Source organism: Trichomycterus rosablanca, chromosome 4, assembly GCF_030014385.1.
Source record: "Trichomycterus rosablanca isolate fTriRos1 chromosome 4, fTriRos1.hap1, whole genome shotgun sequence".
NCBI classification, from domain to species: domain Eukaryota; kingdom Metazoa; phylum Chordata; class Actinopteri; order Siluriformes; family Trichomycteridae; genus Trichomycterus; species Trichomycterus rosablanca.
Genome location: NC_085991.1, coordinates 3,886,927 through 4,002,092, shown reverse-complemented (window position 1 = coordinate 4,002,092; position 115,166 = coordinate 3,886,927). Strand labels below are relative to the sequence as shown.

Here is a 115,166-nt window from a genome sequence, read left to right as displayed (position 1 = left end):
TTTGAATTTTGTTACCTCTGTCGTATTCGTCTTCCATGTAACAGTATTATGAAAATCTCCTTGTGGACGACACGCGACTCTAATCTCCAATTACTGCTAACTGTGACTGATGAGGATTTTACAAAGCGATTACAAAGGTGTGTGTGTGTGTGTGTGATGAATGTGAGTGTGTGTGTGTGTGTGTGTACTGTCCGTGTCCAAACCCGATACAGCTTCGTATGCATGCTAGACTTCAGAGCTCTGTGATTGACGCGTCTGTGATGAGGGACGACACATCGACTGATGAAAGCTGTTCTTTATGAAGTATTCTTATTCCTGTCGCAATTATGCATCGTTGTGTAAATAAAAACGGCTTATAAGAGATGAATTAGAACTCCGAAATTGTCTGGAAAAGCTGCTAGGAATCACCATATTATTGTAATATTATCATATTAATGCCCACGGTTTCAGAACAGGCTGCCCAACAGGTTCATGGTCGGGGAACTGTCACATTCCCGTCCAGCCTCAGCAGTGTTCTCTGCTTCTCCAGACAGAGAAGCATAATTGTGTAAATAAAAACGGCTTATAAGAGATGAATTAGAACTCTGATGACTGGTGGTTGTCCCCATACACACACACACACACACACACACACACAGTTTTTTATGTTCAAACCAGCCTTTGCAAACACTCAGACCCACACTAGTACACTCCACCCCACTGAATATCTTTGACACCATTAAGCCAGGCTTTCTCCTTTCACAAGTTCCCACAGACACTATATTGCCAAAAGTATTCACTCACCCATCCAATTCATTAAATTCAGGTGTTCCAATCACTTCCATGGCCACAGGTGTATAAAACCAAGCACCTCGGCATGCAGACTGCTTCTACAAACATTAGTGAAAGAACGGGTCGCTCTCAGGAGCTCAGTGAATTCCAGCGTGGTACCGTGATGCCACCTGTGCAACAAGTCCAGTGGTGAAATTTCCTCGCTACTAAATATTCCACAGTCGACTGTCAGTGGTATTATAACAAAGTGGAGGCGATTGGGAACGACAGCAAATTACCACGAAGTGTTAGCCACGTAAAATGACAGAGCGGGTCAGCGGATGCTGAGGCGCATAGTGCGCAGAGGTCACCAACTTTCTGCAGAATCAGTCGCTACAGACCTCCAAACTTCATGTTGCCTTCAGATTAGCTCTGGAAATGTGATGGACGAGTCTGGGTTTGCCGGTTGCCAGGAGAACAGTACTTGTCTGACTGCATTGTGTCGAGTGTAAAGTTTGGTGGAGGGGGGATTATGGTGTGGGCTTGTTCTTCAGGAGTTGGGCTCGGCCCCTTAGTTCCAGTGAAAGGAACTCATAATGCTTCAGCGTACCAAGAGATTTCGGAGAATTTCATGATTCCAACTTTGTGGGAACAGTTTGGGGATGGCCCTTTCCTGTTCCAACATGACTGCGCACCAGTGCACAAAGCACAAGGTCCATTAAGACGTGAGAGAGCGGAGACCTCACAAATGCGCTTCTGGAAGAATGGTCAAAAATTCCCATAAACACACTCCTACACCTTGTGGAAACCCTTCCCAGAAGAGTTAAAGCTGTTATAGCTGCAAAGGGATGGCTGACATCATATTAAACCCTATAGATTAAGAATGGGAGTCACTCAAGTTCATATATGTGTGAAGGCAGACGAGCGAATACGTTTGGCAATATAGTGTACATCTAAATCGTCATCTTTGAACATCTATCTACTTCGATATTATTAAGCCAGGCCTTCTCTTTTGAAACAGGGGGACAAGTTTCCACAGACAAACTAAATCATCTGGAAAAGCTGCAAGGAATACCCATATTATATTTATATTAGTATATTAATGTCCATGGTTTTGAACAGGCTGCTCAGCTAGTTCATGGTCGGGTATCGGATGTATCAGACCTATTGAATCACGATGGTAAGTGACGTCAGCAGTCCAAGAGAGCCAAGGCCATTCCAGATTCCATTTACATTTGCTGCAACTTACAATTATTATATTGAGCAATTAAGGGGTTAAGGGCCTTGCTCAGGGGCCCAACAGTGGCAGCTCGGTGGTGGTGGGGCTTAAACCAGTAACCCTCAGCTCTAGGGACAGTCGATGGGTCTGTGTGAAAACCTGGTGATCTCTCTACATAGACGCATTTTACGTCATCCTACGCTCCTGAGAAGAGGGCGTGTCTAAATTCTTAGATCCCTTAAAATGCTCCTACTGAGGCGCCTTAATTCTGAGTGATAATCTGACTGAATGACGAGGGAGCGTCCGACGCCTCCTCAGCGCTGAAGGCAATCCCAGAATTCAGTGCTGCACAACTTTTCTCACAAAAAACTACAAACGTGGCAGACGAACGAAATGCGGAGCAACCAACAGAGTTCTTTTCAAATGTAAATAAATTCTCATTGATGTTTAATTTGTATAAAGGTGTAACTAAACAAGTGTCGTTTATTTGTAAATTCAGGCTCGTCAGGGACAGTTTAACAGTTTGGGAGACGTTAGCTGGCGTGCTATTGTGTTGTGCCGCCTCAGCACATTGGCTTGAACAGCCTTAGCTAAGCTAAAACTGCGGTGGCGTAATCACTGTCTAAATCATGCGTCTACTGAGGCAGCTGATCAGGTGGGCAGCGAGGCAGTACATCTGTACCGGGTTTGAGTGAGGACTTTCAGTCGGTCACGCGTTCGAGTCATTTAAATGTGGGCTTGATTCTGAATTTAGGATAAATCGATCACCTCAGCTTCACCTAACACACAGGTGACCTTACTTTGTTATAAATGGGAAAAAGCAGACTGGAATGACGTTCTTTTCTTTTAAGTGCACATAAACTTTTGACCTGAACTGTATCTACGCGTTTGCCGTCAGTGCGGCAGAGCCGGGATCTGGATCTCTACGTTCAGACTTCTGGAGCAGGTCTGTCAGTCTGATCAGAGGCTCTCCGACTCGTGTGCATCTGGTTGATTTCCCCGCTCGTCTGTCCCCGAGCGTCCGGGCCTCAGTTCCCCCCCTCCTCCCCGCTCGCGCGAAGGCGCGTTTGATCTCGCCAATTACGCTGAGCGCTGCGAGAACAGCTTGGCAGACGGCTGGGTTTTGTGTGTCGGACTCTTTTAACTGGCATAGCAGTTTGCCCAGAGGTTGCTGGGCCTGCAATCAGCGTCTTTTCTGGCTGCCTCATCGGCGGTGAGAGAAGAAGAAAGAGGAAGTACAAACGCAGAGGAGGGGAGCGAGGGTGGTGAAAGGGGGGACGGAATGCGCCGGTCCGATTGTGCTGTGATAATCACAACGCGAGACTGCTCATTAAGGACTCTGGGCTATTGTGTGGGAGAGATGGTGTGTGTGTGTGTGTGTGTGTGTGTGTGATGACAGGAAGACAGGTAGTTCTGAAGGTTCCTCTGGTTTTTACAGCAGCGTTTATCTGCTAGCTGTGCAAGTCCTGCCTGTCAATATGTTCTTCTCGACTGTCCGCCAGAACGGAGAGGGAAAAAAAAACAGAACTTGGGATTCCAATTAGACTCTGCAGGCATGCACAAGGCACTGCAGAGATGCTGCAAGGGAGCGAGAGCGGATTCGTCAAAAGAACATCTCATCCTCACGGCTCGATTCCACCGCAGACTACACCTCCAGATCTGCAGCAGTCTGGAGAAGGTTTACAGTCGGTTTGGCCTCGCTGATCTCCACCTACTCGCCGCAGAGACGTCCTGCTGTCTCGCTGTGATCCGCCGCTCCCGTCCTATAGCTTCTGCACTGCTTGGAAATAGACGCGAGTCTCTAAGGGCCGGTCTAGCTTCAGAATTTCTAGCTACTGCTTGGCAGTTTGGACTGGGATGAGTATCAAAACACAGCAGCGGCTGTCGAAAAATAAGGACTTGGTATAATTTAATAACGTTCAAAGAACAAGCTTGTGGTGCAGCTCTGGTTGGAGCTTTGACCCCCTCTGTTTGATAGAATTTCAGTTTGCACAAAAAGTTGAAAACTGGATCATCCAGTCAAAAACAAAAACTCTCCTCCTCCACGAGGATTTTTCCCTGCCAGCGACCTTCAGTTCAGTTATAAGATGCTTCTTTTTACCCAGCAGCCTTGAATTGGTGGCAACCATTTGAATATGTGGACATGAGGTAGCAATATAGGTTTCTATCCCACAACAGTATGCACAAAAAGCTGAAAACTGGACCCTCCAGTTAAAAACTGAACACCTGGCAACCCAAACTGGTAGAGCGCTACCTAGTTCTACACCTCCAGATCTGCAGCAGTCTGGAGAAGGTTTACAGCCGGTTTGGCCTCACTGACTTGTGGTGCAGCTCTGATTGGATCTTTGACCTCTGCTTGATAAAATCAAAAACTGTCAAAACTTCAAAAACTGAACACTTGGCAACCCTAATTGGTAGAATTCTACCTAGTTCTCTGACTTAGACTCATCTTCTCAGTACAGTTCACATATCTGACCACAAAAACTTTCCTGTGGACACGCGCAGCATCCTCTAATTCATGGCAACCATCTGACTAGGTGGACATGATGTGGTAATATAGGTTTCCATCCCCTAACAGTATGTACAAACAGCTGAAAACTGGACCCTCCAGTTAAAAACTGAACACCTGGCAACCCAAACTGGTAGCGCTCTACCTAGTTCGACACCTCCAGCTCTGCAGCAGTCTGGAGAAGGTTTACAGTCGGTTTGGCCTCACTGACATGGTAGAATTTAATAATGTCCAATGAACAAGCTTGTGGTGCAGCTCTGATTGGATCTTTGACCTCTGCTTGATAAAATTTCAGTCAAAAACTGAACACCTGGCAACCCTAATTGGTAGAATTCTACCTAGTTCTCTGGCTTAGACTTGTCTTCTCAGTACAGTTCACATATTTGACCACAAAAACTCTCCAGCAGCGTGGTAGGTGGCAACCATCTGACTATGTGAACATGAGGTAGCAATATAGGTTTCTATCCCACAACAATATGCACAAAAAGCAGAAAACTGGACCCTCCGGTTAAAAACTGAACACCTGGCAACCTAAACTGATTGAGCCTGTTCCCAAATCCACTGCTGTGTTGGAGCTGGAGTAATATTCTATCTTTATTATTCCTTTCACGTTCTGGACGGGTTCCATCGATAGTAAAACAGACCCAGATTCTTACTGGCTTTGAACTTTCGTCATGCAAACATATTTCTGGTCATCGTCGCCAAATAACCACAAAAACTCCCCTCCACGAGGACTTTTCCCTGCCAGCGACCTTCAGTCCAGTTTTAAGATGCTTCTTTCTCACAGCAGTCTTTAAACCTACAATGATTTGAAGCTTGCTTGACTGTGGAAAGGAACAGCAGCCTCTAAATGGTGGCAACCATCTGACTATGTGTACATGTGAACATGTGGTTGTAATATAGGTTTCCATCCCACAACAGTATGTACAAACAGCTGAAAACTGGACCCTATGGTCAAAAACTGGCCATGTCCTCAAGTCCAAACCCAGCAGGTCCACAAGTCCAAAACCAGCAGATCCTCAAGTTCAAACCCAGCAGGTCCTCAGATCTAAACCCAGAAGGCCCTCAAGTCCAAACCTAGCAGGTCCTCAAGTCCAAACCCAGGAAGTCCTCAAGTCCAAACTTAGCAGGTCCTCAAGTCCAAAACCAGAACGTCCTCAAGTCCAAACCCAGCAGGTCCACAAGTCCAAAGCCAGCAAGTCCTCAAGTCCAAACCCAGCAGGTCCTCAAGTCCAAACCCAGCAGGTCCAGAAGTCCAAACCCAGCAGGTTTACAAGTCCAAACCGGGAAGGTCCACAAGTCCAAACCCGGCAGGTCCTCAAGTCCAAACCCAGCAGGTCCATAAGTCCAAACCCAGCAGGTTCTCAAGTCCAAACCCAGAAGGTCCTCAAGCATTTCCTCCAAGCATTAAGATGATATTTTGGGATTTCTCTTTGAGGTCTTAGCAAAGAGACACTATCATCCAGTCCTTTAAAAATAACTAAGCTGAGAACCAGACTATCCGGTTGAAAACAGAACACTTTCCAACCTTTACAGAGGATCGTTCAATTCATTATATTTTTGGGTGAAATGTGTTGTATTTTTGCAGAAATGCCTGCCATAAACAGAAGAGTAAATGGCAGCAGCTGCCAAATCACACTACGTTCTCCCAGGTGGCATCTCGCCAACTTTGAAGCCCAAAATTAACGGCCTGACCTTGTGTAGGCCAATTCTGATGGAGAAATAATATATTTGTGGCAATGTAGGGTATTAATAAATAGCTTTATTAAAGCCTAGCTGTTAGAAATGCCTTAAACTGTGTTGGCAAGCGTCTTCAAATTCACTGGACGAACCATCAGTGAGTATTTTAAAAACACACCAGTACTGCAGACCTGGTTTCATATTCCTCTGGCTCGTCCTAGACTCCTGGAGCTGTTGGCGCTGTGGAATTGAATCTGCTGACCTCAGAACAGCATTTAAAGGCATGTTTAATGGCTGATTTATATTTATGGCCCACTTAAACACCCGGTGAAGCTTGGCTGGCTTTCACAGCCCCGCCTGAATGACTGAGTGACTTTCCCAGCTCAGCGGTGACCCCCCTCAGAACCCGAGAGTGCCAGAGTACGGATTTGGGACGCCTCGAGACTTCACTTATTCGACGTGGTCTGCCCTTAGACTCCCGGTGAATAGAGAAGGCTTAAAGAAGAGATTAGAGCCCCTGTGTGTTTGCTGATGGGATCGAGGGGGGGTTCGAGACCCCCTGTCTAAGTTCCTGCCAAGAAAGGCTGGTGGTAAATCAGCAGGGAAGAAAGACCCAGCAGGGACCTCATACATTATCCGTCCGTGTTGACATACAGTAGAAACACTGGAGGACAGGATGAGCACAGGAGGGTCCATTCAGTCGCCTAATTTGGCCACCAGCCTTTAGGAGTCTTAAAAGGACCACCATGTGAACCCGAATCCACTTCATGCTCAAGGCGGCCCGGTGGAAATTGCTGTAAAATGCCACCGAGGTCCCGGCTCATTTCCCTCCCCCACTGCTCCCTTTGTGCCCAGCTCAACCCGCCTGCCTGTTTTCTTTTTCTTTCCTTCTTGTACCTGATTTCCTCCGTCCCGGTGATCCGAGCTCCGTGTCTGACATCTGCCACCACTTGGCCGAGTAATCAGAGCCGAGAACGGCGCATTACCTCACCGTCAAGTCATGCAAATCATCACAGGTCTGAAACAAACGCGTCGCCTTTCCTCGTGTCCTGTTTTTTATTGCTAATACTGCTTCATGAAAATGAGAAAAAAATCGACATCGCTGCTCATAAATGACCCGCAGATTACCGGCTCACGGTTTAATGACCGTAGCATAGACTCACGCTCTGAACCGCCTGTTCTCTGGACTGGACCTCGGCCGGGGTCACTTCTAAATCGAGGAGAAAATTTCGGCTAAAATGTAATCAAGGGCGTATCCGCTCTTTCGGAGCCCGCGCGCCGACGTGTGGAACGCATTAAAATAAATCGATTGCGCGGCCCAGCCGAGGCGACCCTCCGCCCGGCTTCCGACGCTCCTGAAGACGGTCCAAGAAGCAATTAAGAGGCATGAAAGAAGGACGCGGTGATTGATCGCTCGCCGAGGGCCGCGTCACCGACGTGCCCCTGCTCTTGCTGAGGGGTTGCTATGGCAACAGCAAGAGGAGACCGACTCGGCCAGCCGAGAGATGGGCTTCGGATTCCGCTGACCGCACACCCCCATCTTTAATGTATTGAAGTCTTAATGAGGCTTCTCGCTCGGCCTTTTTACACCAGTTAGATTTTTTTCTGGGCATTTTTTAGGTTATCACCTTTCAGGAAGGGCCAAGGATTTTTAAATGGCTTTTACACACCTCTACAGGTTCTTCAAAAAGTATTCACCCCCCAGCTTCATTTCTTTTATCGTCAGTTCCAAGTAGGAACTTCAATGTTCATATAAAACACACATTCCTTTCTTGGAGTTCAGTAATTACATCTTTTTTGCAGGATTTTTAAAGATTTCTATTTTTTTTTGACAGGTTTGACAGGTTTCCAATCAGAACCCTGAAGGACCAATGAAGAACATCGAATTCCGGCGGCTCAGGTGGCTCAGCGGTAAAAACACACGCTGGAACCAGAGCTGGGATCTCAAATACATCGTATTGAATCTCAGCCCTGCCTGCCGGCTAAGGCTGTGAGGCAACATGAACAACGATTGGCCTGTTGTTCAGATATGAGTTCAGATATATATCTTTATATAAAGAATTCCATGTTTTAAACCACTCCACTTTGCCTGATTACTTTGTCTCATTGTCTCATAAGCTGACCGGCAGAAGGGAGCAGGTTTGTATCACAGATTCAATCCTGACCAGATTGTCAGTCCGTGCTGCTGGAAAGCATTCCTATAGGGACAGTGGTAGCCTAGTGGGTAGAGCTTTGGGCTATCATTGGAAGATTGAAAAGCAGCCGCTGTTGGACCCTTGAGCAAGGCCCTTAACCGTGTCTGCACCAGGGGTGACATACAATGGCTGACCCTGTGCTCTGACCCCAGCTTCCAAACAAGCATTTCATTGTACTTTGACAAATAAAAGCATCCTTCTTCTAACTTACCACCATCACATTTTACAGTGGGGACGGTGTTACCTGGCTGATGCGCCTTGTTAGATTTACGCCAGATGTACGTCCTAGTGCCGTTTTGCTAACTCCTTCAGTCTGTGCTTCTCCATGACCGTAGCCTTCAGGCACAGACACTAAGAGTCACAGTCACAATACCTATTCCAGCACGTCCTTGTTTAGTTTCAGAGTAAGTTTAGAGAGAAGGTCTGACCTAGGTAGTGTGACTGTATTTTCATTTTTGTTTTATGTTTTCTTCTGCTGATCTGTTCAGTACCTGTGAGATGGTCTTTTCTATCATACTGCGAGACCTTAAATTTCAATAAGCATCCAGTAAACTGCACTGTAAAAAATGGCAAATATAGTTTAGTGGCTGAGGAGCTAAATTGCTCTGTATAGTAAACAATGGAAGGACGAGATGTGAGTACTATTTTTAGATTGTATTTTAAGGCCGGCAAGGTGACTGTCACATCCTTCTGCCTTGATTAATGTCACACTGACGTTTGCCGTCTTGAGGAAGACACTGATAGGCAGTTTAACCTTTACTACAGTTTTAAAAGCCGTTACAGTTTAGAGAGCGCTAGAACAAACCAAGTGGCTGTTTTTACTTAACAGTGCCAAACTCCTTCAGCTCAGTCTGAGTCTGTTTGTTTAGAAGCATTAAAAAGGATCAATGAGGAAAATTAAGAAAATAAACAATAAAAAATAATAAAATAGAATCTTAAAATAATAAAATAAATATAATAAAGTAAAATAATATATTATTTTTATTTATTAATCTTAAAATAAAACGTAATCTATTGAAACTCGAACTTTGGTTCTGGGAGTGGCGATGAGTTTAAAAGACGTTGAGTTTCAAGGTATTTTTTCCCATAAGGATGTTTGGGAAACGTGGTAATGCGTCCATGGTCCTGTGGATCTGCATCTATTTTAGGCTAATGTAAAATAATGAGGTTGTTTTTGACACTTATACACTGAAAATAACACAAATATAATATAAAAACAGTTAAAATACAATCAAACCTGGACTTTACTTTTACTTCTTTATTGTTTCCTTACACTTCTTAATCGTGGAGATGCTTGATTAAATAAATAATTTTGAAATTGAACACGTCGAGTTTAAGGGTACAAGTTTCTCAACAAAGGGTGAGTTTCATAAATTTAGAGGACGTCAAGTTACAAGGTACCACTGTAAAAAATATATATATATAAATTACAAAACTTATAAATAAGAGTGATGTGCATAGGTGGCTCAGGTGGCGCAGCAGTAAAAACACCCGCTGGAACCAGAGCTGGATCTCGAATACATCGTATCGAGTCTGAGCTCTGCCTGCCGGCTGGGCTGAGCAGCCACATGGACAACAATTGGCCTGTTGTTCATATAGAAGGGTGGGATATTAAAAAGCCGGATACGGTCTCTCTCTCATAACTAATGCAATTACGATCTCTGCTGGCTGATTGATGGCGTCTGATCAGAGAAGGGAAAGGAGTGCTGTCAGGGTGTGTCTCTCCGTACACAGTGCTGATCCGCACTGCACTTGTCAAAGTACAGGTGAAAAAATGCATGCAGCTGCTGCCCATGTGTCGGAGGGGGCGTGGGTTAGCTTTGTTCTCCTCAATCAAAGCGGGGATCGGCATTGGTGGAGAGGAAGCATGATGGATCGGGCAATTGGACGAGCTAAAAGGAAGAAAAAGGGGAGAAAATGCACAAACAATATATAAAAAAGAGTGATGTGCATATCCATCTGCTCTATCAAGAATGTTAAAAGTATTTTGACACTTTCAAAAAGTGGTGCATCGTTCTTGGTTTAAAACCATTTCACGTTATAGCAAGTAGTTCACTTAGCATTCAGGCTAGATTATATTATTACATTCTCAGTGATTTATTTAACATTAGTCAAACGTTTCAAAATATAAGACGACACGTCCTGTTTAACTGATATTTAATGTTGATAACATTATTGGATAGAATCAACGGCCGTATGTAGCCAGGGTTGCCAGACCCCTCTCATAAATTCTGCCCGTTTATCTAAAAAAGTATCCCAAAAGCAACCCAATTTATTTGCTCTTCCTGCTTCACAACTACGAGTTTATTAAAAATATTTATGGTAAATACATATATAACAATGTGTCCATATAAAAATTACATTGTTTTTAACCTGGTAATGACACTGAACATTCCATCTGCATTCTCATCACCAGGCATGCTGCATATTCAATCCTCTAATGTCTCATTTGCTGTATCGCTTTCCGTATTGTGCCCACTTACCCAGAGTGACTAAATATTTTCAGTATTTAAAGAATCAAGCGTGATTACAACTGATACAGTTAAGTGTTAATTAAACTAAAATAAAACCAACTTTCAGAAGCTGCCCAATTGGAAGGGAAAACGTTGAACTGGCAACACTGTATGTAGCTAACGTAGAACACGATTTAAAGGTGCATGCCTAAAAAGGCACAAACATGGCCAAAAGTATATGGACAGCTGAACATGAACTTGTTGCACATGAGATTAAGACAGTTTTGTGCCCAAAATTCACTTAATGTAAACAGTGTATTAAATTAGTGCATCAGTGTATTAAATTAGTGCACTGATAACGAACTGATGTTTAATAATTAAGGTCTCAGTAAAAGTATGCACTGCAGACACTTACATAACCTAAGCGCTGGGGTCAAGTGAGCATTTAAATGTTACAGGAGACGGACGGTTATTATATAAATTACCCAGCATGCCACCGCTCTCCCTTGAGGCTTTTTGACTAAACCACCAAGCCGAGATTGAAAAAGATGTCACAGCCGACCATAAATCACCGTTCCTTCCAAAACCGTCCGCTCTTATTATATTAAAAATGGTCCATCAGTGTTTATTGGCATCTACACAGAGTTTACAGAGGATGAACTAAATAATAAACACACATTGATATGTTAATTCACTCTACAGGCAAAAGTATGTGAACCCTACACACACAGGGGGGTTTATTACTACATGAACACTGACCGACTTTGGGATGAATCGGAACAACTGCTCAGTTGTGATTCTTTAAATGAGCAGGCACAAATTCTGCCAGACACACTCTTATATCCATAAGCTTGTTGGACATCTCATGTCACATTGGCATGGGCATTAATATAATATATTGTAACTACAACTATTTTACAAGATTTAGAAGTGGGTCTGTGGGGATTTCTGCCCGTTCAGTCAAAGCAAAATGTGTGAAGCCAGGCTCGCAATCATTTTTGTTGTGTTTATGATTTTATGGACCTTGCTTTGTCCAGAGAGGACACGGTCATGCCTGAAACACCTGAACTCAATAGTTTGGCGGGGTGTCCACATACTTTTTATCGCTCTTTTATCCTTTTCGGATCAAGTCTTAAATGATTCGTCCTTTTGGCCAATTCTTCAAGAGGAACGTCAACTTCACAGTCTGCATTTGAGACCCCCACCCTTCCCAGGGGTCCAGTTATGGTGCTCTTTACACCGATTTAGCTTCAGACATTTTGGTTGAACCTGGCTCATGGAGGCACTCTAATTCTCTGACTGTGATACCCGTCAGTGAGGTCACACTTGTGACCTTCTAGTCTCATGAAAGTCAGGAGCTCATGTCCTAAAACTTTCCAAGTCTCGTTGGACGTTGGATGTTGAATATAAAGGCCACCCAAATAGCAGCTGGACCGCTGGACCAGTCACCGCCAGGATCCCGCTGGCGTCTGCCAGGATTCCAGCGCACCGTACCGAGGCGAAAAAAGGGTCGGAATGGAAAAAAGGCCGGTTTAGATGCCGGGACTGAAGTGGCACACAGACTCCACCAGAGAACGAAACTATGAAGTTCTGATGAGCAGAGAAACAGATGGCGGGGAAACGTTCCGGCCTCCCGCGGCGTTCATTTAAACAAACGGCGGAGCGGAGCGTGAAGGCAAAATCACAGAGGACTTCAAGTTGGGACTGAAGCAGAACGTGCTTTCAAACGGCAGTAAAAGACAGAAAGAGAAGAAAAGAACTAAGAAAAGAGAAAAAGAAAGAAAAAAAGAAAAAAGAATTGAGAAAGAGAGAAAGACAAACAAGAAAGAAAGAGACAAAAGAACGAACAGAGGAAAGAACGTAAAAAGAAAAAAAGAAAAAAGAACTAATAGAAGAAGGAAAGAAAGAGGGAACTAACAGAAGACAGAGAAAAGAACTAACAGAAAACGAAAAGAAAGAAAGAAAGAACTAACAGGAAAGAGAAAAGAACTAACGAGAAAGAAAGAAAGAAAGAAAGAAAGAAAGAAAGAAAGAAAGAAAGAAAGAAAGAAAGAAAGAAAGAAAGAAAGAAAGAAAGAAAAAAGAACTAACAGAAGAAAGAACTAACAGAAGAAAGAACTAACAGAACTAACAGAAGACCCCTCCCTGTGTTTTTCTCCACTGTACTTTTGAACCTGCTGCTCTGGAGAACTTTGACAGGCAGCATCTCCTCACGTCCCTGATCATCATCTCATCACGACGACTGCAGTTAAGCAGAACCTGGATGTTGAACGTGACGCGGCGGCGGCGGCTCCAGACTGGACTGATTATATCGTTTGCACTGAGGCGGCGGTGGAGAGAATTATCCTCTCGCTCTTCACCCGCCGCTCCCATCAAAGCCCCGGCGAGCTGGGCACCGAGGTCTCGCTTTAATCTGATTTACTGGAGTGAAAACACTCGCCGCACAAAGAGACCATTGATGCCCACTGGATGTCAACAAAGGGAGAGTCCTGACAAGGGGGGCGGGGCGCGAGGAGGGGATGATGGAGAGGGTAAGAGACAGAGGAAAGAATGGAGAGGAGGAACCAGAGGGGAGGATGGGAAGATCCTCTTTTTTTTAGGATTTACCATTTCTATAGGATGCGGCAAATCTGTCAAACCGCCATCAATTAGCGAGCGGTCAGCTCGACCCGGCGGATTTAAATGTTGGGGATTTACTCACAGTCCATCCTGGAGTTTCAGTGACTTCTGCAGCTGTTCTTTATCTCTGACTGAATGCTTGGAATCCATCCTTCTTTGTCACGTTCTAAAAGCCAGGCCTGTTCATCCAACATCAGTGCATTATATCACAAATGTGTTTGACCAAGTGGGCAAAAATCCCCACAAACACACTCCAAAATCTCGTAGTAAGGCCCAACCAGATAAGTGGCTGCTGTTTTACAGTATGTTAACATGTCAATTCCTTCAGTTTTAAAATGGTCAGGTGTCCACATACTTTTGACCATATAGTGCACATTCAGAACATCTGAAATTGCCCCCTCAGCTCTTTTCACCCCAACTGGCCAATTTACTAGCCATCAACAAACCTCTGGAACAGCTGGCACCTAACTTGGCAGAACTGGTCAACTAAGAATTAAAAACATTTCAGTGCCGTCCACATATTTTTAATAAGGTTGTGGGCAGGACTTTGGTAGGGTCGTGGTTTTGCTAGTCCACCTAGTTGTGTCCGGATGTAATAATTCCGTTCCAGAGCACTGTAATGCTACCACCACCGTGCTTTACAGTAGGTACAGTGTTGTAGTCTTTCCTCTCTAAACATGCGTCTAATCACCAGAGCTATATAACTCATTCCAGATTACACAGAATGCTTTTGGAGTGGAGGTTTTGTTCTTGGTTTTGTTCTTGTGCTGCATCCTTTAAGCTCATGACAGCCTAAAGCTTGCTTGGCTGTAAACAGTGCACAAACAGGGCAGAAATCCCTACAAACTTACTCCAAAATCTCGTAAATAAGACCGTACCACTTAAGTAGCTGCTGTTATACAGTATGTTAACATGTAAATTCCTTCAGTTTTAAAATAATCTGGTGTCCACATACTTTTGACCATATAGTGCACATCCAGAACATCTGGATTTGGTCCCTCAGCTTTTTTTCACCCCAAGTGGCCGATTTACTAGCCATCAACAAACCTTTGGAACAGCTGGCTCATAAGTAGTCATAACTGGTCAAGTACTGTCCACATATTTTTGATAAGGTTGTGGGTGGGACTTTGGAAAGACCGATTGAACAGGGTCATTGTTATGCTAGACCACCCAGTTGTGTCCAGATGTAATAATTTCAATCCAGTGCACTGTAATGCTACCACCACCTAACTTCACTGTAGGTACAGCGTTGTAGTCTTCTCTCAAAACATGCATCTGATCACCAGGGCTATATAACTTATTCCAGATTACCCAGAATGCTTTTGGAGCGGCAGCCTTAAATAAATGACAGCGTAAATAAAGCTTGCTTGGCTGTAAACAGTGACGCCTGTGTTCTTCTAATACAAGACAGACCTGTGTGTGTGTGATTTTTGGGCTCCATCTGACCCTCTTCAAAGGTCACAGTTTTCCTCCCTGACCTTGACAAAGAGACCACTGTTCCACCACTGTATAGCCCAAATTATGTAGACACCTGACCATTAGCTGTTTGGCCGTTCTATCTCAAAACCGCAAGCACTAATATGTTGTTTTATATATGTATTTGCAGCCGTAACAGCCTCCACTCTTCTGAAAATGCTTCTTTAGACTTTGGAGTGTCTGTGGGAATTTGTGCCCAATAATTTGCAACAACAAACAGCAGTCCTCAATAGGGATTGAACACTGTTAGCAATATATGTGAACTCAATCATTAGAAGAGGTGTGTGTGTGTGTGTGTGTGTGTGTGTGTGTGTGTGTGTTTCCCCTTCCTAAATGTGGACGGTACAGAATGGAATACGTGTCTCTGAGTCCAGATCATAATTCAATTTACGTCACGGCGGACACACGACGCTTATTCACAACAGCTTCACGGCAGAGCCTGGAAACAGGGTTAGCATAACAACAGACAGCAGATTGGATTAGGACGAGGCCCAGGTCAGCCCCATGTGGTCTCATCTGCTTAACCGCTATCAGATGAGTTCCAGGGTCAGAATAACATCTTAAAAATCACTTTGATTGGGTTCATTTGGAGCAGCCGGGGTGGAACAGTGGTCAGGTGAAGATGGTCCTCTCTAGGTCGCCTTCAGGATTTAGTAAAGAGGAATGAAATAGCCATGTTCATCCAACAGCAGTGCCTTATTATACTGTATAACCAAATGGGTACAAATTCCCACAAACATACTCCACAATCTGGTGATAATCTTGCCTTTCCAAAGAAGTGGCTGCTGTTCTATGTTAATATGTAAATGCCCAGGGTTTTTAAATGGCATGTTCAACCAGTTTATGGTCAGGTGTCTACATACTTTTGGCCATGTCCCTCAGCTCTTTTCACCCCAGCTGGCAGATTTACAAGCCATCAACAGGCTTTTGGCACGACTTTGGTTAGACCTTTGACCACCAAAGTCGGCAGAACTGGTCAAGCAAATTGAAAACTTTTTAGTACAGTCCACATATTTTTGATAAGGTTGTGGGCGGGACTTACGAAAGGCGTCATTGTTTTGCTAGACCAGTTGTGTCCAGTAATTTCCCTTCGTGATATATCAGGGTTTAGCAAAGAGGAATTGTTTGGGATTGGACGTATGGTTAGATTTATCGTCTTCTTGGAAAATTTAACCAACACCAGGTTTTACCTTGTTGGCAAAGGTTGCCAGATTTTTTACTAATAATCTCCAGGTACTTTTTAGAGTCCATGATGCCACATACTTTATCAAGGTTCTACCTGGGAAAAGCAGCCCCAAAACATCACCGATCCATCAACATAAGTATCAATAGGTTGGATTCGATCACAGATCCATAAAAAAAAATCCATATGCAATTCCCTCAGTCTCACTATTAGCGTTCCGATTCCTCCCAGTTTAAAGGTGTTTAACAGGATTGAAGTCAGGGTTGTATGGAACTTCGCGCAAAGGTAGTCAGCCATGCAGGAAATGAGTAGGAAATGGGCTCTCCCCAAACTGTTTCTTTTGTTTTATTTGATGGGTTTTATACAAAGTGCTGCTACAGTTGATTTCATCACAGAATAATAATTTCATTCATTATTTCCTTTAATTTTGTTCCAGAGCACTGTAATGCTACCACCACCGTGCTTTACAGTAGGTACAGTGTTGAAGTCTTTCCTCTCTGAACATACGCCTGATCACCAGGGTTAAATAACTCGGTCCAGATTACCCAGAATGCTTTCGGTGCAGAGGTTTTGCTCTTGGTTTTGTTCTTATGCTGCATCCTTTAAGCTCATGACAGCATAAATTAAGCTTGCTTGGCTGTAAACACACACTAGTGTGTGGCTAAAACAACTGAACTCAGTAATTAGGAGGTGTATCCACATATTTATGGCCTTGTAGTGGATGGTTTAGTTGCCTTTAGTGCTGATACAGGTGATATACTGTAGGTGTGATATAGGTGTTGCATAACCTTTCTCTCTAGGTTTAATGATCTGTAATCATCCAGTGTAACAAATACGCTCATAACTCATAAAGTTGTAGCCTAGCGGTCAAGATACTGGACTAGTATTTGAAGAAAGGGGGGCAGTTTTACTTTTTCACATCACAGAATATCCACAACCAACCCCCCCCCCCCCATCTCCCCTGCCTCCAAACCCAGAGTCTTGACCCATGAGAAATGAATTTTCACACGCACGAACTTGAACGTCGTCCTCAAACAATGGAGCTAACAGAAAAGCAGATGAGGAGAAACATCAAAAGGCGCGTCGAGGCTTCGGGAGCGACGGCGCTGAAGCTCTGGGTGCTAAAGGGCCAGCTGGAGGGGCTCAGTGTCGCTCCCAAAATGCGAAATGGTGCTAAACAATGGCAGAGTGGAGCAAAGACCCCCCGGTGGGCTGTTGTGGCCCCCCTGCCGGGCTCTGGATGGAAGAGAAAAAGGCGAACGTGGAACACACAGGCGCTTTTCACCCACAGAGGATCAGGAGACGCCAAATTCAACACACTCAGTGGATACACCTTCAGATAGTGCTGGTTTAGAGCAGCCAATCCACCTTCTGCATGTCTCTGGGACGAGTCTAAAGTACTCGATGAAAAACACACAGTTACTTATTAAAGACACTCAAGGACATTTTAGAGCAGCCAATCCACCTTCTGCACGTCTGTGGAAGGAATCTAAAGTACTCGATACAAAACACACTTACTTATTCACACTCGAGGACAACTTAGAGCAGCCAATCCACCTTCTGCATGTCTTTGTGAGGAATCTGGAGTACTTGATGAAAAGGTTACATATTCAAAGACTCTAAAGGACAATTTAGAGCAGCCAATCCACCTTCTGCATGTCTGTGGGAGGAATCTAAAGTACTTGATGAAAAGGTTACATATTCAAAGACGCTCAAGGACATTTTAGAGCAGCCAGTCCACCTTCTGCATGTCTGTGGGACACTGGAAAAACCAGACATGGGCACAAAAAAACATGTTAAACTTATAGGCAATTTAATGCTGCCAATCCACCTTCTGCAAATTTCTGGGAGGTGCAAGGAGACCCATGCAGACACTGGGAGAACATGCCAAACTCATCCTATGCACCCGGGACCCCGGCAGCAATCATAAACCAGTGAATACTGTTTAGATAAATACGCATTCACTTATTCACACCAAGGGGACAATTTCGAGCAGCCAATCCACCTTCCGCATGTCTGTGGGAGGAATCTAAAGTTTGTTTGTTTGTTTGTTTATTAGGATTTTAACGTCATGTTTTACACTTTGGTTACATTCATGACAGGAACGGTTGTTACTCATTACACAAGATTCATCAGTTCACAAGTTTATATCAAACACAGTCTTGGACAATTTAGTGTCTGCAATTCACCTCACTTGCTCGTCTTTGGACTGTGGGAGGAAACCGGAGCACCCGGAGTAAACCCACAAAGACACGGGGAGAGCATGCAAACTCCACACAGAAAGGACCCAGACCGCCCCACCTGGGGATCGAACCCAGGACCTTCTTGCTGTGAAGCAACAGTGCTACCCACTGAGCCACCGTGCCGCCCGGAATCTAAAGTACTCTATGAAAAACACACTTACTTATTCACACTCAAGGACAATTTAGAGCAGCCAATCCACCTTCTGCATGTTTTGGGACACTAAAAACCTGAGTACTCCGTGGTAACCAACTTAACAAGGCTAAGCAAGGATTGAACCCAGAGGAGCGTCATATCTTCTCATCTCTATGAAGATCCTCTTCTGAACCCTGGAGACCCTGCTGGAACCATCTGGGCCTTATTTCAGGATGTTGAGAGAACGGGTGCCAGACTGTCCTCCGTCTCCTGCCAGTTTAAAGCCAAATACGTCCAAATAAGGAACCACCGGAGTCGAAAACTCGGGTTCTGTCCCGAAAAGTAAACTGCGGCCGGAGAAAAATGGGTGTGTGTGGTTAGAACGAAGCTGCAGGGGCTTGGTGTTCCCGGCGTGGTCACGGCCGTGGGTGATCCTGTCTAACACTCATGCAAATCCCCTCTATACAGGAACACAAAGACTCGTCTGTGTACGCGGCCGCCGCCGTCATTAATCCAGAGGGTCGGGGTTCAGCCCGCTTCGGCGTGTTCGGGGTCACGAAATGTGGATTCACTCGAGGATTTTATTCATCCAAATAGAATAGGTGTCCTGGGGGGGGGGGGGGGTCGAGTGTCATTGGTGGGGTGTCCTCACGGTGGGGTGTCCTGTTGATGGGGTGTCCTGATAAGGGGTGTCTTGATGGTGGCATGTTCTAATGATGGGGTGTTCTGATGGTGGGGTGTCTTGATGGTGTGGTGTCCTGGTGGTGGGGTGTTATAATAAAGGGTGTCTTGATGTTGGGGTGTCTTGATGGAGGTTGTCCCAGAGGTGGGGTGTCCTAATGGTGGGGTGTTCAGAAGAGGGGTGTTCTGATGGTGGGGTGTCCTGATGGTGGGGTGTCCTGATGATGTGGTGTCTTGATGGTGGGGTGTCCTGATGGTGGGGTGTCCTGATGGGGGGTGTCCTGATGGTGGGGTGTCCTGATGGGGGGTGTCCTGATGATGTGGTGTCTTGATGGTGGGGTGTCCTAATGGTGGGGTGTCCTGATGGGGGGTGTCCTGATGATGTGGTGTCTTGATGGTGGGGTGTCCTGATGGTGGGGTGTCCTGATGGGGGGTGTCCTGATGATGTGGTGTCTTGATGGTGGGGTGTCCTGATGGTGGGGTGTCCTGATGGGGGGTGTCCTGATGATGTGGTGTCTTGATGGTGGGGTGTCCTAATGGTGGGGTGTCCTGATGGGGGGTGTCCTGATGATGTGGTGTCTTGATGGTGGGGTGTCCTGATGGTGGGGTGTCCTGATGGGGGGTGTCCTGATGATGTGGTGTCTTGATGGTGGGGTGTCCTGATGATGTGGTGTTTTGATGGTGTGGTGTCCTGGTGGTGGGGTGTTATAATAAAGGGTGTCTTGATGGGGGGTATTCCAGAGGTGGGGTTGTCTGGTGGTGGGGTGTCCTAATGGTGGGGTGTTCTGATGAGGGGTGTTCTGATGGTGGGGTGTTTTGATGGGGGGTGTTCTAGTGGTGGGGTGTTCTGATGAGGGGTGTCTTGATGGTGGCATGTTCACTTTTAGGGACCATTTAAAGCAGCCAATCCACCTTCTGCATGTGTTGGGGAGGTGAGATGTGAAACGGGAGATTCCCGTGGGAACCCACACAGTTGTGGGAGAAGATACCAAACTCATCCCTGACTGCCTACTTAATATGTCCAACTGGCTTGTGATTTTTGGGAGGTGCAAGGAAACTCATCCAGACACTGGGAGAACATGTCAAACTCGTCCTAGCCACTCGTAAACAAGCGATTTTTTAAAATAAATATGCATTTACTTATTCACACCTATGGGGCAATTTAAAAGCAGCCAATCCACCTTCTGCATGTGCTGGAGCCCACAGCACACAGATGTAGGGAGAACATACCAAACCAAATCTCTTGGACTCCATATGGACTGTCCAACAGTCTGACTATCAGGTGTCCATATACTTTTGGCTGTATCGTTTTTTTTAATCATTCCAATCACGTTCGTCCTCTCAGGATGTGAAGGTCGTGCTGCTCACACACTTCAGGTTCTTCTCTCCAGGACGAGGTCGATCCACGGACCTCCACCTCCGCCCGGCTCGAACCCGGCGTGACGAATCCGCCTCAGATGTCACATGATGGATGTGTAATAGAGTCTGATTGATGTTTACTGTAGCGCCGGGGTTCGGTTGGGCGTCCACCTCCGCGGCGAGTTATGCTAACTCGAACCCCAGCGTGACACCGAGACCCGCCGGAGCTGCCACATTAAATATGAACGCGCGGTTAATAATGCATCGGCGGCGGTGTCGAGCAGCGGTTCCAGCTGTGGCGTAGCCGGCGAGGGGCCGCGCGTGATTAACCGTCACGTCAGTTTAGCCGCTCGCTAAATATAATTAGCGATTGCTAATTTGAGCTCGGTGCTTATGGGTAAAAAGGATCAGATTATGAAGAAACGATTAATAGAGAGCTATTATACGGGAGGCCAAAAGGGTCAATCGTGCCGAAAGCTTTGAGGTGCGTCTGTGGGGGTTCGGTCGAAAGCGCATTGGCCCGGCTCACTGTCGACGTTCCAATTCATCCCAAATGTGTTTGATGGAGCTGAGGTCACTGACGTTTCCCCCACATTCTGGTTCTGTTCAGCTGCTGCAGTTTCCCCGACGTTGTTTTAATTTATCTTGCTTTTTAGACACCTGATAGCAATGGGCGTGGCTGAAACAGAAGCCCCGCCTCACAGTAGATGTTCCAATTCATCCCAAATATGTTTGATGGAGCTGAGGTCACTGACGTTTCCCCCACATTCCAAACTTGACAAACGTTGTTTTTAAGGATCTGGCTTTTTACACATCTGATAGCAATGGGCGTGGGTGAAACAGATGGCCCAGCTCTCAGTCGATGTTCCAATTCATCCCAAAGCTTTTTAATAGGGTTGTGGTCAGAGTTCTGTGCTGCTACTGAAGTTTCCCGACGCTGTTCTTATGGATCTTGTTTTTTAGAGACCTGTAAGCAATGGGTGTGGCTGAAACAGAAGGCCCAGCTCTCAGTCGATGTTCCAATTCATCCCAAAGCTTTTTAATGGGGTTGTGGTCCTGTGCAGGTCACTGAAGTTTCCCCCACATTCCAAACTTAACAAACGTTGGTTTTATGGATTTTGCTTTTTAGACACCTGTAAGCAATGGGTGTGGCTGAAACAGAAGCCCCGGCTCACAGTTGATGTTCCAATTCATCCCAGAGGTGTTTGAGTTGAGGCCAGAAGTTTTCCCCATACTAAAATCGTCAAACCCCTGTTTGTAATGTGTGTGGCTGAAACACCTGAAGTCATTAATTACGATGGGTGTTCAAATACTTTTGAACTTATTTGTACAGGTCTCTGTCCATATGGAAGGCCAAAAAGGCCATTTATCCTCACATTTTTGTCCACTGATGAATTTATTTAAGCTTAATCATAATTATTTTCTCACAATTAAGCAGAAAACATGTCCATACACTATATGGCCAAACGTATGTGGACGTTCCACCGATTTTTGACTTCGGGTGTTTCAGCCACACCCATTGTATAAAGTTAATTTAATTAAATAAATAATATTCACTAAGCACTTAATTAGGTACACGTATCTGGTGCCTACATTTGTTGATTATTTTGTAAGCTAAACTTCTATATGTATTAACATTGTGGGTACACAATTACTGACTGTTGCCCATCTGTTGCAGTACCCTGTTTATCAAGTGAAAGGGACCTGTATTGGACACAGACATGGAAATGACATGGCAGTGTGTGTTGGTGTATCCTGGGTGTATCCTGAGTCTCCCTTTCGATTGATTAATGGAGTAAAGGGGAGTGACAATACAGCACAACAACTGGGCTACAGTCAGTAATTGTAAACCCACAAAGTTTATCTGTATGATAGGTGCAGCTTCTGAAATATGTTCCCAACAACTGAGGTCAATAAATAGTAGGTGTACGAAAGTCCATTGGTTCCAGCCGAAAGCGTGCGAATGTGACGTCACTCGGCTTCTCCATCTTCAGCGTGTGAGGAACAGTGTTGCCACCACTTGGGATTTTTCCCAAGATCTTGGGATTAGGGGATTTTGTTAAGTAATCTTGGGATTTTTAATTTGCACTCAAGCGATTAAAATCTACATTTAATTTTATGGTCTACAGTCGAAGCGTGCTCCTACTAAATAATAACCCTTGGCCATTAGTGCTGGTAAATTCGGTTCACTTTATGGACTCGGGTTAATCCGAGTCACTCAGTAATGTGATCCGGTTCACTTGGATCAGTTGAGTCACTTGAGTCACTTGTACTGACATTCTGATTGCGATTGATTTACTGCATGAAAATGCATCCAGATATCACTTGTCTTCCGTGCTCTCATCTTCTGAAATTAAATCCTTCTCTCTTAAGTGTCTTGGCACCTCACACTTCTCTTATCAGTAACAAGTTGGCACTTTTTTCTAAGTGGAATCTTGATCATGCGGGAGAGGGGGGTGGACTCACCTACCAATCAGATGGGTATATTAATGGGTCAAGGGTTTAAAATTACAATTGGGGCTGTGATACTCCTTAAGTGGTACTGTACTAAAGTAGCCTGTAAGCATTTGCATTTTAATAATAATAATATAACTATATTTTGTTGTTGTTTTGCTTACAAGAAAATATGCTGCATTGCTAATCTATACCTCGACTACTGATAATAATAATAATAATAATAATAATAGCATGTGCATAAAATCAGCCACATAACAAACACCAGTGAGTTTAACCGCTTGTTTATTGGAATATCTTGCTTTTTAAGACACCTGATAGCAATGGGCGTGGCTGAAACAGAAGCCCCGCCTCACAGTAGATGTTCCAATTCATCCCATATATGTTTGATGGAGCCGAGGTCACTGAAGTTTCCTCCCAGCAAACTTATCAAAGGTTGTTTTTATGGATCTTGCTTTTTAGACACCTGATGGGCGTGGCTGAAACAGAAGCCCTGTTAACTTATTACTTAGATTCATGGACTGGAGTGAAGTCGGTTTTGGTGAGCCTGTTCATTCTCCTTGTGTACTTAGCAGCAGCCAGTCAGAGGACTCATAGGATCCGGGTTAATTGAGATTTCGGACTCGTGATTCCTGATTCAGTACAAAGATTCGAATCATTAACCCGGGTGATTCAGGAACCGTCCAGCTCTACTGGCCATTTATATGGCTAATCAGATTAGATAGGACACTCTCTGGGTTTGAAAGACATTAAAATATTTTTTTTATATTACAATTTGTAAATATTAATACTGATAATGATCCCGCTTTTTCTCTTTCAGTCAACTCTGGATTTTAAGTATAATCTTGGGATTTCTGTGGCAAGATCTTGGGAATTCTTAAAATGGAGAGACCAAACAGGTTGCATGGAAACGTTGGGTGTTAATACGTTTATTTGCTGTGCGTAATTGACCCAAAAGTGAGTAAAAGTACTGTATAGCACCCTCTCAACTTATATTGACTGTGATGTATGAATATTGCGGGTATGACGGACACTAATGATGTGTTAGCTACGATAAATTATATATACAAATATACATATATGTGGAGAGAGCGTGTAATGTTGTTTGTTTATTCTGATATGCATGTTTGGAGGTATTTTTATAATCTATTTGTAACGTTTCATGAGTTTGTTTGTTTGTTTGTTTATTAGGATTTTAACGTCAAGTTTTACACTTCAGTTACATTCATGACAGAAACGGTAGTCACTCATTACACAAGATGCATCAGTTCACAAGGTTTATATCAAACACAGTCATGGACAATTTTGTATCTCTAATTGACCTCATTTGCATGTCTTTGGACTGTGGGAGGAAACCGGAGCACCTGGAGGAAACCCACGCGGACACGGGGAGAACATGCAAACTCCACACAGAAAGGACCCGGATCGCCCCACCTGGAGATCGAACCCAGGACCTTCTGGCTGTGAGGCGACAGTGCTACCCACTTAGCCACCGTGCCGCCTCGTTTCAGTCACATATGATGTTTAGTGTATGCTGGGTAAAGTGTAGCATAATTAGTCCTTGGATGATACCGTTTTATACTGAGTGTATGGTCTGTCTAGATAAGTTGGAAGATGCTCTGCATCGGCTTCTCAGTCTGGGGTTCAGCATTTTTAAAAACCTGACTGTGAGACATCACCCAGCCTTCACGTCCTCCTCCGTTTCTCACTTCCTTTGTCTCTCGTCTCCCCCCTCGTCTTGGCCGCTCGCGTCGACAGGCGCACATCGAACAGAATTCCACCATCCATAATTGATAACCGCTGTGGATGTGGAGCCGGGCCGGATTCCAGCGCTGGTTTTAATACGACCTTGCTGACCCCCCACTGGCTTCTCCCCACTTTCCAAACATCCAGGACTTTATTAGCTGAAGTTTGTCAGATGATCCCTCGGAGACGTTTGAACTTATCGAGTCGACGTCCTGAAGGCCGGAGCCGCTGGATGGCTGAGATGGATTCGCTTGGAGGAAACTTTCATCCGACGGTAACCTGTGAGGAGGTTATCGACTGAGAACAACAGAACCGATTCAGGTTCATCATTCAGGGTTTCAACTGCTGCACTGACCAGAAAAACCTCCTTGTTTCTACACTCACTGTCCATTTTATCAGCTCCACTTACCATATAGAAGCACTTTGTAGTTCTACAATTACTGACTGTAGTCCATCTGTTTCTCTACATACTGTTTTAACCTGCTTTCACCCTGTTCTTCAATGGTCAGGACCCCCACAGGACCACCACAGAGCAGGTATTATTTAGGTTGTGGATGATTCAGCACTGCAGTAACACTGACATGGTGGTGGTGTGTTAGTGTGTGTTGTGCTGGTATGAGTGGATCAGACACAGCAGCGCTACTGGAGTTTTTAAACACCGTGTCCACTCACTGTCCACTCTAATATACACTCCTACCTAGTTCGTCCACCTTGTAGATGTAAAGTCAGAGACGATCGCACATCTATTGCCGCTGTTTGAGTTGGTCATCTTCCAGACCTTCATCAGTGGTCACATGAAGCTGCCTATGGGGCGCTGATGGTTGGATATATTTGGTTGGTGGACTATTCTCAGTCCAGCAGTGACAATATGGTGTTTAAAAACTCCAGCAGCACTGCTGTGTCTGATCCACTCATACCAGCACAACACACACCAACACACCACCACCATGTCAGTGTCACAGCAGTGCTGAGGATTATCCACCACCTAAATAATACCTGCTCTGTGGGGGTCCTGTGGGGGTCCTGACCATTGAAGAACAGCATGAAAGGGGGCTAACAAAGCATGCAGAGAAATAGATGAACTACAGTCAGTAATTGTAGAACTACAAAGTGCTTCTATATGGTAAGTGGAGCTGATAAAATGGACAGTGAGTGTAGAAACAAGGAGGATGATCAGTGTGTATCTAAAAATAACAAACAAGTTTAGACAAAACTAAGGTAGTAAGACTAAAAGTTGCAGTTTAAACCAGTACAGTGTGCAATATAGAGTCGACCTCCTTTGCTTTGTGGCATTAGCTGTGAGCTCTCTACAAATCTTGGCATCCATCTGTGGAGGTTTGTGCCCATTCAGTCTGAAGATCATCGTGAGGTCAGGCACTGATGTTGAAAAAAAGAAAGCCTCTTGATTAACGACGTTTCGCTTCATTACGATCGGGTTTAGTAAAGATGAGGTCAGGACTCTGTGCGGTCCACTGGAGTTCCTCCACAACAAACCAGTCGGATGGCATCCGGATGGCGTCTGACCCGCTACCTCACAGTTGTCTGATTTGCACCACAGACCAGTTTCATACAGATAGAGATATAATTTCATGGACCGACAGGGGCGGCAGGATTTAAAATAAAATGATACGATGAGCAAAGTGCATCACAAACAGGCAACCATGAGCTTCATTTTAGCTGGATTGTGGGCTTAATTTTGTGGTATCGCGACTGAAATATGTGTCAAACACGTCAGGAACAGACGGATGTTATTAAAAGAGAATCTGTGTGGCCTGGTAATAAATCACCCACGGCTGGGTACTGGTCTGTGGCCCTGTTGTTGGGGACCACTGGCATCGGGTACAGCCTACTTGCCACCACAACAGCGACCCCTATTGTCCCCTCGGCCAGCGTGAGAATATCCAAACCGGGGTGTAAGGGAAATAAAATAATTTCCTCCTCAGGACGAGTGTTTAACATTCCAGCTGGTGTTGGTGTGGCGCGTGGTGGTAAACAAAGTGCCGTCCTGCGTCAGGCGGCTCGTTTTCTAAGCTACGAGCTCGGTGTGGAGATCTGGTAATCCCCAATATGGCAGCCTGCATGATCAGGACTAATAGATTAGCTGTCAGCTGGAATGAAGACAAATGGAGGCAGCTGCATCCTTTCAAGGTTGATTCAGGAGTCGATTTTAAGCGCAACAGGACGAGGGGATTTGTCCTCATACAGGTAATGCACAGGTAATGTGGTTTGGTGGCATGAGAAATGGGTGCGAATGCTGCGTACGTGTGTGTGTGTGTGTGTGTGAGGGACGCCGGCTCGAGAACGGTGCTGTAATAAGATTAGCGATCGATCACTTGTTGACCTCATCTGACATGTTTATCAGTCTGTAATAACGTCCACGTGAACGTTTAATCAGATTACACCTCTGAATCAGAGAGGAGAGTAAAAACAGGAGGAAATTCAGCTCCAGAAATCAAGATACATAAACGTGGAGGATTTTTATTATTACGTTATTTTCCAGCTCACGTTTATACGCTCGATCTTTAGTCCTGTATAAAATATGCAGGGATTAAAATCACTGCAACGTCAGACAATTTGTAGATATCTGTGGTCTGTCTGAAAACTTAGTGAGCTGCCTCAGTAGATGACATGAAGCTTATAAGGCAGATTATTTAGACACACTACTTAGACAGCGATTACGTCACTACAGTTTTAGCTTACTAAGCTAACACAGTTAGCCTCAGAACATTCAAACCGACAGGCTGAGGCAGCACAACCCGCTAGCACGCCACCTAAAGTCTCCCTCTGTGTACCGAAAACGGTTAAACTGTCCCTGACGAGCCCGAATTTACAAATAAAGACACTCGTATAATTACACCTTTATACAATTTAAACATCAATGAAGATTTATTCACATTTGAAAATAACTCTTTTGGTTGCTCCACATTCCATTCAATTGTCATATTTGTCATTTTTTGTGAGAAAAGTCGTGCCGCACTGAATGCTGGGATTGCCAGAGCGTTTGCAATTGTAGCTCAGGTAGTTGCTTTGGCATGTTACTAGGTGGTTGCTGTGGTATCTCCGATGGTTAATAGGGTGTTTCTAAGAAGTTTATGTGTGTGTGTGTGTAGGGGGGGTGTATTTTTGTATGTGTGTGTTTGTGTGTATTTATGTATGCATGTGTGTGTGTATGTATGTATGTGTTTATTTATGTGTGTGTGTGTGTATTTAGGTGTATGTGTGTGTATGTATGTGTGTATTTATGTGTGTGTGTGTGTGTGTGTATATATGTGTGTGTATGTATGTGTGTGCATGTGTATGTGTGTAGGTGTATGTGTGTGTATGTATGTATATATGTGTATATGCATGTGTGTGTATGTGTGTATTTATGTGTGTGTATGTGTGTGCGTGTAACTATGTATGTGTGTATGTGTGTGTGTATGTATGTGTGTGTATGTATGAATGTATGTGTGTGTATTTATGTATGTGTACGTGTATTTATGTATGTGTGTATTTATGTATGTATGTACGTGTATTTATGTATGTGTGTATTTATGTGTGTGTATGTATGTGTGTGCATGTGTGTGTAGGTGTATGTGTGTGTATGTGTGTATATATGTGTATATGCATGTGTGTATGTATCTATGTGTGTGTAGGTATGAATGTATGTGTGTGTATTTATGTATGTGTGTTTTTAATGTATGTGTGTATGTATGTATGTGTGTGTATGTATGAATGTATGTGTGTGTATTTATGTATGTTTGTGTATATATGTGTGCGTATTTATGTATGTATGTGCGTGTGTATTTATGTATGTGTTTATGCATGTGTGTATTTGTGTGTGTATTTGTATGTGTATGTGTGTGTGTGTGTATTTGTATGTGTATGTGTGTGTGTGTGTGTGTGTGTGTATGTGTGTGTATGTGTGTGTATGTGTATCACGTCTGTGAGCCAGTTTCACCCCAATCAGAAATGTAAATCATATGCTAGTGCCGCATTATCTCCACACGGCTAACCGCTCCAGCATGTGACTCCCGACCCTAACCCACCCGAATCCTCCGCCTGGCCGCCCCGGTCTCCGCCGCTCTGCCCTTTAGCTGCCCGCGCCGTGTTTTTTTTGATGTTCAGCATACTCAGCCGACACGTCCAATTCCAGACTGTTCCGTGACGGCTGACACACTTGTCAGAGAAGATTTTGTGTCGTGTGTGAGCGCGGCTCGCTGCCTCTTTATGACATTTGCAGTCCGAGTGCATAAATCTGCCACAATAAAAACGTCAGGCGGCTGCACGCGTTATGAAACCGTCCCTTCTTTTATGAAGAGAGGCTCGTTCTTATTCCCCTTTATTCCCATTAAAGGCTTTTCTTCTGTCTTAAAAGCTTCAAAAGGCTTCAGTAAATGACAAACGCATCAGTTAAACAGATGTTTCGCTGTTCTGTTTCGGTTCCTAACACGTCCTTGTTGACGTCTCTCATGTGTGTCCTGTACATCATACATCGTGCTTACTCAACCGCTGGATGGGCGACCACAAGTGGGCAGTATGAAATTATACAGGGCAAAAAAGGGTCATATGGGTGACCAACTTTGACCAGGCTGAAGTATTTACATTACATTTACATTTTTGACAGTACTGTGACAGTACACTGTCTGAGCAATTGGCGGTTAAGGGCCTTGCTCAAGGGCCCAACAGTGGCAACCTGGCAGTGGTGAGGCTTGAACCATCTGCCTTTTGATTACTAGTCCAGTACCTTAACCACTATGCTACAACTGCTCTAAAGAATTTGTATGTCATACACAGAACGGTGCAGAAAAACATCCAGTAAGCGGCAGTTCTGCAGGCTAAAACGGACAATCTGGACAGCTACGGTGACATGTCAAACTAAAGCCAGCTTCAGTTAGCTAGCATGTTGCTAAGTGGTTAAATTTTTTACTATTACTGCCGTTATTATTATTACTATTTCTATTAATTAATGTAATTAAAATATTAATGTAATTATTAAGGCCGCTAAAGTGGTGCAGCAGTACACTATCACTGCGATCCAGGGTTTGAATCCTCTGCGTGCTATCGACCGGCCTTTGCGAGGCCGCTCATCGCTGGAGCAGGTCCGGCCTCTGCTGTGTGGTCAAGGGGCAATACTGCACGATTCTGTGCTCTGTAAGGCTCCGCCCCTGCCAGGTGAAAAGAAGCGACTAGTTGGAGAAAGTTGGTGGGGGGGAGGGGGGCATGACTGAACTGTGGTGCAAAAGGGGGAAGTGCATGTCAAAAAAATCTGAAAACAGCAACACCTACAGTCTGGTAGAGGAACTGCCACGGGTGCAGAAGAAGACGAATAAGAATACGTAGCATGGTCACCCATACACGCTCAGACTGGTGAAAACATGTGGCTGATGTCTCTACACATATCAGAGTGATATGTAGATGTGCTAGCTTGCCACCCCGCTCACCCATTGTGGTTGTTGTACAACCACCAGCAGGGGTCACCAAAGTTCACAGGAAAACATGCCTTGGAAGCATTGTGTGCCGTTTGCTCTAAAAAATAATGAAAACACACTACGGAGTTGTGTAACGAGCGAGTGAACACGTCAGACGTTCCTTTCTTAGTACAGAGAAACGTGAAAACGATTGGTACATTCATACTACAGATCATCCTGATGTGAGGCTAAAGAACGGGAGGATTTGAAAGTATGTGAAAATAAAGTGTGCAAACCGTCGAGCGAGTGAAAATCAGAAACGTAACCGGAGAGTAAAGCGTTTATTAAGAGCAGAGACGCGAGGGATCATAAATATTTACCTTCTCCGGCGCAGCGGGGAGCGGAGGGGGTATCATTATCGAACCGTCACTCAACATCAGGCCGGCGTGGCTGGCGGAATTATGAGAGGGTTATGATGAATAACACGACGCCGCTTTTTAAATGAAGCGCATTAACAGGCCGCGGGGTTTCGCCGTCGAATCGTAAATCTGTTGGAAGCCGGACTGCGACGTGACAGTCGCCGGGCCACACGCAGAGACGCCGGACCCAGAGCTAATCTGGATCAAAGAGGCGAAGGTTAAACGTCGACCCGGTGACAGAAGTCCCAAAAATCTGAATCAATTCTCCGGTTATAATGAAAAGCCGCTCGACGGCGTCGTTAAAATTCAGCTCGCTTCGCTCAGTACTGCGATTTCATCGAATTTAATCTGCGATTGTCAGAAGGAAGAAAGAAAACGAATCGTTCAGGCGCAGCTCCAGAGCTTATTAAAAGTAAACACACATAAAAACGGGAACATTACAGCATCGTTTGGTTTGTGTCGGAGAGACTTGTGCTGGATTTAATTTCCTTTTAATTTCGTATTTCATTCACACTTTTTTCCTCACACACATAAACCCACCCAAACACTTCAGGATTGCGGAATAGCACAATAGCGCCCTCATCTGTACAACATCTGCATACATAACCTCAAAGTAACACAGTGAGAACAAAGCGTGTGTGTGTGTGTGTGTGTGTGTGTGTGTGTGTGTGTGTGTGTGTGTGTGTGTGTGTGTGTGAGATTGTGTGTATGAGTACAGAAGGATATCAGTGAATAACATGCAAGTGTGTGTGTGTGCGTGTGTGTGTGTGTGTGTGTGTGCGTGTGTATGAGTACAGAATGATATCATTGAATAACATGCAAGTGTGTGTGTGTGTGTGTGTGTGTGTGTGTGTGTGTGATTGTGTGTGTATGAGTACAGAATGATATCATTGAATAACATGCAAGTGTGTGTGTGTGTGTGTGATTGTGTGTGTATGAGTACAGAATGATATCATTGAATAACATGCAAGTGTGTGTGTGTGTGTGTGTGTGTGTGTGTGTGTGTGATTGTGTGTGTATGAGTACAGAATGATATAATTGAATAACATGCAAGTGTGTGTGTGTGTGTGAGTGTGATTGTGTGTGTATGAGTACAGAATGATATTAGTGAATAACATGCAAGTGTGTGTGTGTGCGTGTGTGTGTGTGTGTGTGTGTGTGTGATTGTGTGTGTATGAGTACAGAATGATATCATTGAATAACATGCAAGTGTGTGTGTGTGTGTGTGTGTGTGTGTGATTGTGTGTGTATGAGTACAGAATGATATCATTGAATAACATGCAAGTGTGTGTGTGTGTGTGTGAGTGTGATTGTGTGTGTATGAGTACAGAATGATATTAGTGCATAACATGCAAGTGTGTGTGTGTGTATGTGATTGTGTATGTGTGTGTGTGTGTGTGTGTGTGATTGTGTGTGTATGAGTACAGAATGATATCATTGAATAACATGCAAGTGTGTGTGTGTGTATGTGTGTGTGTGTGTGAGATTGTGTGTGTATGAGTACAGAAGGATATCAGTGAATAACATGCAAGCGTGTGTGTATGGTGTAAGTGTGTGTGTGTGTGTGTATGCATTCAGTGTTTAAAGCAACTTACAGTTGTGACCGAATATAATCCAAGCTATTAAAGGTTAAGGGCCTCACTCAAGGGCCCAACGGTGAGTGTAAACTTGGCAGTTTTGGGGTTTGAAACAGCGACCTTCCGGATAACCAACCCAGCTGTCAACACATTTTAAAAATATGATTTTATTTAATAAAGAACAAAGTTTCCCAACCCCTGTAACACCTCTGTACAGACGCACATTTACTAGTTAAGCCAATTTAATGCTTTTTTATACCCAGTAAGAGCATCACCTGTTTTGGTTTATTTTTTACCATTTTGCAGAGTTTAGTGTAGAAATATTTAAAGGGCAACATGATTCACAGCAATAAGGTCCTGGGTTCAATTCCCAGATGGGTGGCCAGGGTTTTTTCTGTGTAGAGTTTGCATGTTCTCCCTGAGTCAGTGTGGGTTTCTTCCGGGTGCTCCGGTTTCCTCCCACAAGTCCAAGGACTAAAAATTGCCCTAAGTGTGTGTGTGTGTGTGTTTGTGTGTTTGTGTGTGTGTGCTCCATGATGGACTTTTCTGCCTGTCCAGGGTGTTTTCTGCCTTTCGCCCAATGAACCGGACCCACCGCCTCACTGACCGGGATGAAGAGGTTGTAAAAAAGACAATTAATGTATATTTACATTATTTACCAAATCTACTGTGCTGTTTTTAATTAAACCTTTAAAAGCTTTATACCTACTGTCCTAACTGTTTTGAAACCGGGTTTGTAAACATGCATCACACATAGATGAAAAACATGAATGACTGGGCTGTTTAAGGTGCTTGGTGTGTGTGTGTGTGTGTGTGTGTGTGTGTGTGTGTGTGTGTGTGTGTGTGTGTGTGTGTGTCCACGTCCATGTCCATCTCTCCTGCTGTTCACAAGGTCTGCTGCCGCTGGCACGAGCCTGTCACCACCACCGCTCCAGCATCTGTTCCACCCAGTACCAAACACAGTCCAGCCAGACAGACCACCGAGAGATGCTGTCCTAAACATTCATAAATAAATCATAGATCTTTTAATTCCACTGAACATCTGGAGACTCTCTGATGTACTAACAGATCAGTAAAGTAAAATTCATCATCTGTTGCGGCCCTTTAAATGTAAAGCACCTCATAGACCAGCTAACTTATGATAGACAGACAGACATAGACATAGAGAGAGATAGACTGACAGGCAGGCAGATAGACAGACAGCAGGTATTGATAGATAGATAGATAGATAGATAGATAGATAGATAGATAGATAGATAGATAGATAGATAGATAGATAGATAGATAGATAGATAGATAGACAGACAGACAGACAGACCGACAGACAGACAGACAGACAGACAGACAGACAGACAGACAGATTGATAAACAGACTTACAGACAGACAATTAGATAGATAGACAGACAGACAGACAGATAATTAGGCACAGATAGATATACAGACAGACAGATGGATAGGCACAAACAGATATACAGAGAGATGGATAGACAGACGGACAGATTATGCAGACAGACAGACAGATTATTAGGCAGGCAGACAGACACAGACAGACAGACAGACAGATGATAGATAGATAGATAGATAGATAGATAGATAGATAGATAGATAGATAGATAGATAGATAGATAGATAGATAGATAGATAGATAGATAGATAGACAGGCGGATGGATGGATAGACAGACAGACAGACAGATAAATAGATAGATAGACAGACATAAAAACAGGCAGGCAGGCAGACAGAGAGATAGATAGATAAATAGACAGACAGATAGATAGACAGACAGACAAATGGATAGACAGGCAGACAGACAGATGGTGTTGTGTGTGGTATGTCTGGTACTTTGCATCTGACCATGTGAACTACTTTCTTTTATTGTTTTGTATAGGAAATCAATGCATTCGCAATGCACCATGGGTAAGCTGGGCTCATAAGATCCAGTCGTATTGACTTCAGCAGTCACCTAACTGTCAATTAACAGACATCACTTGACCTAACTGGGATTCAACAAACGGTCAAACTGGGATGAAAAACTAGAATGGACCGCCATGCATTAGAATAGCCAGCGGTCGATGGCGCCTCCTCACCTGAGACCTTCAGCATGCACGACGTTGTCTTCTATCGCTCTCAGAGTCGTTAGCATGCAGGACCACGGGGGGCTCCACCAGCTTCTCGTAGGACAGCGCCATCATGATCTGAGCGAACATCAAACACACAGCAAGCTCAACATATCCGAATACTCAAACCTGTGGCAGTGTAAAGCCTGCCTGACTGTGGACAGCCATACCAAAGCTTGCAAGCGTGAGGTTCTCACTGACCGTTATGAGCGTGAGAAGAAACAGCATCATTCCCAGCATCACGTACAGATTCCCAGTCAGACCACCAGCCCAAAGTGGACCCAGGATGGTGGCCAGACCTCCGACGGAGCGCCGCACACCCTGACTAAAACCTGCACGTACACACAACATTAACATTTATATTCAAAGTGACTTACAGTACTGTGACAGTATACAGTCTGAGCAATTAAGGGTTAAGGGCCTTGCTCAAGGGCCCAACAGTGGCAACCTGGCAGTGGTCGGGCTTGAACTAGCAACCTTTTGATTATTAGTCTAGTACTTTATCCAACAAACCCTTACACAACAAGTTTGGTTCAATCATGACAGGGAGCTGTTTTCCCTACGGAGCTCCGCAAAGGTTGGCCAGATGTATGTTTTTCCAGCAAGCTTTACACCGCCATGGGCCGTGCAAGAGGGAAGTCAATGCTCCCACTGTTGGTTATGGTTACAAAAGCCTGGAAACCTTAGTAGGATACATGGCTTCACGGACTTCATAAAGTACCAGGAGATTTGAAATAAATCTCTGGCTACCGCTGCCAAAAAGCTAGAGCTGTCCACACAACATAGTCTGACGAGCACAAACTCAGGACTGTTGCTGAGGCTAAACACCAAGGAACAGTTGAGTCCCTCTTTTTGTGGCCAAGGGAGGTCCACAAAACAGAAACCCACCCAGGAGCCTGGAGGTCTGGAGTCTGGAGACTCCTCGACCGTATGAGGCATTACAGAGGAAGACTCAGTGCACAAATGTTTCCCACGCTGACACAGCAGCTACTAAACATGAATAAATAAAATTCTGCTCGAGAATGTTTAAGACTGCCGGTGTAACCAGTCCCCGAGGAGAGCCGAGGCGTTTAGGACATTATATTCATGTCCTGCTTCCACAAACCTTGTGTCTTCTCAGCGGTGACCTTGGAGAAGAGGGAGACCTGGGACACGGAGACGAAGGGAAGCCCCAGCAGCTGCAGGAACACTCCGATAACGAACACGGTCAACTCCAATGCAAAACCGCCTTAATAACACATTTACATACAAATATATAGTAAATATAGTCATATATGTACGTGTTATATACATCAAGGCCGTAATCACAATATATATTGGTGAGCATGAGCTTGAAATAACCCCCCCCACATATAAAAATGTTCCCCCAACACAAACATATTCCACTCATGAGCTTTCTGTAATTTTAGGACTCGTCATTGTTCCAATCAGTTGTTAATATGGCAGGAATGTTTTAGAATGCCCCCTCATCCCCCCTTACGTCACCCAATGTTTAATTCATGGCTACTTCCTTGATATATATAGAGTGCATGGTCAATAGTTATAATTCCAGCCACGCCCTTTGCTCATAATGCATAAATTAATCATATACTCTCAACATGCACTTTATTAGGTATGCTATCTGGTGCATTCATTGATTATTGTATAAGCTACAATTAGTATAGAAATGTACTTGATAAGAAAGACAATAGTTCTAGTACAACCAGGGTACGAGTTCCTTATAATGAGGCCAGTACATTCAAATAGTAATTAAAAATCCCAACAACACTGCTGCACCTGCTACACTCATACCAGAATGACACGCACTACTATATTATCGCCACATTATTGCTGAGAATGATCCACCATCCTGTAATATCTGGTCAGCGGGGTTTGCTTTTGATTGATAAATAGGGTAGAGAGGGGATGATAAAGTCTACAGAGCAACACATTGGTAACAGTCAGTAATTGTATACTTAATGATTTCATCTGTATTGTAGGTGTAGCTTATATAATGATCAATAAAAGTGTGTACCAGACAGGTGTACCTAATAAAGTGCTCGATGAGTGTATAATAAATAGCATGCCTAAAACTTTGTGGCAGCAGATTGGGGAAGGCCCTTTCCTGTTCCATCTTTACTAAGCAAGGTCTATGCACACATGATTTGAAGAGTCTGGTTGGAATGAACCTCAGTGGCCTGCACAGAACCCTGACATCAAGCTCGATAAACGTCTTTGGGATGAATTGGTACACTGATTGTGATTAATGCCTGATCCGACGTTTTTTCACATTTTATTCCTTTCTTCCCAATCTAGTCATATCTATACAGAGAACCACGCAGTACTATCTGCGGACCAACCATCTCTTATCTCTCATTCAAACAGGGATGTTAGGACGCAATAAGACTCCATTCGATCAATCTCAGTGACGGACTGGCGAATTAGACCACTGCGTCCATGACGTATAGTTTTTTGACTGAATAGGCATATATTATTATTAGCACTCATGGAAAACTTGGGTAAAAAAGACCTTTGAGGTTAATTTCATACTAAAATTTGAATGGAATGCAACATCAAGAAAATAATATTTACATATAAATACATGAAATATAAGATATAGATTTTTAGGCAGTCAAATGGCGTTTTAGGGGTGCTCAGGTGGCGCTGCGGTAAAACACGCCAGCACACCAGAGCTGACGTCTCGAACTTGTGGGTTCGAATCTCAGCTCCGCTACCGGCAGGCTGGGCACCTACACGAACAATGATTGGGGATTCCTCATAAATGCTGCATTTGCGACCTCTGCTGGCTGATTGATGGCACCCGCATTAGGGGCGAGGGACGATGGGATCAGTGTGTGACTCTCCATATGCGAGACTGATTCACATATAAGCCCGCCTGGTGCAGGTGAAAAGAAGCGGTCGGCTACTGCACACGTGTCAGAGGGGCGTGTGTTAGTCACGGTTCTCCTCGGTCAGATTGGAAGTCAACGTCATTATAAAGGTAACTGGATACGACTAGATTGGAAAGAAAATTAGGGGAAAAGGCAAAAAATTAATTATTTAAATATAAAATATAGATTTTTAGGCACTCAAATGGCGCTCTAAGTGGTGACGGGTGGTTGGTGTCATGATTTAGGGATCTTTTTCTTACAGGGGCCCCTGGAAAAATTAGTAGGATACATGATGGACATAATGGACTTTATAAAGTACCAGAAGATCTAAATTGTGATTTGAAGAGTCCATTTGAGGGGATGTAGGAACCCGTAGGTTCTGGAGAGATTCGGTAATAAGAAGTGCCTCATTTTGACCCCCATCCCCCTTTTTTACCAAAGGTAGCAGTTCTGGATCTGACTGTTTGTGCTGCGTTTTTGTGCGGTTGCTCATCTGATCAAAAAACAACCGACAACTGCAGCAAGAAAACAGCATCGCTACACTCTCACCACCTGGCATCAAACAGAGCCAGCATATTGTAGATGTCCGAGCACAGGTGCATGCCAGCCTGCTCGGGCAAGCGGCCAAGCGTGGTCTCACACTCCACCACACACACGCACACACACACACACACACACACACACACGGACAGACAAATACTCACCCCTGGGGTCGGCAAGGAAAATGAGGCACCAGACGCAGGCCGCACAGCTGATGAGAAGGCCCGTGGCCAGCAGCGCCCGCTCCTCCCACGCCCGGCTCAGCCAACGCACCAGGAAGAACCCGGCGATCACCTCCACGCCACACAGTCCGTACATCACGCTGTTCCCCAGCTCAGCGAAGCCGAAGTACTTCTGTGTCAGTGGGGTCACTATAGTCTACAAGGGGGGTGAAGATTTACATTTAGTAGACGCTTTTATCCATAGCGACTTACAGTACTGCTCAAGCAATTGAGGCCCTTGACAGGCCCAACAGTCGGCCCTTGACAGTATATTGTCTAAGCATTTGACGGTTGAGGGCCTTGTTTAAGGGCCCAACAGTGGTTGCCCAGTGGTTGCACACTTGAGGGATGAGGGCCTTGCTCAAGGGTCCAACAGGGACAGTATATTGTCTAAGCATATAAGGGGTGAGGGCCTTGCTCAGGGGCCCAACAGTGGTTGCGCAGTAGTTGCGCAGTTGAAGGGTGAGGGCCTTGCTCAAGGGTCCAACAGTGGTTGTGCAGTGGTTGCGCAGTTGAAGGTTGAGGGCCTTGCTCAAGGGCCCAACAGTAGGCCTTTGACAGTATATTGTCTAAGCATTTGAGGGGTGAGGGCCTTGATCAAGGGCCCAACAGTGGCAAACATGAACTAAACATCAGGTGTGTTTTTACCTTCCATCCCACTTTATTTTGTAATTTAGACATACCCAATTCTTCCGCATATTTGGCCTGTCATCACACAGTGAGCATTGATCTGAATGGCCAGCACATGCTTCCTCCGAGACATATCAAGCCAGCCACCACCTAATTTTGACCCCTTCAGGTGTCTGGAACTGGCCGCTGATTCTTAAGGTGACGCTGGACAGTCTGTGATTCCACTGGTTTGACTGGAACTTCTCAGTGAAGAGTGGATGCTGGTCGCTCTCACCTCAAGTGCAGTTTGATTGAAGAGGGTGATGAACTGGGCGGTGAGGAGAACCACCACTTCCTCCCTCAGGAACTCTACACAAAACCAGAGTTAAATAAAGACAAAGAGAGAGAGAGAGAGAGAGAGAGAGAGAGAGAGAGAGAGAGAGAGAGAGAGTGTGTGTGTGTGTGTGTGTGTGTGTGTGTGTGTGTGTGTGTGTGTGTGTGTGTGTGTGTGTGTGTGTGTGTGTGGAAAAGGTCTGGCCTGAGTTTAAAGGAGCTGCAGACTCTCACAGTACATCTGAAACCCTGACAGACACTCAGTTCATCTCCTTCAGTCACAGCATGAGAATCAATACAAAGTGATTCATCACACACATCCACGTACAGCCTGGATCAGCTCACTCGGCCCCGGGGGGAATGGAAACCATTTTTATACACCATATAACCACAAGTACAAAAGTGTGTGGACACCTGACCACTGACTGGACATCTTATTCAAAAACAATGAACACTAAGACGGAACTGCCGTCCACTACAGCGATATCTGCACTCTTCTGGGAAGCTTTTTATAATGTGTGCCTGCAGGAATTTGTGCCCATTAATGAGGACAAGAGATGGAGTTGGACACAAAGTGCATATTTATGATCCAACTAGGTACACTGATCAGCCATAACATTAAAACCACCTCCTTGTTTCTACACTCACTGTCCATTTTATCTGCAGCTTACCATATAGAAGCACTTTGTAGTTCTACAATTACTGACTGCAGTCCATCTGTTTCTCTGCATGCTTTGTTAGCCCCCTTTCGTGCTGTTCTTCAGTGGTCAGGACCCCCACAGGACCACCACAGAGCAGGTATTATTTAGGTGGTGGATCATTCTCAGCACTGCAGTGACACTGACATGGTGGTGGTGTGTTAGTGTGTGTTGTGCTGGTATGAGTGGATCAGACACAGCAGCGCTGCTGGAGTTTTTAAACACCGTGTCCACTCACTGTCCACTCTATTAGACACTCCTACCTAGTTGGTCCACCTTGTAGATGTAAAGTCAGAGACGATCGCTCATCTATTGCTGCTGTTTGAGTCGGTCATCTTCTAGACCCTCATCAGTGGTCACAGGACGCTGCCCACGAGGCGCTGTTGGCTGGATATTTTTGGTTTGTGGACTATTCTCAGTCCAGCAGTGACAGTGAGGTGTTTAAAAACTCCAGCAGCGCTGCTGTGTCTGATCCACTCATACCAGCACAACACACACTAACACACCACCACCATGTCAGTGTCACTGCAGTGCTGAGAATCATCCACCACCTAAATAATACCTGCTCTGTGGTGGTCCTGTGGGGGTCCTGACCACTGAAGAACAGGGTGAAAGCAAGCTAAAAAAGCATGCAAAGAAACAGATGGAATACAGTCAGTAATTGTAGAACTACAAAGTGCTTCTATATGGTAAGTGGAGCTGATAAAATGGACAGTGAGTGTAGAAACAAGGAGGTGGCTTTAATGCTATGGCTGATCAGTGTATATCCAAAGCATAGACTCCTAGCCCAAATACAACACACGGGAACAGTACACACCTCGGCTGGCGCTAAACTTCTCAAATGGGTCATCTTGGGCAGGCTGAGATGACCCCAGGTCATTCGAGAGTTCCGTCTCAGTCTGATCAGACGCCACCAGGCCATAGGAACTTGACCCTGGTTCAACCTCCGGGCCCACAAGAGGTTCCTCGTCCTCCTTTCCGACACGGCATAGGGCGGTTTGGTTCTCATCCAGCGGAGGAAGGTCCCAGTAGAGGAACATCACGGCAAACTGAAGCAACACCCACATGACACACATGAAGAGCTGGAGCAGATGCAGCAAGAGAAAAGAGATATAAAGAAATATATGGTCAGCTTATCGATATCACAGTACCAATCTTGTCTGTTATCTGATAGTTAACATGAGTTGACTGCGGTGTGAAATTAAATCTGATAGGTCAGAAATATACATACAGCAACAAATGAATTGAACAAATGAAGTTTGTGGCATGAGCTCTTAATTCTTTGATTGATAATCATTAGGTCTAGTTTGCCTGCACCCACTGGACTGAGCCACAATCACTACAACGGAAAATTTAGGACGAAAACCCAAACAGTCGCCTTCGTGCACCTTCGTCTCCTTATCTGTATGGTCAAATATAATCCAAGCACTACAACACAGGTCTGTCAGGGAGTACAAGCTTCTGAAAGGCAGGGGTCACTGTCCACAGTCAAGTAGGTTAGGCTTAGAGGTTTCAGTGCAAAAATAAAGCCTCTGATTTAAAACCTTGGATGTTGCTGAACACATGGACCAAAGAAAATGCATTTCTGCAGTGGAGCTTTGTGGTACACAAAAAACAGGCATGGCAGTCAAGCCCAACAACACTGTACCTACTGTAAAAAATAGTGGTAGAATTATGGAGCATTGCGGAAAGTGGGCAACATATTGAAGCAGGGTTATTCCAAAATTTTGTCCAACCTCAAACTATCAGCCCAGTAAAGTGGTAAGGATTCAACTGCAGTGTCAGTAATATAAAAAAAATAGAACCGTTTCAGAAATCACTGAAATCTTAACACTGACAAGACACACACTGATGAGCCAAAACATTAGAAGCACCACCCTACCCAAAAAATGTGCATGTTAATAGTATGATGTGTGTGTGCCAGTCTTACCCCGGGTACCGTGTACTTGTTCACGACGAACGGCCCCAGACGAAAATTGCACAGGCGCAGAAAAATGTTGCAAGCGGGACCTAAAGACGACAAAGTATGACATCACAAGTGTACACAGACCAAACTCTCATATCATTTATCTTCAAAAAACAGACCTGGGTCCCAAAATGTAATTATTTAATTATCTAAAAGTGAAGGTGAAAATGAGCACATACCAAACAGGAGTCCGGCCTGGCGTGACGCCATCACAGCAGCGAACACTCGCGCCCGTTCCTCAGGGACGGTGGTCCTGGTCAAAAAGCTGAAGATGGACGATCCCGCACCGGTACCAATGCCTGAAAAACAAAAATACTATCAGATGGCACCTTAAATACACCGTAAATAGGTCAAAAACACATGTGGGGGTGTGGGACTTGCAAACAAGATGCAAATGCAGGTTCTAAAGCCCTGATTAAATTCTAATAATACTTACTACAATAGTATTAATACCCACTGCAGAAGTATAAATCCTCACAACAATAGTATAAATCATCACTACAATAGTATTAATACCCATTAAAATAGTATTAATACCCTCTGCAGTAGTACAAATACTCACTACAGTAGTATAAATACCCACTACAATAGTATAAATACCCACTACAATAGTAGAAATACCACTACAATAGTAGAAGTACCCATTAAAATAATATAAATACCCACTGCAGTAGTACAAGTACTTACTACAGCAGTATAAATACCCACTACAATAGTATAAATACCCATTAAAATAGTACAAATACACACTACAATAGTATAAATACCCATTATGCTTTTGGATTCCAACAGATAGTTGTAGGTTGTGGGAGGCATTTAAATCCTTCAATCTTTTAATTTTATAATGTCCAGGTACTTTTTACACCTTCAGCTGAATGTTCCATTTTTTCTAGCCCTTCCACTGCCTGCTGTACCTCTAAATGTAATTGAAGTCTCTGGATCGTCAATAATAAAGACTCTGTTATTAAACAAATGTTAAAAAAATACAGAAATAAGTAAAACTACTCTCACCTGCAACCAGTCGGCTGGACAGTAGGAGCCATTTTGAATAGCCCATGAAGTACATGAAGTTGCCTGTATAAAGAAACACAAATTTAAATGTTTTTAATGAATTAAGTGGTAAAATACATGCGGACCATGCAGCATTTGCACACATACAGTATTTAATATCTATAAATACACATGAAAATTACTTATGCAGAGTGTACAGAGTGTTAATATTTTTTTGTAATTTTTATTGTTACTATTTTCTCTACTGTTGTTACTACCTCAACTGGAGAGATGCCATGCAAAATTGCATTGTACCCTTGTATAGTGACAATAAAGATTCAGTTCTAAAAAGGAAGCTGTATCGTTTAGTGTTATTAACATAATTTGACCTGTGTGATTCGGATGTCACAAAATTATGTCATTTTATATGCTTTGATTAATTATTAGTCTTTGCTGAATCGCATCAATACCATTCAACATTTTTCAGGCTCTGACTGGACTTTGGTTGAAATTAGATCATAATAAGTTGTTATACATTCTGCCTGTGTTGTGTACAGTGGCAAAATTGAGCAAAAATGATGTAAAACAGCCGGACGGCATATATTAGCTTAAATTTGTATGGCAATAAAAAACACTTTTTAGTCTCCTTTTAGTGCAGTAGCAAACTGGGACTCCTAAACCTCGGCCCAACTTTACTATCATTTGAAATTGCTCTTTCAATAAATTCCTATTGATTGGCCCTCTGAAAATCTATAGCTGGACACCAATTTGCAGAACACTTCTTATATAATAATATTATATATATATTTTTTAGAATATAGTTGGGCAGCACGGTGGTTCGCCTTACAGCAAGAAGGTCCTGGGTTCGATCCCCAGGTGGAACGGTCCAGCTCCTGTCTGTGTGGACTTTGCATGTTCTCCCCGTGTCTGTGTAAGTTTCCTCCGGGAGCGCCGGTTTCCTCCCACAGTACGTGCAAAGGAGGTGAATTGAAGATACAGAATTGTCCATGACTGTGTTTGATATAAAACTTGAACTGATGAATCTTGTGTAAGCAGTAACTACCTGTCCTGTCATGAATGTAAACAAAAATCCTAATAAAATAAATAAATAGAATATAATTGACAGTTTATATTGTCTATGTCAAAGGACACACTTTAAATTATTAAATAAAATTCTTTATTTCAAGAATATTTAAGACATTAATAACTGAGGAATTGTCGCTTCTTTATACTCACCTACAATCTCAAACAGATTGGAGAAAAGGATGATGGACTTTGTATTGCGAGTCCTGTCGGACCAGCACCCGAATAACGGTCCGGACACAAGTCCACTGAAACTGAATGCAGACAGACCGAGGCCAAGAAAATATGGAGGAGCTTCCAGAATCTGCAGGTACCTCCATATGGTGGGAAGGATAACGGCTTAAAGGTAAAGACAAAGAAGAGATGATTACATCTTGGTCCTGATATTTGATTTCAACTTATTAAAGCATTTTCTTTATTTACATTGGGAATTTCCTTCAAGGCCCCTTTCCTGTCTGATTAAGTATTGAGATTTTGAGACTCACCATATTCGATACCACTAAAGAAAAACAGCAGTCCGATTGTGATGAAGGAAAGTTTCTTCTTACGTTTGTAATCCATCCGTCCACCAGAGCTACAGCAACGTTACTTTCCTCCAAACTCCTTCACTGCTTCATTTTGTCCTGCGACGCTTCTCCAGCGACCAGACGAGAGACGTGATGCTCTCAATTAAAACTCGACTCCAGACAGAGTCGGTCTCAATGTCTCACACTGTCCTGCATCACAGATTCCTTCACTCAGAATCTGCTGGTCTCTTGTCCTCCTCTTCCTGTCTGATTTAATCTGATCTGAAAACTTCTCACGTTGTAAACAACAAGTTACAATAAAACCCAAACCGGCTTCATCCAGGAGCGGCCCTGAAATGTCTAAACACTCCTGAAACAGTAGACTGAGCAGCTAATGTAATATTAATCACGCTGAAAAAAAGATGAGGTGCAATCCGATTCCACCCAAAAAACAGTTCCAGTTTCGTGCCTTGATGATCTGAGAGGCCTTTTAGTGAAGATGGATCGTATATTAGCTCCAACTCCAACAGATTCACTAGCACATTAACGAGGACATTTCTGCAGTGGTGACATTTATGCTTCAAAACAATACTTCATTTACTACTGTTTTCTGATATGTATTTAAAAATACACATGATACCCACTACAATAGTATAATTATCACTAATATAGTATAAATACCAGCTAAAACAGTATAAATAACCACTACAATAGTATAAATACTCACTAAATAGTATAATTATCACAAATACTGTATAAATATCCACTACACTAGTATAAATATCCACTACAATAGTACAAATACTCACTTCAGTAGTAAAACTACTGAGTAAATAGTATAAATATCCACTACAATAGTATAAATACTCACTACAATAGTATAAATATCCACTACAATAGTATAAATACTTACTACAATAGTATAAATACCCACTACAGTAGTATAAATACCCACTACAATAGTACAAATACTCACTTCAGTAGTAAAACTACTGAGTTAATAGTATAAATACCCACTACAATAGTATAAATACTCACTACAATAGTATAAATACTCATTACAATAGTATAAATACCCACTACAATAGTATAAATACCCACTACAATAGTATAAATACCCACTACAATAGTATAAATACTCACTACAATAGTATAAATACTCACTACAATAGTACAAATATTCACTACAATAGTACAAATACTCATTACAATAGTATAAATACCCACTACAATAGTATAAATACTCACTACAATAGTATAAATACTCATTACAATAGTATAAATATCCACTACAAATACTCACTTCAGTAGTAAAACTACTGAGTAAATAGTATAAATATCCACTACAATAGTATAAATACTCATTACAATAGTATAAATACCCACTACAATAGTATAAATACCCACTACAATAGTATAAATACCCACTACAATAGTATAAATACTCATTACAATAGTATAAATACCCACTACAATAGTATAAATACCCCCTACAATAGTATAAATACCCACTACAATAGTATAAATACTCACTATAATAGTATAAATATCCACTACAATAGTATAAATACTCATTACAATAGTATAAATACCCACTACAATAGTATAAATACCCCCTACAATAGTATAAATACCCACTACAATAGTATAAATACTCACTATAATAGTATAAATATCCACTACAATAGTATAAATACTCATTACAATAGTATAAATACCCACTACAATAGTATAAATACCCCCTACAATAGTATAAATACCCACTACAATAGTATAAATACTCACTATAATAGTATAAATACCCACTACAATAGTATAAATACTCATTACAATAGTATAAATACCCACTACAATAGTATAAATACCCCCTACAATAGTATAAATACCCACTACAATAGTATAAATACCCACTACAATAGTATAAATACTCACTACAATAGTACAAATACTCATTACAATAGTATAAATATCCACTACAATAGTATAAATACTCACTACAATAGTATAAATACTCATTACAATAGTATAAATATCCACTACAATAGTATAAATACTCACTACAATAGTATAAATACTCATTACAATAGTATAAATACCCACTACAATAGTATAAATACTCACTACAATAGTATAAATACTCACTACAATAGTATAAATACTCACTACAGTAGAATAAATACCCACTACAATAGTATAAATACTCACTACAATAGTATAAATACTCACTACAGTAGAATAAATACCCACTACAATAGTATAAATACTCACTACAGTAGAATAAATACCCACTACAATAGTATAAATACTCACTACAGTAGTATAAATACTCACTACAGTAGAATAAATACCCACTACAATAGTATAAATACTCACTACAGTAGAATAAATACCCACTACAATAGTATAAACACCCACTACAATAGTATAAATATCCACTACAATAGTATAAATACTCACTACAATAGTATAAATACTCACTACAGTAGAATAAATACCCACTACAATAGTATAAATACTCACTACAGTAGAATAAATACCCACTACAATAGTATAAATACTCACTATAATAGGATAAATATCCACTACAATAGTATAAATACTCACTATAATAGTATAAATACCCACTACAATAGTATAAATACTCACTACAGTAGAATAAATACCCACTACAATAGTATAAATACTCACTACAATAGTATAAATACTCACTACAGTAGAATAAATACCCACTACAATAGTACAAATGTTGTGTCAAGAATAATCATACTGAACTAAACTGTACTAAAGCTTTACACTGACCAGTTTGAATATTGAGCCCGTTTGATGCCATCTGTACTGTGCCAGCCTCGGTTAGCTTCAGGCGTTTCCAGCACTAAACAGATGTGCTGCACTGTTTTGATCACTTACATATTTTTAACATCAACATTTGGTGAATAATACATGGCTTCTGGGATTCGGGGGGCATGAATTATTTACTACGTCACTTTATAGAGTGCTGGTGAGGAAGATTTACTATTTTTGAGGCTTGGAGTAGGAGAACATGCCAAGGACACACAGGAAGACACACGTTTGGGTAAGATATTGATTATATGTTAGTGATTAAATGTGCTGATAGCTCAGTATATTATTAATAATGAAATAAACTTGTATGTGAATGCCCCCTTGTGGAGGCTTTATGTTACATCTTGTATACAGAGAGTAAGATGCATTATGTTGAACCAGCATCGGAAAGCACACTGGCTACGTACAGCTATTATTAGTTATTTAAATCATCGTACTTGTGTGCAGTTTTTAAATAAATAACCAGATAAACACAGAGACAGTTTCTCGAAATGGACTAAGACTTCTGGGCACCACTGCCACAGCACTCTGCCACTCGTATAACGGTCCCATTGGACATAATTATTATCTTGCCTGCTGGTACCGGTTCCTATAGGAACCCGCCTGGGGCATCAGCGCTCGGAAAGGAGGCCTGTCGTTGTTGGGTTTTTTTATTTACTCTGGCTGTAAGATGCCAGTCCCCAGAGTGCCCTACTGTGATCCAAAGAAGGCCACACACTTTGCTGTTGCTGATATCTTGGTGCCGGAGACCATCGAAATCAGGAATGCTTTTGAGTCCATCTCCTCGAGGGTACTTCAGCATTCCGGTTCACATCAATCTCCGTAGACGGCGCACCAGGTGAGGGGCGGATTTCTGAGGACATAAGGATTATATTGTTGTATTTATTTTAGTTTCAGGGCAGTACAGTGTGTCATGCTTGAGATTTTGGGCCATCACAATATGGACAGAGTGTCCTATTTAAAAATATAAAATTTTATATGAAAGATTTCATATTTTCATATTTCCAAAAACTTTAGAACAACAGCTATGACATTTAGAATGCTTTACAATATTTATGGCTTATTAATAAAAAATAAATATCCTGTAAATGTTATTTTCAGTAACGTCTGCTAAATTACATCCTGGACATATTCAGAATACATTAAATGCATTTTAGATACGCCCGATTGCATTTGTTATTGCATATTTGTCACACTAAATCATTTTAATTAATAAAAAAACACATCATTGCGCCCAGGTGGCAGGATACTCCGCTAGCACACCAGCGCCAAGATCCTGAACTCCTTGGTTCGAAACCGGTCAGCTGGGCGCCATCTAGCGGGCATAATTGGCAGTGCTTGCAGCAGACACGTCTCTGCTAGGGCGGGATGACGAGACTATGTGGGTGGGGTCTTCAAACGCTGTGTAAGGACCCTGATTGGCAGATAGAGAGGCGCCTGTGCAGAGTGCATGGGTGAAAAGGGTTCCGCTAAGGGCTGCACGCGGGTCGGAGGAGGCATGAGCAGGAAATATACCCACCTTGACTGCAGTCAGGGATCCTCCAGCAGCGGAAGACAAATTGACTCACTAAATTGGGAGAAAATGCAGAAATAAAATAGAAAAAAACACATTACTGTACGTACCTACCTGCAGTATAGACTGTCAGGGTGCGGATTGCAGTATCATGCCCACCTGACATGCCAGTTCCTTTAATTAGCAGTCTCTGCACCTCATTACACGTTACTATGCTGCAGCCGGTGGGAAGCTTTAAATACCGGCTTCGTTGGCCGGCTGTCTACTGGCTCATCACAGTACCTGCTCATTTTTGTGAGGCTTTTGTTGCACTGGGGTTTTTTTTTGCTGGCATTCTTTAGATTTTCCTTTCACTCTCTCTCAGAGTTATTGGAAAATATAAGGCCATCTGTCTGTGAGCTGAAGCTGAGGCTAAATCTAAAAGCTGAGATTTATATTGCAGGACAATAAACCAAAGCACAAACTCAAGTGCAAATGTAAATAACTAAAAAAAGGAACAAAATTAACGTCCAAGTCAACTGTATAGAGCTCAGTGGGAATTCTGAAACCTAAAATGAACAGTTTATGACCAAAAACCTTGCAGGGTGTCTAATTTGAATCAGTAATTGAGTGCATTTGAGCCAGACGTTGGATTTTATCCCAAACTTTTGGTCCAATTCTGCTTGAGACCATTTTGGAAGTTTCCCTACCTTCTTTAAAGCATCGATTGGCTGCTTACTTTTGGTGCTATGTAACTATGAAGTCAATTTGCTTTCCTCAGGGAGCTCCTGCATTCTCCCCATATGGTGTCCGACTCCCAACAGAGAGGAAATCGCGATGATGAGAGGGCCAGAGCGCCAACTTCCTTTTCCAGTGTTGGAGAGGACCGAGCTTTGCTCCTGGGCTTCACCATGATGGCTTTTTCCATCCTCATGTACCTGGTGATGGGCTTTGCTGTGGTGCAGCCATGTTTCCACAGGTAAACACCGGGGTTAGTCCAGCGGGTTCACCGGGTGTTGGTAGAAAAAAACTCTGTGGTATCAGGTGCAGTAGTGTTGGTGGGATTTTTAGTGTTTAAACTTTGGGTCTTTATTATGTATTATAATTACAGTGGGACATTGCGCTAAAACAACCTCATTATTTTACATGAGCCTAAAATATAACCAGTTCCAACCGACCATGGAATGCATAAACAGGTTTCCCAAACAGGTTTTCTTATGGGAAAAAATACCTTGAAACTCAATGTCTTTGAGTTGAGTTTCAAGGTACTAGTGTATTAGTTTGTAGTATTTTTATTGTTATTATTGTTATTGTTATTATTATTATCAATTATTCTCTTCATTAGTATTGTGATTATTATTATTATTTATCTGAGTATCTGTGAACTGCTTGCTCTGTCCTCAGTGACTGGGGAGACGCCACTAACTGCACACTGATCCAGGCCGAGTTCCTTCACGATTCCACTGATCTGAAAGGTGTCGGTGCTTCCCATTGCCTGCAGGTCCTGGTGAACGTTTCTTCCAATAGAACTCTGCGTCTACGCTACGATGAAGCCGCTGTTGACCTGAGCCCGGAGGTATCACTTTTACAAAGGCTACAACAAATAAACTACATATACTGTTTATCATGTACACAAACAAATCCTCGTTTCTAATTGGCTGGTGTGATGTTCTTCTTTTTTTTTCTATTCTGTTTACATATCCCCCCCCCCCCTTCCCCCAATTTTCTGTCTAGTCAATTTAGTCGTATCTAATTACCTTCCACTCCTGATCTTAGTAGAGCCACAACCATCCCACCTTCTTTCTCACACATGCCGCTTCTTTTCACCCACACGAGGCGGGTTTATAATGAGATTCGTATCGTGCACAGAGAGTCACGCACTGATCTCCATTATCCCCCGTCTTACTGTGCAGGCCACTGATTGTTTGCAGCTGTCATGGTCCCACCCTCGGATGAGCCAATCATTGTCCAATTATAGGCGCCCAACCAGCAGGTGGCAGAGCTGAGATTCAAACTTGTCCTGTTTAAGTTCTTTGTTTGAAAACACTTGCTGGAAGGTTGTGGGAGGGAAATAAAGCAAAAGCACGGACCAGTTTATTATTTCTGGTTGGAAAGGTACTGTGCATTTTCCCATCAGTCATTGATGTTGATGCTACCACCACCATATTTTACAGTGTGGATGGTGTTACCTGTCTGAGGGGCAACAGCACTGTATATTAATGCCCATGGCTTTGGAATGGAATGTCCAACAAGCTCATGGTTTGGTGTCCACAAACTTTTGACCATATAGTGAACGTATACACATGTATAGGTTCATAGAAGCTCAAGAACCCAACCGTGGCTGCTTGGTGGAGCTGGGATTCAAACCCCTTAGTCAGGAACTGATTCTGAATGTGTGTTTCTCCCTCAGTGTTTCTACATGCCAAAAAACCATCAAAACACAACAGCCCTGGAGAAAGAGGCGGAAAACATCAAGGATGCCCTCAGCGCTTGGCAAGACAAGGCCGTAAAGTGCCACTTGAGCTCCTGGCGCTACCCCGATGACGCCATCCTGACGAAGCGGCACGTCCTGCAGCAGGCCCTGTGGAGTCTGGTGTGGCCCAGCCTGGTGCTGGTCGGAGGACTGCTGCTGGTCCTGCTGGTCCTGATAATGCAGTGCCTCGCTCAGCTCTGTACCGAAATCATTCAGGATAAAGCGCGGGGGGACGGGCAGAGCGTCCAGGTTCAGGGGAAAGTCTACCGAATGGGGCGGAGAAGTTCCTCAAGTTCCAGCCTGGAGGAGGAGGACGAGTCGGCCAGCTAACGTAGCCTCATGCCTTCATCTATATGGTATTTTACAATGACTGCACAACAGATGCTTTACACTGTATGGCCAAAAGTATGTGGACATCTAACTATAAGCTTAACCACAGGCACTGATGTGGAGTTGTGCCCATTCAGTCAGACAATAAAGAGAAGCGAGGGCCTTCCCCAAGCTGTTGTCACAAAGCTGGAGACATATTGCATATTTTTCATGCATAGCTTTATACGACTGTTTGCACTGGGTCCACATACTTTTGCCCACATATCATTTTGTGTACTTTTCCAGTCCAGTTTATTATTTCTGGTTGAGTTTTTTAGTTCAGTCCTCACTGTTGATGCTGCCACCACCATATTTCACAGAGTGGATTGGTGTTACATTTACATTTTGGGCATTTAGCTGATGCTTTTATCCAAATAGACTTACAGTACTGTGACTGTATATTGTCTAAGCAATTAAGGGTGAGCGGCCTTGCTCAAGGGTCCAACCGTGGCAACCTGTAAGTGGTGGGGCTTGAACCAGTGACCGTTTGATTACAAAAAAAGCATTTACCACTTTGTAATGATGCCGTTCCTTTTCACCACACTTTAAAGACGTTTTGGCACCAAGTGACCAAGTGATTTAGTGTTTCAGCTTTTATTTTTTCTCATTCTTCCTGCAAACACGTCTTAAGATGTGCAACAGTACGGGGTCATCGTTGTTGCATTTTTCCTTTCAAAATTCTCTATTGGGGACAGGTCAGGACTGCAGGCGGGCCAGTCCAGTACCCGTACCCTCTTCTTCCGCAGCCATGCAGGTGGTTTTGCATCGTCTGGTTGAAAAATGCTGGGCGTCCCTGGAAAAGACGACGTCTTGAAGGCAGCACATGTTACTCTAAGATCTCAATGTGCTTTTCTGCATTAATGCTGCATCACAGACGTGTTAATGACCTTTTCCAAGGGTACTGACACGCCCCCATACCATGACAGACCCTGGTACTGACACAGCCCCATACCATGACAGACCCTGGTACTGACACAGCCCCATACCATGACAGACCCTGGTACTGACACGCCCCCATACCATGACAGACCCTGGTACTGACACAGCCCCATACCATGACAGACCCTGGTACTGACACAGCCCCATACCATGACAGACCCTGGTACTGACACGCCCCCATACCATGACAGACCCTGGCTTTTGGACTTGTTGTTGATAACAGTCTGGATGGTCCTTTTTGTCTTTGGTCCGGAGCACACGGCGTCCATTTTTTCCAAACAAAGATCTGGAATGCTAATTCATTTGACCACAATACACATTTCAACTCTGTGATGGTTTATCCTAGATGATTTTTATTTTATTTTATTTGCATTTTCCATACTGTCCCAAGTTTTTCTGATTTGGGGTTGTAAAATCTATAGAAAGACTACGGCATATGTGGCGCATGCCGCGCATCCCTTCTCATTTTTATCCGGGCTTGGGACCGGCACTGAGAGCGCACTGTCGGGTGCAGCACACGCCCCTCAGACGTACCCAATCACGTCTGTGAGCATTGCTGAAATTCGAACCCTGGAACCACCGCGCCACCCGAGCAGCCCCAATGTGCAATTATAAGAAAAAAACACAAAATAAAATGCTTTTTTTTTCTTACAGTAAATATAAATCTGCATTTCTTATAGCATGTACATCATAATTCATCCTTCCCACTTGAATTCTCCCCTAAAATTGTCATTAAAAATTCTCTCCGCCTTGGCAGCGTTAATCCTCCCATATCAGACACTAACAGAGCGCTTTTCAAAACAAGCCCATTAATATGCTTTATACGCCCCGCTTAATTAAGCCCACTTTTCAGGAAGCCTAATCAATCAGCAGACGAGCTCAAGCCTCCCGCTCTTGTAAACACTCTCCATTAATGATGCCGTCGAATAGTCAAACATAAACGGAGCGCGGCGGACGAGCAAACGTCTCCGTCCAATTAGAACTAAAGAGCGGCGCCCATACCGCACCGTCTTCCAGTCTTCCTGTTCAGAAAAGTTTGTCCAGAGTTCTTCTGATCCACGTGTGTAAATCAGACGCCTGCTGACAGCGGCGTGATCCGGCGTGATCCGATCCCTGGACTCGTGCAGCAGATTCGTACCGCACCACTCACTTACTCACATGTTTTTATCTGATTGGACAGCGTGATGGATCGCTCCTGCTGTCCTCTAATCCGGAGGAGAATCGAATCGGCGACGAAAGACGCAAGCGGTGAAATTCATTCAGCACCTGCACCGCACGTCCACGGGAAGAAAATGATGGATCACTCTGGCGCCCGACCAATCACTGCGTGTTTAAAGTCAGGACACGGTACGAATGGAGGCTAAGCGGTCAGTGTTAGGGTGACCATACGTCCTCTTTTTTCCGGACGTGTCCTCTTTTTGGACCTAGAAAATGCAATAAAAAAAACTATACTGTGTTTTTATTCTGAGAAGAATGTGTCCAGATGTTCAGACAAAATCCAGAAAGCACCAATGAACAGAGGTGACACTGTCCACAGTCAGACAAGCTTTACATTTACATTTTCGGCATTTAGCAGACGCTTTTATCCAAAGCGACTTACAATTATGACTGAAAACAATTTTGAGCAATTGAGGGTTAAGAGCCTTGCTCAGGGGCCCAACAGTGGCAACTTGGTGGTGGTGGGGCTTGAACCAGCAACCTTCTGATTACTAGTCCAGTACCTTAACCACTGAGCTATCACTGCCCCCACTGCTTTACATTTCATGTGCTGGAAGCTGACATGCACCTTAAAGCTCAAGCAAAGAAAAAATCAGGTGCAGGGCTTTTACGGTGGTCTCCATGCCCATGTTGATGCAAAGCTTGCTTGACTGTAGACAATATCGCCCACATTCCTGCACCTTTTTATTCAGAAATGTCGGGCACAACTTCCTACAGACACTACAAAAAACCAAAAGAGAACAGCTTCTCCAGGAGAGTCGAGGCTGTTACAGCCTCAAAGGACAAAACAACTCCATGTCCAGTAAGCTTAGCAAGATATCTGATCATGAATGCAACAGAACTCAGCATAAGCTCTGCTATCAGCCAACCTGATTGGCTGTGTGTCTGTAGGGGGCAGGGCAATGGCTAAAACAGGGTTCCTAGTCATTGCAGCAAGTGCGACTGCACGGGGGGGGCTCTACACACGTGATACTGCTCTCTGTGAGACCCTGCCCCCGACAGGTGAAAAGAAGGGGTTCATGGTTGTGTGCTTGTCGGAGATGAGCTCCAACTGGCTCCAACTGTGGTAGTGGAAGCTCAGTGGTTAAAGTACTGGACTAGTACTCAGAAGGTTGCTGGTTCAAGCTCCACACCCTCCATTCTGCCACTGTTAGGCCCCTGAGCAAGGCCCTAAATCCTCAATTGCTCAAATTGTAAGTTGCTTTGAATAAAAGTGTAAATGTAACTTCATTAAGTGTAGAAGGGAAGAAAATAAAAGGTTCCTCTAGGTATTCTGTACACCCTGCAGCTGCTAGTGCTGAAAAACTACAGCATGTTGTCCTGCCACCTCAAATCGACATCCCTGATTCAAAGCAAGCCCCTAATAACCCGCTCTGCATGCTCAAAGTGCTGCCAACCTGCATCGACATAACCGATTCAACCATGATAATCACCCATCTTTCCCCTGCTGATACCGTGAGTGAAATAGCTGAAAGTCATAAAGGGTTTTTTAGAGACCCGTTAGAGCCTCCGACGCGATTTGTAGCTCGGGATATTGCATGCTGCAGGCTGCAGAGCCCGGGGACGTCCGGTCTCGCTTGCATGGTCTCAAATTGCCCTTAAAGCTATAACCAGATTTTAAATTACTAGGAACAAATAGGCTTAAAAGTTTACATACACTCGTACTGGAGTTGCATATTATATGGCCAAAAGTATAAGGATACCAGTTCAGCCGTTTCAGCACCTAACAGGTGTATTCGATCAATAATTCGATCTGTAAAATAAATGACACAGTTTGATAATTCTAGTGTGATTGAACTGGATCTTTGTTTGCAAGCCAGACCTTCACTGTGTAAAATAAATGACACAGTTTGATGAATCTAGTGTGATTGAACTGGATCTTTGTTTGCAAGCCAGACCTTCACGTCCAGCCTTAGCGCTTCCAAATCCGGGATCTTGTGGAAAGCCTGCCAGAGGACAAGAGGCTCTCAGAGCTGCGAAGAGGAGCGAACTCTGTATTAATGCCAACGGTTTAGAAATGGACTGTCCATCAAGCTTATGCTCAGGTGTCCACATACTTTCACCCATACAGAGCACTACAGATAATCCAGCGTTTCAGTTCAAAAGATGCCTCTGACCCAGGGGTCGGAATGAGCCGCTTTTATTCAGCCTTTTTTATTAACGTGTAAAGCCTTTATATAATGACAGCCATTCACACTTGGTGTAACAAAAGTCTTCATGAATTCAATTTAAGCCTGCTGGACCTCGGGCCTGCTGGAGCCGGCCTCTACCATGTGGCTCAGGTGATAAGGGGCACGTGACCAGGTTTGAATCATTTCTGTTTTTAGAAACATCCTTGACTTGTGAAGACCTGGTAAAATTATACAGTGCGACCCAAAAGTCCATGTCCACTACTAAGAACTGCTGTTATTCAACTGGTTTTTAAGGTTTACAGTTACAGCACTTAGCAGACGCTTTTATCCGAATATAATTCAAGCAGTTAGGGGTTAAAAACCCTGCTCAAGGGCTAACAGCGGCAACCTGGATGTGGTGGGTTGAACCAGTGACCTTGTGATCACAGCAACATTTCAATTATCAGTCAGATTACTACATTACAGCGAGAATTCAATAACTAGCCCAGAGCCAGAACAGAAATACTATTACATTTACATTTATGGCATTTTATGGCAGACGCTTTTATTCAAAGTAACTCATTTCTGACTGAATACTGTCCAAAGAATTGAGAGTTAAGGGTCTTAATCAAGTGCCTAAAAGTGGCAACTCGGTGATGTTGAGGCTTGAATTAGTGACCTTCTGATACCTTAACCGTTTAGCTTTCACTGCCCATTAATGTAATATTTTTGTGCTATTTAAAAACGATTTGTATCAACAAATTTAAAAAAAAAATGAATAAAAATAAAACTAAAACCAGAACTGAGCTTCGAAAAGATGCTAGGCTACAACTGCCAAGGTATTCCTGATTCCTGAATTTTCGATGCAGTCATACTAAAATCATGTCAGAAACATTACAAAAACATTACATGCATTCTTGTGTTCTGAACATTCAGATCTGCCAAATAAATAAGAAAAACAAGCAGGAGTGTGTCAAGATCTTCCTTTATTATATTTACTCTGTTTTATGTTCTGCCACCGCTTTATCCTGGTCAGGGTCACAGTGGGTCTGATTCACTGGGAGGCAATGAGTATTTTTGCATTTTCTGATCACAGCAACGTTTCAATTATTAGTCAGATTACTAAATTACAGCGATAATCTGATAACTAACCCAGAACTACCCCAGCCCTACTATTACATTTACATTTATGGCATTTTGCAGACACTTTTATCCAAAGGGACTCATTACTGACTGAATACTGTCCAAGGAACTGAGGGTTAAGGTGCCCAAAAGTGGCAAGTTGGTGATGTTGGGGCTTGAATTAGTGACCTTCTGATACCTTGACTGTTTAGCTTTCACTGCCCATTGACGAAATATTTGTTGTGCTATTTATAAACACTTTGTATCAACAAATTTCAAATAAATAAATAAAAATAAGCCAAAAACTAAATGAATAGAGGTTTAAACATAACTGAATAGCACTGACAAGGCAAGAACGGAGCTTAAAAGATTCATTTAAATGAACCGACTGATTCGGAAAAAGAATCGAGTCGTTCATATTTAAACCATTAAGCAACAGTGACACCTAATGGTAGACTGTACGCACTACAACCTCTTGTTTTTGCATTTCATTTATTTAATAATAAATATGTGTAAAAACCAACTTTTTGAATGATCAACTAAACAAATGTTCCATATAAATACATTTATATACCCATAAACAGACACGTTAATCACGTTGAGTCAGAAAATGCTTTTGTGTTCTACGTAATAACAATTATTTACTCTCCATCAGCTTTGTGAATATTCCCAAAAGGGTGATTATTTCATGTAATGTGTATCTTTTTAGGGCAGGTGTAAGTATTTACATTTACATTTTTGCCATTTAGAAGACTTACAGTACTGTGATAGTAAACTGTCTAAGCAGTTGAGAGTTAAGGGCCTTGCTCAAGGGACCAACAGTGGCAACCTGGCAGTACTAGGGCTTCAACCAGCAACCTTTTGATTAGTAGTCTAGTACCTTAACCGCTAGGCTACAACTGCCAAGGTATTCTTGATTCTGATCAGAAATTTTGATGCTGTCATACTAAAATCATGTCAGAAACATTACAAAAAGATCTGGGACTGGAGAAAGGGTTCTCATTTTATTTACATGCATTCTTGGGTTCAGAACATTCAGACTTGTATTGAAGTAAATAAATAAGAAAAACAAGCAGGAGTGTGTCAACATTTGACTTTTTTTGTACTTTTTTTTGTAATTTTGTACTTAATGTTCTATGTTTGAACTTTATCCTGGTCAGGGTTTTAAAGAAAATTAATTTGTAATTAATTTGAACATAGAACATTTAGATATTTATAAATAAGTAAACAAAAAAAACAAAAAAAACAAAAAAACAAGCAGGGGTGTGTCAAAATGTTGAATTCTTTTTTCAATATGTTTTACTCTCTGTTTTATGTTTTACCACAGCTTTATCCTGGTCAGGGTCAGTGGGTCTGATTCACTAGGCGAAATTAAATAAATTAGTAGTAATTAATGCATTTTGGGGTTTAGAACATTCAGATATTTATAAATAAGTAAAAAAACAAGCAGGTGTGTTAAAATGTTGACTTCTTTCTTTAATAGGTTTTACTGTTTTATGTTTCATCCCTGCTTTATCCTGGTCAGGGTCACAGTGGGTCTAATACATTGGGCGAAATTGAAGGAAATTTGTAATTAGATTTTATTTTAATGCATTCTTTGGTTTAGAACATTCGGATATGTATAAATAAATAAGAAAAACAAGCAGGAGTGTGTTAAAACGTTGACTCATTTGTTTAAATGTTTTACTCTCTGTTTAATGTTCTACCACCGCTTTATCCTGGTCAGGGTCACGGTTGGTCGGATTCACTGGGAGGCAATGAGTATTTTTGCATTTTCTGATCACAGCAACATTTCAATTATTAGTCAAATTACTAAATTACAGTGACAATTCGATAACTAGCACACAGCCCTACTATTGCATTTACATTTATGGCATTTTGTCAATACTTTAATCCAAAGGGACTCATGACTGACTGAATAGTGTCCAAGGAACTGTTTGTTTATTAGGATTTTAACGTCATGTTTTACACTTTGGTTACATTCATGACAAGAACGGTAGTTACTCATTACACAAGGTTCTTCAGTTCACAAGGTTATATGGAACACAGCCTTGGACAATTTATTATCCCCAATTCACCTCACTTACATGTCTTTGGACTGTGGGAGGAAACCGGAGCACCCGGAGTAAACCCACGCAGACACGGGGAGAACATGCAAACTCCACACAGAAAGGCCCCGGACCGCCCCCACCTGGGGATCGAACCCAGGACCTTCTTGCTGTGAGGCGACAGTGTCCAAGGAACTGAGTGTAGAAGTGAGGAACTTTTTACACAGACGTGACCGACACTTCAGTTTAAATAAAGAAGATTTGTGGAAGGTATTAAACTGCAAAACAATCACTTCACATGAATGAATGAATGAATGAATGAATGAATGAATGAATGTAATCGGACAGTGTAAACTGAGGTGTAAGCAGAGCAGCTCACACAGTCTGAAGGGGAAAGCAGGGGGTGAGCTAAATAGTGCCCGGCCAAGAGAAAATGAGCCCATTGGCGGGTAAATCTCAAGGCATGTAAACAAACAAACAGCGGTGATTAAAAGGGACAAACTAAATCATTTCGTTTTTATTAGTAGTATAAAAGAAATTAAATAATATATTATTGTTATAATATATTGTTATTAATGTTGTTATTATCAATATTATCCTGGTCAGGGTCACAGTGGGTGAATCACTGGGCAAATACAGTAGAGAGGGCGCCAATGTACAGGGGTTGGACAAAATAACTGAAACACCTGTCATTTTAGTGTGGGAGGTTTCATGGCTAAATTGGACCAGTCTGGTGGCCAATCTTCATTAATTGCACATTGCACCAGTAAGAGCAGAGTGTGAAGGTTCAATTAGCAGGGTAAGAGCACAGTTTTGCTCAAAATATTGCAATGCACACAACATTATGGGTGACATACCAGAGTTCAAAAGAGGACAAATTGTTGGTGCACGTCTTGTTGGCGCATCTGTGACCAAGACAGCAAGTCTTTGTGATGTATCAAGAGCCACGGTATCCAGGGTAATGTCAGCATACCACCAAGAAGGACAAACCACATCCAACAGGATTAACTGTGGACGCAAGAGGAAGCTGTCTGAAAAGGATGTTCGGGTGCTAACCCGGATTGTATCCAAAAAACATAAAACCACGGCTGCCCAAATCACGGCAGAATTAAATGTGCACCTCAACTCTCCTGTTTCCACCAGAACTGTCCGTCGGGAGCTCCACAGGGTCAATATACACGGCCGGGCTGCTATAGCCAAACCTTTGGTCACTCGTGCCAATGCCAAACGTCGGTTTCAATGGTGCAAGGAGCGCAAATCTTGGGCTGTGGACAATGTGAAACATGTATTGTTCTCTGATGAGTCCACCTTTACTGTTTTCCCCACATCCGGGAGAGTTACGGTGTGGAGAAGCCCCAAAGAAGCGTACCACCCAGACTGTTGCATGCCCAGAGTGAAGCATGGGGGTGGATCAGTGATGGTTTGGGCTGCCATATCATGGCATTCCCTTGGCCCAATACTTGTGCTAGATGGGCGCGTCACTGCCAAGGACTACCGAACCATTCTGGAGGACCATGTGCATCCAATGGCGGTGCCGTGTATCAGGATGACAATGCACCAATACACACAGCAAGACTGGTGAAAGATTGGTTTGATGAACATGAAAGTGAAGTTGAACATCTCCCATGGCCTGCACAGTCACCAGATCTAAATATTATTGAGCCACTTTGGGGTGTTTTGGAGAAGCGAGTCAGGAAACGTTTTCCTCCACCAGCATCACGTAGTGACCTGGCCACTATCCTGCAAGAAGAATGGCTTAAAATCCCTCTGACCACTGTGCAGGACTTGTATATGTCATTTCCAAGACGAATTGACGCTGTATTGGTCGCAAAAGGAGGCCCTACACCATACTAATAAATTATTGTGGTCTAAAACCAGGTGTTTCAGTTATTTTGTCCAACCCCTGTATGTCTAGACACCAGGTTTTAATCTCATGTTAGGCAAAAGTTGATATCTTTTACCAGTGTATTTACATTTTCTGCATTTAACAGATGCTTTTATCCAAAGCGACTTACAGTACTGTGACAGTACACTGTGTAAGCAATTCAGGGTTAAGGGCCTTGCTCAAGGGCCCAACAGTGGCAACCTGGCAGTGCTGGGGCTTAAACCAGCAACCTTTTGATTACTAGTCCAGTATCTTAACCACTAGGCTACAGCTGCCCTGCCCAGTATCTAAACTTCTGATTTACACTGTATATTTCACTTCATTATCCTGGTCAGGGTTGCTGTGGGTTCGATTTGACCTCAACTCTACCCCAAGACATAGCCAATCATGTATGTATATAGATGCCCAGTTGGCCAATAGCACCACTGGGGATTCGAATCTTGGATCCCAGCAGTAGTGGAGTAGCATAATTTATGACTGCATTATCTAAGTGCCTCAGTATGTAAACACTTATAATTATTATATATTCACAATCTAATTTGCACTGAATACAATTGTATACAATTAAAATAAGATAATATATACGTATATTGATGAGTGTATTTCACTTTACCACTCCATTATCCTGGTCAGGGTTGCCGTGGGTTCGATTTCCACAGAATTGCTGGGCGCAATGCAGTAACACACCCCAGACAAGGATGCCAATCCAAAGCGGGGCCTCGACCTAATCTCTAACCCCAAGACATAGCCAATCATCTGTATGTAGACGCCTGATCGGCCGATAGCACCGCAGGGGATTCGAACCCTGGACCCCAGCAGTAGTGGGCTAGCATTATTTATGACTGCTTCTGTATGTATACATATATATATAAACTGTAAGGTTGAGAGTTTGAATCTCAGCTCTGACATGCAGCCACTGTTGTGTCCCTGAGCAAGGCCCTTAACCCCTCTCTGCTCCAGGGGCGCGGTACGATGGCTGACCCTGCGCTCCGAGCCCAGCTTCCAAGCGAGCTGGTATATGCGACCAAGAATTTGGTTGTACTGTACGTCGGTATATGTATATATGACAAATAAAGGCGTTGTTTTGTACAAGTATGCCAATCCATCGCAGGGGCCTCGACCTCAACTCTTTCCCCAAAACATAGCAAATCATGACGCCCGAACAGCCAATAGCACCACTGGGGATTCGAACCCTGGATCCCAGCAGTAGTAGGCTAGCATTAATTATGACTGCATTATCTAAGTGCCCCTGTATCTAAATACATGTAATTTATTGTATATAATTGTATACAAGTGAAATAAGGTAATATATTTGTATATTTATGAGTGTATTATAATAATACACCGTGTGTGGGTCGGTGGGTAGCACTGTCGCCTCACAGCAAGAAGGTCCTGGGTTCGACTCATAATATAGGGCAGTTGTAGCCTAGTGGTTAGTGTACAGGACCAGTAATCAGAAAGTTGCCAGTTCAAGCATCACCTCTGCCAGGTTGCAACTGTTGGGCCCTTGAGCAAGGCCCGTAACCCTCAATTGCTCACACTGTATACTGTAACTGTACTGTAAGTCACTTTGGATAAAAGCGTCTCCTAAATGCTGAAAATGTAAATGTAATAATATAGGGCAGCTGTAGTCTAGTGGTTAGTGTACAGGACTAGTAATCAGCCTCGCCTCTGCCAGGTTGCAACTGTTGGGCCCTTGAGCAAGGCCCGTAACCCTCAATTGCACACACTGTATACTGTAACTGTACTGTAAGTCACTTTGGATAAAAGCGTCTCCTAAATGCTGAAAATGTAAATGTAATAATATAGGGCAGCTGTAGTCTAGTGGTTAGTGTACAGGACTAGTAATCAGCCTCGCCTCTGCCAGGTTGCAACTGTTGGGCCCTTGAGCAAGGCCCATAACCCTCAATTGCTTTGACTGTATACCGTCACAACTGTAAGTCACTTTTAGGGCCCTGATAGCTCAGTCGGTAGAGCATCAGTCTTTTAATCTGAGGGTCGATGGTTCAAGTCCCTGTTCAGGCGAATTGTACTGCAATTTTCTTCGGGATCAATAAAGTGTTGTGTTATCTTATCTTATGTTATATCTTAGGTGAGGTGTCCTTTCTGTGTGGAGTTTGCATGTTCTCCCTGTGTCTTGGGGTGAATTGGAGATACAAAATAGTCCATGACTGTGTTTGATATCAAACTTGTGAACTGATGAATCTTGTGTAATAAGTAACTATTTGTCCTGTCATGAATGTAACCAAAGTGTAAAACATGACGTTAAAATCCTAATAAAATAAATAAACACATAAAACAAAGCATGGGCCTGTATTTTGCAAGTCTACACCCTTTTACTACTTTACTAGATAGTATGCTAGATCTCTATGGCGCTGTGCACTCATGTACTACTTTGGCATACTCGTTAGTAGGGAAGTGCGCATGTGTAACGCTGTCTCATTTTTGCCCGGAAGGTCACACATGTGAGTAGTGAGAGGTCGGTGTGCTTCCTCTGACTAGCTGTTACATACTAGTTAGTGTAAATTCATTCTGTGGGACTCATTTAATGGTTGAAATTTTAATAACTCCAGCATTAAAATAGCGGTTCGCGGAGCAGCATATCGAGCAGCGTGTGGAGCAGCGGGAGAGCGAGGATTTCAAAGTAAGCGCCTTCGAGTAGATTAGCACGCCGGCTAACCAGCAATGTGCGAGGCTGAGCGTGTTAGCCGTGTAGCTACACTGATACCTTTGTTGTTTTGAAAACGGCTTTAAATGATTCTGCTTCAAACCGGTGTGTTAATAAATATGTGAGGGGGTTGCTGGGTTTTTCTACGCTCATTAATTTAGCCTAGTAGCTTGCAAAGTCACACCGGTAGCTTAGCACAAACGCTAACTAGCATGTGGGGCACTAAGCTGGGTCGTATCCCGAATGAGTTCAGAGTGCAGATGTAGTGCACTAGGAAGTGCGCTCTGCTCTGTATAGCACCCGCACCGGTGTAGGCAGCGTAGGGTACTTTGGAATGCAGCCCGGCTTGAAACAGTAGGGGGATGGGATTGAGCCGGGTTTTGAATCCCAAATGGATCATACCTCACTAAATAGATGCGATCATAATAATTAGAAATAGATTTGCATTTTTTTAAAGTGTGCACTTTGTTTAGTACACTTGATGTGGTGTTGGGATTCGCCCCCGCATAACTGACCCATAGCTAACCAGTCCACAGAGCCGGTTTTGGTTCCAGTTTTGGTTCCAGTTTGTGTTCTAAACATAGTCTAGAGTATTAGAATACCCACATCTTCTATTTTTATTGATATACAAGCAGTTAGAGTCCATAAAATAATCCAAAATAACCCAAAACGTGCAGCAATGGGAGTAAATTCAGCTTTGAAAGTTACAAATGCAAACCATTTCAACTGGTGTCCCAAATGTTCTTGATTACTTACAACCTCCAGTATTGAAGAACCAGGCTGTTAATAGATCCTCTTGCTTATCATTTTATAATATGCCAGAGTCAAATCAGGAAGGAAGATAGTTAGAAATTGCAAAGAAAGACAGTCGGCTGTGCCTGAGGGAGGAGGGTCGACTGGGCTTTGTTTCCACGGTACAGATGGCACAGTGGAGTGCATATCATGGCTGTCTGTACGTGTTCTTTTACTGTGGAAGACTCTAGACCAGGGGTATTCAACTAAAATTTAAAGAGGTCCAGTTCGAGAAAATTTCTTGAAGCAAAGTTCCGGAATGTTTAACTATATATATAAGCGACTTACACGATGAGCAACTGAGGGTTAAGGGCCTTGCTCAGGGACCCAACAGTGGCAACTTGGTGGTGGCGGGGCTTAAACCAGCAACCTTCTGTTTACTGGTCCAGTACCTTAACCACTGAGCTATCTATATTTATTATATATAAGTAGCCTAGTAGTTGTATCAACATCTGCATGTAATCAATAACTGACTGTCAAATCAGATTTGTTTATTTATTAGGATTTTAACGTCATGTTTTACACTTTGGTTACATTCATGACAGGAACGGTAGTTACTCATTACACAAGATTCATCAGGTCACAAGTTTATATCAAACACAGTCATGGATAATTTTGTATCTTCAATTCACCTCACTTGCACGTCTTTGGACTGTGGGAGGAAACCGGAGCACCCAGAGGAAACCCACGCAGACACGGGGAGAACATGCAAACTCCACACAGAGAGGACCCGGACCGCCCCACCTTATCAAACCTTTCTCTTATCAAATTAACAGAAATTAAAAACAAATTGTGCTTCAGTGGGAAGTAAGAACAGAAATGAGTCTCTCCATCACGGATTAAATGCTGTATTTTAAATGCACGGATTAAATGCTGTATTTTAAATGCACGGATTAAATGCTGTATTTTTGCTGTACACGTTTCTTTTTTGGAGAGCGCCATTTGTCTCCTGTCTCACTCGTCTTTTTCTCAACTTTCTCCTACACAGTCGTCTGTATCTCTCCCTTCGTTTTTTGTATGTTCGCTATCTTTCTTTTTCTTTCCACCATCTTTTCACATGTAACTCGCCTCTAACTCGCTCATCTGTCTGCACTGTAGAGTCGCAGTGTTTACCGGCTGGAATGCACAGACTTGATTGGCTGAGTGGTGTCACGTGAAACCGCTACCGTAAAGACTACAGAAGCTGCGCCGGTTAAAATAGAAGCGCTCCGTCAGGTTTCAAATCATAACTTTCTGTTTTGGCTGTAGGTCCGGGTCCGTATGGGACAGCTTCTGGGTCCGGACCGCGGTCCGCCTGTTAGTGACCTCTGCTCTAGACGAATGCACTTGCGCCGGAAGGTCCGCCGGATAGTCTCAGCTCTCCTCGGCCAGCGTGTTGGAGTGGCAGTAATAGGGCAATGATTCGACTGCGAGGCCAATGCCACAACAACCTCAGATCATCCCAGATGTTCTTGATTCCTAACAACCCTCCTCCTTTATTTAAAGCAATATTGAACCAGACTGTTATTCCGTCCTCTTGGTCAGCACTTTGACAGCATTGCACTACAGGTTATAGAAGATGTCAGTGAGTTTAGTTTCCAAACAGACACAATCGGCTGTGCCTGAGGGAGGAGGGTCGACTGGGCTTTGTTGCCACGGTACAGATGGCACAGTGGAGTGCATATCACGGCCTTCTGTACATGGTATATCACTGTGTAAGACTAGACTCGCCATTGCCTGAAGCTGGCAAAAGTATGCATGCCAGGGTGCTGGCCGGATAGTCTCAGCTCTCCTCGGCCAGCGTGTGGGAGTCCAAGTGGCAATAATAGGGGAATTGGCAATGATTCGAATGCGAGGCCAATGTCACAACAACCTCAGGTTGTCCCAAATGTTCTTGATTCCTTACAACCCTCCTTTTTTTTAACTAGACTGTTATTACATCCTCCTGGTTGCCACCCTCATAGTTTAATGCCAAAATCAAATAGGGAAAGAAAAGAAATGTGTCAGTGAGTACCATCAAAGGGCATTTGGTTGAAATCACCCGTGCCTGAAGGAGGAGCGTCAATTGTGTTATGGTACAGATTTGGAAAGTGCATGTCATGGTATATCACTCTGTGAGACTCCGAACTCGCCACTGGCTGAAGCCGGATAGACTCCGCTCTCCTCGGCCAGCGCATGGTGGTACAAGTGGCAAAAGAATTACAACAGGGGAACTGGCAATTATTATACTTGGAGGCCAGAGTCAGCCTCAGATTGAGGTTTTACTAGGCAGCTCGTGATGGGATTGATCCAAATGACACTTGGATTTGAGTGTGCGAGGTATGTGTTCCCTAAGATGTATTCCTCCGGTGCGCCCAGTGTCTTTAGGGTGTGCAGCATCCCCCGCAACCTTGACCAGGTTAAATCGATTGATGAAAATGAACCATGCTGTCGGTTATACTGTGCATGTATTAAATACAATATTTTCTGTCCTTAGTTTTAGGTTGAAGATCTCATTCACGCTCGCAATGGACTGTAAGGGCGTGAGTGGCTAATACATACATGATCTCATGGTGAGTTTTGGACATCTTTGTGCACTCAGCCTACAAATGTTCTCACTTCAAAGCCTGAAGAGGTCAAAATAAAACCTGAAGGCCTTTTTCCTGAGTGGTTTTATTTATTTACTTTACTTTACAGTGTTTAACTGTACTTAATGCACTTTGGCGACCTCTGCTGGTCACTTATCGCACTCATGTGCCTTCTCCTGATCTGTAATATCACTCTTTGTGCTTTACAGTATATAGATAATATATTGACTATATTTTTAACCAACTAACTAACCAAAAGTTCATCGTTCTGTCATTTCTCTTCCCTCCAGGCTTCTCTCTTGCCCTGACGTCTTGGTTTAGCCAGGATCCAAAATGAGCGTAAGCAGTGATGAGGTCAATTTTCTGGTGTACAGATACCTGCAGGAGTCGGGTAAGATACCACATCTGCACGGGACTGGCACTACTGGACAGAATATTGGAAATATGTAGAGGAAAGTGATTTAGCTGAAGTGTTATTTAGTGTCAGTGGATTGCTGTTATATCTAAATACAGGATGGTCAGGTACCTTTAGGCAAGGGTGCCAAACGCTGGAAGCAAGGACATTAAATAATAGCCGAAAGAATACACTCATAGGTATTCTGGTTTACTCCCACCTTCTAAAAGGATGCAGACGGTGGATTGGCAGCTCAGAATTAGTCTTTGGCATGACTGTATTAAGTCATTAAAAGTCTAATGCAAGCTTGTGCTCGGTGGCTTTAGAATCCACCCCTTGCCCCCCCGGTCCTAAAGTATTTGTGTCCAAGGATGTTCAAATGCGCATCATATTTATTCTACTCTAATTTATTTTGTGGTCCAGGCTTCGCCCACTCGGCGTTCACGTTCGGCATAGAGAGCCACATCAGCCAGTCGAACATCAACGGTGCGCTCGTGCCCCCCGCCGCCCTCATCTCCATCATCCAGAAGGGCCTGCAGTACGTGGAGGCAGAGGTCAGCATCAACGAGGTAAGTTCAGGCCCCTGCGGTCTCCAGTCTAGTCCAGCCCACACCGTGCCACCGTCCTCACTACGCCACGCCGACTCTTATGTTCTCAGGATGGCACGCTCTTCGACGGACGCCCGATCGAGTCTCTGTCTCTGATCGACGCCGTAATGCCGGACGTGGTGCAGACGCGCCAGCAGGTCTACCGCGACAAACTGGCGCAGCAGCAGGCTGCCTCCACCACGGCAAGCGCTGCCGGCGCCAAGAACGGAGAAAACGCTGCCAACGGAGAGGAGAATGGAGATCACATCCTATCCAGTGAGCAAATACGTACAGTTCTTATTATATTGTATTTCTATCGTTTTAAGAAGACACTATACTGCCAAAAGTATGTGGACACCCAATCAGAACCATGACCGTTCATATGGAGCACCCGTTTCTCCCCTTTTTTGGGAGATATAATGAATACGTGTGCCCATTCGTTCAAGTGGTGCATTTGCAAGGCCGGGCGCTGGTGATTCTGGTGGTGGCTCCTATTCATCCCGTTAGGTTTAGGCTCTGTACACATCACTGGTGCTCCTCCTCCTTGTCATTTATTTGTATTCTAGCAATGAGTGTGGTAGTTAGGAGGGGTGTCCACATACTTTTGGTAGTCGTGTGTGTATCAGGAAAACAGAAACACGCATTTTTGGGTTGGTTGATTGTTCATGTATGTGAGTTTTGATCGACTATCCAAAATTTGTTTCCGGCAGACAACCACGAAGACATGATGGAGGTAGACCGGGCGGTGGAGATCCCGGCCCACAAGGCCATGGTGCTGCGCGGCCACGAGTCTGAGGTGTTCATTTGCGCCTGGAACCCTGTCAGCGACCTGCTTGCGTCTGGGTCAGTCACACGGTGTTTCTTCAGATGTTAATGTCCCCACCCATCTCTTCCGGTCAATTTCTGTCCCCACCCATCTCTTCCGATCAATTTCTGTCCCCACCCATTCTCTACAGGTCCATCTCTGTCCCTACCCATTCTCTACAGGTCCATCTCTGTCCCTACCCATTCTCTACATCCTATATCTCTGTCCCTACCCATTCTCTACAGGTCCATCTCTGTCCCTACCCATTCTCTACAGGTCCATCTCTGTCCCTACCCATTCTCTACAGGTCCATCTCTGTCCCTACCCATTCTCTACAGGTCCATCTCTGTCCCTACCCATTCTCTACAGGTCCATCTCTGTCCCTACCCATTCTCTACAGGTCCATCTCTGTCCCTACCCATTCTCTACAGGTCCATCTCTGTCCCCACCCATTCTCTACAGGTCCATCTCTGACCCCACCCATTCTCTACAGGTCCATCTCTGTCCCTACCCATTCTCTACAGGTCCATCTCTGTCCCTACCCATTCTCTACAGGTCCATCTCTGTCCCTACCCATTCTCTACAGGTCCATCTCTGTCCCTACCCATTCTCTACAGGTCCATCTCTGTCCCCACCCATTCTCTACAGGTCCATCTCTGACCCCACCCATTCTCTACAGGTCCATCTCTGTCCCCACCCATTCTCTACAGGTCCATCTCTGTCCCCACCCATTCTCTACAGGTCCATCTCTGTCCCTACCCATTCTCTACAGGTCCATCTCTGTCCCTACCCATTCTCTACAGGTCCATCTCTGTCCCCACCCATTCTCTACATGCTCTATCTCTGTCCCCACCCATTCTCTACAGGTCCATCTCTGTCCCTACCCATTCTCTACAGGTCCATCTCTGTCCCTACCCATTCTCTACAGGTCCATCTCTGTCCCCACCCATTCTCTACAGGTCCATCTCTGTCCCTACCCATTCTCTACAGGTCCATCTCTGTCCCTACCCATTCTCTACAGGTCCATCTCTGTCCCTAGCCATTCTCTACAGGTCCATCTCTGTCCCTAGCCATTCTCTACAGGTCCATCTCTGTCCCTACCCATTCTCTACAGGTCCATCTCTGTCCCTACCCATTCTCTACAGGTCCATCTCTGTCCCTACCCATTCTCTACAGGTCCATCTCTGTCCCTACCCATTCTCTACATGCTCTATCTCTGTCCCTACCCATTCTCTACAGGTCCATCTCTGTCCCTACCCATTCTCTACAGGTCCATCTCTGTCCCTACCCATTCTCTACAAGTCCATCTCTGTCCCTACTCATTCTCTACAGGTCCATCTCTGTCCCTACCCATTCTCTACAGGTCCATCTCTGACCCCACCCATTCTCTACAGGTCCATCTCTGTCCCCACCCATTCTCTACAGGTCCATCTCTGTCCCTACCCATTCTCTACAGGTCCATCTCTGTCCCTACCCATTCTCTACAGGTCCATCTCTGACCCCACCCATTCTCTACAGGTCCATCTCTGACCCCACCCATTCTCTACAGGTCCATCTCTGTCCCTACCCATTCTCTACAGGTCCATCTCTGTCCCTACCCATTCTCTACAGGTCCATCTCTGTCCCCACCCATTCTCTACAGGTCCATCTCTGTCCCCACCCATTCTCTACAGGTCCATCTCTGTCCCCACCCATTCTCTACAGGTCCATCTCTGTCCCTACCCATTCTCTACAGGTCCATCTCTGACCCCACCCATTCTCTACAGGTCCATCTCTGACCCCACCCATTCTCTACAGGTCCATCTCTGTCCCTACCCATTCTCTACAGGTCCATCTCTGTCCCCACCCATTCTCTACAGGTCCATCTCTGTCCCCACCCATTCTCTACAGGTCCATCTCTGTCCCTACCCATTCTCTACAGGTCCATCTCTGTCCCCACCCATTCTCTACAGGTCCATCTCTGACCCCACCCATTCTCTACAGGTCCATCTCTGTCCCCACCCATTCTCTACAGGTCCATCTCTGTCCCTACCCATTCTCTACAGGTCCATCTCTGTCCCCACCCATTCTCTACAGGTCCATCTCTGACCCCACCCATTCTCTACAGGTCCATCTCTGTCCCCACCCATTCTCTACAGGTCCATCTCTGTCCCTACCCATTCTCTACAGGTCCATCTCTGTCCCTACCCATTCTCTACAGGTCCATCTCTGTCCCTACCCATTCTCTACAGGTCCATCTCTGTCCCCACCCATTCTCTACAGGTCCATCTCTGACCCCACCCATTCTCTACAGGTCCATCTCTGTCCCCACCCATTCTCTACAGGTCCATCTCTGTCCCCACCCATTCTCTACAGGTCCATCTCTGTCCCTACCCATTCTCTACAGGTCCATCTCTGTCCCTACCCATTCTCTACAGGTCCATCTCTGTCCCCACCCATTCTCTACATGCTCTATCTCTGTCCCCACCCATTCTCTACAGGTCCATCTCTGTCCCTACCCATTCTCTACAGGTCCATCTCTGTCCCTACCCATTCTCTACAGGTCCATCTCTGTCCCCACCCATTCTCTACAGGTCCATCTCTGTCCCTACCCATTCTCTACAGGTCCATCTCTGTCCCTACCCATTCTCTACAGGTCCATCTCTGTCCCTAGCCATTCTCTACAGGTCCATCTCTGTCCCTAGCCATTCTCTACAGGTCCATCTCTGTCCCTACCCATTCTCTACAGGTCCATCTCTGTCCCTACCCATTCTCTACAGGTCCATCTCTGTCCCTACCCATTCTCTACAGGTCCATCTCTGTCCCTACCCATTCTCTACATGCTCTATCTCTGTCCCTACCCATTCTCTACAGGTCCATCTCTGTCCCTACCCATTCTCTACAGGTCCATCTCTGTCCCTACCCATTCTCTACAAGTCCATCTCTGTCCCTACTCATTCTCTACAGGTCCATCTCTGTCCCTACCCATTCTCTACAGGTCCATCTCTGACCCCACCCATTCTCTACAGGTCCATCTCTGTCCCCACCCATTCTCTACAGGTCCATCTCTGTCCCTACCCATTCTCTACAGGTCCATCTCTGTCCCTACCCATTCTCTACAGGTCCATCTCTGACCCCACCCATTCTCTACAGGTCCATCTCTGACCCCACCCATTCTCTACAGGTCCATCTCTGTCCCTACCCATTCTCTACAGGTCCATCTCTGTCCCCACCCATTCTCTACAGGTCCATCTCTGTCCCCACCCATTCTCTACAGGTCCATCTCTGTCCCCACCCATTCTCTACAGGTCCATCTCTGTCCCTACCCATTCTCTACAGGTCCATCTCTGACCCCACCCATTCTCTACAGGTCCATCTCTGACCCCACCCATTCTCTACAGGTCCATCTCTGTCCCTACCCATTCTCTACAGGTCCATCTCTGTCCCCACCCATTCTCTACAGGTCCATCTCTGTCCCCACCCATTCTCTACAGGTCCATCTCTGTCCCTACCCATTCTCTACAGGTCCATCTCTGTCCCTACCCATTCTCTAGAGGTCCATCTCTGTCCCCACCCATTCTCTACAGGTCCATCTCTGTCCCCACCCATTCTCTACAGGTCCATCTCTGTCCCCACCCATTCTCTACAGGTCCATCTCTGTCCCTACCCATTCTCTACAGGTCCATCTCTGTCCCCACCCATTCTCTACAGGTCCATCTCTGTCCCCACCCATTCTCTACAGGTCCATCTCTGTCCCTACCCATTCTCTACAGGTCCATCTCTGACCCCACCCATTCTCTACAGGTCCATCTCTGTCCCTACCCATTCTCTACAGGTCCATCTCTGTCCCTACCCATTCTCTACAGGTCCATCTCTGTCCCCACCCATTCTCTACAGGTCCATCTCTGTCCCCACCCATTCTCTACAGGTCCATCTCTGTCCCTACCCATTCTCTACAGGTCCATCTCTGACCCCACCCATTCTCTACAGGTCCATCTCTGTCCCTACCCATTCTCTACAGGTCCATCTCTGTCCCCACCCATTCTCTACAGGTCCATCTCTGTCCCTACCCATTCTCTACAGGTCCATCTCTGTCCCTACCCATTCTCTACAGGTCCATCTCTGTACCCACCCATTCTCTACAGGTCCATCTCTGTCCCTACCCATTCTCTACAGGTCCATCTCTGTCCCTACCCATTCTCTATAGGTCCATATCTGTCCCTACCCATTCTCTACAGGTCCATATCTGTCCCTACCCATTCTCTACAGGTCCATCTCTGTCCCTACCCATTCTCTACAGGTCCATCTCTGTCCTTACCCATTCTCTACAGGTCCATCTCTGTCCCCACCCATTCTCTACAGGTCCATCTCTGTCCCTACCCATTCTCTACAGGTCCATCTCTGTCCTTACCCATTCTCTACAGGTCCATCTCTGTCCCCACCCATTCTCTACAGGTCCATCTCTGTCCCTACCCATTCTCTACAGGTCCATCTCTGTCCCTACCCATTCTCTATAGGTCCATATCTGTCCCTACCCATTCTCTACAGGTCCATATCTGTCCCTACCCATTCTCTACAGGTCCATCTCTGTCCCTACCCATTCTCTACAGGTCCATCTCTGTCCCTACCCATTCTCTACATCCTATATCTCTGTCCCTAACCACTATCTGCAGGCCCCATCTTTGGTCTAACCCCATTTCTAAATGCCATCCACCCCCACCACATTCATGCTGGCCTATTTTATCCAAACACAGATCCTATTGGCCACATTTCTATCCATTGAGTCCATATGTGAGTTTATTTAGTTGCTGAGTGTGTGTGTATGTGTTCAGGTCCGGGGACTCGACCGCTCGGATCTGGAACCTGAGTGAGGGCAGCTTGGGCGGCGCCACTCAGCTGGTGCTTCGTCACTGCATCCGGGAGGGAGGCCAGGACGTGCCAAGCAACAAGGACGTCACCTCGCTGGACTGGAACGTAAGAGACGCGACACTCTACTCGTCTCTGTACATCGGTCTTGCTCGATTTTCTCTGGTTCCAATCCATTAACAACAGAAGTATGTGGATGGCACATCCATACTGGGCACCTGACTGACATCCAGTTTCAAATCCATGGGCACATTTTATGTGGTCTGAAAGCTTAGCACGCGACTGACATTCCAATTCATCCCGATGTTGGATTCATAGCATAGTTAGAGTTATGTAATTGATTCTGTTTACCCGGCTGGGGTGGCACGGTGGCTAAATGGGTAACACTGTCGCCTCACAGCATAAAGGTCCTGGGTTCAATCCCCAGGTGGGGCGATCCGGGTCCTTTCTGTGTGGAGTTTGCATGTTCTCCCCGTGTCCCGTTTCCCGTTTCCTCCCACAGTCCAACCACATGCAAGTGAGGTGAATTGGAATGAGTAACTACCGTTCCTATCATGAATGTAACAAATAGTGTAAAACATGACGTTAAAATCCTAATAAAGAAACAGATTTACCTGGCTGTGTCGAAAACATCTCACCCTAGTAATCGTGTCCACATACTTTCGGCCGTAGAGTGTTCGCTCACCCTGTTGCTCCATACGATTGAAACACGTGATTCCCACGTCCTTTCTCTGACCTAGACGTTGTGAAACATCTGGAAGGAAACGGTTCTTCTGTCTTTTGCTCTCACTTCTCACACTCTGCGTTGAACCTGTCCTATTTTGGTCACATGTTGTACTGGATTTTGTGGGTGGCACGGTGGCTCACCTCACAGCAAGAAGGTCCTGGGTTAAATTCCCATATGGGGCGGTCCGAATATTTTGTGTGTGGAATTTGCATGTTCTCCCCGTGTCTGTGTGGGTTTCCTCCCACAGTCCAAAGACAAGCAGTGGAGGTGAATTGGAGATACAAAATTGTCCATGACTGGTTACATTCATGACAGGAACGATAGTTACTGGTTATACAAGATTCTTCAGTTCAAATTCAATAGCAAACACAAAGTGTAAAACATGACGTTAAAATCCTAATAAATATGTAAATAAATGTACTGGATTTGGTTCTGAGCTTAAGAAGAGTTTTATATTCATTCAGTCCATCTATTCATGTCTCTATCTTTTTCTTTTGTGGACAGAGTGAAGGTACACTGCTAGCCACTGGCTCCTACGACGGCTTTGCCCGAATTTGGACTAAAGATGGTAGGTCCCCATTATGCACCCTGTCTTAATAAGTCTTTATACAATTACTTTACTAGGGATGTAACGATACACTCTACCCACGATGTGATGTGATTTACGATACTGGGTTCACGATACGTTTTTTTAAACAATTAAATTGAAGACAAATTATGACAGTTTCCTTTTATTATTTATCTTGTGCTTATCTTTTATTTATCTAAATAATGGATGCTCTCTTATTTCTGAGGTAGGTACAAACTATGCAAAACAATGCTGCTCATTTCCCTTTTTGTGTAAAAAAAAACTGAAATTAAATAAATCCCGCATTAAGTAAATAATACAAATAAAGAAAGTATCCTCACATAAATACATTTGGCTGGAAAATTCCAAACCGGGCAACCCTGTAATGATGTCGACCAGGCAAGATGAATAGCACCAGCGCCCTCTGCTGTAAATATTGATTCATTATACATGTAAACCGATTTGAATCGTTACACATGTGAATCGATTTTTAACTGTCTTGTGATGCATCGTTACATCCCTGCTTTACATTTACATTTTTGGCATTTAGCGGACGCTTTTATCCAAAGTGACTTACAGTACTTTATATTACTGACTATACAAACATTATATTGTCTAAGCAATTGAGGGTTAAGCGCCTTCCTCAAGGGCCCAACAGTGGCAACCTGGCAGTGGTGGGGCTTGAACCAATGACTTTTCGATTACTAGTCCAGTACCTTAACCACTAGGCTACAACTGGGACACCCCTGATTATTTTTCTTAATGAATTAATTTCAGCCACACAGATTGCTAGTATTATTTGCAGCAACAGTTTAGGGAAGGCCCTGTCCTGTGCACAAATCAAGCTCAGTAAAGAAAGACATCTTAGTTTAAAGAAACTCCAGTGTCCTGCACAGAGCCCTGACCCCAGCCCTACTGAACAGCTTTGTAATAAGCCCGAACATCAGAAGAGTGGCTGTTGTAATAGCTAAAAAGATCCCACAGAGGTCACTCTATTTTAATACTATTTGTTTTTGAACTGGGATGTCCAGTGAGCTCAGGATCACATGTCCAGTTGTGTCTGCTGGACACACTGTCCAGGTCAGGCTGGAGGTCTCTGCAGGGACACTTTGCCATCTAAGCTCGCCCTAAACGAATCACACACATAATAGTGTAGAAAGTTCTACTTTATATTCAAACCTTAGATGGGCTGTATGTATGTTTTTGACTGTCATGTGTTTCATTTGACCCTCATTATAAATTACTTTGTGTTGTTTAGGGAACCTTGCAAGCACGTTGGGGCAACACAAGGGTCCCATATTTGCTCTCAAGTGGAACAAAAAAGGCAACTTCATCCTCAGTGCCGGTGTTGATAAGGTAAATCACCCATTCTACTGATTTTCCTTCACTTTTCCTTCCAAATGAAGCATTTCTGAGTGCCATTACTCTTTCGGTGCCTCCTCTGAGCTCACCAACCGCTTCTTTTTACCAGACAGCGCAAACGTTCAGCCTCCCTGTATCCCTGTACTGCAATCAAATTTCTTAGACCAGACTGTAGGACTCCCAATCCGACCCTCCCTCCCTCAGACGTGTCCAGAAGTCCCTGACCGACCCTACTGCATTACTGAGACTCGAACCCTGGCTCCACAGACGACTACGTAAAACATAGAGTTTAAGCTTAGGTAGTTAAGGAAGTTAGCATTTACCCAAGGCTAAGAAAATGTCCATGGAGGATGACAGACGGAGGAACATGCTAGACTGAGACATTTCTCCACTACTCACGCAGACACCTCGACCAGACACTAGGAGTCGCTGTTGCTGCTGCAATAACGGAACCCCCTGATTGGTCTTCCCTCTTCTTACCCTGGTAGCCGGGTTAGAGTCTCAGCGGTGGTGGGTTAGTGTAAACAGCTGCTATGTTATTATTAAGCAGCGCAACTTCAATGATCGGCCTAAGACTAGGAATGATTCTTAAGCTTTTGCGATACGCTAATTTGTCTGTCTTTTTCAGACCACAATCATTTGGGACGCGCACACGGGAGAAGCCAAACAGCAGTTCCCGTTCCATTCAGGTGAGCATCTGTTCCAGTCCCAACTGTGATCTTTATTATGTTTGCTGGGACTGAATGATTACTTTTTAAAAAAAATATGACTAAAAAATGCCCCTAATACACCAGAGACAACAACTACACACACCTGGAACTGTTAAAGAAACCCTCGTCCAAGAAAATACAAGAGCAATCCTAAACACAAATAGAAACAAGAAATAATAAAAAGAACAAAACGTAATACTGATCATGCCATGAATAACACAATCATATGTATAAAGTGGCATAACACTCAAATAAATAAATAAATAAAATATGCTAAGTGAAAATGTGCATACAGCAACATGCGTTTTTAATTTGGCAGTATTGTAGATTTTAATGACGTAGTAAAATGCATGTGATTTGACACACAGTCCTTCAGCTCCACTCACTGATGCAGCATCTCATATCAGTGCACCCTAAGTGCTGGTCCGAAGCCTGGGATTAACAGGAGGGGTGCGTCAGGAAGGGTATCTGGTGTAGAAACAATGCCAAATCAAATATACAAAACATATCATATTTCAAATTAGTATTCGGCGCCGCTCAGGTGGCGCAGCGGTAAAAAGAAACGCGCTGCAACCAGGGCTGGATTCTGAGAAGCGTGGTATCGAATCCAGCCTTGCTTTACCGGTTCGAAGCCGAGTGGCTATATGAGCAACGATTGGCCGGTTGCTCATGTGGGGGGTGGGACAAAGAACCGGATGTGGGTCTCTCTCTGTCAGAATGCGATCGCGTTCTCTGCCGGCTGATTGGAGGCGCTTACACAGAGATGGGAGAGGGTGCCCTTAGGGTGTGTCTCTCCGCATGCAACGCTAGGTGGCGCCAAACTCGTCGATGTGTGGGTGGCAAAGATGCATCTGGCTGCTGCTCGTGTTTCGGAGGTGATACGGGTTAGCTTCAATCACCTCCGTCAGGGCAGGGTTCGGTATAGACAGAGAGGAAGCACGATGCTAATTGAACAATTGGATGTGCTAAAAAGGGGAGAAAAAGGGTTAAAAAAAAAATTTTTTTTAATTAAAACATTAAAAAAAAATTGCGTCAGGGCGGGATTTAGTGGGATGATGACATTTTATCAAAACTACGTAAAATAACCCTAATACAGTAATATTTTGTTTATTAATTTGTTTAAGTTGGTGCATTATTCCGATATGTGTATGTTTGTGTGTGTGTGTTTGTAGCTCCTGCTTTGGATGTGGACTGGCAGAGCAATAATACGTTCGCCTCATGCAGCACCGACATGTGCATCCACGTGTGCAAACTGGGCCAGGAGCGACCAGTCAAGACATTCCAGGGTCACACGGTGAGGACCTACATGTTTAAAACTGCATATTTTGTTTAGTTTTGAAATACACGGTATTTGGTGAACACCGATCAGCCATAACATTAAAACCACCTCCTTGTTTCTACACACATTGTTCATTTTTTCAGCTTCACTTACCATATAGAAGCACTTTGTAGTTCTACAATTACTGACTGTAGTACATCTGTTTCTCTGCATGCTTTGTTACCCCCCTTTCACCCTGTTCTTCAATGGTCAGGATTCTCACAGGACCACCACAGAGCAGGTATTATTTAGGTGGTGGATCATTCTCAGCACTGCAGTGACACTGACATGGTGGTGGTGTGTTAGTGTGTGTTGTGCTGGTATGAGTGGATCAGACACAGCAGCGCTGCTGGAGTTTTAAAACCCATCAGTGTCACTGCTGGACTGAGAATAGTCTGTGGGCAGCGTCCTGTGACCACTGATGAAGGTCTAGAAGATGACCGACTCAAACAGCAGCAATAGATGAGCGATCGTCTCTTAATTTTACATCTACAAGGTGGACCAACTAGGTAGGAGTGTCTAATAGAGTGGACAGTGAGTGGACACGGTATTTAAAAACTCCAGCAGCGCTGCTGTGTCTGATCCACTCATACCAGCACAACACACACTAACACACCACCACCATGTCAGTCACTGCAGTGCTGAGAATCATCCACCACCTAAATAATACCTGCTCTGTGGTGGTCCTGTGGGGGTCCTGACCATTGAAGAACAGCATGAAAGGAGACTAACAAAGCATGCAGAGAAACAGATGGACTACAGTCAGTAATTGTAGAGCTACAAAGTGCTTCTATATGGTAAGTAGAGCTGATAAAATGGACAGTGAGTGTAGAAACAAAGAGGTGGTTTTAATGTTATGGCTGATCGGTGTATGTCGTTTAAATTTCAAGCCCATCACAAGGTCCTTCACTAATCCGAGTGCTTGTTCTATAGAACGAAGTGAACGCCATCAAGTGGGATCCCACCGGCAGCCTCCTGGCCTCCTGTTCAGATGACATGACGCTAAAGGTAATAAAGAACCAACAAATCAGAGATTTACACTGTGTGGCCAAAAGTATGTGGACACCTCTATAAAGGTTCAGATTTTTTAGCCACACCCGTTGCTAATATTAGCTGATGAATTTCTTTCTGTGCAGCTGTGGAGTATGAAGCAGGACGGCTGCGTTCATGACCTGCAAGCCCACAGCAAGGAGATTTACACCATCAAGTGGAGCCCCACCGGACCTGGAACCAACAACCCCAACGCCAATCTCATGCTGGCTAGGTTCGCACATGCTGTCTGGATTTGTCATCGTTGTCTCTATTTATAATAGACATGTTCCGGGTGCTGCACTACAACGTTAGAGTCTGTGATAAGCTAAATAGGAGCACAAATTCAATTATTTTGCTGGTGGGGCTCAGCTGAAGATAGAAATGCAGACTTGACTCGGTCCAGTGTGGCGTCAGGTCTCACTTCTGCTTCATCGAACCCCACTTCAGCCTAAATATCGGCTAATGTCAGCTGCTACCACCTATTAGTGGAAGCACAGTCACTTAAACTATGAATGTTGAGCTGGTACACAAGAACAAGCCCCAGTAAAACCAGGTCATGACCTTCTCTCAGCAGCATGTGGCCCAGAGTTCTTGTAAAATGTTTATTTTTGCTCCTAGTGCTCATTTGAAGTCGGGTCGTCCTAATCTGTGTCACTCTCGTCTCTCGCAGTGCGTCGTTTGACTCGACGGTGCGGCTGTGGGACGCCGAGCGCGGTTTTTGCATCCACACGCTCACGCGGCACCAGGAGCCCGTCTACAGTGTGGCGTTCAGTCCGGACGGGCGTCACCTGGCCAGCGGCTCATTCGACAAATGCGTGCACATCTGGAACACGCAGGTAAACGCGCACACGGAGGGTCTGATTGATTGAGAACACGTTAATGAGACAGCGATGGATATTTACCGATGAGCCAAAATATTAGGACCACATGATGTTGATAAACAGGATTCGTCCAGCCAGACTGTCCTTTCTGATACCTGTGTGTCCATTGTTGGATTTCTGGACAGCTTGGTCACTTATGAGGTTAGCCTACATTTCCTCTGGCGTCTAAGTTTTGGCTCCCCCACAACCTGTAGGTGGGTTGTGGCTTGTCAGTCCTCATATTTGTGGCTGCCTGTCCATAAAAACGCACTTTGGTGAGTGTGGAGTGGACAAATTTGGTCAGTAGTCTGCATAGAGCCCTGACCTTAACCCAGATGAACACCTATGGGATGAAGCGGAATGTTAATTGCAAGTAAACCTTCTATATTGTGAGAAGCTTTCTCAGACCAATGAACACTGATGTAGCCTAGAAAGGGAAGCAGGTGCAACTTTCAGCAGCTGGTCAGGTGTCCACATACTTTGAGCTGGTTGCATTTTTCATTATTTATCAGTTAACCCTATAACTCCAAGCGTATCATATTTGATACATGAGTTTTAGAGACCTCTATATCATCAGTATGTATATTGTTTGCCTGAAAAACTTAATGTATACAATTTAATACTTGTCCCTCCCCCCATCAATCAGCCAGAAAACAACCACCTGTTGTTTTGCATGGATGTTTTTACCACTTTTTTAATGAAATATAGGGTTAAAAAATTGAAATTTCATAATTTATTTTGTTGTAAAATCTGGTTGAATGTATTAAATTATATACAGCAGGTATTTAATTCCACAAAGCAACATAATAATAATACATTTTATTTATATAGCGCTTTTCAAGATACTCAAAGACGCTTTACATAAGACAAATAATCAAAACAAATACGTACATACACCATACAAATCATAGTACAAAATCAAAATAGTACATCAACATCAAGAATAATTAAGATAAAAACAAAGAGAGCAGCATAAGACAGTTCATTAAAAATTAGCTAAATTATGAGAGAGAACAACAAATATAGAACAATTTCTTAAAATTAGACAGAAACAGGACAGATTTACATGCAATCAGGAAACTGAAAACTTTACAAGTTTTAGGATCTAGGACTTCACATTTCTGTCGTGATCTAAGTATAAAAACTATTAAAAAGAATAGCAAAAATAAAAGCATTTATTTCGTGTTGTTACAAGTTAAATGCCATATTGAATAGATGAGTTTTGAGAAGTGACTTGAATTTGGACAGGTCAGGACAATCTCGTAGGTGTTTGGGGAGAGCATTCCATAAAGATGGAGCAGCTATGGAAAAGGCCCTGTCACCCCAGGTCCGGTGCTTGGTCCTAGAGGGTATGGACAGTAGGTTAGCCTCAGAAGAGCGAAGGCTACGGGAGGGAATGTGCTGATGGAGCAGGTCGGTGAGGTAGGATGGGGCCTGATTATGGAGAGCTTTGTGAGTGAATAGAAGAATTTTGAATTGAATGCGTTGAGCAACGGGAAGCCAATGAAGTTTTTGTAGAACAGGTGTAATATGATCACGGGAGCGAGTATGAGTAAGGAGGCGAGCAGCTGAATTCTGGATATACTGAAGTTTTTTTAGGATTTTGTTAGATGTACCATAAAGGATGCTATTGCAATAATCAATTCTGGATGTAATAAAAGCATGAATCAAGGTTTCGGCGGCAGAAAAGGAGAGTGATGGACGTAGACGTGCTATGTTTTTTAGATGAAAGAAAGCAGTTTTGGTGATGTGATTTACATGGCGGTCAAAAGAGAGGTTGCTATCAAAAATTACACCAAGATTTCGGATGTTAGAAGACGGAGACAAAGTGTCATTATCAATGGTAATTTGAAAATTTTTTGTGGTTTTTGCCAGGGTTGTAGGACCTACGATGATCATATCTGATTTTTCACAGTTTAATTTGAGGAAATTAGCTTTCATCCACAATTTCATTTCAGTGATGCAATTTGTCAGAGTGGAGTGAAGTTCAGTATTAATGGATTTGGAGGAGATGTAAAGCTGAATATCATCAGCATAGCAGTGGAAATGTAAACCATGCCGACGTATGATGTCACCAAGGGGGAGCATATAAAGAATAAACAAAAGGGGACCTAACACTGAGCCTTGGGGAACGCCTTGGGACAGTGGAGCAATGGCAGAACTACAATTGTTGATATTAACAAACTGTTGTCTGTTTACGAGATATGACCTTAACCACAAAAGGGCAGTACCAGTGATGTTGACAGAGGATTCAAGGCGGGACAGAAGAATGGAGTGATTAATGGTGTCAAAAGCTGCAGTAAGATCAAGGAGGACGAGAATATTAATTTGTCCAGAGTCTGAGGAAAGAAGAAGGTCATTTGTGACTTTGAGGAGGGCTGACTCAGTGCTGTGCTGGGGGCGGAAACCAGACTGAAATGATTCAAATAGATTATTGGAATTTAGGTGATCTTTGAGCTGTGAGGCAACAACACGTTCCAGTATTTTCGACAGAAATGGAAGATTGGAAATGGGCCGAAAGTTACTCATAATGTTAGAGTCAAGTCCAGGTTTTTTAAGTATGGGAGTAACAGCAGCCAATTTGAGTGATTGAGGGACTGAGCCAGAACTAAGAGAGGAATTGATTATCTCTGTGATAAATGATGAGATAACTGGAAAACAACCCTTAACAAGTTTTGATGGAGCAGGATCCAAAACACAAGTGGAGCTTCGCATCCCTGTTAAGATCTCAGATAGGTCCAAATGAGACACAGGTGAGAACTGAGACAGAGGCTGGGTAATAAATTGAGATGAGATAGGCGGAGAAACAGAGATGACAGGGGAAACTGTCAGAAAATTGTGGATATTCTCAACTTTTGTTTGAAAAAATGAGAGGTAAGAGTTACACTTGTCAACTGTAAAGGAATTGGTAGTATTGTCAACTGGTTTGAGAAGTTTATTTATTGTGGAAAAGAGAGTCTTAGGATTTGTTGATCCAGCATGTATGAGTTCGGAATAGTAAGTGGATCGGGCTGCCGTAAGAGCGTCTTTGTAATGTTGAAGATAATCAGAATAAATCTGATAATGTACTGTTAGACCGGTTTTCTTATAAAGTCTTTCAAGCTGGCGTTTACGGGATTTCATTTGGTGAAGCTCAATTGTGTACCATGGTGCGGAATGACTACATGAAACAAATTTGGTTCTCAAAGGAGCCAGCTCATCAAGACATGAGGCGAGTATGTCATTATAGTAATCGACAAGGTCAGATGAATTACTAGACAGTACAGGACAGACAGACATCTTTTTAACAAGAGAATCTGAGAAAGCAGAGGGAGAGATATATTGAAGATTCCTGAAGGATATTTTACGTTTAGCTCTAGTGATGGGCCTAGTGACCTCAATGTCCATGATGATTGTCAAATGATCAGAGACAGTAAGGTCATGGCTGGACGGCTGATGAACTAGGACACCAGTAGAGCAGACAAGGTCAAGAGTATGACCTTTTTTATGAGTTGGAAAATGTATATGTTGTGTGAAATTAAAACACTGTAACAATTCCAAAAATTCCCTGGCAAATTTACAGTTGTTGTCATCAATATGGATGTTAAAATCACCCATAAGCAGTACAGAGGATGAGAGGGCACTAAGCTGGGTTAAAAAATCTGAAAAATCAGAGAGAAAGGAAGCGTTTGGCTTTGGCGGACGATAAACTACAGCAGTGACCAGAGGAGTAGGCCCTGACAACTTGAAAGCCAGGTGTTCAAAAGAAAGAGCAGCAGGAAAAGACAAAGTGGTTATTTTAATATCATCCCTATAGACTGCAGCAACACCACCACCTCGCCCTTCCATACGAGGTTCATCAATATACGAGTATCCCATTGGCGTGGTCTGATTTAACGTAAAATAATCCAAGGGTTTATGCCAAGTTTCAGTGAGACAGAAAAAGTCTAGTTCACTGTCAGATATAAATTCACTAAGTACAGTACTTTTTGTGTTGAGTGAACGAACATTAAGCAATGCCATTTTCAAGTGGTATTGTTGTGTAGTTGGCTGTGAGGAACGAGGAAGAGAACGGAGATTTGCTAAGTCCACTCCGCGTTTCCCATCCCACTCCGTGGACAGCGTTGTCATGGAGACTACACCGCTACTGGTGTGCAAGGCAGCAGCGCTCTGATGACGTGTTTGCGGAGCGACAGTGCGCACGGCTGACCAGAAGGATGGAATAGCGTTACCGTTTCGAAGATAAACAAGCTTTCTCCGGGAGCCCCTGTGAATATAACGAGGCCGGCGAAGGAGTCCAAGCTGTTTGATGACTGAAATACACGATGGAGTAGTGCAGTTGTTGAACTTCCTCAGCTGGTCAACGGAATAGTTCAACATCGTGCCGATCCCAGGAAAACTCATCCACCGTTCACCACCGGCCGCAGACGCGATGTACAGTAGAAAGAACAAAAAGTATCAAAAGCACAAATAAAAGTATCAAAAGTAACATAAAAGAAATAGATCCACAAGGTGTGTAAAAAGATGAAAACGAAAAACGATAAAAATACAATAAAATACGGTAAAATACGGTAAAATACGGTAACGGTAGCGGCAGCCAAATGCGCCAGCGTCCACCATCACCATGGCAACTCAGAAAACATACAATATTTCATTATTTTTGTAAACTACTTAAGTACATAATTTGATGAATTTAGAATAGAAACTGTCATATTTATGGCATATATTATATTTTATATATATATATATATATATACAGTGTATCACAAAAGTGAGTACACCCCTCACATTTCTGCAAATATTTCATTATATCCTTTCCTGGGACAACACTATAGAGATGAAACTTGGATATAACTTAGAGTAGTCAGTGTACAACTTGTATAGCAGTGTAGATTTACTGTCTTCTGAAAATAACTCAACACACAGCCATTAATGTCTAAATAGCTGCAACATAAGTGAGTACACCACACAGTGAACATGTCTAAATTGTGCCCAAAGTGTCAATATTTTGTGTGACCACCATTATTATCCAGCACTGCCTTAACCCTCCTGGGCATGGAATTCACCAGAGCTGCACAGGTTGCTACTGGAATCCTCTTCCACTCCTCCATGATGACATCACGGAGCTGGTGGATGTTAGACACCTTGAACTCCTCCACCTTCCACTTGAGGATGCGCCACAGGTGCTCAATTGGGTTTAGTCCATCACCTTTACCTTCAGCTTCCTCAGCAAGGCAGTTGTCATCTTGGAGGTTGTGTTTGGGGTCGTTATCCTGTTGGAAAACTGCCATGAGGCCCAGTTTTCGAAGGGAGGGGATCATGCTCTGTTTCAGAATGTCACAGTACATGTTGGAATTCATGTTTCCCTCAATGAACCGCAGCTCCCCAGTGCCAGCAACACTCATGCAGCCCAAGACCATGATGCTACCACCACCATGCTTGACTGTAGGCAAGATACAGTTGTCTTGGTACTTCTCACCAGGGCGCCGCCACACATGCTGGACACCATCTGAGCCAAACAAGTTTATCTTGGTCTCGTCAGACCACAGGGCATTCCAGTAATCCATGTTCTTGGACTGCTTGTCTTCAGCAAACTGTTTGCGGGCTTTCTTGTGCCTCAGCTTCCTTCTGGGATGACGACCATGCAGACCGAGTTGATGCAGTGTGCGGCGTATGGTCTGAGCACTGACAGGCTGACCTCCCACGTCTTCAACCTCTGCAGCAATGCTGGCAGCACTCGTGTCTATTTTTTAAAGCCAACCTCTGGATATGATGCCGAACACGTGGACTCGACTTCTTTGGTCGACCCTGGCGAAGCCTGTTCCGAGTGGAACCTGTCCTGGAAAACCGCTGTATGACCTTGGCCACCATGCTGTAGCTCAGTTTCAGGGTGTTAGCAATCTTCTTATAGCCCAGGCCATCTTTGTGGAGAGCAACAATTCTATTTCTCACATCCTCAGAGAGTTCTTTGCCATGAGGTGCCATGTTGAATATCCAGTGGCCAGTATGAGAGAATTGTACCCAAAACACCAAATTTAACAGCCCTGCTCCCCATTTACACCTGGGACCTTGACACATGACACCAGGGAGGGACAACGACACATTTGGGCACAATTTGGACATGTTCACTGTGGGGTGTACTCACTTATGTTGCCAGCTATTTAGACATTAATGGCTGTGTGTTGAGTTATTTTCAGAAGACAGTAAATCTACACTGCTATACAAGCTGTACACTGACTACTCTAAGTTATATCCAAGTTTCATGTCTATAGTGTTGTCCCATGAAAAGATATAATGAAATATTTGCAGAAATGTGAGGGGTGTACTCACTTATCGTTCAGATCAGACGGATGATGCTGAGATGCCTTGAATTTCCTTCTCTCCCCACAGAGTGGCGCTCTAGTAAACAGCTACAGGGGGACTGGGGGGATCTTCGAGGTGTGCTGGAACTCCACCGGAGACAAAGTGGGAGCGAGTGCATCAGACGGTTCGGTAGGTCCTTCAGAAAAAGTAGAAATGAATCAATCGACTCTACGATTGTGGCGATTCCTTGTATTCGATTCTTTAGCAGTCATGCTGCACCCTGTGTTCCTTCGCTGCTCATCTAATACTTTAATGTTACAATTTATTTTTCAGGTTTGTGTATTAGACCTGCGGAAATGACGGCGTCCACAGAAAGCCATGGACCGACGGTGAACGTGTGCTTAGCCAAATTCGTCGACTCCCAACACCCACCGGTGTGGAAAACAGACTGTTATGCATCCATGCAAGGTTACACGGCTGATGAATCGTCATGCATATGTACAAACGTATCGTCGTTTTAGTTTTCGTTGTTCTTTTTGAAATCTGAGGGGGTCACACAGGTTCCTCACAGACCCCTAAACGCTCTGATGGCAACTCGACAAACTGGTCAATAGCTCATGGTTGGTTTGTTTGTTTTTTTCCCCCCGATACTCAGCTGTCCGAATGAAATATGACCATCAGTCTGTCGAAACACGTTAAATATACATGTACAAGCTATGCAATGTCACGACTAGACAAAATCAAACCCGTACATTTGTTTGGAAAGAATCGACACCTGAAACACTCACTTAGACCTACAGTATTTTCCACTAGGGTTTATTCAAATCCCCAAAAAACTGTACATTCGAACCCACGTCGCACTTCGGTTACTAGGCAAAATGTGGGAACGGCACACCCTGCCGCCGCAGTCATTATATCTATCGTTATCTTCAGCTAGCACCAGCAGCGCGTGATTCAAATGAAGTTGCCGTCTATCAAACTGCCTGCGGGTTACAAACGTCGGTGGAATCGAATCGTGTGCTTGGATAGTCACGCAGGTCCAAATCCGTTCGCCGTTCGAGGTCAATTTTGCTTGAATAATCAGATCTGAAGTCAGTTCTTTGCAAGTTGTTGTCTAGAGCAAGAACCGATTCAATCGATGAGGTGGAACGGCTAAAAAAGGGCATGTTCTTGGCCATATTCTGATTCATCTTAGACTCGTAAATGATTTGAACATTTCAAACGTCAGTACAGGGATGGAACCGATTATCTGGAGCTGTATTAAATTAGCCTCACACACTGTTAGATCTGCCAAAACAGGAGCTTATTTTTGTAACCGTTAAGTAATCGCAGGCTTGGAAGACGTCGTATAGAAACGTTAGTCGGATGCACACAGATGTAGTGAAATGCTGATGAAATTCTACCTTATCATGGACTCAAATCATCCGAACGTTGTAAACGTTGATAGAACTCTAGGGTTGGATATCGTACTGTAAAGAAGAGACATTTTAGTGTCACCAAAGTGCTAGTGCAGACTGGACAGACGAGGAAAGCTGTAAGATACTTCAGATCCTTCATGTGCAGTGTGTTTTGTAAAATGGTTGCTCATTACTGTACGTTTAAATGGTTACATGAAGGTAAGACGTGAAGGTAATTAGCCGCTTGATCCGCAAAGATTCTCTTGCAATACTCGGCTGTCGTAGATGCAAACAAACAGAACTCAAGCTTTCTATCGTACATAATAAATAGTCCCGTTTTTGTCAGTTTTATGACACCCTGTGTACACTTGCGATCTTCTCCAGTAAAAACACATCAGTATATTAGATTAGTGTTAACGAGTCAGTGTTTGATTGGGTCCTTTTTTCAGTTATGCAGTCATGGTATTACCCCTATGTGGAATTAAACCAGTACAGAATTCATAACATTTTAGTAAAATAGTTGTGTAGTGTTTTGCAAATTAAGACGTCAGACTCCGATCTGCTGAGCTAGGGTTGTGGTTATCGTATATAAAACCAACAGGCTGGTTTTAAAGCTGTACTGGAAGCAGAAAGAAATCACAACAAATCTAGATTTGTCTTGCAGACTCGGGCGTCGCTGCGGAAGTGGATATGACTAAAGTATTAAAGTAGTCACTTGTGTCAGGGTTTCATAGCACAGCTTCAACAATACAGCGAGAAAGTATCTAGATATTAAATATCAGTTTGGATGAATAATTGTGTCCTTTTGTCAGAGTTTAAATCCATCACGTGCACTAAAAGTTGCTGACGTCTTAATCGTCGTGTTAAATCATCGCTAAACGCGAGTGCAGGTTCAGAAGACGAGGTGGAATGAAGTCGTAACAGAATGCGTCCTGCTGATCAGTTTTGATTCGTCGGTGATTTATTTCAACTGTGCCGGCAGTATTTGCAGCAGCGGTTATTGCCAATGAGCCGTTTTCTATCGACGTCAGTGCGTCCGAGTTTGATATGAATTCGGTTTGTTGGCAGCTCGAGTCTAATTGTGTGTCTGAAAAACGTTGTGGGCACAGTGATGCAGTGGATAGTGCTGACACCTCACAGCATAAATGGTCTGGGCTCGATTCCGCGGCTGGCTGGTCCTAAAACATGCACTTAGGCCGACTGGAGCTACTAAAAACTGCCCTATGTGTGGGTGTGTGATAGACTGGCGCTCTATCCGGGGAGTTTCCTACATTTTGGCCAATGAATCAGACCCATCGTGACCCTGACGAGGACGAAGAGGCGGTTAAATAGAACGGGGGAAAAACGACGTGGGACAAAACCATGACTAAATGTACACAGTTTTTGTAAAATCATAGCGTCAATAATGATGATGTAAAATGTAATTGTATGAATTTGAGGACAACAGGAGTTTTTTTGTCTTTTTGTATCATTTTTGTGTAAATAACAAAGCCATGGCAGTGAAGTCTGAAATGAAATCGAATTCTGATTTGTCGTGGACCTTCAAATCATCTGAGTTGATCAGACAGTGTAGCAGGACCTGGTTATGGTTCTGTAAGAGATCTGTTAGGAGTTATTTGAAGTCAACAGCGTCTAATGAAAACCTCCCAAAGCTGTAACGATTTTGCATAAATAAGGATCATCTTGTGGCAGTGGTGACACCACAAGGTTGCTTGTCTAAGCCACAGTTGGGTCCCTGAGCGAGGCCCTTAACTCTCATTTAATCTTGAATAGTATTCCATGATTTATCCCATGTATCCCACGAAGTATTCCAGGAGTATTTCAGCTCTTGAACTTGATCTCCTGATAGTTATAAGTCAGTCTGGATATAAACATCCGCTAAAGGCTGTAAATGTAAATCTAGGATCAGGGTTTGTGGTCAGTCTGTGCACTGTAAACTGGAGTTTTTTTTTAAAGCAGGTCAGGACATCGTTCCGTAGACGACGGGAAACCGAAGCGTAAACGCAAGCTGAATGAAGTTTTTCCTAATGAAATACCATTAACAGTCATCGTCATCGTTTTCTGCTTTAGTTTTGAATCGGATGTGAAAGTGGACAGCGTGGACGTCTCTTTTCTGCACTTTAGATAGGCGCAACGCGAAGAGTTCCATCGAGCACTTAATCCCGGATATTAAAAATACTCTCGTATTGACTTGAACTTTTGTAGGATGTTTGTTAGCTTTCAGCTCTTCTGACCTGATCTCACGGCATTGCGATCTTCTACTTTACTTATAATCGGTCTTTAGCTTCGATTGGTTCATAATCTGCAGCTTTTTTGTTCCAGATGTTGCAGAACTTTTGTAAAGAGATGAGTATTTTGATGCTTGTTTGATCGATACACAGATTGTACCATAAAGACGTCTATTTATTATATTGTCTATGACAGTGGAATGCTATTTTATAACGTTTTCGGTTTTAAAGAGACACGCTTTTTTTTTTATGGCGGCTCCTCTTCGGTCCCTGCGCTCGCCTTGCCGTGGACTCTTTTGTAATTCTGCTTCGTTTGTAGTCGTCTGCGCTAACAACCATTTTTTTTATCTTGAAGTTAATAGACATTCATATTGTATACAACCTGGACCATGTAAATAAATATTTTTGCGCACCCCAACCAACCCTCCCTCCAAATTTGTAACCTAAGGTTTCCCCTGTTTTCTTTTTCTTTTACTTGCTCAATTTGTTGCGATGCTGATTTGACTTTTTGTGATTGATTTTGAGTCAGAACAAATGAAAATGACCAGAATAAAATATATTTTGATAAACGTGTCATGTCTTGGTCCTTTACCTTGATTTTGGAGTGTAGTATAACCACACCCCAGACCATATTAAGACTGGCTTCCATGTCAACATCTGTGGAATGAATTTGCAGATATCTCTTTTCTTTGGGGTGTCTGTCAGTTTGGTAAAGACTGTTCACAAAAGCCTGCTTCGGAAGTCGGGGATCTAATTAAGAAGCAAAAATCTGGAGATGGATACAGGGCCACCTTAAAGGCAGTGAACATACAGTACGATAGATATAAAATATAAAAAAATATTTAAAAAAAAAAAAACTATAATTAAAAAACGTGAATTTGAAACTACAGCCTAACTGCCTAGATCAGGCTGGCCTGAATGAAGTGGAACTGTTGGACTTCTTGTTTTACTGGAATTTTTTATTTTATAATCAGGTGATGCAAAGGCTGAATAAATCGATCCGCAACAACAACGACACACCTACAGATGATCATTTTTACTGATAGGACGGTAAGTAAATAATTCTCCAACCTGTTCCACAAAGATGGATGCTATTATTCATTTTATACAGATGCTAGCGTTGGGTGTGGCTAAAACATCTGAGCTCAATAATTAGGAGAGGTGGGTACAGTGATATATTATACACTGATCAGCCATAACATTAAAACCACCTCTTTGTTTCTACACTCACTGTCCATTTTATCAGCTCCACTTACTATATAGAAGCACTTTGTAGTTCTACAATTACTGACTGTAGTCCATCTTTTTCTCTACATACCTTTTTAGCCTGCTTTCATCCTGTTCTTTAATGGTCCGGACCACTACAGAGCAGGTATTATTTGGGTGGTGGATCATTCTCAGCACTGCAGTGACACTGACATGGTGGTGGTGTGTTAGTGTGTGTTGTGCTGGTATGAGTGGATCAGACACAGCAGCGCTGCTGGAGTTTTTAAATACCGTGTCCACTCACTGTCCACTCTATTAGACACTCCTTAGATTGCTCATCTATTGCTGCTGTTTGAGTTGCTCATCGTCTAGACCTTCATCAGTGGTCACGGTACGCTGCCCACGGGGCACTGTTGGCTGGATATTTTTGCTTGGTGGACTATTCTCAGTCCAGCAGTGACAGTGAGGTGTTTAAAACTCTATCAGCACTGCTGTGTCTTATTCACTCATACCAGCACCACAGTCAGTGTCACTGCAGTGCTGAGAATGACCCACCATCCAAATAATACCTGCTCTGTGGTGGTCCTCTTGAGTCCTGACCATTGAAGAACAGGGTGAAAGGGGGCTAACAAAGCATGCAGAGAAACAGATGGTCTACAGTCAGTAATTGTAGAACTACAAAGTGCTTCTATATGGTAAGTGGCGCTGATAACATTGACAGTGAGTGTAGAAACAAGAAGGTGGTTTAAATGTTATGGCTGAACAGTGTATATCAGTCATAAACCACTTCTAGATAATACAGTGGTGCAAATGTAAAGTTGTCGGTCTGTGAGCTGAATCTGAGGTGTAATACGGATACACAGCAGTGCAATGATCCAAATTACAAACAAAATTGACATCTAAGCAGCTAAAAAGCAATTAAAGTTTTAAAGTGGTGTAATCGACTTGTTTAGAAAAAAAACAAATACCCTAAAACAGGACTTGGTTTGGAATGAGTCGATACTTGAAAAACAAGTGTAAGAAGATACACGAGCCCAAGATCCAAATTCATGCAAAAATCATATGAAAATGATGGGCTCCAAAGCTATGAAAAACCTGAGCTAGATGTGTCTGTGCGACCATGCATGTCCCGTTTTAATGAGTGATCAAGCTGACTGGAATTGTGTTACAAACTTAAAGACGTTCCACCAACCCGAGGGGCTTCGTCAGCGGTGGAAAGTTTTCCAGTTTGCCAATAGTCACATTTGAAAATCTTAAAAAAAAAAAATTTTTTAAGCCTTTCCGGAGGAGTTTGTTTATTAGGATTTTAACGTCATGTTTTACACTTTCGTAACTACACTTTTTAGTATCTTTAATTCATCTCACTTGCACGTCCTTGGACTGTGGGAGGAAACCGGAGCTCCCGGAGGAAACCTAAGCAGACACAGGGAGAACATGCAAACTCCACACAGAAAGGAGTCAGGACTTTCTTGCTGTGAGGCGACAGTGCTACCCACCGAGCCACCGTGCCGCCCTTCCGGAGGAGTAAAGGCTTTTATAGCTGCAAACTAAAAGTAGGGTGCAAATCAACAATATTGTTGTTAAGTGACTGAATACTTTTGGCTATATAGAGTTAATTTATAGCTGTTATAATTACAACATACAAAGGTAGCACTGTTGCCTAGGCAAGAAGGTCCTGGGTTTGATCCCCAGGTGGGGCGGTCTGGGTCCTTTCTCTTTGGAGTTTGCATGTTCTCCCCGTGTCTGCGTGGGTTTCCACCAGGAGCTCCGGTTTCCTCCCACAGTCCATAGACGTGCAAGTGAGATGAATTAAAGATACTAAATTGTCCATGACTGCGTTTGACATTAAAACTTGGACTGATGAATCTTGTGTAATGAGTAACTACCGTTTCTGTCATGAATGTAACCAAAGTGTAAAACATGACGTTAAAATCCTAATAAATACATAAATTACAACATACAACAGTAGCAGAAAAAAGAAAGATAGCAGTAGTGAAGTAAGAAATGCTTTTAAAGTGCATGCTATATTCCTTTCCACTTCCTATAAAAGGGTTTGGGTTGCTGATTTTTTTATGTTAACTTTTGCTAACTGATTCCTACTGGTCAGGGTCATGATTGGTCAGGTGCCATGCAAACATTTAAAGAACCAAAAAAAAAAAAAAAGAAATTAGGCTCTCAAAAAAGGTGCCAGTCCACCACTAAATATGGGAAGAAAGTGCTTTTCTTCTGCTTTTACTATGTGGTTTTGGTGTGATCTTTGCATACTGTCATCATAATAGCAACAGCAGGGATTATCCGTCTCTATAAACTCTTGCCAGCGAATGGCTCTTCAACCGACTCAACGAATCGACTCATTTTCGATTCAACAACTCGACTCATCACTATTAGTGATTGAGCTCTAACGCGGCTGATCTGAGCTCTTCTGAGGGAAGGGGTTTCTTCATATCTTCCAGATTGTTGGGAAGTTTGTTACTGGTAGTTTCTCTTCCAAATGAACACGGGTAAATCTATGAAAGAAGCTCCATGTTTTGGATAAATGTGAGCGCAGCAGTGGAGGGTAAGTGAACACTAGTTTTCCATATGCAGCGGCTGGGTGAAACGTGTAACTAACTGGTGTATCACAGTCATACATACAGCCTAAAAACACTTAAAACACTTACTTTAAAACATTAACATTATAGAGTTTTAAAGCTTCAGTACATAGAAAATGACTTTTAGTGTTGAACTAGGCTTTGGGGTGAATAAAACTCCTGTTTGTGTTTGTGTTTAAATTGGCACTGTGTTGGAAATGGTAAACTTTGTTTAACTTAAGAAATTAACATAAATGTGTGTACAGAACAGGCAAACTCTTTATTTATGTATATCATAAATATCTACTGATTTTTTTTATGTTACATGTTTTTTATTTCCACTATTGTAGTTTATAATATTAATACAATGTCTTAGGTGAATTGTTAAGGGTGTTTTAGTGTTAGACCCTTCATAATTTTGAGAGTTTGCACATAATATCTTACATAATAATAGTAATAATAATAATAATTACATTTTCAGTGTTAAACCAGGTTAATAAATGCAGATTTGTACTTTACACTTTCAAAACAGCTTAATGTTAAAACTAACACTGTTTAACCTTCCAAATAACAACCAAAGAACATTTATTTAAGTCATAAATCATATCTACAGACTAAAGTACATCTTCAAAACTGTAGAAAAATTAAAGAAAAGAAAATACGTTATACATGAGATTATAGGAGCGTAAGTTTTTTGTAGTTGTGTTGCCTGTTTTGAACATGGTGTCATTTTATTTTCATTATTTTTAGCAGCAGCTGATGTTTAGATCATAATTCCATTTGTTTTTATTGATTGTTTATTGTTCCTTTAAACCAAATGTTCAGCCCCTTTACAATTCACCTGAAAATCATCAAAGAACTACACTAATAATAATGATGATGATGATGATGATGATGATGATAGTATTTTCAATATTTACCTAGATGTTGGTTTATAAAACGGTTGTTTGTGTGTTGAAATGTGAAGCCACTTGTAGAGCAGCTTTACAGGAAAATGAAGGGGTTGTGATGATGGTTAAGTGGTTAAGAGTTTTTGTTTATGAAAACATGGTTTGATGTATTGGATGGTTTTGAATTGAACTGGGACATCGATTGTGAGCCAGGCCTTCTGGTCCAACATCAACATCTAACTCTTTCTCTTAATGCACACAGATTCCCAACAGACACAGTCCAAAATCTTGTGGACTGCCTTTTTAAAAGAATGAGGACTCTTATTATCAGCCATCATGAATGTCTGTTGTTTTGGAATGGGATGTCCAACAAGCTTATGGTCAAGTGTCCACATAATTTTGACCATACAGCTAAAACAAAAACTATGGAGCTCTTTATTTGTCCTGGTTGTCCATGATCATAAAGCCCTTATTGTGATTATTAATAGTCGTCATTGTGGTGGTGGTGGTGGTGGTGTTGCTGCACAGCTTCAGTGTCCTGGATTTTCTCCTAGTACTAAGGTTTTCTCCCACTTGCCACAAAGTGTCAGTAGTTAGATTAGTGCTTTGCACTGGACTCACCGAGACCCTGATCAGGATTAGGTGCATGCTGAAAATGGTGGATTTTGATTGATGGGCTACGTTTCGGTCTCAGGTTCTCATGTGCTACTTCACATTAAAATGAACCATAAAAGGCTTTTGGTGTAGGCTCCAGACTCACTGTGACCCTGGTCAGATTGAAGTGCTTACTGAAAGCAAAGAAAAATTGAGAAAGAAATGTACTATGTTTATAAGCAGTAGTCGTTGTTCCTGTAGATAAAGGTCACCACCACCACAGTGGGCCGCACATCGTGAGTCATGAGGACCTGAACCTCACCTCTGCTGACTGCTTTATGGAGAATCACAGGATCCTCCAGTGAGTGGTGCTTTGCTTCGTATGATCTTAGTTTTAAGGTCCTGGTTTTATGAGACATACCGTAAATGACGAGTGACGTGACTCAGAGCTTTAATGTTCTCTGCTTTTTTTAATCTGAGGAAGTTTGCAGGTTGTAGAAGATCAAGGTTCCTTCTGGTAGGCGACACGCCCCAAGAGTCCAAACCGTATACAATATCTTATCAATATAGGGAGACATGATAGTTGCTCGCTGTTTTTCCATCCTGACACTCAAATCCAAAGAAAAACCATGGGCGTTTATATGGTGTTGCCTTTTTCTCTTTCAGGCTAGAACGGCCTCCACAGAAAACCTCCACGGCTAAATCCAGTTTGAATAATTGAAGACTAAGGGTCTTGCTCATGGGCCCTACAGTGGCAACTTGGTGGTGCCGGGGCAGGGCTTGAACTGGATCTTCTGATTATTAGTCTGATATCTGTTACTGAGCTACTGCTACCACCTACATCTCTGGGTAAATGTAAGAAAGGGCGTTCTGTTCTGTTTGGACAAAAGTATTCGGACGCCAGACCAAGAACTTGACGGACATCCCATCCCAAACCTGTTTGGAGTTCCCTTTTTTGTCGTTGTTGTTGCTGTAACTAGATTTTGGAGTGTGTCTGTGGGGAATTCTTCACACCAAACTCATTAGAGCGTGAGTTAACTGCACAGTACAGTAGGTAGTCGTGCTGGCAGAGGAACCCTGTGTTTGAATGCTGCATCAGAAGTGAAGTGAGGTCATTGAGGAAGTCCGACCGTTGTGGTTTGGGGTTGGTAAGTCAGTTGGACCGCTGTAGTAGCCGATCACTTTTTGATCTGACCCAGGTTTCAGATTTGCTTTTTAAAGGCTGAGGACACGCCCACCCGATACTGAGTTTCCAGACCTTTTGGGTTTCAGGATTTTGGGTTGACATGCTGAATTGGTAATGTAAGTTCCCCTTTTCCTTCCCCCTTTGTGACTATAACAGCCTTCACTCTCTTGGAAAGACTTTAGGACCTTCTTCTACTATAGATGTATACCATGGAGTGCGTCTGTGGCTGTGGGAATTTGCGTCTGTGGCTGTGGGAATTTGCACCCCTGAGTACAGAATCTTTCCAGATCCTTCACAAATAGGTCCTATCTAGTGGACTCTCCTTCTCAGCTCATCCCACTGGTCAGGGACTATAACAGCCCCAACAGAAGCTTTATTTTGTTGCCTGTGAGCCATTTAAGCGTACACAGATGAGCCAAAAAATTAGAACCACCCACCTAATATGCTCAAAACTGGTCTGGCCGGTCGAGGCAGAGACTCCACAAGATTTGTGGGCACATGACACAGCACCTTTGATGCTATAACAGCCTCTACTCTTCAGGGAAGACTGTCTGACAGATTTTAAATCATGACTGAAAGGATTCACTTGCATAAAGCAGCAAGAGCTTGAGGCTGAGAACCAACAATGGCTGATAAAACCTGGTTTGAAGTCGTCACACCACTTCCTCCCAAAAGTACTGAATAGAATTCAAGTTTGGTCTCTTCAGGCTATAATGTTGATAAAAATTTATTTATTTATTAGGATTTTAACGTCATGTTTTTCACACTTTAGTTACCTTTATGACAGGACAGGAAGTTACCGCTCCACCTGGTAATCAAACCCAGGACCTTCTTGCTGTGAGGCGACAGTGCTACCCTCCGTGCCACGGTGCCGCCAGCCATAATGTTGAACCACACCATTCTTCAAAACCTGCGACCTGTTTGTGGCCCCCTGTTGTTAACCAGCTATATGAAATAAATGATGCCTCCAGCACTATGATGCTGTTTTGTTTAGGGAAGGGCTGGGATGAATCGGAATGCTGACTTCTCGTTGAACTTTATCGCCTATGTGTAAGAAAGATATTGGGAGGAGCTTTTTTAAAGGACAAATACATTTTGAAATGTGATGCCCAGCAAACTTTAAAGTTTAAGTGACCGTATACTTTTGATCATGTGGTTTTCGTGGTTTATCGTCCTGTGTTGCATCAAAGTGACTAAAAGCATTCCAAATCATTGGCATGTGCTTAGATTTGATGCTTTGTATGAGGTTACGATTGTCTTCAGGCCCTCTGATGTTCCTGGTGCATCTTAGCAACCCGGACAATTAGCGTGATGTAGGATTGTGGAACCCCATGTTTGTCACCTTAGAGATGAATTAGTGAGTGATATTCGAGCCCGGTATGTATGGAGGTCACGGACTTTGACGCTCTCGTGTGACGCGGTGAACCAGACTGGAATCAGAGTTCATGGTTGAAGGCTTCACTGCTTTCACAACTGTGGTCACAGAGAGACGAGATGTGTTTTTGTGTCCTGGTTACTGTAGCATAGCTGCCGAACAGAATCCAAAAATGATTGTCCCGGTGTTAGGGGAAGAGATCGAAAGTTCAGTTTCTTTCCAAATATTCTTTTATTGTAGTAGAACATCCCACTCCAAAACCACGAGCTGATTAACAGCTGCTTCCTGTCTTCTGAAAAGGTTCTCCATAAAACTTGGAGTGTAGCTGTGAGAATTTGTGTCCATTCAGTTAAATTCTGGCTCGCAATAGACATTTCAGGTCAGGCTCTGTGCAGGCCACTGGAGTCCTAGTCTACGTTACCACCGCCCCCCTAATATGCTGTCAAAACATGCTCTGTCCCACCTAGACATGGACTCCATAAGACATCTGAAGTATCTGCTAGTGGTATCTGGTACCAGGGCATTACCAACAGGTCCTGGTCATTTAATCCTGTACGGGGCGGCACAGTAGCTCGGTGAGTAGTACGGTCGCCTCACAGCAAGAAGGTCTCGGGTTCGATTCCCAGGTGGAGGGATCCGGGTCTTTTATGTGTGGAGTTTGTGTGGGTTTCCTCCACCGGTTTCCTCCCACAGTCCAAAGACGTGCAAGTGAGATGAATTGGAGATGCAAAATGTAAAACATGTAACGTGTGTAAAACATGATGTTAAAATCCTAATAAAATAAATAAATAACTCTGTACATTTATAGGCAGGGTCATCCTACAGTGCATCCTGCCATTAGGATGTTGAGTTATGGTGCACGTTTGCCCATTATAAGTCCTTCAGACTTAATTCTGACAGGAGTTAACATGGGAACTTGGACTACGCGACCAGGGTTTGATGGACAGTGTGTTGAGACGTTCACCTCATCACCAGGATTTAAACGATCGGCAATTCGAGCCACATCAGCTCCTGTTGGTCAGTACCAGATGCCATAGCCGTCATATCTTCTGGTGTCAATAAGTCCTGGCCGCCCAGCAACCGGTCAGAGAGTCGTGGCTCGTCCCTCAACACGCCGCTGTTGGTTGGTTGCATGTGGGAGATACTTCAACCCAGTAGTCTGGCCGTAACGATTCAGCCCTCATCAGAGTCAGTCAGGTCTCTATGCTGATCGTATCTGCTGCCCTCAGCCTGACGGCTCACATACTCATGATTATGACATGCACATTTTTGAGGGTGATTCTGGCTCATCAGTTTGGGTAAACCACACAGCCACCACTTCCTGTCGTTGCTCTTGGTTTGAGTGGCCCCTACTATTGTTTTAGTAGAATTTGAATGACGTTTTGCTCCAGATGTTCTTTGCAAATAAGACAAAGGAACAATCCGGATCTACTGCACTTCTGCACTGTGTACCAGCCCACTTTCTTCTGGGAAAGACACGTTCATGTTAATCTAAATCAGGGGGTATTTATTCACACATTCTCAGCGGCTGCTGGTTTTCATGCCAGCCAATCAGGACCGGAGCTTTACCAGTGAGTAATACTAATCTAGAAAAGATACACTGATCAGCCATTGTTTCTACACTCACTGTCCATTTTATCAGCTCCACTTACCATATAGAAGCACTTTGTAGTTCTACAATTACTGACTGTAGTCCATCTGTTTCTTTACATACCTGTTTAGCCTGCTTTCACCCTGTTCTTCAATGGTCAGGACTCTTCCAGGACCACCACAGAGCAGGTATTATTTAGGTGGTGGATCATTCTCAGCACTGCAGTGACACTGACATGGTGGTGGTGTGTTAGTGTGTGTTGTGCTGGTATGACCGGTATGTCCACTCTGTTAGACACTCCTACCTAGTCGATCCACCTTGTAGATGTAAAGTCAGAGACGATCGCTCATCTATTGCTGCTGTTTGAGTCATCTTCTAGACCTTCATCAGTGGTCACAGGACGCTGCCCACAGGGCACTGTTGGCTGGATGTTTTTGGTGGGTGGACTATTCTCAGTCCAGCAGTGACAGTGAGGTGTTTAAAAACTCCAGCAGCGCTACTGTGTCTGATCCACTCATACCAGCACAACACACACTAACACACCACCACCATGTCAGTGTCACTGCAGTGCTGAGAATCATCCACCACCCAAATAATACCTGCTCTGTGGGGGTCCTGACCATTGAAGAACAGGGTGAAAGGGGGGTAACAAAGCATGCAGAGAAATAGATGGACTACAGTCAGTAATTGTAGAGCTACAAAGTGCTTCTATATGGTAAGTGGAGCTGATAAAATGGACAGTGAGTGTAGAAACAAGGAGGTGGTTTTAATGTTATGGCTGATCGGTGTATATGTATGTTTAAAGACAGGCCAAAAGCCATGCTGTTGTTACACGTTCAAAATGGGACTAAACTACCAGTTAGCTTCAGGCCATTCAAACCGACGGGTTGAGGCGGCACAACCCGCTAGCACACCAGCTATCGTCTCCCTCTGTGTACCGAAAACGGTTCAACTGTCCCAGACGAGCCTGAATTACAAATAAACGACACTTGTATAATCACACCTTTATACAAATTACAAGTCAATGAGAATTTATTTACATTTGAAAGGAACTCTGTTGGTTGCTCCACGTTCCATTCGTCTGACATGTTGGTCATTTTTTGTGACGGAAGTCGTGCCGCACTGAATGCTGGGATTGCTTTCAGCGCTGAGGAAGAGTCGGACGCTCCCTCGTTATTCAGTCAGATCATCACTCAGAATTAAGGTGCCTCAATAGGAGCATTTTAAGGAATCTTAAGAATTTAGACACGCCCTCTTCTCGGGAGTGTATGTAGGATGACGTCTATGTAGAGAGATCACCAGGTTTTCAGACAGACCCTGAGTTGCATGTACATGTACGTGGAGACTCTTGATTTTGGTCTTTGTAAGGCCGGTGAATAATGTGTGTATTGATGCTCACTGATGATCGGGTTACATCCGGTGGTTTGGTTGTCATGTCTGCAAGCCTAGCGACTGTAATTTTACACCAAAAATCTGAAAGAATTGTATTAAATTGTTTGTCTGTGTTTTATGCAATAAATGAATAATTGAATGAATGAATGAATGAACGATTCCTTTCAGCTGCTCTCGTCTGGTGTCACCGCAGCCGCTTGTCCTTCAGCGTGTTTGATTTAGGTTTGAGGTTTTGTATCGGATGCCCTTTCTGATGCAACACTCCTATTTATCCATGCAGTATGGGTGTCTGTGTTTGAGCCCGGCCCGGGATTTGAACCCCCCTCTGACAGGCTCTGTTATCATCACACCACATGAACTACCTAAAAACTATGTTACTGTGGTAAACAAAAAAGTATATAGTATTTGTTTATAAACAAATCACTGGGCGGCATGGTGGCTAAGTGGCTAGCACTGTCGCCTCACAGCAAGAAGGTCCTGGGTTCGATTCCAAGGTGGAGCGGTCTGGGTCCTTTCTGTGTGGTTTGCATGTTCTCCCCGTGTCTGCGTGGGTTTCCTCCGGGAGCTCCGGTTTACTCCCACAGTTTAAAGACGTACAAGTGAGGTGATTTGGAGATACAAAATTGTCCATGACTGTGTTTGATATAACCTTGTGAACTGATGAACCTTGTGTAGTGAGTAACTACCGTTCCTGTCATGAATGTAACCTAAGTGTGTAAAACATGACGTTAAAATCCTAATAAATAAATAAATAAATAAATAAATAAATAGTTCCAAATCTCTATTGGCATCGACAGCTATAAGACTATAACATCTGTAAGACTTCCATTCAAGCACCTTCACCTTCTTTTTAGCTACCAGTCGAGTTATTCTGCCCTTTTATTTGAGGTCTACATCCTGCTACATCAACCTCGTATTGCCCTACAGTTTCAGCCCCATATTGTAAAGCACCCACCACCATGTTTCACAGTTTTCCTTGATTCAAACACAGACGCACAACCCTTCAAGTCAAGTCAAATTTATTTATATAGCACTTTTTACAATGCACATTGTCTCAAAGCTACTTTACAGAATCCAGGACCAACAGACCAAAAACCCCTATTGAGCAAGCCGAGGGCGACAGTGGCGAGAAAAAACTTCCTTAAAAATACAGGAGGAAACCTTGAGAGGAACCAGACAACCCTTCTTTCTCCAAACATAGTGGACTCGTTTAATTTTCCCAGATAGTTGTTCTGATTGGTCCAAACGCCCATGTGTAAGCTCTAGATGATTATTTCCGCTTGCTCTCTGTGTAATTGTTGTTCCTGCTGTTTTCAGGCCGTCCTGCAAGTGTTGTCAGAATCCGAGAGCACATTGTGAAGTCTTGCGTGGCGCACGTCTCCGGGGACGGTTGCTCGCGGTCCCGTGAATTTTCCACTCGCTGATTATTGAACTAGTTGTACAGACAGAGAGGTTGTTTCATTGTTTATGTCCAAAACAGCACTAATATCCAGAACGGAGTTTATTTTACGTACAAATGTAACATGGTCAAACCGTAAATTTAAAAGGCGCCATGTGTGTAAATCTGAAGTGCATTTAAGCACATAAGTAGATGGAATAAGAAAAACGGGGTATGAATACTTGTTTGCTTTACTGTAGGTCATTTAACGTAAACACTGTATGGCTAAAACTATGTGGACACCTGACCACTGGCTTGTCGGACTTCTAATTTTAAAATCATATCCATAGAAATAGAGTTTCTCTCTCTATGGTTTTGCAGTGTGTCTGTTGGAATTTGTGCACATTGTGTCAAAAAGTAGCATTTTACTGGTGTTGGATTGTAATCCACAATTCTATTTCATCCCAAAGTCATTTACACTGATCAGCCATAACATTAAAACCACCTCCTTGTTTCTACACTCACTGTCCATTTTATCAGCTCCACTTACCATATAGAAGCACTTTGTAGTTCTACAATTACTGACTGTAGTCCATCTGTTTCTCTGCATGCTTTGTTACCCCCCTTTCACCCTGTTCTTCAATGATCAGGACCCCCACAGAGCAGGTATTATTTAGGTGGTGGATCATTCTCAGCACTGCAGTGACACTGACATGGTGGTGGTGTGTTAGTGTGTGTTGTGCTGGTATGAGTGGAGCAGACACAGCAGCGCTGCTGGAATTATAAAATACCGTGTCCACTCACTGTCCACTCTATTATACACTCCTACCTACACGAACAATGATTGGCTGCTATTATTACAGGGTGGGAGCTGGATGGGAATTCCTCAACTGATGCAATTACGATCTCTGCTGACAGAGACGAGGGATAATGGAGATCAGGGTGTGTCTCTTCATACACAAAGCTGATCTTCATATGAACTCGCCTTGTGCAGGTGAAAAGATGCAGCCGGCTACTGCACACGTGTCAGAGGGGGCGTGTGTCAGTTTTGGCTCTCCTCAGTAGAGAGGAAGCCTAATGCAATTGGGTAATTGGATACGACTAAAAGTAAGAAGACAAGGGGGAGAAAATGCTGATTCCTTAACTTCAAACGTTTTCCTTTTTTTAAAATATATTTGGGATGATTTTTTATTTTCAAGTCGTCTAAATGAGATTTCAGGTTTTTAAGGAGAGGTTTCTATAATGGTTCTCTAACACCCCGTTATGGAAGAGAGTTTACAAAAAAAGTTGAATGTTTTACAATTTATTAAGGACATTTTAATGGATTAGAAACATAAAGACGTTGATCCGTAGATGAAGTTTAGAAGTATTTTAAATGAAAAACAGTCCAGCAAGCTCTTGGTTTCAAGCTTTCCTCTCTACCCCGGTGTTCCCCTGAATACTTTCCGACGCGCTCAGCGATTTTTTCCGCCGCCCATAGGGCCGTAAAGCCTTCCATTATTAGCAACCCGTTGAATATTTGCTGTGTTGACTTTTACATTGATGTGGGGATCTCTGGTGAAGCCACAACGTTTAACACACAGAGAAAAAAGCCCAACTAGGACCGAATGAATCCGATCTGCTGTGATTCCTGAAGAATCGCCTCTAATAGCTTCATCTACACTCGGATCTACGCTGTATGGGCGAGATGCCACACCCGCCGATACCAGATGTGCAAAATCAATTCTGTTATTTAAAGCATGACCGTGTTCCTCTGCACCATAAATACGCATCATGACCGGGTTGGTTTGACATTTTCAGCACTTGACAGACGCTTTTATCCAAAGTGACCTACAGTACTGGGGCGACACGGTGGCTAAGTGGGTAGCACTGTCGCCTCACAGCAAGAAGGTCCCGGGTTCGATCCCCAGGTGTGATGGTCCGGGTCCTTTCTGTGTGGAGTTTGCATGTTCTCCCCGTGTCTGCATGGGTTTCCTCCGGGTGCTCCGGTTTCCTCCCACAGTCCAAAGACGTGCAAGTGAGGTGAATTGGAGATACTAAATTGTCCATGACTGTGTTTGATATAACCTTGAGAAGTGATGAACCTTTTACAGAGATAAATCAGTCTAATTTATATAATCATGTCACATAATCATATAATTGGTTCATTTATTTGATTGATTGATTGATTGATTGATTGATTGATTAAGGATTCATCTTGCAGGGTACGGAAGCTGAAGGAGACTTTGGTAATGGTACAACAGTTGGATAAGAACATGAGTAACTTGCGCACATGGCTCTCAATAAACCTGAGTGACTACAGTTTCTGTCTTGAATGTAACCGAAGTGTAAAACATGATGTTAAAATCCTAATAAATACATAAATAAATGTTACTAGGTTACTAAGTAGTTACTAGCTGTTCACTAAAACTAAAGGATTCACATCTAGACAGGATCCAGAGAGAAAACAGGACCCCCATCCCCGCCTTTATCTTCAGCAGGACGGACTGATGCACCGTTCTACCGACTGGTCTCCAAAACAAACACGCACCTTGCTGTACTTTCAGGTCATCAAAAGTCAGTTTTCAGGGGTGTTTCCTCCACTAGGGCGCTGCCCCACCAGACGTTCCAGACACTCTGGATAGAGACGGGTCTATTTGCAGCCGTAGCCAATTCCAATTCAGTTAGCGTTTTACATATAGGCTCGAGGGGAGGGAGGGTGAACTGGTTCAGACTGTGAATGGGAACTTATACCTAATGGAATGTATGAGAGGCGTCACTAAGAGTGAAACTCGCTATATCAGGCTGCACATGGAGCAGACCGAGAGCTGTTGTGTCCCAAATAACCCCCAATGCACAACGTGTGTGCTAAATCAGATTTCGAACCAATGGCGAGGCTACTGTTTCAAAGATTGTGATTTGAGACACAGCCCTCCAGGTTGCCAGCCATGTAGTGTGCTAAATCAGCTTTTGACCAGTGGCAAGGCTACTGTTGTATTGTGGATTGAGATGCAGCCCTGTGGGATACCAGCTATGTAGTGTGCTAAATCAGATTTCGAACCAATGGTGAGGCTACTGTTTTAAGGATTGTGGATTGAGACACAGCCCTCCAGGTTGCCAGCCACGTAGTGTGCTGAATCAGATGTTGACCAGTGGCGAGGCTACTGTTTCAAAGATTGTGATTTGGGACGCAGCCCGACAGGTTGCCAGCCACGTAGTGTGCTGAATCAGATTTTGACCAGTGGTGAGGCTACTGTTTCAAAGATAGTGGATTGAGACACAGCCCTCCAAGTTGCCAGCCACCAGTGGCGAGGCTACTGTTTTAAAGATAGTGGATTGAGACACAGCCCTCCAGGTTGCCTGCTATGTAGTGTGCTAAATCAGACAGAGCCCTCCAGGTTGCTAAATCAGACTTTGACCAGTGGCGAGGCTACTGTTTCAAAGATTGTGATTTGGGACGCAGCCCGACAGGTCGCCAGCTATGTAGTGTGCTAAATCAGATTTCGAACCAATAGTGAGGCTACTGTTTTAAGGATTGTGGATCGAGACACAGCCCTCCAGGTTGCCAGCCACGTAGTGTGCTGAATCAGATGTTGACCAGTGGCGAGGCTACTGTTTCAAAGATTGTGATTTGGGACGCAGCCCTTCAGGTTGCCAGCTATGTAGTGTACAAAATCAGATTTTGACCAGTGGCGAGGATACTGTTTTTAAAGATTGTGATTTGAGACGCTAAATCAGACGCAGCCCTCCAGGTTGCCAGCAATACAGTGTGCTAAATCAGATTTTGACTAATGGTGAGGCTACAGATTTTAACCAGCGAGGCTACTGTTCAAATATTGTGGATTAAGACGCAGCCCGACAAGTTGCCAGCTCCATAGTGCACTAAGTTAGATTTTGACTGATGGCGAGGCTACTGTTTTAAGGATTGTTGTAGCCTAGCGGTTAAGGTACTGGTCCAGTAATCCGAAGTTTGCCGGTTCAAGCCCCACCACTGCCAGGTTTCCACTGTTGGGCCCTTGAGCAAAGCCCTTAATCCTCGATTGCTTAGACTGTATAGTACCATAAGTCGTTTTGCCCAGAGCGGTAGAGAGAACAGAGTGGCGACACTCCCATAGGGAACCGGACATTTTTTCTGCGCAGCTTCCACATCGTGGGCTGCTCAAAAGTTCCAAACAACCCATAGAGTCCCATTCATTTCCACTACTTAACAAGCATTTTCAGCTGTTTGTTGCTTTGTTTTTAAAAAATAATGAATTTAATGTCATTAGTATACTTAATACTGTTATTGTTTAGCATTTGCTTAGCACTAAATGTTACATGTTTATTTTAATTAATAGGTATAACCCAATTTAGCTTAGTCAGTTAAGCTAAATTAATGACACTAGAGTCTTTTCACCTAAAATGAGTTGATTAATCAAGAGTCTTGTTACAGAAATGATAATAAAACATTAGAGCCATAATAAATCATGCTACTTTTACTTTCATACTTAAGTACATTTGAAGGTAAATACTTTAGTACTTTTACTCAAGTGGAGGTATTTATTTTTACTACTACTTTTACTGAAGTAATATTTTACCTTGGATATCTCTACTTTAACTCAGCTGCATGGTTTGTGTTCCTTCTCCACCACTTACATTAGACAAAATGAACTTGTGCACATTCATAATGAATTCTTTAATGTATTACATGTAGCAATCAATGATTAATCACTCATGAAATAAGAGCTGAATGAAGCTATTTCATGTACCTGCACTATAATGTTAAAGGTACGGTAGTGTGTTTATGAATCTGTTCATTCAGTGCAGGTAAACCTTATGAATCCAGCCACATGGCTTAGTGTTTAACCAAAATGATTATTATTATTATTATGAATCCTCAGGAAAGTGAAGGGAGAGTTTATGTAAAAAAAAAAACTAAAAAAAAAACCTCTTTAATCTCTGTACTGTATATTGTCTCTACTACTTAATGGTATGGCATTATGTAATGTATGCTAATATAATGTACTGTGTGTTAACAAGAACGACCTAGTAACAAGTCATTATAAACATCAATCTTCCACTTCATATACCAAACTGACATTAAAGCATTAAATGTAAAGGCAGTTGAAAATACCAAGAAATTGTACAAATGTTTATTATTTACCGTTTAATATTTCATTTACTGCTGCCTGTCCCATATGAGAACATGACAGAGCTGGGTTTGTTTGGAACTATTGGAGGGTTACGTGAACGACGTGGCGGCGAGAACAAGGAGTGTCGTAACTCTCTCTGTCTACGGCTCTGGTTTTGCCGGTTTTGCCGCTTCTGTCGGTTTTGCCGCTTCTCATAAGTGTGCACTGGCCTTTTGTATTTGTGAGCCCAGCCCAGGATTCCAACCCCTAAACTGGTGTTTACTGTTACACCGCAGCAACACTTTTCTTCCCATTTAAAAATACTGTTTCTAAAATGTGCATCGATTTCTGTTTCAGACATGAAGAGAACCCTTCCGAAAGTCTCCTGAAATGGTTTCATCTGTAGGATGGACTGAAGTAGAACGGTTCGGCGAACGATGCTCCTGCACAAAACTTAGTCAAGGCCCATCTCACCCTGGCTCGCGGACCCTCATCTGGAGATCCAGAAGGGTCCAGGATGTTCATCATTTACTGGCGGATTCGAAAATGCCAACTCTCCCAGCTGATCATGATGTGTTTTGTGCTCTCGGTGATCAAAGTGTACTGGGAAAGTCTTGACAGTAACGTGTTGGGCCACATCAAGTCCTACTCCTACCGCCTGGTCAACAACCTGGACTTCATCAGTGCCAACCTGACGATCAGCCGCAAGGAGGCGCAGAAATTTAGCGACCACCGCTACCTGATAAACCACGAGCAAAAATGTGCCAACCGGGACGTGATGCTCCTGCTGTTCGTCAAGAGCTCCCCCGAGAACTTCGAGAGGAGGCAGGCCATCCGGTCCACGTGGGGGAACGAGGTGTACATCGAGAGGGCGCTCGGCGTGACCGTCAGGGTCCTGTTCGCGCTCGGCCGCCACCCTCGACCCTTGGACAGAAAAAAGCTTCAGCAGAAGTTGTACTCGGAGGACCAAAGGTACCAAGATCTGATCCAGCAGGACTTCATCGATTCCTTCCACAACCTCACCATCAAGCTCCTGCTGCAGCTCGGCTGGAAACACGCCTACTGCCGACACGCCCGCTTCCTCATGTCAGCCGACGACGACATCTTCGTCCATCTGCCCAACCTCATCCGCTACCTGCGAGAGGTCGACCGGGCCGGCGTGAAGGACTTCTGGGTGGGAAAAGTGCATCGAGGCGCTCCCCCCATCCGGAGGAAAGACAGCAAGTACTACGTGTCTGAAGAGATGTACCCCTGGCTGCTGTACCCCGATTACACCCCCGGCGCCGGATACGTCGTCTCCAGCGACGTGGCCTCCAGGGTCTACCAGGCCTCCCTCACCCTGAACGCCTCTCTTTACATCGACGACGTCTTCATGGGCATCTGTGCCAACGCCATGGGCATCTCGCCCCAGGAGCACGTCTTCTTCTCCGGCGAGGGCAGGGCTCCCAACCATCCCTGCATCTACGACCAGATGATGACGTCGCACGGACACGTGCGGGACTTCCACGAACTCTGGAAACACGCGACGGATCCTGAGGTGCGCCGGGTGTCCTCTGGAATGTTCGGGAGTCTGTACTGCACCCTGACGAAGTTTAGACTCCTGTGTTTACAACACTCTTTAGACACGTACTCGTGCAAAGCGGCTTTTTTGTAGGAAGTCAGTTTCGTACCTTTTTAGATTTTTGTCATTTGGACGTTGAACTTTTTTTTGGTAATAGATCATGTCATTTATATTGTGCACAATTCAATCAGTGTCGGTATAAATTCCTGCATATTTTTACTGCAGCACAAACGACATTGTTGCAGATCTTTTTTTTAAACCTATGACCTGGGCAACACTCAGACGCAGTCTCGAGAGTCTCCCTTTAGGAGTGTCCCGAAACATTCATTCGGGGTGCCATGACTTAAGGGGAGGTTTTAGATGATCTCAAGCGCCCGTAGTTGACAGCGTGTCAACGTTTTCTGAGAAACGAGAACATGAACCTATCAGAGGGGCTCAGATTTGTACCAGCGGCGCAGCACAGCACGCACTAGGTCAAATGTGTGTTTCCAAGATTCACACAACACGGACAAGAACGTCTTTCAGATCTAAACGGATATTTATGTATGTTGCGGATTTCACTCACTCACTTTCTTAACTGCTTATCCTATTAGGGTCACAGGGGGGTGCTGGAGCCTATCCCAGCTTTTCAATGGGCACAAGGCACACAGTAACACCCTGGATGGGGCGCCAGTCCATCGCAGGGCAGACACACACACACACACACACACCCATTCACCTACAGGGCAATTCAATGTCTCCAGTTAACCTGATAGCATGTTTTTGGACTGTGAGAGGAAACCGGCGCACCCGGAGGAAACCCACGCAGACACGGGGAGAACATGCAAACTCTGCACAGAAAGGACCCGGACCGCCCCGCCTGGGGATAGAACCCAGGACCTTCTTGCTGTGAGGCGACCAAGTTCAGATTTGGTCCTCATAGATATCTGGATTTTAGATTCACTTTTTAATTCCTTCCTTCCTTTAGTAAAGCTGTACTTGGACTGTCCTGCCAAAGTGTGTTTAAATCCCATTTGTTTGCTCTAAACTTGCTCAGAGCCCAATAGCTTTAAACCAGTAAGTTGTAAGGTTCAGTTGTATTTTTACTAAAGTGATTAACACCAGGTACTTGCATTAGCTCAGCAAGTGCTACTCAATCCCACAATCCCATTAGTTTGCTGTCCATTTGCTCAGAGCCCAGTACCTTTAAACCAGTAAAGCTGCATTGGTTCAGTAGTTGTATTTGTATGGAAGTTGCAGATTTGATCCTCATAAAAGTCTGGATTGTAGATTCACTTTTTAATTCATTCCTTCCTTTAGTAAAGCTGTACTTTGACTATCCTGCCAAAGTGTGTTTAAATCCCATTTGTTTGCTCAGTGCCCAATACCTTTAAACCAGTAAAGCTGTATTGGGTTCAGTAGATGTACAAGGGTTCTTCAAAAAGCTTCCACACTATTTTTAAACTCTTTTTATATATAAACTTTTCTACATCGTCGCCTTCCGATGCATTTTTTCCAGCGTCGTACCAACTTTTTAATGCCGTCAGCAACAAATGTTTTATGTTCTTGGTTGAGCGTGTAGCCACTGATGCGCCGCTGCTTTCACATCATCACCACATGAAAATCTTCTTCCCCTTAAAGCTTCTTCGAGCGTATAAAAAGGTGGAAATCAGATGGTGCTAAAACCAGACTATGAGCGTCTCTCAGACACGACCGATTACTCTTCCTCTCTACTACACCGCTTATAACCACCATGTAAAAGTGTGGAAACTTTTTGAAGATCCCTTGTATGTGAGTGATTAACACCAGGTACTTGCAGTAGCTCAGCAGGTGCAACACAATCCCATTTGTTTGCTTTAAACTTGCCCAGTGCCCAATACGTTTAAACCAGTAACCAGTAAATATGCATTGGTTCAGTTGTACTGTACTAAAGTGATTAACACCAGGTACTTGCATTATCTCAGTGGGTGCTACACATCTGTAACTAAGCAGTGCTGTTAAACCAGACACACAAGCGTAATGTATAGTAATGAGGGAAATGAACCGGCTGTTAATATATTGCAATGTGCAGATTTCTCACAAAACTTAATTACATAAGAGCGTTTTTGTTACACAGCATGGAAATGAACCAACAGCAGCCCAGTAAATACGTTCAATTTCTTCCTTCTGCTTTTCGAAAGCACGAATGATAACATACAGGAAATTTGCTAATGTGTTTAATGTGCTCCCAAAAAACTGCAACTGGCCATAAAATCCTCATCACGTCTCCCTCGGCAGGCGCTCGTGCTCCACAGGTTAATATTTATGATTTGGATCATGCTACATCATGTGAGTTTGTTGTCAATAAACCATTTAAAACAATGTTTGGTGTCTTTGGCTTGAGTAGTGGTGTGTTCTGATGTCCTTGCATCACTTGTCTTCAACATAATCCAAATACAAACTCAAATACAGTGGTACCTTGTAACTCAACGTCTCCTAAACTCAACATCTTTGAAACTCGACGCCCTTCGTCGAGAAATTTGTACCCTTAAACTCAACGTGTTCAGTTCCTTTAAAAGAAAAAATATATATTTAATTTCAAATTAACAATAACGAGCATCATTTGTGTAAAATAACCATCAGATCCAGTGTTCCAGCTCCACATGTATCTGTGTTTATCTGGATTTTCCTCAGTTTCACTTTTAAACTTGTGTTACAGCTCGAGCTTCTGAGAAATTGTGAGAATTAGCTTCTCTGAGAGTCTAAAACGCTTAAAAAGTCTAAAAAGAGTCTAAAAAGCAGCGCAAAGGCTAATGTGCCGCTTCTCATGTGAATGTGCCGGTACTGAACGGAATACGGTATTCCAAGATCAAGCATCACCACGATTAAGAAGCATAATGAAACAATAAAGATGTAAAGCTAAAGTGCAGCTTTTGTATTTAACTGGTTTTAATTGTATTTCAGTGTTTTTATATTATATTTGTGTTATTTTCAGTGTATAAGTGTCAAAAACAACCTCATTATTTTACATGAGCCTAAAATATATGCAGTTCCTTAAAACTCAACGTCTTTTAAACTCAACAGAACCAGCTGACGATGAGTTTCAAGGTACCGCTGTATACCCGAATATACCAGATTGTGCTGTGGCATAAAAAAGGAAATTTTTCACTGGGAATAGCTTTAAGATCAAATTTAAGATAAAACTATAGAATCCAGGCAGAGGGGTGGTGCTGTAGTGATGTCTCCCTCGACAGGTGCTCCTTCTCCACAGGTTAATAATTATGATTTAAATCTTGCTACATCATGTGAGTTTGTTGTCAATAAACCAGTTTAAACAAAGTTTGGTGTCTTTGGCTCGAGTGGTTATGTGTTCTGATATCCTTGCATCACCCGTTCTTAACGTAATCCAAATAAACTCGAATATACCCGGTCGTGCTGGTTTATTAAAACAGTCTGTGGCATAAGAAAGGAAATTATTCACTGAAAAAAGCTTAAAGATCAAATGAGGTGCCACAGGATCCTGAACTCGGCGTTGCCACCGGTCGGCTGGGCACCATCTAGCGGGCATAATTGGCAGTGGCTGCAGCAGACACGGTTCTGCTAGGGCGTGATGACTGGACTGTGTGGGTGGGGTCTCCAAACCCTGTGTAAGGACCCTGATTGGCAGATAGAGAGCTGTGCAGAGTGCATGGGTGATAAAGGGTTCCGCAAAGGGCTGTGCACGGGTCGGGGGAGGCGTGAGCAGCAATATACCCACCTCAACTGCAATCAGGGATCCACCAGCAGTGGAAGACAAATTGACTACACGCTAAATTGGGAGAAAATGGGACAAAAACTTTAGAATCCAGGCAGGGGGGTAGTGCTGTAGAGCTGTAGTGATGTAGTGCTAGAAATAGAGATGAACAGGGTCAATTACAAATATCCAAAACTGAAAGCAAATGGAGGAAACAAAACTAGAGGAAACAACTAAATCTGGTAAAGAATAAAGCAGATTTCATCAACATCTAATCCTGCTCTGTAAATACATGTATCGGCATGGGTTTGGTATGCAGCTGCTGAAACGCTCCGGCTCTGTGTGCTTCATTCCACACAGCCGTGTAGAAAATCGAGTGTGAATCTGAATACTGGACTGTACTGGACTCTTGAGTTTCCATGATGACCCTTCTTTTTTCTGCTGTAAAAGACGAAAGCGCTTTGTGGTTTTGCGTCCACTACCTCATCAGTTACAGAAATCGTCCACATTGTGGAAGAGGCGAGTTTCCATAATTTGCATCAGACTTTGATTAAACAAAACGTGTGACGTGTGCGTTGCATCGGTTTGGCTCATGAGTGGCGATTATTGGCGTCTGATTTCACAAATGAATCATTTCGTTGCTTTTCTGCTCGTTCACAAGCTCCAACGAATCCACAGAACATACAGCGGTACCTTGAAACCTGACGTCAGTTGGTTCTGGGAGTGGCGTCGAGTTTAAAAGACGTTGAGTTTCAAGGTATTTTTTCCCATAAGGATGTTTGGAAAACCTGTTAATTCGTTCCATGGTCCTGTAGAACTGCATATATTTTAGCATAACATAACGAGTCGACTGCGAGGCCTTGGAGAAGATTTAGATAGCTTCCTGCATTTTGAGAAAAAGGCTCTCGTTGTGGTTCTGTGGTGCCCAAGAGCCTTAGAAATAGCTTTACTGGGCTCGGCTACCCAGGAAGGAAGGTCCTGAAGTCAACTGGGGTGAGGAAATCGCAGAGCTACATAGCGGTTCTCTGTAATTATAATTATCTCTAAATATAATCTGTCCATTTTATCAGCTCCACTTACCATATAGAAGCACTTTGTAGTTCTACAATTACTGACTGTAGTACATCTGTTTCTCTATATACTTTTTTAGCCTGCTTTCATGCTGTTCTTTAATGGTCAGGACCCCCACAGGACCACCACAGAGCAGGTATTATTTAGGTGGTGGATCATTCTCAGCACTGCAGTGACACTGACATGGTGGTGGTGTGTTAGTGTTTTGTGCTGGTATGAGTGGATCAGACACAGCAGCGCTGCTGGAGCTTTTAAACACCTCACTGACACTGCTGGACTGAGAATAGTCCACCTGCCAACAGCGCCCCGTGGGCAGCGTCCTGTGACCACTGATGAAGGTCTAGAAGATGACCGACTCAAACAGCAGCAATAGATGAGCGATCGTCTCTGACTTTACATCTACAAGGTGGACCAACTAGGTAGGAGTGTCTAATAGAGTGGACAGTGAGTGGACACGGTATTTAAAAGCTCCAGCAGCGCTGCTGTGTCTGATCCACTCATACCAGCACAACACACACTAACACACCACCACCATGTCAGTGTCACTGCAGTGCTGAGAATGACCATCCAAACAGATGGACTACAGTCAGTAATTGTAGAACTACAAAGTGCTTCTCTATGGTAAGTGGAGCTGATAAAATGGACAGTGAGCGTAGAAACAAGGAGGTGGTCATAATGTTATAAAGAAAATAAACGACCCATTTGCTCGGCTACTGAAGAATCAATATTTAAGAACATAAAAGGGACCCGGTTCTCTTTAGTTTGAGAAGGAATGACACGTATGAACTCTGAGAATCCCACTGATGGATTTCTAAACTCTCTTAAAACGATAAAGGTGTGAGGTGTGCTAACAGCAGCACGTCTGTTTATATAGTTCTGTTTGATTAGGGATTTCGGAATGTGTACTCCCTTCACCAGGAATAGGATCCGATCACATGACACGGAGGATGACGTCCGGAGTGCCTTCCTACCTCACGTAACGAGCGCTGGCGGGGACCCTTCAGAGATCCCTAGCCACGCTATTTTTACCAGACGGATCAGATGTCCGGAGCGCAGGATTTGGATGCTGGATTGTGTTACCTGTTTACCATATATGGCCAAAACTTAGGAGGACACCTGACCATGAGCTTGCTGGACATCAGCTGTAACCACTTACACTTTTCTGTTAAGATTTTCTACAAGATTTGTGCATATTGCTTATTGAGACACGACTACGCAACCACTGTTAGGCCCTCAACTCTGTCTGCTCCAAGTGTGGCGTACAATTTCTGACCCTGCGCTCTGACCCCGGCTTCCAAACAAGCCGGGATATGCGGGAAGAAGAATTTCATTGTACTGTACACTTGTGTGGACGGCACGGTCGCTCGGTGGGTAGCACCGTCACCTCACAGCAAGAAGGTCCTGGGTTCCATCCCCAGGCGGGGCGGTCCGAGTCCTTTCTGTGCTGTTTGCATGTTCTCCCACAGTCCAAAAACATGCAGTCAGGTTAATTTGGAAGACACTGAATTGCCCTGTAGGTGAATGTGTGTGTGAATATGTGTGTATGCCCTGCGATGGACTGGCACACCATCCAGGGTGTTACTGTGTGCCTTGCGCCCATTGAAAAGCTGAGGTTTTCAGTGGAGTGGAAAGTTCTGGGCAGGCCACTGGAGTCACAGCCAAACTGGTCACAACCATACCATTGTGCTTCTCGACACAAGCCTGTTGTGTTGTATTGAACTAGAATGAGCCTTCCCCAAACTGTTGGAGACACATGATGTATTTTTTTATGATTGCTTTTGTACCGCAGATGATTCTCATTGCCACCCAACAACGAATGACCTGCGATCTTGTGGCTTAAAAAATATTTGACCATCCAAACTATGGTTGCAGCTAATGTTTGGCAGCTTTTTCCCCTTACTTTAATGATTTATTATTAATATATTTATTTATT

At 43.6% G+C, this 115,166-nt stretch overlaps 4 protein-coding genes across 4 annotated transcripts; 3 read left to right on the top strand and 1 right to left on the bottom strand.

Moving 5' to 3' along the window:
* Positions 1 to 34,182: 34,182 nt before the first annotated feature.
* mfsd8l2 (major facilitator superfamily domain containing 8-like 2) lies at positions 34,183 to 44,074 on the bottom strand. The gene is made up of 11 exons (XM_062992835.1): positions 43,999 to 44,074; positions 43,667 to 43,852; positions 42,452 to 42,514; positions 41,620 to 41,739; positions 41,405 to 41,484; positions 40,292 to 40,556; positions 38,739 to 38,812; positions 37,778 to 37,991; positions 35,309 to 35,431; positions 34,405 to 34,535; positions 34,183 to 34,281 (listed from the first exon to the last, which is right to left on the bottom strand). Exons 1-11 carry the CDS (start codon positions 44,072 to 44,074, stop codon positions 34,183 to 34,185), a joined length of 1,431 nt encoding a protein of 476 aa, XP_062848905.1.
* A 2,985-nt stretch (positions 44,075 to 47,059) lies between these two features.
* On the top strand, positions 47,060 to 51,155 carry kcnmb3 (potassium calcium-activated channel subfamily M regulatory beta subunit 3). The gene is made up of 4 exons (XM_062992834.1): positions 47,060 to 47,093; positions 49,133 to 49,331; positions 49,757 to 49,928; positions 50,763 to 51,155. Exons 1-4 carry the CDS (start codon positions 47,060 to 47,062, stop codon positions 51,153 to 51,155), a joined length of 798 nt encoding a protein of 265 aa, XP_062848904.1.
* Positions 51,156 to 63,059: 11,904 nt separating this feature from the next.
* Positions 63,060 to 87,861, top strand: LOC134311316 (F-box-like/WD repeat-containing protein TBL1XR1). The gene is made up of 16 exons (XM_062992942.1): positions 63,060 to 63,161; positions 66,433 to 66,508; positions 66,814 to 66,914; positions 67,341 to 67,486; positions 67,576 to 67,780; positions 68,215 to 68,347; positions 73,121 to 73,262; positions 74,386 to 74,449; positions 75,708 to 75,805; positions 76,440 to 76,500; positions 77,694 to 77,815; positions 78,773 to 78,847; positions 78,976 to 79,103; positions 79,542 to 79,707; positions 86,101 to 86,202; positions 86,347 to 87,861. Exons 3-16 carry the CDS (start codon positions 66,857 to 66,859, stop codon positions 86,371 to 86,373), a joined length of 1,527 nt encoding a protein of 508 aa, XP_062849012.1. The 5' UTR covers positions 63,060 to 63,161; positions 66,433 to 66,508; positions 66,814 to 66,856; the 3' UTR covers positions 86,374 to 87,861.
* Positions 87,862 to 107,427: 19,566 nt separating this feature from the next.
* Positions 107,428 to 108,604, top strand: b3gnt5b (UDP-GlcNAc:betaGal beta-1,3-N-acetylglucosaminyltransferase 5b). The gene has a single exon (XM_062992940.1). The coding sequence runs from the start codon at positions 107,428 to 107,430 to the stop codon at positions 108,562 to 108,564; it is 1,137 nt and encodes a 378-aa protein (XP_062849010.1). The 3' UTR covers positions 108,565 to 108,604.
* Positions 108,605 to 115,166: the final 6,562 nt, after the last annotated feature.

What these genes read in the sequence shown, in the direction of transcription:
- LOC134311316 (XM_062992942.1), top strand. Translation starts at nt 66,857, where the DNA reads ATGAGCGTAAGCAGTGATGAGGTCAATTTTCTGGTGTACAGATACCTG. An exon ending in CAGAGGTCAGCATCAACGAG is followed by an intron (nt 67,487 to 67,575) that starts GTAAGTTCAGGC and finishes TTATGTTCTCAG; the next exon opens with GATGGCACGCTCTTCGACGG. An exon ending in GCCAATCTCATGCTGGCTAG is followed by an intron (nt 79,104 to 79,541) that starts GTTCGCACATGC and finishes CGTCTCTCGCAG; the next exon opens with TGCGTCGTTTGACTCGACGG.
- kcnmb3 (XM_062992834.1), top strand. Translation starts at nt 47,060, where the DNA reads ATGCCAAGGACACACAGGAAGACACACGTTTGGG. An exon ending in CAGGAAGACACACGTTTGGG is followed by an intron (nt 47,094 to 49,132) that starts TAAGATATTGAT and finishes TTGCTTTCCTCA; the next exon opens with GGGAGCTCCTGCATTCTCCC. An exon ending in CTGTTGACCTGAGCCCGGAG is followed by an intron (nt 49,929 to 50,762) that starts GTATCACTTTTA and finishes TTTCTCCCTCAG; the next exon opens with TGTTTCTACATGCCAAAAAA.
- b3gnt5b (XM_062992940.1), top strand. Translation starts at nt 107,428, where the DNA reads ATGTTCATCATTTACTGGCGGATTCGAAAATGCCAACTCTCCCAGCTG.
- mfsd8l2 (XM_062992835.1), bottom strand. Translation starts at nt 44,074, where the DNA reads ATGGATTACAAACGTAAGAAGAAACTTTCCTTCATCACAATCGGACTG. An exon ending in CTTTAGTGGTATCGAATATG is followed by an intron (nt 43,853 to 43,998) that starts GTGAGTCTCAAA and finishes TTTACCTTTAAG; the next exon opens with CCGTTATCCTTCCCACCATA. An exon ending in CACCGCTGAGAAGACACAAG is followed by an intron (nt 34,536 to 35,308) that starts GTTTGTGGAAGC and finishes GTGTACGTGCAG; the next exon opens with GTTTTAGTCAGGGTGTGCGG.